This window comes from Mytilus edulis, chromosome 10 (assembly GCF_963676685.1).
Source record: "Mytilus edulis chromosome 10, xbMytEdul2.2, whole genome shotgun sequence".
Taxonomy (NCBI): Eukaryota; Metazoa; Mollusca; class Bivalvia; order Mytilida; family Mytilidae; genus Mytilus; species Mytilus edulis.
Genome location: NC_092353.1, coordinates 7,834,268 through 7,965,393, shown reverse-complemented (window position 1 = coordinate 7,965,393; position 131,126 = coordinate 7,834,268). Strand labels below are relative to the sequence as shown.

At 32.8% G+C, this 131,126-nt stretch overlaps 7 protein-coding genes across 7 annotated transcripts in view; 5 read left to right on the top strand and 2 right to left on the bottom strand.

The window, feature by feature from the left end:
* Positions 1-16,557: 16,557 nt before the first annotated feature.
* On the top strand, positions 16,558-21,089 carry LOC139493291 (uncharacterized). The gene is made up of 4 exons (XM_071281536.1): positions 16,558-16,650; positions 16,988-17,013; positions 18,874-19,059; positions 20,755-21,089. Exons 1-4 carry the CDS (start codon positions 16,569-16,571, stop codon positions 21,031-21,033), a joined length of 573 nt encoding a protein of 190 aa, XP_071137637.1. The 5' UTR covers positions 16,558-16,568; the 3' UTR covers positions 21,034-21,089.
* Positions 21,090-26,370: 5,281 nt separating this feature from the next.
* LOC139493290 (cathepsin L-like) lies at positions 26,371-36,051 on the top strand. The gene is made up of 9 exons (XM_071281535.1): positions 26,371-26,544; positions 27,582-27,718; positions 29,969-30,074; positions 30,726-30,875; positions 32,410-32,533; positions 33,372-33,472; positions 33,986-34,148; positions 34,502-34,607; positions 35,308-36,051. Exons 1-9 carry the CDS (start codon positions 26,542-26,544, stop codon positions 35,405-35,407), a joined length of 990 nt encoding a protein of 329 aa, XP_071137636.1. The 5' UTR covers positions 26,371-26,541; the 3' UTR covers positions 35,408-36,051.
* A 3,886-nt stretch (positions 36,052-39,937) lies between these two features.
* LOC139493289 (cathepsin L-like) lies at positions 39,938-51,950 on the top strand. The gene is made up of 9 exons (XM_071281534.1): positions 39,938-40,097; positions 40,501-40,637; positions 42,037-42,142; positions 43,258-43,407; positions 45,790-45,913; positions 47,946-48,046; positions 49,239-49,401; positions 49,972-50,077; positions 50,426-51,950. The coding sequence occupies exons 1-9, from the start codon at positions 40,095-40,097 to the stop codon at positions 50,523-50,525; spliced, it is 990 nt and encodes a 329-aa protein (XP_071137635.1). The 5' UTR covers positions 39,938-40,094; the 3' UTR covers positions 50,526-51,950.
* A 4,611-nt stretch (positions 51,951-56,561) lies between these two features.
* Positions 56,562-69,159, top strand: LOC139493288 (glucose dehydrogenase [FAD, quinone]-like). Its single transcript, XM_071281533.1, has 10 exons — positions 56,562-58,085; positions 58,354-58,543; positions 58,909-59,037; positions 59,274-59,395; positions 60,141-60,308; positions 62,361-62,511; positions 63,273-63,430; positions 64,335-64,509; positions 64,834-65,059; positions 68,436-69,159. Exons 1-10 carry the CDS (start codon positions 58,074-58,076, stop codon positions 68,605-68,607), a joined length of 1,503 nt encoding a protein of 500 aa, XP_071137634.1. The 5' UTR covers positions 56,562-58,073; the 3' UTR covers positions 68,608-69,159.
* Positions 69,160-93,147: 23,988 nt separating this feature from the next.
* Positions 93,148-116,542, bottom strand: LOC139492099 (uncharacterized). Its single transcript, XM_071280242.1, has 9 exons — positions 116,487-116,542; positions 103,619-103,919; positions 102,233-102,895; positions 101,239-101,360; positions 100,273-100,315; positions 98,807-98,920; positions 98,244-98,351; positions 97,817-97,924; positions 93,148-95,838 (listed from the first exon to the last, which is right to left on the bottom strand). Exons 2-9 carry the CDS (start codon positions 103,902-103,904, stop codon positions 93,287-93,289), a joined length of 3,996 nt encoding a protein of 1,331 aa, XP_071136343.1. The 5' UTR covers positions 103,905-103,919; positions 116,487-116,542; the 3' UTR covers positions 93,148-93,286.
* A 6,717-nt stretch (positions 116,543-123,259) lies between these two features.
* LOC139493286 (perlucin-like) lies at positions 123,260-128,008 on the bottom strand. Its single transcript, XM_071281531.1, has 5 exons — positions 127,894-128,008; positions 127,214-127,299; positions 126,249-126,330; positions 124,807-125,026; positions 123,260-123,334 (listed from the first exon to the last, which is right to left on the bottom strand). Exons 1-5 carry the CDS (start codon positions 127,946-127,948, stop codon positions 123,301-123,303), a joined length of 477 nt encoding a protein of 158 aa, XP_071137632.1. The 5' UTR covers positions 127,949-128,008; the 3' UTR covers positions 123,260-123,300.
* A 1,326-nt stretch (positions 128,009-129,334) lies between these two features.
* The window catches only part of LOC139492098 (glucose dehydrogenase [FAD, quinone]-like), an 11,563-nt gene continuing 9,771 nt past the window's right edge, over positions 129,335-131,126 (top strand). Inside the window, exons 1-3 of the mRNA XM_071280241.1 lie at positions 129,335-129,491; positions 130,665-130,825; positions 131,086-131,126. The exon at positions 131,086-131,126 is cut by the window's right edge and continues 149 nt beyond it. Of these exons, the coding sequence (XP_071136342.1) occupies positions 129,371-129,491; positions 130,665-130,825; positions 131,086-131,126 (323 nt within the window). The 5' untranslated portion in view covers positions 129,335-129,370. The remainder of the gene's footprint in view (positions 129,492-130,664; positions 130,826-131,085) is intronic.

Sequence of the window (131,126 nt, the reverse complement as noted above, 5' to 3'; positions counted from 1 at the left end):
GTGGAAATACCGTTGTAAAATACGATAGTAAATATAGATATCTTGGTATGTGGAAAGATGAACACCTAGCTTGAAGGTTTACGGTTAGAGAATTAAGAAAATCGGCCAGCCGAGCTTTGTCGGCATTTTATACAAAATTTATAGCCTGTGGCGAAATGGACTCTGATATATACGAAATATTATATGAAAACCTTGTTCAACATGCATTGTTGTATGGATCAAGTATCTGGGGTATATCGGAAAATAAGCAACTAGAAACTGTGCAAAATAGGGCATGTCGATTCTTTTTAGGGGCCTTTAAAAACGCCACCAATCTAGCCGTTTCTGGAGATTTGGGATGGACAACAGTTCAAACAAAACAAAACATTGAAGTTATGAGATTATTTTTCCAACTTTCTAATTTAGAGGATGATAGAATAGTTCAGACTGTCCATGAAACTAGTAAGACAAAAATACGATCAAGCTTTACTGAAAAAAATCTGAATTGAACTTCTTAATCAATCTCAACATAACAACCAAACAAAAGCTACGAACGGCTCAAGACAAATTAACAGCTATAGATCAGGAGAAATAGTTAATTGATGTTTTTGACGATAACAATTCTGTAAATGGAAACAAGATTAGAACATTCAGAAGGTTTAAAAACAATTGCAAAACTAGTTTATTTGTTAAAACAATCAACTTTCGTGACCATCGACGCATTTTATCAAACTTTCGATATGGATCGCTACCGCTTGCGGTTGAGACCGGACGTTACACCAAGCCGACCACTCCATTATGTGATAGACTTTGTCTTTTCTGCAATGACAATCTTATAGAGACAGAACAAAATCTTTTAATAGACTGTAATTTTTATTCAGATATTAGAGAATAACTTTTTAATTATATTAATGTTCTGAATAACACTTTTAGTGCTTTTAACTCTGATGAAAAATTTGATTTTATTATGAACTGTGATCATGCTCAAGTTTTATAAGCCAAGACATTGCATCTTATATTTAAACGTAGGAAGATTAACTTCTAAATTTCTAATCATTAATCATTGTATAAATGAACTTAAAGGCGTTTTCAGAATTTTTAGTACAATGAAAAGTCTTATTATTTAATAATAATTTTATAATATTTCTTTTACACTTTCTTTTTTTCTCTTCCTTCCACGATAAATTAATCATCACGCCTTTGTGTTCTATTGGTAACATGCATAGTCGCATTTGTCATCCATTCTTATATTGTTCAGATTGAGATATATTTGGAGAAAAACGACAAAAAGGGAGTCAAGATATTGATTCCGACATCAGACTGACTATTAGTCATAGATAAGACTTCCGGTTTGAAACATCCACAAGTACAACCAATCGTATGATAGATAACAAAAATGAAAAAATAGTTAAACCAATCAGAGCGTTCTTCATTACATGGTGTTAAGATCTCAAGAACCACAACTATTATATCTCCTTAGACAGGACAATTATTTTTCGCGTTTATCTACACGTAAACAACGATTATAATACTTTAAAATTTAGAGACTCTCTGTATGCTGTCTACTGCTTTCTTTGAAATGTTTACTATTTAAAAGGGGTCTTACCAGTTGTATATAATTGTAATAAGTAAAATATGTGGAAACAAGAATGTGTCCGTAGTACACGGATGCCACATCGGCACTGTATTTTCTGAGTTTCGAGTTGATTGGACTTCAACTTCATCAAAAACTACCTCGACCAAAAACTTTCATCTGAAGCGGGACAGACGGATGGACGAACGACGAACGAACGCAAGGATGCGCAGACTAGAAAACATAATACCCATAGATGGGGCATACCGTAAATTTATTGTTGAAAGTGAAAGTAGTGATTTGGCAAAAATGAAAGTAGGGTAGAGATTAGAGGGAGGCAGGACCTTTTTCGGGACGTCAGGATCGATTGTTTTAAAGCTCGGGATTTGGGGATTGATCCTTACGGGATTTCGGGATATGAATTTCTTTAAATTCTGCATCTCGGGTTTCATGTTTTTAAGCCCGGGATTTCGCGTGTGTGTTCTACTATATTTTTAAGTTTGAAAAGGATGAAAGTGTCTCATATGTCTTAAAAGCAGGGATCTACTATGGTTTTATAGATTTTTATATTGTATATGATGATGTATATTGGATCTATAATTTACTTACTTACTTACTTACTTACTCACTTTATTTGTCAAGAGAAGACGTATCGACCCAGTGCTGTAAAAAATGAAAACAAAACGATGACCTTTACATTGTCAATCTAGATCAAAATGTATGAAAAACCAACACCAGTCAGAGAAGGGATTCGAAAATAAAAACGGAGCATTAAATTATCGTGATGATAGAAAATCATGGTGTATTAAAAAGGGAAAATTCTACTTGTAACAGGCTTCTTACTGACATGAATAGATTTTGCAGAGTTCTTATCATGAACAGCGTGCAACTCTCTCTACACGACGTATTGAATTCTGACCGGAAATGAATGAGAATTTATAAATCATACAGCGTAAAAACCGACGCCCGGTTTCGGCAGGAGATTTTTTGCCGATAACTAGGGATAACAAACGTATTTCAGTACCACAATAACGTTTTTGTGTTCTCCAAAATTATGTTTTAATGCGTCTGACAGGATTTTTAGATCTACCTTGACAGGGAACGCTTAAAGCGTATATTTGAAATCCTAATATAAGTACTAAATCGTCTGAAGAGCTATATGATAGAAAGGTGCATAACATAATCGTTAAATCAACCTAGGTTAAGTTGCCTGCGGGAGTTGGAATCTAAGTATGTTTTAATGGCTTAGCTTTAAATTAATAAACGGACATTTTAAGATAAGTTAGCCGTAAACATGTCATTACCGGCGCCAAATTCATGTAAGGTCAATTTCTTAGATGAATGATCTGTCACATTTTTAATTTGAAGCAATATAGCATATCATTATTACAAACTCATTTAACGGGTTGAATCTGTACTTTGAATCTGTTCAAAGTTCTGATTTTACTCCCCGATATAATATTTTGCATCATATTCTTATCAAGAAAAAAAATTCTTTAACTGCTCTGAGATTCCGTATATCGTCAACGTATCGGAATTTTATTTGGGACTAAATGTGCATCACTTATTGCGGACCTGTTTCTGTATTGTTATGAAAAAAATTAAAAACAACACGTTTAATAATTTCTTGCGTCCGAAGCGCTTTTCTGGATTAACCTTCACCAGGAACGCTTAAGGCCAAACATTTGAAATCCAAAGATAGATAAGTACCGAAAATCGTTGAAGAGCTATATGTCAAAAATACCTAAAATAAATAGCCAAATTCATCTTAAGTCATGAGTTAGAATATATGACTAAAATCAGCAAAACAATTCCCATCGAAACAACACATGAACAACATCTGATACACAAACTTAATAAGACATATTTGGATGATATATAGGCTCTCATAAATGATGACTTCAGGATGTACACTAACGCGATTTATTCTGCTGTTCTCACTTGAAATAAAGCTAATAATAAAAATGAGCACTGCCCTTCCTAGGTCTTTATTTCCACGTTTTAATGCCAAGCTCGATAAGAAAATGTATGATAAAATTATCTATCTATAGATGTTTATATACTTGGCAAAAAAAAAAAAAACAAACAAAAAACAACGTTACATTAGTTTTTAATTTGAAAATATCACATATATTAATTTCAAATATTTTCATGATTAAAACTAGTAACCTAAATAATTTATCTATCAAATTTACTCATTTATAAAAATATCGGAAATGACGTGACGTCATTTTCAGATTTCAAACAAATAACCATTTTTTCAAAAAATTTACCTGTATAGAGTTGGAATCGAGTTGTTCTTTTTGTCATTTATTGTGTCGAACACGATTGTTAACAAACGGTCGCATCAAAAAATTAAAAAAGTTACACGTAAAACAATGCCCCGTCTATGCCAAAATGAGAGAGAACGAGCTATTGGGGTGTTGGCATCAGGAATGACTCAAGGGCAGGTTGCAAATTATTTTAATTTCTCTAGAATGACTATTGCAAGGCTTAAGACTCGTCTTAGAGATACTGGCACAACAAATGATCGCCCCCCGTAGTGGCAGACCACGTGAAACGACGTTACGTCAAGACAGACACATCCGCATCATTCAGCTCCGGAATCGATTTGTAAACGCGTCACAAACTGCACGACAAACCCACGGAGCTCTAGGAGCTCGTCGTCCATTGAAGGGACCTTTCCTTACGCAGCGTCACACGATGGCGCGACTTCAATGGACACGGGTACGGATTCGATGGAATATGCAAACATGGAGACAGATTCTTTTTACCGATGAATCTAAATTCAACTTGAAATTAAACGACGGCAGAGCCAGGGTCTACCGGAGACGCAATCAACGATTTTCTGATGCATGCGTGCAGGAAACAGATCGGTTTGGTGGTTGCGGAATCATGGTATGGGGCGGCATTACCTAACAGGAACGCACCGAGCTCAAAATCATCGTTGGTAACCTAAATGCAACATGGTATAGGGACGAAATTTTGGCTCCAGTTGTTCTCCCGTTTTTCCGAAAACATCGTTTTAACCACGTTTTTCAGCAAGACAACGCCCGTTGTCACGTGGCACACATTTCGATGACCTTTTTGGAGAATAACCATATTCGTGGGTTGCCTTGGCCAGCAATGTTTCCAGATTTATCCCCAATTGAACATCTTTGGGACGAACTTGGACGACGTATCAGAAATAGCCAAAATCCACCGGAAACGTTAGCCCAGCTCCGAACCGCACTTTTCAGGAAATGGAACAACATCCCTCAAGATTTTATTCGACGTCTTATTGATTCCATGCGACGGAGGTGTCAGGCGGTCATAAATGCAAAAGGTGGTCATACAAGGTATTGACATGTTAACCCGAATTCTGTACGCGTCCTGTTAAAATTGTCAGAAAATGTGCAATATAGTTTTCAATAAAAAAAAACTTGTTATTGTTCTCTTCAAAATTATGTTAGCTAACTATTCCATTAAACTTTTGTTGTCAATTTTTTGTTATAAAAAATTTAAATGATCTTATAAGCATGTAACGTTTCTTTTTTTTTTGCCTAGTATATATCTCAAGTTGTTCATTTCGCTCGTGTATGTAACAAAGTATTTGGTTTTAACAAAAGAAACTTATGTATTACTGACAAATTATCACACCAGGGTTTTTGAAATCACAAACTGGTCATAAAATTTACTAAATTTTATCATCGGTATACAAGGACATTCGTAAATTCGAAACAACAAGCAGGAATTTTAAACGTTCAGGTATTTCACAACTAGATTCTTAAGGTTATTTTCTTTACAAAGCAAAAGAATGGTCACCTCAAAAGCTAACAAAACCTGTACACAGTGTTATGATATTGTAATTATTATGTTTATTTATGTTGGCCTAATTTGTGTTGTATGGCCTGATAGTTGTTTACCAAATAATCTTATAACTGTGCAGTATAGGAATCACTGGAACAATCACAGAATGATTGGAACTTTCTAGAATGATCCTTATAAAAGATGCGTAATTTAAACTTCTACGTTATTCCAGAAACTTCCATTGTAACTTTCCAGGATTTTCCACAATGTTCCATTATAGAGTGTTCTAGAATTTTCCATGACAACACTATATATACAGACACTAAAGTTAAAACTCTCATAATTAAACTTGGACATAGACATTGATAGACATTAGTATTCACAGCATTTGGATTGACACTTTTATTCTACAAACAACATCATACTGGATTGTGACATTAGTAGTGAACGTAATATTCAAATTGGATTCCGAAAGATTTCCGGATACAGATAAAGATAACAGATTGGACTCATATTTTGACAGTTAAGTTAACAGTAATATTTGTGTAATACCTTTTGTAAACTTTTGTATATTAAATATTGTTAAATTTTACTATTGATTTGTGTCTTTTGTTGGCTACAATTTAAAGGCGATTTCTGGCCGTAACACAAATTGGGGGCTCGTCCGGGATCTTAAAAATATTTTATTCAAAATTTGTTTAGTATTTGTATTATAACTAGCCAACAAAATTCTACAAAATGGCATTTGATGCTGGTAAATTTTTGAAAACGCCAGACCTGGAGAGTTTTGATAATTTAAAGAAAGAGGAATTAGTGTTGCTTGCTAAAGAACTGAAATTAGTTTTTAAAGTATCTATGAGAAAACAAATTATAAAAAATTTGGTTATAGACAAATTAGTTGACGCAGAAATTTTAGGTGAAGAGGCTCTTGAACTTAAGGTCGAAAATATTGACGCCTTTAAATTAAAACAGCTTGAATTAGAACATGAACACAAACTAAAAGAATTGGAAATGAAGGAGATGGAGAAAAGAAAAGAAGATGAATTTAAATTAAAACAAGCAGAACTGGAAATGAAGGAAAGGTTGGAAATAGAGAGAAAAGAAAAAGAAGATGAATTTAAATTAAAAGAACTGGAAATGAAGGAGAGGGAGAAAATAAAAGAAGATGAATTAAAATTAAAAGAACTTGAAATGAGAGAAAGGCTAGAGATGGAAAAACTGAAAATTGAAATGGTCAAAGAAGAAAGCAACACTAAAGTCCAGTCGAAATCAGATTATTTTGATGCAGCAAAAAATATACGTTTGGTTCCGAAATTTTGTGAAAAAACAGTTGATAAATATTTTCCACAGTTTGAGAAAATTGCTAATAATTTGAAATGGCCAATGCCGTATTGGACTACGATGCTGCAAAGTGTTTTTGAGGGTAAGGCAGCTGAAATATACTCCGCACTTCCATCAGAAAAAAGTTCTGATTATGACACTGTGAAACAGGAAATTTTGAAAGCCTATGAGCTAGTACCAGAAGCATATAGACAGAAATTTAGATCTTATAAAAAGTTTGATTCGCAAACCTATGTGGAATTTGCTCGGGAAAAAGAAGATCTATTTGATAAATGGCTTACTTCAAAGAAAACAAAAAACAATTTTGATCAACTAAGACAATTGATGTTATTAGAAGAGTTTAAACAATGTGTTCATTCAGAATTAAAAACACATTTAGACGACAAAACTGTTGAGTCAATACATGATGCGGCTGTAATTTCAGATAATTATACTCTTTCACATAAAAGAAGTTTCAAGAGTCAAAATGTTAATACTTCCAGTGGAAATTACAAAAATCAAAGCACTGAGCGTACTGATAGTAAGCCTGTTCCACAGAATAAGAGTCAGTCCAGTTATAATATGTCTAGTCCAAAATTTGATACTTTTGAGAAGAAGTCACTGACTTGTGCTTATTGTAAGAAGATTGGTCACCTGATGGCTGATTGTTTTAGACTCCAGAAGAAGAATGAACGAGATAATAAGCCGAAGACCAGTGCTTGTACGACACCTTATATTACCAGTACATTGGAATGTCCTGCGAGTCAGGCTTTTAAGTCCAGTTTTTGTGATTATATGGAGGAATATAAACCCTTTATGTCTGATGGGTTTGTTGCTATTGTTGATGATACCACTCTTCAGCCTATTAAAATTTTACGGGACACTGGAGCTTCTCAGTCTTTATTGTTAGAAGGTGTGTTGCCTTTGTCCGAGAAGACTTCTGTTGGTGCCTCCGTTTTGTTACAAGGTGTAGAGTTAGGTTGTATAGATGTTCCTCTCCATCGTATTTATCTGAAGTCAGATTTGATAACTGGACCAGTTATTGTAGGTGTTCGTCCTAATCTCCCTGTAGAGGGTGTTACCTTATTGCTAGGAAATGATCTAGCTAGGAACAAAGTGGTTGCTGAACCAGTTGTTACCAGTGAACCGGTGGTGGATGTTAAATCACCTGAAGATGATGCTGAATTGTATCCAGCTTGTGTTGTTACTAGGGCGATGGCTAGAAAACAACAAGATGAGAATTTGCAAGAAGACCAGTTTGATTACATGGACCTTTCTGACACTTTTATAGCTGATATTGAAGATCCTGGTAACTCAGAAAAGGCTATTATAAAACCACCTAGTGTTAACAAAAATGTTATTATGCCATGGCCAGATGTAAACAGCCATTCATAAGACCGAAATAATTTACTCGAAGAACAACATAAAGACCCTGAGGTTCTTCAGCTTAACCAGCAGGCTCAACCACAGGAGGAAGCAGACAAAGTGGCCGAATGCTTTTACCATCAGGACGGCATTTTAATGAGGAAGTGGAGGCCTCCTGATGCTACCCCAGAGGAGGAATGGAGAGTGGTGTACCAAGTGGTGGTGCCTAAAGTTTATAGGCAAGAAATTATTGGTCTTGCCCAATACACCCCCTTGGCTGGACACTTAGGTATAAGGAAGACTTGCCTTAAGATCTTGCAGCATTTCTACTGGCCCAGACTTCGAAATGATGTCGCAGAATACTGCAAATCATGCCATATATGCCAGGTTGTTGGTAAGCCTAACCAGAAAATACCACCAGCACCACTTCTGCCTATTCCAGCCTTTGACGAACCTTTCAGCAGAATTCTAATTGACTGTGTTGGACCTTTACCAAAGACCAAGACTGGAAATGCATATTTATTGACAATCATGTGTACATCTACCCGCTTTCCTGAAGCTATTCCGCTCAGAAATATCAAGACACCTACTATCGTCAAAGCTTTGATCAAATTTTTCACATTAGTAGGACTTCCTAAGTCTATACAGTCCGACCAGGGATCAAATTTCATGTCAGGTTTATTTCAGCAAGTCGTATACCAGTTAGGGATTGCTCAGTACAGATCAAGTGCTTATCATCCAGAATCTCAAGGTGCCTTAGAAAGTTTTCATCAAACATTGAAGAACATGATTAGAACTTTTTGTCTTCAATTTGATAGAGACTGGGATGATGGAGTTCACTTTCTACTTTTTGCGGTTCGAGAGGCTGTTCAACAATCCCTTGGATTTAGTCCCTTTGAGTTGGTATTTGGTCATACTGTAAGGGGACCGTTAAAATTGATTAAGGAAAAGTGGCTTACTGAACATACTGACTTGAATCTTTTAGACTATGTATCTAGATTTAAAGAAAAATTGTATACTGCTTGTCAAATTGCTCAGAAAAACTTAAAAAATGTACAGAACAAGATGAAAATATGGTATGATAAAGATGCCAGGGACAGAGTTTTTGAGCCTGGTGATAGCGTACTTGTATTTCTGCCTGTCCCTGGACATCCTTTACAGGCTAAATATTGTGGTCCTTATACAATAGAGAGTAAAATTAATGATTTGAATTATATTGTAAAAACTCCAGGTCGGCGCAAACAAAATAGAGTGTGTCATATTAATATGTTAAAACCATATTTTGAGCGTACTAATGTACTATGTGATAGTAAACCAGTTGCCACTTTAGGCATGGTTAAATTTGAGAACAATCATGACAAACCAGATGTAATTGAACCAACTTTTAGTTGTAAAACTATGGAAGAGACAGTTAGAATGAAAAATTCAGAAATTTTGTCAAATTTAGATTCAAAACTTGCACATCTGTCTTTTGATCGTAGAGAAGAAATAAAAACTTTGGTATTTTCTTTTAAAAATCTTTTTCCAGATGTGCCAAACAAAACCACTGCTGTTTGTCATGATGTTGATGTAGGAGATGCTTCTCCAATTAAGCAACATCCTTACAGGCTCAATCCACTCAAACTTGAAGTTATGAGAAAAGAAATTAAATATATGCTTGACAATGATATTATTGAGCCGAGTAACAGTGAATGGAGCTCTCCTTGTCTCCTTGTGCCAAAACCAGATAAAACTTTTCGTTTCGTGACTGATTTCAGAAAAGTAAATTCAGTCTCAAAATCTGATTCCTATCCGATTCCAAGGATAGACGATTGTATTGACAATATTGGTCAAGCAAAATTTGTGAGCAAATTTGATTTATTGAAAGGTTATTGGCAAGTTCCATTGACACAGAGAGCTCGTGAAATATCAGCTTTTGTTACACCAGATGGCTTATTTCAATATACTGTAATGCCATTTGGCATGAAAAGTGCTCCAGCTACATTTCAAAGAATGATCAATAATGTTATAAAAGATTTAGACTGTTGTTATGCTTATATTGATGATCGTATTGTATGTAGTGATAGCTGGGAACAGCATTTAACACATTTATATGATACTTTTGATAGATTGTCATATTCAAATTTGACTGTTAATCTTGGTAAAAGTGAATTTTGTCAGGCCACTGTTGATTATTTAGGGCATACAGTTGGCCAAGGTCAAGTAAAACCTATTATGGCTAAAGTGGAAGCTATTTCCAAATTTCCACCTCCTACAAATAGAAAACAACTTATGAGATATTTAGGCATGATAGGATTTTACAGGAAATTCTGTTCAAATTTTGCTACTGTTGTTCAACCATTGACTCATCTTTTACGGAAAGATTCTAAATTTATCTGGAGCGGAAATTGTCAAAAAGCTTTTGAAAATAGCAAATCACTTTTAATTAATAGTCCAGTTCTGATTACTCCAGACTTTGAAAAACAATTTAAACTTGCCGTTGATGCAAGCGATGTAGGAATTGGAGCTGTTTTATATCAAGAGACAGATGATAATGTTGAAAAACCTATATCATATTTTTCTAAGAAATTAGATAAACATCAGAAAAATTATTCAACTTTTGAAAAAGAGTGTTTTGCAATGTTGTCAGCACTTCAACATCTTGATGTATATTTGAATCCCACTGTATATCCTATTCTTGTTTATACTGATCATAATCCTCTCACCTTCATGCATAAAATGAGAAACAAGAATCAGAGGTTGACTAGGTGGAGTTTATTGTTACAGGAATATGATGTAATTGTAAAACATATTAAGGGTAAAGATAATGTAATAGCTGATGCTTTATCTAGAGCTTATTAAATCACTTTGTATATATTATGTATTTTTGTTCATATTATTCATGATAAGTTTTTGTTACACTAAAACTTCTTTCAAGGGGGGAGGTGTTATGATATTGTAATTATTATGTTTATTTATGTTGGCCTAATTTGTGTTGTATGGCCTGATAGTTGTTTACCAAATAATCTTATAACTGTGCAGTTTAGGAATCACTGGAACAATCACAGAATGATTGGAACTTTCTAGAATGATCCTTATAAAAGATGCGTAATTTAAACTTCTACGTTATTCCAGAAACTTCCATTGTAACTTTCCAGGATTTTCCACAATGTTCCATTATAGAGTGTTCTAGAATTTTCCATGACAACACTATATATACAGACACTAAAGTTAAAACTCTCATAATTAAACTTGGACATAGACATTGATAGACATTAGTATTCACAGCATTTGGATTGACACTTTTATTCTACAAACAACATCATACTGGATTGTGACATTAGTAGTGAACGTAATATTCAAATTGGATTCCGAAAGATTTCCGGATACAGATAAAGATAACAGATTGGACTCATATTTTGACAGTTAAGTTAACAGTAATATTTGTGTAATACCTTTTGTAAACTTTTGTATATTAAATATTGTTAAATTTTACTATTGATTTGTGTCTTTTGTTGGCTACAATTTAAAGGCGATTTCTGGCCGTAACAACAGACTTATCAAGAAGAGCTATAGTTACGATAAAGTTGTCAGATCACTGAAGATGATATATTTTGGTATTAACATTGATTCACTCATATGGTCTTTGCATCGGAAATAAACACATTTATTTGAAAATCTATTGTTGGCATGCTACGGGTTTTGTCTTTTATATATGTATTTTATGATGACGAAATTTTTCAAACAGTTGAACTGCGGTCTAGAGATGACAATTCAGTAGTTTCTATTAGTCTCTTGTTAAATGATGTATCACTGACATCGGACTCGGACTTCCTTTAAACTGATTTTTACTGTGCGTATTGATGTGTGTTTGTTTTTTTCTACATTAGCTAGAGTTAAATAGGGATCTCACAAAACAAATATAATCCCGCTGCATTGTTGCACCTGTCCTTAGTCAGGAGCCTCTTATCTTTGTAAGTCTGGTATGATTTTTGATTTTTGTTTACTTACATGCTTTTGAGATTAGTATGCCGTCCGTTATTACTGATCTAGTACACATTTTGTTTAGGGGTCAACTGAAACACTTCTCCGGGTGCGGTATTTATCGCTGTGTTGTTGATTTATTGGTCGACTTTGAATGTTTTCTGCTCTTTTGTCGGGTTGTTATATTTTTAACACATTCCCTATTTCCATTTTCAATTTTATTGGTGTCTTTTCTATCATTCAATTTGCGTCGAAATCTTGAATATTTATCACTTTATACTGCATTTTTTCTCTCACCAACAGAAACGTATCAGGACTATTTCGTTTAGCACAGAGCTGGTATGACAAAAGCCAATATTTGAACCCTGAAAATGCAATGCTAGTAAACTTATTTAAATCTTTCAAAATTATATAAGTTTTATCAATAAGTTAAGAAGCTGTTTTATACTAAAAGCGTTAGTGCAGAAATGCACATGTGATGGCACTATGACTGCATGAACATGTTGACATTTACGTCAATGTGTAAGTATTTACATAAACTTGGCAATGCATGCTTTACTTTTAGTCAAAATATTTTTTTTTTTAGCTTAATTCAATTGGATAATTAACAAACGTTTTGAATAAACCCCTTACTTATATAAATTAATATGGATGATAAAATATCAAACAAAATGCTGAAGACTAAAATGTTTATTCTGGTACAGAGGATCATCTTTCGATTTCCTATAACATTCTAATACTGATTTTCAAACTACATTTACTTAGTATATAAATGTCATATCAATAAAATACGAAACCTAAGGAAAAACAAGAAGTTACGTTCTAAATTTAGATATGAAATTCCACTCATATGCATTTTAATCACACAACAAAATGTTTGGTGATAAGTATTTTGTGAATAAGAGTAAAGGTAAGTAATTATTAATATAAAGAACAACTAAAACGATATCAACATGAAGTTATCGACACAACAGTGAAATTATTTACGGAACAAAGAAATTGAATTGTTTTAGAATGCTTAATCACTTCCTGTTGTGTTAATCATGTTAATCAAACAAATTTAGTAACACAGTAACGTGTCGTGGGACACGTCACTTATCTTTTTTCTTTAGGTCATTGATGGTTCTATCTTCAAAACTCTAAATTGAATTGAAAGAAGCATATTGTAACCAAATAATTTTGTTTTATTCACCAGTAGATTCAGTTCTTTCTTTAATATATAAATAGATGTTGTATGTTTTTTATCAACATAATCATTGAGGCCATATTTTGTCGCGTCGTCGCGATAATGATATTGTAATGTTTTAAGTCTCAATAAAACAGTTTGATTAGTTTATAAAGTTATAGAATTAGTGTATTGTAACCAATTTGAGCTGTCGCATGACAAAAATATCAGATCAATCACAAAAACATTTTTTTTTTAAATTGGTACAAAACTCGCCCTTCCAAAGTTTCTATAAGTCTCATACTTTTTGATATTGATCTAACCTAGCATTGTGTATGTGTACTTTCGGTTTGACTTACCTTAAGGTTTACATGTATTGTTAACATGTTGTTAGTAAACAGATCCCAGGATGCAATTAGGAACTAATAACTCATGCCATCTAATTTATCAGATTTAAGTTAACTTTTGCGCCCTCTTTTTCAATAAGCATTATAGGCATACACTAAGGGGTGAACAAATCAAACGAAAGTCATTATGATTTACGAAATTTCATTAGAGAAAGGACGTAGTTAATGTTGTTATAACTTGCAATTGGGTCCAATTCCTTTTGTTACTTTTGAAAATAAATATCTTTTAATTTATTGATGGGAAAATCGAAGTTTTGTTAACCTGAAACAATAATTGTGTTATATTAGTTGTGGGTTTACCGCAGACCAGTTTAAATATGGAAGTATTAAAGTGATATATACTTCCGTGGTTCTAGATTCAGATCACTATGAACGAATGTAATGTCCCTGACATAGGGAGATAGAAAGATTTTATCTGCCCCGAAAAGGTAAATGGTTTAGGAAGGGCATCTCTAGAGAGGAACATGATAATTTTATTGTGGATGAATACATTTTTATATCTTCTTATTTAGTATTACCATGGTACTTAATGTTTAATTCCACTGTGTCTCAATTGATGAATGAGTAAGATGATAAAGTATGGTTATTTTAGTGCAGATATATCATTTGAAAGGTTACTTGCATGTCACAAAATAAAATGTCCATTGTTGTGAAGATCAGATACGACCAATAGTGGATGGCATAACGTACAAACATCTGATTTGGAGATAAAAACATTTCAAAGACTGTTGCTCTGGTCTCAATGGTGACAAACAATACAATTATGTTATGCTAAAAGATGAAGTGATCAAGCAAACAAAAACCACGCAAACAAACAAACACATATGTTAATGCTAATTATAGCCCCCATAAGGGTAAGAAAAATCAACATTAAATTCGTACTTGTGATTCAATATGATTAAGACAAAATATTTATTTGGACAAGCAGAAGAATACAACATGCACAGTAGTTGTTCACTACTTGATATCATGTGATTTGATTTGTGTACGGTTGCTGTCTTACAAAATTATTATTACAAATTTTCTTATAATGCCTATGCTTTATTACATTCAATAAAATTTGGAGGGTGATATTAAGTAGATACTGTGACCCTAACGCAATATCATCGAACGCACAATCTACTAGAGAAAACAATTTCAACATTTGCATTTTAGCCAATTTTACAACAAATTAATTATAAGAAATGATTAAAAAATAAGATGAAAAAACCCAGTAAAAACTATATAATATTGTTATAGAACTGTGCATTTGTTAATAAAGCATTTAAAAGTAAGAAATTTGAAAACAATGAGTCCTTATCATCTTAAACATATGTTTTTTTGTTATGTTTTATCGGTTTCGGAAGTCTAAATATACATTATCTATAAAAGGAAGAAAATTATAAATAGCCAGGAACATAAATGTCATGTAAATTCAAATAAAACATCAGTCAATCTGATCTGAGTTTGCATATTGGTTTGTTTTATCATTTTATTCAAATTGAATTTTTCCTTCAGTTTTTGATGGAAAAACCACCCTACTTCTAAAGCTATACCGGATGATACCGACTGTGACATCTCTTGTGATTTGTTTCCTGTATGATATTGTATGTAAATTTAAGTTAAATACAAGACCCACTATTGAGTCGCAACGATCTAAGGATAATTGCTTCAATATAACAATTAAAACAGGTACGGAATCTAATTAATTTTGGTGCTGTAAAGTAAAAACACAAGCACAAACACAAACACACAAGCACAAACACAAACACAGAAGCACAAACACAAACACACACACTCACACAAGCGTTATACAGAAAATTCATTTAATATTATGATGCATATATATATATATCTTTATTCTCACAAACCAAATTACAAAGGTATAGAGATAATTATACATATTTCAATACAATTACATAAATAAATAATGTACGAAAGTAGATAGAGGCGTTCGCAATTGTTCACCCAGAAAAGTTCAATTTGTTATTTATCTCCTTAATAAGTTTACATAGTTTATTCAGTTCTGTACATTTTTTAGAATTCATTAATTCATAAAACTTCAATGAGTTTGGTTTATTTCTATAGTAAAATGCAATACATTGTTTTCTACAATTATCAAAAGTTGAACAATTAAAAATGTAATGGTATTCACCACCAATGGCATCTGAATTACATAATAAACATTTTCTGTTTTCTCTTTCTATGTTTTGCCATCTTCCAGTTTCTATTGGAAATTTCATGTTTAAAGTTCGAAATTTAAGAAATAAGGATATCTGCCTGTCATCCAAAATATTTAAATATTTCTCAAACTCCAAAGTATCTTTAAATAAACGATAATGTAATGCTTTTGGAGATTCCTTTAGGCTTGCTAGCCATTTTTGTTTAAATTGATCTATCAAATTCTGTTTGATGGTTACATGTAGCCATGTTTTATTTACAAAAAAGATATTATCCCATACATATGACAAGCCACACGTGTCTAAAATTGATTTGAATTGTTTTAACCATAAAATATTTGTACCATACGAACCGTGTTAAATAAAAAAAATCAAACGTAGTCGAATATTTGTGTTTAAAGTAACATCCACCAGAATTGTCCATCCAAAAACAAATTATTCTGGCTATGAGAGCTTGATTAAAGAGAAATTTAAAAACCCCTAGGGAACTTTGAAAATCACGATGTAGTCTATTTAATGAAATCACTACTAAATATGTTAAGAATTGCATCCGGTATCTGTGGAAATAGAACCTCGATCATAAACCATATTGAATGTACAAAAGGAGGAACTATTTTCAAAGAGCCTTTTAGTTTTTTTTGGTTTAGTAGCATATGCATGTTTATTAACATCCAGTGAATGGCACAATAGCAACCCGTGCTTAGTGTATCAGATTTAAACAAAAAAAATGAAGAATCAAATTCATGAACATGTTTCAACAACCGAAATTATAATTGACAAAATAGCACCAGGTATGTAAAATATAAGAATTACATTTTAATGTATTCATTTCAGACAAATCATCAACAATGTATACACTAATGAGTATATTTTCGAGCAATGGATACAACTTACGGTTTGGAGTGATCGAGCTTCGTATGTATTCTTATGGTAAGCACAGTGAACGTATTATAATCACTCGAATCTACGTATATATTTTAAAGCGTACACAAAGACTTCTGGGTAAATTAATAACGACCTAAACAATAAAAACCAAATGCATTGTTCGATTTTATTTTTATTTTGTTACTCGAATTATCAGTGAATCTTATTATCTTTAAAAATGCATTTTGAGAAATACTGTTATTATTTAAATTATTTCTTTTAATTAGATAAATGCATTTGTACCGTTTTGAGTAAAGATTCTGCTCTGAACTATATACTTCGTATCTGCTAGTACATTTGCACGTTCAGTTTACTTAAACAAAATGTTTCATTATCTTTATAGGTAATACTTTAGAAAACCAAAACAATGTAAGTATTATAAAGATAAAGATACGTACTACAACTGTCACTTTTAAGAACTTGTAAGGAAAGATGCGACAGATGTCAGGGTGTTTTCAAAAGTTACAAGTCGACGTTAAACTGACAATGTAAAATATCAGGGGAAAAAACCTCAACGGAGAATTGAAAATGGTAATTTCCTACTCACTCAAATGGCAAAGTCAAAACACAACACAGAATGGAGAACAACTTTCAGGCATATATTACCTTAGCTGTATTTGGCAACACGTAGGAATGTAGGATCTCAATGCTCTTCAACTTTGTACTTTATTTGGCTTTTTTTTTTTTTTTTTTTTTTTTTTTTTTTTTTTTAACTTTTTTGGATTCGAGCTTCACTGATGAGTCTTTTGTAGACGAAACGCGCGTCTGGCGTATATACAATATATAGTCCTGGTATCTATGATGAGTTTATTTCATATTCCTGACTTGGTACACTACAAAGAAGGCTAAGACTTCTATTATTGTGAAGGCCCTTGACCCTTTTTAATCCACCTGATTTCATTGAGAGAGTTAGTTTTTTACAATCTTACAGAACCGTACAAAAAAAGTAATTACCAAGAGCTGAGGTAAAAAGTTTTCATGTAATAAAAGCAAAAAACTAACTTTCCTTGATCATGTTTTCATTCCTAAAAATACCCCTCTTCAATCTAATTTTGAAGAGCCACAGGTCGGTTATGAATTAAAGTATCCGCGCATTATTGTAAGCCTGAGTTTTTAGTATTTATATTGTCATATGATAAAGTCATTCTGATTATAAGGTATAATTTTCCCTGCTTTCAATTTGTTTCTGTTATAACCCCGTCTTAATAATACAATAAGTTACGGTTTCCCGTTCGTTGTCATGTCATTTGTGCTGTATCTGCAGTCGCTGTATTCTTTATTTTGTATCTAACTCTTTTTATATTTGCATTTTGGGTATATTTTGAGAATTAGCGAATCAGATAAATTTGTGATCGTTTGATTTATTGGACTGGATCTTATTGTTTTGGTGAAGGTTAACTTTCTGGAAGAAAGACCCGTCACGTCCAGGCTGTAAAACTGTGTAGGCAAATGACACATAAAATATGTACCGGTTCAGTGTATTAAAAGTCACCATTTACACCATAATCCATTGTTATGATCCCAATAAAGGAGCAAGAAACAGAACATGCATACATACAACCGGAAACAACATGTGACATTTACTTAAAGTTTCGGTATCGAATTTGATCAGGAACTTATTTTAGTAGTTATTATGATAATTAATGACGCGGAAAACAGTAGGACCTGAAATGGTGCAATTTTTAATCAATGCAGTTGTCCTCTATTAGGTATTCATAAAGTTATTTGATGTGTAGTTTTTGTGTCATACTTCTTTAATTTAGTACTATAGATCAGTTTAAATCACGAGATATTTAAGGGAGTGACTGGAAATAAAACACTAGTGAATTTAGTAACCTAGAAACTAAGATAGTTTCCACTAAAGGAAAATACAGCAAGGAATCTCAATATACGTACTTGCTCCCCTAGAAATCAACTTTTAGTGTGCAGACAGGTATCTACGTTTTGGTAATTAGATGTCCGTGATGCGGTTTAAATGATGTATATACCCCATTGCCAAAACATTAATGAAACATAACTTCCATATAATCATCGTCTTTTACTGATTTCAACAGGCACCTGTACCAGCACATCGAAGTTGAATTCATGTTTAACAGAAGACGCGTACCCCCTTATATTATCTCGTTGTTATGATTATCAGTGTTTTGACTTAGTTTGAATACAACCCAAAGAATACAATTATCTATGATTGTTCCACCGTATATCTAAATTTCTCGGGGTTTTTTTCAGGAAAAAAATAATTCGCATACTAAGTTTCAGTTCTATACAAAAATTGAAAATGACGATAAACAGAGACCGAACGTTCAAAAGATGTATCAATCTATTTTTTACGAGTGGAAGGACAAATCTTATTTGTCCCTTAACCAGTCAGATGAGGAAGGAACTAACATCAAATATTTCAACGAGAATGACCCGGTAAGTACATACATATTTCTTGTCTCTGTATGAGCCTCCATAACAAGGAGTACACCATGAGTTATGGCGTATAAAGGAGGACATTTGGAGCCTGTATCGGTACAGATTATCTTGGCATTTGAAAAACAAATATAGAAAATAAAAAAATCAATTTTAATTTTATCCACATAATGTACATTTTGTATATCGAGTTAGCAAACATCGTGCATAAAACGCAATATAATAAATCTAAAAGCACCACAAAAAAAAAAGAAGAACACACCTAAAACAAAACTGAATCATATTTATATTATAAACTGAAAAATTTACAAATCATCACTTATGTAATCAGTTCACGCTGTTAGCTAATCTTTAAGATAATAAATAAAATCTAATGCAAAGGAATAGAGTACGTGTTTTTTGAGAATCAAAAGTAAAAAAGGGGAATACAATGTACTGCAATATGTAAATAAAAATAATATGACACATACCATACGACAAAGTGTAATTGGCCTACACATTTATATAATTTAATTTTGAATGTAACGCGTCTTCTGATTGGCTGACGTTATTTTGTTACCAGCTCATAGATATAATTTAGTCATGTGATCGTGACATCATCAACGTTTTTTCATGGTTTTCTACGGTTGAAAATGGAATTTAGAATTAAATTATAAGAAATGACTGTAATATTTTTTCTGTCTATTCGAAATAACATAAAAAAATGTGGGGCCCACTGTTAAACAACCCGCTACGCGCGTTATTCAGTGTGCATCATTTTTTTATGTCAATTCTTCATAGACAGAAACAATATTACAGTCATTCCTTAAATAAACCGATCATAACTCAAAAATTTGTACGACAGGCGTGCGTTACGTCTACGTCATTGATGATCGTTTAAACAAGACAAATAAAGAAACAAATTGAAAATCAAAAAGAAAATTACATTCCAAAAGGCTTTGCAAAACACAGCTAAGGTAATCTTCCTTGGCTATAAAATCAGTATTTGGGAAAAACCAACAATTACGTAAACTCTTAATTCATAATTATGACCATATCAATAATAATTCATATACACATCGAAGTACCATCTGAAGTTGCCATTCGTTTGATGTGTTTTATCATTTGATTTTGCCATTTGATTAGACACTTTCCGTTTTGAATTGTTCTCGGAGTTCAGTTTTTTTTGTGATTTTGTTTTCTTCTATTAGACTTGTGATCACCCAAAAACAGAAGTCTCCATCAGAAGTGGTATCGACCCAGTAAGTTAATATAACTCCATCATAGACAATATAATTAAACTTTTGCGCGTTTCGTCTACAAAATATTTCTTAGTGGCGCAAGAAGAAATGACAATATAAAATACTAACTTGAAAAGCACCGAAAACCCAAAATTCCGAAACAGTTTGCCAAGTACAGCTGAAATAATATTTTCTTGATGTAGGCAATTCTTATCTAATACTTACTTTTGTCGAGCAGTAATCAATAACCATTTGAAATGATTAACACTATCAATGTCCTCTTACATGTATAAAATTAAAGAAGGCATGTCAGTCTAGAGCCCTGAATTGTTAGCATTATGTTTTTTTTAAATGCGCGTTTGCATTTATTATTCTGTTGATTTTACTGTTTTACCAGTAAAAATTTCAGATTACTTTTAGTAATTAAGTAACACTTTAACACAAGTTAATTCAATTTTTAAATTTGCTCTTGTAGATTAGCAACACCAACTCTAATGAAGAAAACTCTGCATCACATTATCAGAGTCCTATGAACAGAAGAAGTAAGATAAAAACCAATAGAACGAAGCAACAAAATAATCGAAACACCCGGAAGCCATTACTTATTGTTTCTGCTGATTACATTGTAAGGCAAAGTTTCGAGGAATATTTGTTCTCTAAAAGACAGTATGAAGAGCGACCAATGGTACTCTGGCCACCAATCCATCCTCTACTACCGTTTAAAAACAGACGTCTTGACCATGATAGTATTTGAAATTAGATTAATAGAGTATTGAATTAACTTATTTTAAGCTTTGCAGGTTATGTATCATTTATGCAATATATAACATAAAACTTCAAATAAAGTTTAATCCAGTCAATGTTAAATGAAAATGGAAGGTAGTTTGAGTTCTAGCTGATTGACGTTTGTTTGACTTTCGTTATAATTGAATGAATTGGACTCTGAACTCTCATTATGCAACATTGGAGTTTAACAGGTTTAAACATTGTTAAACAACCACCGTATTTGACTGCTATGAATATACAGCTAGAAAAGGTTTTGTTGAATATTTTATGAATTTGTCAGTATTACTCAACATCCAAATTAAAATGCTCAAACACATCAAACGGATGAATAGCAACTATTATATTTCTAACTTGTTACAGGCATTTTCTTTATTAGAAAAAAATATATATTAAACATAACAAATAAAAATGTCAAGAACGGTTCACAAAAAGGCATATAGACAAAGCACATTAGCAAAAATGAATAACAAGAATACAAAACTGTACCATAGTACAATAACACAATTACGGGATGGATAAGCATAGGTCCACATCAAATGAATATTATAAAAATATTCACAATGATTAATTAAATATTACTATAACACGTCAGTAAGATGATAAACCTAATCAGTACCTAGAATTTATCCTTCAAGACCTTTGTGTATTATTTGTGAAGTTGAAACGGAAAATTTATCAACATTGCCTTGGTATCTTCCGAAGAACTTTACTTAGAAAAAGGACGAGACGTTCTTTGACATGCCCCTTGTTCATCAATTTTATTCTCAGACACTGGTGACGTTTTTTAAAGTGTGACTACCGACTGCTAGCTCTTGAATACGGAATAAGTTGGGAAATTGATTTATTATATCCCATATGCAGGTTAAGTTTGTATATTGCTACTAAGGCCGGGGTAATTGGTAATGTCAAAATAAAAAAAAATGTCTCTTTTGTCATAAATTCTGTTACTGAGATTAACGCGTATGTCAAATTCTAGGTATAAGTCTAAAAATGAAGCAGATGAAGCTGTGTATGTTGTTTCTTTAAATTCTAGTTCTAGGGTATATATTGATAAAACTAAATCGGAAAATATGGACTGTTGATAGAGAAAACATCATCAATATATCTGAAAATGAAATTAAATGATCTAGCTACTTTGATCTTCTTGTTTTTGACAAGTGAAGTCATATGAAAATAAGAAGATTTGAAGAACAAACCGATGTAACAAATATTCCGTTCTTCCCCGCACTTCACCTTAGGTCTCCATGAAAGTTCAATTAGCCGCTAACTATGTATATTCACACTGAAAAATCTATAACTTAAAGTGAAACCTATAACTGTTTCATTATAAATGTTTACACTTTCCAGATCTATGAACATCTCCTATAATAAAAAATGTGATGTACACAGGTCAGGTCGTAAATATAAAATTGAATCTGACCATTGAAAGACTTTTAAAATCAATCTATTTATATGTATAACACATTACATCAAATATGCTCAATATGACAATTATAGACGAAACGCGCGTCTGGCGTAAATATAAAATTTAGTCCTGGTAACTATGATGAGTTTATTTCTAACATGTTTATTTCAATATACAATATACTGACATCACAAATGACATTGCGACACACAATGCTAAAATATTATTATCTTTGTCATGTGTAAATACAGCTTATAAATGTAAATCAAAGAAACGCCTATATTTAAACGGTCAATAGCAATCAATCGATACTGTTAACATCACAGAAGATACAAGATCTTAGGTTGACGTTGAACAGCTGAATAATCTCTTCAATTAATGAACGAACAACAGCAGCCCATCCTGGTAGACCGTTATGAAAAATATGACTACGTTTACGTTCCATATGTCGACACAACCATGCTGCCAATTCTCTCTTCGTTTGTGGCGTTGCACTGTTACTTATGTTCAGGGGTATTGTTTTCGAAAGTATCTTATTACTAATGATGGTGTTAGGAAATGTCACAGATGATATCGGATATATAAAAAAGAATATGTGGTTTGATTGCCAATGAGACTCTCCACAAGAGACCAACATGACACAAAAATCAACAACAACAACAAGGCCCCGAAATGACAATGTAAAACAATTCAAACGAGAAAACTAACGGCCTTATTTAGTATGTTCCTTATGTCGTTCCGTTCCCTTACAGAGAATTATACTATTTACAGGGTTTGTTATAACATGAGCAACACGACGGGTGCCACAGATGGAGCTGTATCTGATAACCCTTCCGCAGGACATGATATCAGCCCAAGTTATTGGTGGGGTTCGTGTTGCTCACTCTTGTGTTTTCTATGTTGTGTCTTGTGTACTACTATTTATTTAGATCTGTTTGTTTTTCCTTTTCAGCCATGGCGTTGTCAACATTTATTTTCAATCTATGAGTTTGACTGTTTCTCTGGTATCTTTCGCCCCTCTTTCATAGTCGTAAGACATGTTTTCGAAAGTGTCCCAAGTTATAATATGTCATAACTTTTAGTGATATTTTGTATGTCTCTAACATTTGTAGTACATATATGACAAGGTTGTTTCCTTTTTTCAATTATTTACTTCCAATTTCATATTATTAACCTTGCATTCGATCCAGAGTATGTTGCTGAAATAACTAAGTTACTACGTTACACCTGTGCGTGTTAACATGATACTTGACCCCATAAACAGGGATACATTCCTTATAAAAACAGAGTAAAAACGTAGAACGAATGACATCGACACTACAGGTTTGTATTAAATTGATGAAGAATTCAAAATAAATATTTCGACATATGCATGCATACTTTTTATTGCAACTTTTATTAATCTTTTAATGACATGGGGGTTTTCTGTCGGAAGAACAAAACTAGCGGCGATTTCTATCAGGCAATATGAGATGACTGGTTGCATGGGTGTTGAATGATCCAAAATCAAATTTAAAACTTGTTTTTTGTACTACATTCTGTGATGAATTTAAACCTGTTTCTGATATAACACAATTTTTTTCAAACTTTCCCATGCGGCTATATTACATGCAGTAAAGAGCCGTTGAACGACCCTATGACTATTTTAAGACAAATTAAACTTCAGAGTCAGTTCTCCGACTGTCACTGTAATTAATACATCCGTTGAAATGTTTTCCAATAAAACAAAATGTGTTTGAATTTGACTGGATAATGTTAAATAAATAAGTACGGACTTTTCGGCGGAAATAGGTGACATGATTACGTTAAATCATAAAATAATAATAAATAATGAAGCAAATGATTGTTTAACCATTTCAGCATAAAACAAAACATTTATCATGGCAGATATAGAAACTCACAACAATCTGGGGACCGCAAAATGCATTCACTAGATATAGGAAGATGTGATGTGAGTGCCAATGAGACAACTCTCCATCCAAATAAAAATTTATAAAAGTTAATCAGTATATGCCAATGAACGGACTTCAACACGGAACCTTGGCTCACACCGAACAAAAAGCTATAAAGGGCCCCAACATTACTAGTGTAAAACCATTCAAACGGGGAAAACCAACGGTCTAATCTAATATAAAAAAACGAGAAACGAGAAACATGTATTAATTACATAAACACACGACAACTACTGTACATCAGATTGTTCATGTATAATTCAAAAAAGGTATGGAAAAACCTTTTAACCAATTACTGTTCATATTTCTAATGGAACCAATTTCACAAGTGTCCACTTTGTAATCAGTCCATTTGATGCATGAAGTTTGGCTTTTGTTTTAGAAATAATAATCATACAAGAATTTAAAAAAGCCAACATGTTTTGTGAGATATCAACCCTCACCCAGTATTCCGATGCCAGAATTGATAACAAAAAAAAAAAACTAAACAAAATGACAAGGATATATAAATATATAAATTAACAAAGGACTGCAAGCAGTTACTGACATGCCTGCTACAGAATGAATACATGATGTTGGATGTTGGCTTCGTTGGTTAATAACGTTCGAATCGATTTACGAGAATTGATCATCGGTAAAGTATTGTTGCCTTAATTAGTAATATTGACATCATAAATGTATTTTCTCTATTAAATACAAGAGACCAACTATAATTTGACAAATAGAACGAAACCAATTTCCTGTATTTTGAAGGTTACATGTTACTTGTAGATAGAAAGAATAAAATTGGAATATTTTAATGGTACAATTTCAGGGTTGTTTGACGTGTCACGTTCTGTGCAATTGTTCAATTTATCAAGAACTATTGCACCAGAACGGAAAACTTGAATATCGAGCTTGACTTCAATTTGATATTAGGAAAACTATATCAAAACTGGAAAGCATTGGTTGAAAGGTTCATAAGTTGTTAACATGAAATTGTCGGCAGCCTATAGCGTGTCGCCCGTTTGCCACCTAGTTCAGTGTCTAAAAAAACAATTTTTTTCCTCAAAAAAGGTACTGGAAGTACCCAGAATTTGTGTTAAAAAAGGTGAATAAATATAAGTGTAAAGGGTTTTGACAAAACGCCTTCCATTAGATGCTACAAAACTATGACTTGTAAATATGAAGCACATTTGAGTTGCTGTAAGACTGTCAATTAAGAATAAGCCAACAATATTAATTTAAAAAAATATCACCATGTGAAGCAGAGATCCTATATTACAGGCTCTTTTTACTAGTTGTTTAAAAAGTAAAATGTCAGCATGGATCAAATGGTGGCTTCCTATAAAAAAACAAAATTGATGATTGTATTTGACGTTTTTCAGTTTTCATTTTTTCATTGTCCTTAGTTCTACATCAATACTTGGATATACTTTTATCGTTTCAGACGCAGTTCTTTAAGTACGCGTCGGGTTCTCATCTTAAACAACATATTCAGCATTAAATCCTTGAATATATGACACTGCGTGAATATTTGATAGGACTTACCATGGTTATAATTAACTTTACATTTTCATGAAATTAAGTATATTTTTTATTTTATTTTTCTAAAATAAGGCTTCTGAAAATGAAAAGGTTATTGTATAAGACTGGCTGGATCCTTGATCGAAATAAGTAATTAATTAAATCCAATTAAAATACGACTTCCTCATTTTTTGTAACATATTTTTGCAATTTGCCCGATACCATTTTTCTTATTCACCTTTTAAAAATCCAGCAAAATATATAAATTACTTGAGAATAATTTTGAAATGAGATAAACTCCTTTGATCAAGCCTTCATCTGAAACAAATATTTATTGTTCTGATACTTTATTGGTCTACGCATGAACCATTGTTCTATGAGATATTTCCTTACTGGTATTGTTTTCAACTTAATAATATTTTTGGTAAAACAAAGTTTCATATTCTTTATGTCATATGATAAAAAAAATCACGGAAGTTTTTGTGAGTTATAAACATATTCTTATAACTTCCTTGATTAGTTTCAAGTCTATAAATAAGAAAGAAAGTGTAATTATCTCGATAATTTCGTTTTTGATAATCATACATACGAGCGATTTCAAATCGTTAAAACCATGGTAAGTTCTAATATTGAAATACAATACGAAATGTAATTTCACTTTCAAAGAGGCTTCATAGAAAAATAGTAGGCAAAATTGACAGAAAAAGTTTTTTTCTATTTGCAAACATGTAGTTTATATCAAGTTATTTCAAAATATACAAACAGTATACATGGTATGGGCCGTCATGCTTTTTATCAATGTATTGTGCATGTTTCATAACGCCTTGTGTCCATTATTTTCTTATTCTAAATTGGTTATTCATTTAGAAGCATTATTTGTTGACATTTAAAACATGATAATAAGTTTTTATGATAAAGGGTTATTGCATGAACATTAGGGAATATTGTCCCGAGTAGAATTTTACATTGCACGAGCTTGCGAGTGCAATCAATATATGTTCTACGAGGGACGATATTTCCCAATATTCATGCAATAACCCTTGTAGATATATTGTATAGCAATATGATATTTAAAAGCAAAAATTGGTTTAAACTAAGATTTTGTCGTTGATGACGTCATGAATTTTGACGATTTATTGCAATAATGCAATATTGGAATTTATTGCACGCTAACTTTTGGTTACTTTTGTTTGGAAAATATTATATTACTATGCAATAAAATCAAATATTCGAATTCATTTTATCATAAAATAGCACTTGTTAATATTGTTTCTTTGGTTATGTGAATTCTCCTCCATCAGGAATGATAATTCGAAAACATTTAAATACAGGGCTGTTTATCTGAAAGTTTGGAATGCATTGTATTCAAGTCTAAAATCCATTCTTCGTCTATGTTACTGTAAACCAACTTATTTTCGAGGATACTTAATTTTGCGTTTTAAATTTTTTATTCCATTTCGCGGCAGTTTAAAATTTTTGCAATAATCTCGTTTACTTGATGTAGTTTAATAAGGAAAGATCCAAGTGTGACATTAACGCTACGATTTATATTCCCGTTATTTTTCTACTCGTGAACGTCTCGAAAATAGATTGGTCGTTAAAATAAGTCTTTATTGAAAAATTCATAATATTTCAAAGTTCTTTATCTTTCAGATGCCTCTTCTTGTATTAGTTTGGTTCAGTAGTTGTTCAGCCTTACAACAAATCAACCAGGACATGGATACAGAATGGCTACTTTTTAAGAACGCGTACAACAAAGCTTATGAGAACGGAAGTGAAGATTATCTAAGGTGGAGTCTTTTATTTTATTTTTGTTTCAAATTAAATATAAGAAAAAGGAAAACTTACAAATGTTTTCAAAAATGGTCATAGAATATGTATTTAGCGTAACAACGGAATTTAATATTCAACATCTGTCGTATGAGTTGAAATCAGGATAATAATGTTTTGATTTTTTTTAATACATATACTGTGAATTTAGAAATTATTGCGATGTTTTTATTATTGCGAAAAATACGACAGGGTTATAATCGCAATAATTAAACTCGCATTTTGAAATTTAAATATAAATCAAACAGGATTTTTTTCTCAATATCCCAAAAATTAAAATCGCATTTTAGTCCAAAATGACAAAATCGCAATAATAAATACACGCAATAATTTCTAAATTTATAGTCATAGATGAAACATTATAAATGTAATATATCAAACGCATAACTCTCCGTACTACAAAATAAACTTGTATGTAAAACAGTCACAACCATTTAATATTCTGGATGAACAGGTAGTTCTGACTCTGACTAAAACGTTTGAAATATGGATATGTGGTTTGGAAGCCAGGAAGAAAGCAATCCACCATAGAGGTCATGGTTAATGTTATACTATAAGTCATTGCACGGCCTCCATCAATTAGTTACCGTTACGTGAGCTTTTGAAATTCCCAGATGCAAAATGCAAAAGGATAAATAGCCAAAAAGAACATTATGTTTGTAGGACTCTAAAGTGCGATGGTCACGCTAATGCACGATGATATACCACGCTAAAATGCAATGGAACAATAGTATAGGTTTGGGGGATTAAAACGTTACAGTACATGGATTAAATCATTTTTAAAAAATAGTCTTTTTGCAATAGCTAATATATACATATGCTAAGGTATAACATATGTGATAGGATAAGTTATAATTTACCGATAGGCTTAAGTGATTGTTTCTAAATTTAAAAGACCAACCACGTACTAATTGCTTAAAAATATTTAAGGAGTCATAACATACTGTATGTCCTGTTAAATGCTTTTCTTTCACAATTCTGGCGTATTTAAAAAAATATTTGGATTATTGCTGTAGCTTGCCGTACACGTACACAGCCTATCACTATTCTGAACACCCCTCTTACAGTCGTCACTGTAAGTTACAAACCCCTTTATTTTACCGACGTTAGTTTTCAATAAAATAGACATTACTTTAATGGGACCCTACGTAGACTGCAACGTAAACAATGATTTTAATGTATCTGTTCGTTTCCAATAGCGTAGACTATCGCACTTTAGCGTGACCATCGTACATTAGCGTCTCCATCGCACTTTAGAGTCCTACATATTCATAAGGATACGTATAAGTATAAGATTGATTTATTTTATGCATTGTTTCATACTGATGATATGACCTGCCCAGTAGTCTGTAATTCTATGTTGACAAGAAATGTCATTTTTACAGATTTTATGGAAATATACTGTTTGTTTATGTCGCACAATTGGAAATGTTGAGGATTTCCCCCCACTCATAAATGAGTATAACTGTATTTAGCGAAACTTTTGTTGTTTTGGTTAAAAATGCTCTCAACCTTCGTTCTTGATAATAATTTACCTTTCATATACCTCTCAACTATTTTGATTTGGGCGCTTCTTGCGAGTATTGTTAGTGTTATACATTAAGAAACTATTAAGAAAATAAGATTTTAAACCCCTCAAGAAAAGCTGACCTAAAATAAATTTGGCTTTTCGGTTCTTAAATATCCTGGGTTTTTACATATTCAACTTTGAGAGTTCCTGACAAGGAAAATCCAGAAAAGCATTCCGGAAGCATATAATTTTTGAAATGTTTGTTTCTATTTTCACTATTTATATTGGTTAAAATTTTGTCAAACGGATCATGTTTAATTGCTTACTGAAAGGTTACCTGTAGATGTTAACATGGTTGTCGTCACGTCAGGATGGATATCTGTCTCATTGGCATTCCAACCATATCTTTAAAATGTAACGTTTTTGGCCAGAATCGAAGAATTGTTCATCGAAATTCATAATAAAATCAGACTGTTTACATTCCTGTAAATATGGTATGAATAGGCATTGTTTGAAGCACAGTTTCGAAAAAAAGGAATGCGACAAACATGTTTAAAATTATATTGTTGATGTATAAATTTGTGAGGGAGTACATCTTTGAAATTGGTGTCCAATATATCTTTTTATTGATATATAAATATCGGTCATTAGAATAAGAACTAACAAATAAAATAACAATGCTTTTTGTTTTATATATCAGGCGATCTATTTGGGAGAAGAATGTTAGATATATTGAACACCACAATTTGGCAGCTGACAGAGGAGAACACAGTTACTGGCTTGGTATGAATCATCTTGCTGATATGGTACGTAATCAACCAACAATCTTCTTCCAAATGCTACTCAGAAATAATAGCCTGACCAAAAAGCAGAAACGGTCAAATGCCATTGGTTCTTCAACACAGCGGGAAAAACCCCACAGTTGTTCATATTTTATTCGTTGAACGTCCTAGATTTTCTGCTTATACTTTAATGTCATAATGTCCCTCCCTGTTCTTGCAAATACAATCTGAGCGTTATTTAACTGTATTCATTATGCATAAATGCCCTAATTGTGTCTCTAGGAGATTTAACATAACGATTGTATATTGAAACTAGAGAACAAACGAAACAAAATATCTATGAGTGTTAGGTATATATCTCGTTAGTATTGGTTTGTAAATCAAACATATTTAAAAGGTGCAATTTATAGGACGATTGAGTTATTTTTATCAATGTCAAATGCCCAATGACAAGAATTTCGACTTTGAAAAAGCACATGCAGTTGTGGGTGGTTCAGACAACGTTTTTCATAGCTAAACTTGCCTTTTAAAATTCAACTGATCATATATATTGTATCAATTTACGCCATAAGAACAAAACTTTGAATGTTATTTTTCTTATAGCAGTCATGAAAAAAATATCTAGTACGACACGTTTCCATTTGTACTCATTGAATTAACTTAAGATTTTTTTAGTCGATTGATGAGGTGATCAAGACAATGACAGGTGGAATGATATATAGAAACACCAGTGAAGGTTCCACATTCCTCCCTCCGAATAATGTTGAGATCCCTAGTGAAGTGGACTGGAGAAAGAAGGGATATGTAACTCCTGTAAAAGATCAGGTACATTTATTCTAGTTACAGCTTCATAGATCTCAAATTTAGTTACAGCTTCATAAAACTCAAATAAGGAAATCTCATTTAACATACTAATCTTATAATTTGGTACACATGACGCGACTTTCTTTTAATAAGGCTAATCAGCAGCATTAAAATCAAAACACCTGAATGGTCATACATTTTTATCTACAACGTTGAACAGCACTGAATTCTAAACATACCCCAAAAACCCTTCCAAATACGGATAAGGACACCTATGCTTTTGATGAGCTAAAACTTGGTGTCTTGATATAATTCAACATTCTACATTAATAGATTTACAGAAAATGAAAGTTAAATGATATTTAATGTCAACGCAAAGGTGACAAAAAATGAACTGGGTTTACCGTTACTATATTGTTATATATACACCAAGTATATGAACAGAGATGTAAGCACCATCAGGTCGAAATCACTTTTCGGCCTTAAAAATATGAATTTACTCCTACCAAATCTTTGTTACATATATAGATTATAACATAATGTTGACTGATGCATTTTTGACATTTTTACCTATTATGTCTATAGATATAGGAAGATGTGGTGTGAGGGCCAATGAGACAACTCTCCATTCAAATAACAATTTATAAAAGTAAACCATAATAGGTCAATGTACGGCCTTCACCACGGAGCCTTGGCTCACACCGAACAACAAGCTATAAAGGGCCCCAAAATAATTAGTGTAAAACCATTCAAACGGGAAAACCAACGGTATAATCTATATAAAAAACGAGAAACGAGAAACACGTATAAATTACATAAACAAACGACAACTACTGTACATCAGATTCCTGATTTAGGACAGGTGCAAACATCTGTTTGTTTTGCTCGCAAATCGTTGTCAATATCATGGAATTAGATGCGACTGTCATACAAGTGAGCGGTTTTCTAGCTATAAACCAGGTTTAATTTCCCATTTTCTACATGGGAAAATGCAAGTACCAAGTCAAGAATATGACAGTTGTTGATCTTTCGTTTGATGTATTTGAGCTTTTGATTTGCGATTTGGTTCGGGTCTTTCCTTTTTTAATTTTACTAGTACTTTTGTGATTTTGCTTTTATGCATATGCCTATGTCTGTCCTATGTCATGGGCCTATCATTCATCATAATTTATTGTATATACAAACACCTTTTAAACATATTTATTCTCATAAGGCCAATGCATTACATCAGTACAGAGATAACAACAATAACTACTTACAATATATACAAAGCAAGGAGAGAGGTTATAGAAGTCACTAGCCAGGAGGACAAACAAACAAACATCATTCAGTGGTTGTTATTTGTTGCTGTATATCATATTTCATTTCGTTTGTTGTTTTGTACATGCATTTTTATTATATAACATTATCATGATGAACGAAAGTTTTAATATTATTTCAATGTAAGTAAAGTTTGCCGGGTACAAATCAATGATATATATATAAGATGATTCCGTTTACTGCTAAACAGCTATATCTCGTTTTTCATGTTAATTGCATATTTTCGTCTCATCAGGGAAAATGTGGATCATGTTGGGCATTCTCAGCTGTAGGATCATTAGAGGGTCAGCACTTCAGGAAAACAGGGAAACTCGTATCGTTATCGGAACAAAATCTGATGGACTGTTCGTCAAAATACGGTACGTAGTAGAATAATCCATAGGCAGAAGACTACATAGTACAATTACACAATTTCGGGATGTATAAGTACAGAAATATGTATAAAAAAAACACAAACATGTGCGGGAATTTCTCGTTGCATTGAAGACCTATTGGTGACCTTCTGCTGTTGTTTGTTCTATGGTCGGGTTGTTTTCTCATTGACACATTCCCCATTTCCACTCTCAATTTTATATAGAAAAAAACACATTAGAAAAATGAAAGACAAGTAAACAAACCTTTTTACAATACACAATGACGGGATGTATTAGTATAGAGCCACGTCATACTTTTATGTATCAAAGAAACACATAAAGGCATATAGACAAAGCACATAAGTAAAACTGAAAGACTAGAATACATTTGAAAAAAAACATAGAACAATAACGCTATGACGGGATGTATAAGTACAGAGTCACGTCAAATGGATATCACAAAAAAGACTTAACAATAAAAGCAATATTCATAAACTTAGAAAAAAGAATAATAGAAAACGTTTATGAAGATGTTAAAAAACGTCAGTTCCTATAATATATACTTCTAGACCATCGTGTATTTTTTGGGAAGCTGATACGGAATAGCCCATCTTAAAAATTCAAAACGCTTAGCAATCGTTGCGTTTAGAAATTCGAAACTTTACCCGTCTAAAATGGAGGCTATGCCAAAAAATCTATAAAGTGTTTTAGGAGTCAGTCACATAGTTATGCATTCTGATAATTAAAATAACTTTCATGGATAAGTATATCTGGAATAAGGTTATTGTAAAGAGTTAATTGACAAAAGGGATAGTAAAAAAACCTTTATTTCTTCTTATTTAAGGTAACAGAGGATGCAATGGAGGTATGCTACCTCCTTCATTTAAATACGTCATAGATAATGGAGGCATAGATACAGAAAATAGCTACCCATACGAGGGAAAGGTAACAACAACCGATTAACACGAAGTAACGCTTGTAAATAAGTCATTGTGGATTAATTCTATCTATCCAAGATGTGAGATGCAAAAAAAAAGCACGCTAAGGAAAATCAAAATAACAAATTATAAATTGTGCGTGTCCAATGCGCTATTCTTGATTTTCCTTCACAGGGGACGCTTACAACCAAAATTTTAAAAGCCAACGCAGCTATGCGATACGGCTTAATATCAAAATTGTTATAAAACTGACGAAAATTAATGAACTACTGTACCGGAAACCTGTTTGACTGAAATGAAGATAGAGCTGTGACAAGGGAAATTTTTCATGTTCAGTTAAGTTCTCATGTAAAGATAGAAAGGATGATTTATTATTTTAATTGTCATCACCATGGATTATATAAAATTCATTTGTTTTTCATCAATTCGTATACATTTAATTCATTGAAATAATAGCATTGCATTTATAAAACTCGTATCAGAAATGTTCACCGGTGCATGTGTTTTGTTTATGTTACAGGTTGGAAACTGCCGGTACACGAAATCTAATATTGGAGCTTCTATCACTGGTTACACTGGGATCCGTAATGGAGATGAAAATCAGTTGAAGCAAGCTGTTGCAGCAGTAGGACCTGTATCTGCATGCATTTACGTGGATCAAAACTTTATGTTGTATAAACGAGGTTAAATTCTTTAAAAATAATTAATTAAAAATTCTCCCTGTATAATTGTAAAAAATATTGTAATCTATACAGCATATCTTTAAAAGAGGGGCAAAAGATACCAGAGGGACATTCTAACTCATAGATCGAAAATAAAATGACAACGCCATGTCCTTTCGAGTCAAAGGAATGGAAGCAACCTAATCATATATATTTTTCAAAATTAGCTAATTTCCATTCATATGCAGACACATTAGATTAACACTTGCAATTCGTTCTTATTTGTTTTGTTTTTTTATATTTGTCTATTTGAAAGAGGTGACGTACATGGATTTACAGAACAATATTTAATGATGATTTTTGAACTATTTCAGGTGTATTCAATAATCCGACCTGCAAGTCTTACACCGTAAATCACGGTATCCTGGTTGTTGGATATGGCACGGAAAACAGCGATGATTATTGGCTTGTTAAAAACAGGTACCAGTCATTACTATTCTTTTCCTGTAAATTTATTCAATTTTCATTGGTTTATTTTTATACATTTGATTTAATTATTTTCCATTTTATCTGAGGAATTTTAGTTGTTACATGAACACTTTTTTCTTCTGATGGAAAAAAATTACTGAAATTGCATTTTAGGGGAACTTCTACGACGATTTCGAATAAGTAAAACTTTTATACCCGTAATAAGGCTATATGTACAATATATGTATGCTGTCGGAAAATATTAAATTAATTTGTATGAGCTTTAGAAACAGGACGAAATTCAAGGCTCCGCCAAGCTTTTCTCCTGTTTCGTTTTGAGTTCAACTACATTATATATTTTCCGACAATGTACATGTCTTGTGTTTATCCCGAAATTACTCCCAACATTTGAAACTTTAGTTAAAAAATCTCAATCATTGTCACAAACTTCTCAAAGAAATCGATATAGTTGAAACGCGGACCTCGAAGAGGACCCCGAAATGAACTGGTTAGGAAACAGAAATATTTTTATAACCGCTTGCTCAACATGGATGTGAGGTAACAGGAGATTTTATTTGTACAAGTACATACAAATGAAAAAAATATTTGTATACCTGTTATATGTACAATAGTTGGTTAATTGCAGGATAAAAAGATGGCAATGTATGTTTCTGTATTACTTTAGATTGAACTTCTTATTAATTTATTTCAGCTGGGGGACAACATGGGGAATGGATGGATACATATTGATGTCAAGGAACAAGAACGACCAGTGTGCCATAGCAACAAATGCCATGTACCCAGTAATGTGATGAATATATTAACAGCGGTTTAAATTGTTGAATTGCTGAGAATATTTTGATCATATTGTAACGAAATCCTTCAAGGATATTCGCTAGTCTGTTTCAAATAAAGCAAGCGTTTCAAAGGACTATTATAATGTTGTTAATGCTAGTAAATAAATAAAAAAACTAAGAAAGCAAAAAAGCAAAAAAGAAAAAAGAAAAAAGAAAAAAGAAAAAAGGAGGGTCTGTTATCTTTTTTCGAGATATCAGCCATTGAAAATTTGACGGCAAATAATTCTCTCTAGAATTTTTCATTTTCCATTCTTAGTGAGCAATTCTTAAGAGGTATACAGTTTGGAAATAATTATATCAATAATATGCCACCTTAACGACAGCAGATAAATTGTTCTTTTTTTTCTTTTTTTTTTTATCTTACCGATGTTTTCAGTAAATTATAAGCCAATTTCAATCGATTTTTTTTCTGATGATTCTTTGTAACACCATTGTCCCAAGTTAGGAGAGAGTAGAACGCTAACAAAAATATTCAGTCTCGCAACATTTGCTATGAACCTGCACAAATTCCTAAAGGCCTGCAATTCAGTGGGTAACGTGGTTCATGTATATTATATTTTCTTTTTGTACATTGTTTTGTAATAAATTATGCCGTTTGATTTTTTGTTTGAATTATCTCATATTGTTCATGTCTTTTATAGCCAACTACCTGTAAATGGAATGAGTTTATTTCATTGCTGAAAGCCGTATTGTTGCATATAAATGCCTACATTTTCTTCACTTGAACTCTGGTTGATAGTTGTACAAAAATTGAACGAAAAATTGATATGTAACATATAAACAAACGACTACCACAGAAGTACAGGTAGACTTTGGACAGGCACATACATAGTTCTCTTTCACAACAAACATATGTCTGAATATATGTAGGACTCAAATCTATGGCAGGTTCCAAATCTAGTGCATATTCCTAATTTATGGCAAATATGACGTTACAAACGCCAAACAAATCAAACCTATGACAGATTTTTGTTTTCTCCAAATCTATGGCAGATCTTTCAATTGCGTCACGTTTAAATCCCGCCATATTGCGTCGTCGTCGCCGCCGCCGCGTAATATTGCAGCTGAACCCATTGAATTGAACACCAGTTATAGTTTACTTTTTTTAAAATTTATAGAATTAAATCAAAAACAGATATGTAACACGGGGCTTACAGATTTTAACAAACAATTACACAGGGAAACACTTTTCGCTTTAATTAAGACGTGGCATTTTATACAGAGGAGGGAATGTACCGTCCGAACCCCGCAATGAAGCAAGACATCGCCAGATGATAGCTAGCATTTCAATAGACTATTTTTTCTTTTACCTTTATTAGAGAAATATAATAGTAATATTTTTTTTCTGTCTATGAGGAAATAACATCCAAAATGTGTTGCACACTGAATCTCTCTCGTTGCTGGCTATTTAAAAGTGTGAACCACATTATTTAGGTTATTTATAGTAGACATAAAAAAATATTACAGTTATTCCTTATAATCTAATTCTGAAAAGGAGTAAATAGTGATATTTAAGTTGAAGACGTCACCGCAGCATAACAAAATTATGTCGATGAGCTTATTGACACAATTCTTTTAGGCAATCAGAAGACATGTTACATTCAAAATTAAATGATATGTTTTAAATCTATATTTAATTAATGTTTGAATTTTGGGCGCTGTATAAATAGTTACAACAATTAGACATACTTTATATTACTTTATATACCCTTCCGGAGCACCTGAGACCACCTCTAGATTGTGGTTGGGTTCGTGTTGTTTATTCATTAGTTTTCTATGTTGTGTCGTGTGTACTATTGTTTGTCTGTTTGTCCTTTTCATTTTTAGCCATGACGTTGTCAGTTTATTTTCGATTTATGAGTTTGACTGTCCCTCTGGTATCTTTCGTCCCTCTTTTATATTACTGATTTAGCTCAACATAGTGTTCATATATATTTAACATCGGAATATAGAATATATTTATTTGGTAAACATTCGAAAGAATAAGAAACTTTTGTATTGGGTTTTGGTTATGTTTTAATTGTGCACCGCTACTTGCCGACTTGTTTTTATACGCATATATAATACAGAACCGTTCGTATCCGGTAATATGCATGGTTGCATAGGTGTTTTATGATACACAACAAATTAATGACTTTACATACTATTGACAGTTATTTGAATTATATCTTTAGTAAATTCAAACCTATGTTCAATAACCAAGTGCTGATACAATATTTTTTTACGAACTTCCTCATGCAGGTCTGTAAGTGCTGTTGAACGAACCTATGACTATTTTAAGATAAATTTATCATCAGAGTCAGTGATCCGCCTGTCACTGTATTATTTCTTCCGTTGAAACTTTTTCAATAAAAATTGAGTTTGATTGGGTGATGTCAACACAAATAGGTACGGACTTTTCACCGGAAATCTGTGACGTACTAACTAACACAATAATCAGGCAAATGTGTTTTCCCATTTCAATATAAAACATAACATTTATCATTGCAGATACAGAAACGACTGATTAACAATATATATATAATAGATGTAACATGAGATCGAATTTAAATGTTTCTCTGTCTTACAAATGATAATAATCCCTTCATGAAGTGTATCTGTGAAACCTAGATAAAATATCTCTCCTAGAATGATTTTTTGTTTTTGCATAACGACATGTGGCAAATGTGTCATGCATGTTCAGGCATAAACAAACACTTAAAGCTCCAATATATATTTCTGTAATAGAAACCACTAGACTGCAACTTAAAGGTTAGGATGTATTTTAAAAAGAAAAAAGATTGGCCTTACTACAGGTCATCGTAGGAATATGACATGAGCAAAACGACTCGTGCCACATGTGGAGTAAAATCTGCTTACCTTTCCAGAGAACCGGAGATCAAACTCAGTTTTTGGTGGAGTTCGTGTTGCTCAGTCTTTATTTTTCTATGTTGTTTCTTGTATCCTTTTAGTTGTCTGTTTGTCTTTTTCAATTTTAGACATGGCGTTTGCCAGTTTATTTTCGATTTAGGAGTTTGACTGTTTCCCTGGTATCTGTCGTCTCTCTTTTAGGACCCCTCAAAGAGTTATTTCAATGGTTCGTAACGCACAAAAAGCATGTCACTCACTCTGCACGCGGCTTGAATAGTTTGTCAATACAACTGCAAACAGCTTACATACAAGTGATATATAGAGCCAACTATCAAACTTGGTATAACCCACTACTTTTTAGGACAATACCTGTCTCAAGTCAGGAGTATGACTGTTGTTTTCCAATTGTTGTGTTTTGTTTATGTAGTCAAGCGTCTAATTTTGTCAGGTTTTATTGAGCTTTGAATTTACCTTGGAGCACGTTATTTTGTTAATATTTTGCCTGGACTCCTGATAATGGCAGATCTGTCATGACATCTATTAATAAAGATTTCAAATATAAATACATTAATGTACGAACGAATAACGAAGTATATGATATTTGTTTATTACATTGGTTTGATACTTCCTAATCGATTTAGGAAAACTATACATCAGTATGTAATATACAAATTATGCAACAGTGCTTTACCCGGTAAAGCACTGTTGCATAATTTGTATAATACACTGTTTAGCGTCTATCCGTTACGAACGCGATAATAATTTTTTTTACAATTTGTGACATTGTTTTTGTTTTTCTCGCACATTGTTGTCAAACAAATTTAATACGCGAACATGAATAAACTATCATACAAGTTAGCGGATTAGGAAGCTATCAAACTAGGTTTAATCTTCCATTTATACATACGGACATACTTGTACCAAGTCAGGAATGTTACAGCTTTTGCCATTCGTATAATGTCCTGGAGCGTATGATTTTAGCATTTTTTTAAGGACTTTCCGTTTTGAATTTTCCTTGGAATTCTGTATTTTTTGTTATTTTTGTAATTTCTAAAATATTGATTTTATTTCGAAGATCTATGATAAAAGTATTAATATCATGTTATAGTGATGCAGTAATACTGATATGAGAGAGAAACAATTGCAATGCGGTTTTGTTGATCTTGCGACATGGACTTTTTTCAATCTTCGTTTTTCATTTTACTTAGATCTACGTAACTATCCAAATATAGACCCACGTCCCTTTAGTACGCTTCGAGTTCTCTTTTCAAATAACATACAAAGTTATGCAGCATTGAATAATTAAAGATAATTTACAGGAAATAAGTTATTATTAAAATAAAATTGAAACACGACTTCCTCTTTTTTGTAACATATTATTGCAATCGCAACATCAGTTTTTTATTCAACCTTTTAGAATTACATCAAAATATATAATTTGCTCGAGTATAATTTTGAAATGAGATATACCCCTTTGATCAAGCCTTCTTCTGAAACAAATATCTATTGTTCAGATATTTTATTGATTTACGCATGCACTATTGTAACAGTTTTATTAGATACTTCCTTACTTATAACGTTTTCAACTTTAATAATATTTTTTGTGAAGCAAAGTCCATATGCTTAATGTCATATGATAAAAAGCAATCACGGAAGTTTTTGTGAGTAATTCACATATTCTTATAACTTCCTTGATTAGTTTCAAGTCTATAAATAAGAGTGAAAATGTAATTATTTCGATAATTTCGTTTCTGATAATCACAAAGACGGGCGATTTCATATCGTTAAAACAATGGTAAGTTACAATGTTGAAATACAATTTGAAATGCAAATTCACTTTCACAGAAGTTTATATGAACAGAAGGCAAACATGTAACATGTGTAACATGTGTAACGAGTTATTTAAAAATAAACAAACAGTATAGGATATCAAGCTTGTTATCAAGGTATTGTACATGTTGCAGATAAATAACGCCTTGTGTCGTACATTTTTCTTATTTTAAAATGCTTAAACAATCAAAGACATGACTGTTTTACAAAAAATTAGGAATGCATCTTCTACAAGCTGTAGTGTTTTCCAGACATTCATTGTTAGAGTTTGTTATTATCAATACAATATGTTCTTCGTTTCTGTTAGGTTTCATATTTGAGTTACTTCATTTAAACATTCATGATATTTCAAAGTTTTTATTTTGCAGATCCCTTTTCTTTTATTTGTTTTGTTCATTGGTAGCTCAGCTTTACATCAAATCAACCAGGACATGGATACAGAATGGCTACTATTTAAGAAAGCGTACAACAAAGCTTATGAGAACGGAAATGAAGATTATTTAAGGTGGAGTCTTCTTTTATTTTCCTTTATTTCAAATAAAATATAATTTTTTTTTAAAATAATGATCATAGAATGCCAAATATGTCTTTATCGTAACAACGGAATTAAATATTGGAACATCTGTCGTATGAGTTGAAATCAGGATAATAAGGTTATTGGTTTTTTAACATATAAATAAAACATTCTAAATGTAATATATCAAATGCATAACTATCAGTACTACAAAATTAACGTGTATGTAAAACAGTCTCAAAACGTTTAAAATATGGATATGTGGTTGGAAGCCAGGGAAAAGGCAATCCACCATTGAGGTCAGGGTGAATGTAATACTATAGATCACTGCACGGCCTACATGAATTAGCAGAATATATACCGTAACGTGAGCTTTTAAAATTCCCAAATGCAAAATGCAAATGGAAAAATAACAAAAAAAAACACATTCTATTCATAAGGATACGTATAGGTATAAGATTTATTTATTTGTTCCATCACTTGGTCGATAAAACAGCAGTTTTACGTTTCGTTCCTGATGATATGACCTGCCCAAGATTTCACTTTTACAGATTTTATGGAAATCTACTTTTCGTTTATGTCGAATAATTGGAAATGTCTCAGAAATGACCATAACTGTTACGCGTATTTAGTGAAAATGTTATTGTTAATGTTTTTAAATGCTCTGAACCTACGGTCTTGATAATATGCCTCTCAACTATTTTGATTTGAGCGCTTTTTGCGAGTATCGTTGGTGTTATACATTTAGAAACTATTAAGAAAATAAGATTTTAATCCCCTCAAGAAAAGTTGACCTAAAATGAATTTGGCTTTTCGGTTCTGAAATATCCTTGGTTTTTACATATTCGACTGTGAGAGTTCCTGATAAGTAACATCCAGAAAACAATTCCGGAAGCATGCAATTTTTGAAATATTGGTTACTATTTTTACTATCTATATTAGATCAATTTTTTTCAAACTGGTCATGTTTTACTGCTTACTGAAAGTCGTGCGAGTGCATGTAGATGTTATCATGATTTTTTTATCAAGTCTTCATGGATATCTGTCTCATTGGCAATCCAACCATTTCTTTTAAATGTAACGTTTTTGTCCGATTCGCTGTATTTGTTCATCAAAATTCCAGAAGGAAATGAGACTGTTCTCATACCTGTTAATTTTCAATGGATAAGTGGCATTGTTTGAAGCCTTATTAAACAGTTTCGAAGAACATTTCCAAAGAAGTGAGACTGACACAAACATGTATAAAATTATATTGATGTTGCATAAATTTGAGAGGGAGTACATCTTTGTCATTGGTGTCCAATATATCTTTTTATCGATATATCGTTATCGGTCATTAGAATAAGAATTAACAAATTAAACAATAATGCTTTTTGTTTTTAAATATTAGGCGATCTATTTGGGAGAAAAATGTTAAATACATTGAACACCACAATTTGGCAGCTGACAGAGGGGAACATAGTTACTGGCTTGGTATGAATCCTCTTGCTGATATGGTACGTTATCAATCAACTAGCTCCATTACTACTCAGAGGCAACAACCTGACTAAAAGGCAGAACCGTTCCAAGGCCACCAATAGGTCTTCAACACAGCGGAAAGCCCCACAGTTATTAATATTTTATGCGTTAAACGTCATAGATTTTATGCTTATGATTCTATTCCACAATGTCCCTCCCTTTTCTGTGCAAATTTAATCTGAGCGCTATGAATTAATTGTATTCACAATGCGTGAATCTACTAATTGTGTCTCTATGAGATTTAACATGAAGATTGTACATGGGATCGGATTCGGACTTCTCTTAAACTGAGGTTTACTGTGCGTATTGTTATGCGTTTGTTTTTCTACATTGACTAGAGGTGTTAGGGGGGGGGGGGTTAGATTTAAAAAAAAATGTTGAACCCCGCCGCAATGTTGCACCTGTCCCAAGTCAGGAGCCTCTGGCCTTTGTTAGTCTGGTATGATTTTTAATTTAAGTTTCTTGTGTATAATTCGGAGTTTAGAATGACGTCCATTATCACTGAACTAGTACGCATATTTGTTTAGGTAGCAGGCTGAAGGACGCCTCCAGGTGCGGGAATTTCTCGCTACATTGAAGACCCATTGGTGGCCTTCGGCTGTTGTCTGCTCTATGGTCGGGTTGTTGTCGCTTTGACACATTCCCCATTTCCATTCGCTTTTTATAGAGGGTAAGCGAAACAAAATATCTATGAGTGTTCGGTGTCTCATGAGGCGTGGTTTGAGAATCAAACATATTTAAAAAATGCAATCTATAGGACAAAACACAACATTAGTTAGCAGTGTCACCTGCTCGCTGGATGACAAGTGTCCCGAATTAGAATAAGCACATGGAATTATGGCGTTGTTAATACCAAGCTTTCAATCGTCCAACCTTCCTTTTAAATCACAATTGATTATATATATATATATTGTTTCAATTAAAGTCGGAGGAACAACACATTGAATTAACTTTTCGGTAATTTATTCATTCATGAATGCTATTTTTCTGGAATTAATCATAAAGAAACACCCCGATACGAAACCTTTTTTAAATGTTTTCTAAATTACTAGTAATCATCATAGTAATTCGTTAAGTTGTATGAATTTTGTAGTCAACTGATGAGGTGATCGAAACAATGACAGGAAAATTGATCCATGGAAACACAAGTACAGGTTCCACATTTCTCCCTCCAAATAATGTTGAGATCCCCAGTGAAGTGGACTGGAGACAGAAAGGCTATGTTACTCCTGTGAAAGATCAGGTAAAATTATTCTGGTAACAGCTTCATAACACTCAAATAAAGATATATGGAGAAAACTAGTTAAAAATACCATCATTATAACTCGGTAGTACACCAGACGCGAGTTTCTTTGTAACAATCAGCGGCAGCAGAATCAAAACAAATGAAAGGCCATATCAGCTACAACGTCGAAAAGAACTGAATTCTAAACATATACATGGGTTACATGTAGTAAAGTGTACTATAATCAACAAGTAATATGGACAGGGATGTAAGAACCAAAAAGCAGAAATCACGTTTCGGCCTAAAAAGATGAATTAACTCCTCCGCATTATGTGTATGCCTGTCGTAAGTCATGAACCTGTAACTTAGTGGGTGTCGATTGTTTCTATACATCATATTTCCCTTCGTTTATTTATAATAAAAGAAGATTTGGTATGATTGCCTATGAGACAAAACTTCACAAGAGACCAACGACACATAAATTAAAAACTATAGGTCACCTTTTTGAAAAGCCCATACTGCATAGTCAGCCATAAACAGCTCCGTAAACATAAAATGTAAAACAATTCAAACGAGAAAACTAACGGCCTCATTACTGTACAAATCATATGAACGAAAAACAAATATGTAACACAACAACAAACGACAACCACTGAATTATAGGCTCAAGACATAAGACAGGCACATGCATACAGAATGTGGGGGATTTAAACATGTAAGCGGGATCATAATCTTCCCCTAATCTGGTACAGTGGTATAAAAGTACAATATATGAACAAACTATACAAATAAGATCAAAAAGGCTAACCTTATCAGGTCGATACAAACATAAGTCATCTAAAAAACATAGAGTAAATATATGGTCGGGTAATTGTTAATCCCACCAACAACAACGACACTAAGTACAAATCTGACAGCACTCACAGTTACTGAGCCATAAACATGCATCTTACACTAAAGTTATCACTTAGTAAACATCCAACATCCAATGGACTTAGTGTAAAGTCGTCATAAACATTCTGAGAAAAACATGACCATGTGCAATGTCGAGATACATGAATGGACAAATAGTAGATCCATGAAAGTGCAAATGTATATAACAATGATATTAAGTTTGCTTTAAATAAACTGATATTAATCAATATCAAGACCAATAAAAACAACATTTAAAGTTCTAATTACAGTGTGGAATTGGTAACCATTTTAGAATAAACTATTTCTTAGGATCGATAAGTGTATAAATATCGGTTTTGAATTTCAAGGCACGGCAATGACATCTCTTTAAAAATGATGATGTGCTATCCCGATTAAAATAAGTTTACCACAGTTTGGATAACATTATGTGGAAGTGTAGTGTAAAGAGTTGAAAAGTCAAAACCGTAAAAAGATTCAACAGATCAATCAAAAGCACATTATGTATCTAAAGCATCCAAAGACTTTTTTACACTTCAAAAATAGTTAATTTCACTATTTTCATATATTTTATTACAAAGGTTTATGATAAGTCTTTAATATTTGTTCCGGAACTAGTTATCTTTTATGGTAATATTTTTTACAAAGCACAAAAATGTCAGTATTCACCCTAAAAGCTTACAAAACCTTTAAACAGACTTATTAAGAAGGATACTGTTGTCAGGTCATTTAAGATAGCATATTTTGGCTTTTATATTGATTCACTTATAGGGTCTTTGCATCGGAACTAGTAGTCTGTTGTTATTTATGTATTATTGTTATTTTATTTATTTTCTTTTGTTACATCTTCTGACATCGGACTCGGACTTCTCTTGAACTGATTTTAATGTGCGTATTGTTATGCGTTTACTTTTCTACATTGGCTAGAGGTATAAGAAGAGGGTTGAGATCTCATAAGCATGTTTAACCCCGCCGCAATTTTGCGCCTGTCCCAAGTCAGGAGCCTCTGGCCTTTGTAAGTCTGGTATATAATTCGGAGTTAAGTATGGCGTCCATTATCACTGTACTTGTATATATATATTTTAAGAGGCCAGCTGAGGAACTACGGGTGCAGGAGATTCTCGCTACATTAAAGACCCATTAGTGGCCTTCGGCTGTTGTTTGCTCTATGGTCGGGTTGTTGTTGCTTTGACACATTCCCCATGTTCTTTCTCAATTTTATTACGTCTATGTGGTATGTACGGCAAACCACCACATTGTTTTGTACCTAAATGTGTGTCTTTGTGTTTTAGTCCTGCAGATTTACCATATCCAATTAGCATGGTGAAGTGAATTCAAAGTTTTAGTATGATATCAATGCAAGTAAAATTTGCTCGGAAATATCAATGACATGAAAAGAATGTAACTCCTTTCACTTAAAAACAGCTGTGTCTCGTTTTCGTGTTAGTTGCATATTTTCGTGTTAATTGCATATTTTCGTCTCATCAGGGAAGATGTGGATCCTGTTGGGCTTTCTCAGCAATAGGATCTTTAGAGGGTCAGCAATTCAGGAAAACAGGGAAACTTGTATCTTTATCGGAACAAAATCTGATGGACTGTTCATTCAAATATGGTAAGTAGAATAATCTAATGCTAAAAGACTACGAGTGTTATGTATTTAGGCAATAAAGAGAGAAAAAAAGGCTTGGATCTTTACCAAATGGCCCCTGCGTCGTTTCAATCGCTATGTATATCAAGATATATACGTATGGATAACAACTGTCATATTCCTGACAAGGGGCAGGCTTTTCCTTATGTAGAAAATGATGGATTATATCAGGTTTCAAAGCTAGCTACACCTCTCACTTGTATTACAGTCGCATTAATTTCCATTATATTAACAATGATATTTGAACAATACAAACAAACCTAAAGCGGATGAATGTCAAAAATAGGAGTCAAAATTGTGTTATAATCTTAATTACTTTAAAAAAAACAAAGATGTAACAAAGAAGTATAAATGGCATATAGACCAAGCATAATAGCATAAATTAAAGACAAGAATACACAAATTTACCATAGTACAATAACATAAAGACATAAGTACAGAGTCACGACTTTGTTTAGTTTAAACATATTTATTTATAGTGGATTGGGAAACAAGTTTTGCAACTTATATAAATCCCTTTCCACTTTGCGGGTGCGAGTGCTGCCTTGTAGCGGCATTAGCCTGCTCTTTTCGAAATCTACAAGGGTGTCTTTAACGTGCAAGAGATATGGCTCTCTTAACACGGGTCAGCCATTTATCGTCCCCTTCCGACGGACTATCATCGTTTCCTCAAGACCATACTCGTCTTTGTGTATCAAAGAAACATGAAAAGGCATAAATGTCTGCACCTGTCCTAAGTCAGGAATCTGATGTACAGTAGTTGTCATTTGTTTATGTAATTTAAACGTGTTTCTCGTTTCTCGTTTTTTTCTATATAGATTAGACCGTTGGTATTCCCGTTTGAATGGTTTTTCCACTAGTAATTTTGGGGCCCTTTATAGCTTGTTGTTCTGTGTGAGCCAAGGCTCCGCGTTGCAGGCCGTATATTGACCTATAATGGTTTATTTTTTAAAATTGTCATTTGGATGGAGAGTTGTCTCTTTGGCACTCACACCACATCTTCCTATATCTATATATAGACAAAGCAAATTAGCCAAAATGAAAGAAAATAATACATAAATATAGTACACTACCACAATAATGGGATGTACAAGAACAAAGCTAAACTGAAAGACAAGATTACTACAATCATCGCAAAACATTAACACAAGGTACAAACGTCAGTACGCAGAATCTATACTTCAAGATCATCGTGTATTATTTGGGAAGTTGATACGGAAAATTTATCAACAAGGTCTAGGTACCTTCCGATGAACTTTTTGTTTAGAAAAATGACGACACGTTCTTTGACATAACCCTGGTTTATAAACTTTCTGCTTAGACACTGGTGTCGTTTTACAAAGTGTGGGTAGGAGCTGGAAATGATTGCGCTCTCATTTATAATATGACTAAAGTCCAAGTATTGAAATACAGTAATATGTACAGATTAAGTGGTTATTCAATTAAACTTTGAATACAAAAGTGTGGTATGATTACCAATGCGTCACAGAAAAAAAATGACAGAGAATTTTACAAATTTTATGTTCCAAATTTAAAAATTGACATAAAGTACAATTTACAGTTTATCTTAATATAAAAAAAACCTGCAGGCTTCCTCTTTTTCTATTTAATATCCACCAGTTCTCATTTATAGACATAAATTTCAATTGATCTGTTCAAGGTCGCACTGCCTATATAACTTTTTGATTTTTATTCACTATTATAAATTCAATTCAATTCAATTCAATTCTTTATTAACCAAATGTTTTACAACATATAGGTACATGTATAATCAATATATACTAAATATAGATTACAAAAATATACGAACATGACAAAACAGACAGAAGTATTAAATATACAAAAGATAAATACATATAAATATAATACCAAATAGCTAATCTCAACTAAATTAACTGTCATGAACTAGTTTATCTAGAATGAGCTAATTGCAAAAATCAATTGAAAAAAGTTGATGTCATATTAAAAAACAAACATCTACTTATAATAATTCTAGGAAACAGAGGCTGCAATGGAGGTTTGCTTACTCCCTCATTTAAATACGTCAAAGAGAATAAAGGCATAGATACAGAAAATAGCTACCCATACGAGGGAAAGGTTAGAAAAACTGAATAAAATGAAGTAATACTAGTAGATTAGTCGTTACATGAGTTATTCGATCTATCAAAGAAATAAGATACAAAATGCTGACGTTCAGAAAGATGACAATAACAGTTAATAAAGGATAAGGTACGATAAGGCCCGTTTTTGCCCCCCCCCCCCATATTTTCCCATTTTTCTAATTTTGTTTTAGAAAGCTACTTATCACGTTAAAATATTCCCTTAGGTTCGAAGTTTGTTTGGATGAACTTCAAAACCATTAATTTAAGAAAATGAGTAAAATGAGAAAAGGGGGGGGGGGGGGGGGGGGGGAAAGAAAAAACTACGATTGTTGGTCATTGTTTCTTAAAATTTAATAGGATGCACCTACGTGACACAGAGAAAATTACAGCGATTTAGACAGCAAAAACAGTGCTTATGACGTTGAAATTAAAAAATTCCTGGGTCACGTTGGCGCAGGCACTTTAAAACTAAAAGTTCGTTGTACAAAACACCTGAAAAGGGAATAATAATTACAATATTTGAATAATAACAGAAAGTTTACCCCTTCAACTCACCTTGTTGCTAAAACTAGGGGTTTTGAAGTTCATCCAAACAAACTTCAAGCATCAGGGAATATTCTAAAATAATAAGAAGCTTCCAAAAACAGAATTTGAAAAATAAGAAAATAGAAGGGCCAAAAAAACGGGCCTTATCGTACCTTGTCCTTTGGTACGTTCAATACACGTTGTTTTTATTTTAGTGTCGGAAGCATGATAAGCGACATTAAACCCAAGACTTCTGAAGCCAACGCACGTATATGAAACAGCATAATATCAAAATTGTAATAAAACTGGCATGAATTGATGAAATAACCAGCTTTTGATGTTTGTCTGAAAAGAATATAGCTGCTAGTCGGGAATTTTTATGTTTAATTTAGTCCTTTGTCAAATCTTGTTAAGTATACAAATGATTTACGCTGATGTGGATCTGATAATAAGTAGTGATATTTGAGAATTAAGAAATGCAAATCGTACTGCCACATACATCAACTATCAAGATGTAGAAATCATCCCCATTGAAAAGATAATTGTATTTTTTTTTATCAATTCGTATACATTTTATTCATTGTAAAGATAGTATTGCAATCATGAAAGCCGTCTAAGATACTTGAGTGTTTACATGTACATGTGTTTCGTTTATGATACAGGATGGAAACTGCCGATACACGAAATCTTATATTGGAGCGTCTATCACTGGTTACACTGGGATCAGAAATGGAGATGAAAATCAGTTGAAGGAGGCAGTAGCAACAGTAGGACCTATTTCAGCATGCATTTACGTGGATCAAAACTTTAAGTTGTACAAACGAGGTTAATATAACATTTCGTTTCTTAAAATGCCCTATATCAAGTCAGGAGTATGGCTGTTTTTAATACGTTGTCCATATCTACATTGTATGTATATTGGTGTTTTTTGTTGCAGTTCAGTGTTACTGTTGTGCCGTTGTTGGTGGATGTCCCATGTCAACAACTTCATCGTTGGTTGTTTTATTTGGCAATTTTAATTTCATGCCGTACTTTTATAGACTCGAGAAGATTGATATGATGCAATATTAGAATGCCGCACTCCTATTTTCGAAGAGTGCATATTGCCCTTTACATGTTTATAGTTGTTTGTTTCATCGGGTGTCTATCAACTGCACGTATGCCAAAAATATCTAGTTAATCATATACATGTTATCAAAATGTATAATATAATTCCAGATTTTTGGCTAGTGTAAATGCATTTTTTAAATGTCCTTATACATTTAGTCAAAGTATTCAAATATTTTCATATTCATACTTATCTAAAACAAACTTTAATATTTATCTTTATCGAAGAGATATCGTAAAATGTATTTTCAAAATCAATATTTAATGATAATTTTCAAACCATTTCAGGTGTTTTCAATAATCCGAGCTGTAAGTCTTACACCACTAATCACTGTATCCTGGTTGTTGGATATGGCTCACAAACAAATGATGATTATTGGCTTGTTAAAAACAGGTATCAGTAATGACTATTCTATTCGTGTTAATGTTTATTAAATTTCAAGTTGTTTTATGTTTTACCTTTAATTTGATTATTAGGTTTTATCTATGGAATATAAGTTGTAAGGTCTTCGATAACAGTTTCAACTGATTTTGTTTCTGGTTGAAAGGATTAACAGAAATTGCATTTAACTAGGGTATCTGCAAACATGTCGAAGTTGTTAAATTAAATACCCATAATTCAATTATAAAGATGGCTATGGTCGAGTTGTTGTCTCTTTGACACATTCCCCATTTCCATTCTCAATTTTATTATGTTCTTTCTATTTCACTTTAAAGTTAGCTGTTTATTATCTAATTTCAGTTGGGGAACCGGATGGGGAATGAATGGATATATATTGATGTCAAGAAACAGAAACGATCAGTGTGGAATTGCAACAGAAGCCATGTACCCACTAATGTGATGACTATATGTACTGCGGTTTAAGTTGTTGAATTTCTGAAAATACTTAAGATTATAGTGTCATAAAATACTTTGAATCCTTCGAATATATAAATCTTTGAAAAACTTTAAAAATAAGGAAAAACAGAGAAAGTATAACATAATTTATCTTGCTTTTTCGAACTAAAATTTCGAAAAGACAATTAGGTATTAAAGATGAAATTAAGAAAACGCACAGGTCAAACTGTGAGATGGATAAATGGCCTTTTTTTGGAACTGATGAACACAGAATAAAATGTTATCTATTTGCAAAGAAAACATAACACTATTAGCAGTTTGAATAGACAAACCTACAGTTTTTCGATTCGATCTCTGTCATCTTATACTTAAAATAAAAATAAAAATAATCTCAAAGAGTTATGAGGCGCATTCTATCACTGAGAAGATTCGTAATACAATTATAAAAGAGTTTTGCATAAGTTATAGCTAAATACTAGCATACTTCTTCGAAAGATGTCAGTATACTTAAACATTCGTTTGATTCAATAGCAGTATGAATTTGTTTGTAGCACCTTATGCTTTTAAGAGGGTGTCCATTGAAAAAACAGGCAGTGGATGGCATGTGACATATTTTGTTTTCAAAAAAGTTTCATCTATTTCACATCACAAATTCATTCTTTCTCAAAGATAAAATTTTGTTTTTTTATTAACTGCAACAAATAAAGAGAAAAAAATACATAGAAAGCACTGAAAATTCATTGAAAAGGGGAGATAACTCTTCATTTTGTACACATTTTGTTGCATTGTTAGTAAACTTTAAAATCATTTTCTGAGCCATCCACTGCTGATTCAAAAATATCTTTGACATACATGTATATATCCTTTGTTTGATATAAACATTGCATTGGAACCAAATATTCAGTGGGAAAAAAGTTATGTTGTGCCACCCATATCATAGAATTTGCTTGATATTTACTTGGACAGCCTCTTAATGATATAGTGACACATATCTTGATCTTGATCTATGTAAATTGTTTATTTTAACCCGAATTGGCAATTTGAAAATTTATTCACGTAAACCATTCTAGTCATTTTTATCTTTTGATTAGTTCAATAATTAATGTCATCATTGCTTTTAACGTCACAAAAAGACATACCTGCTAGTTTTCTGACAAGCACGAGGTTTCCTTGTTAAAATTGGTTTTTTGAAAATTTCCTACCCAAATACTTTTCAGCATCGTTTAGCGCTTTCCCACTATACGCCTAGCTCATGAATATGTATTTCCATGAATATTATCAATTATAGTTTAATTGATAGTTTCTTTAAAAATTTAATTATGGTTAAGATGTTACTTTCAATCAAAATGTCTACCAGCATGAACAATCTATTGAATATTTTATATAGGTACCTTTGATAACAAATTATATAAAAAGAGTATTTTTTTTATATTGTTTTGTGTTATTTGTTTTCCTTCAGAACCTAAAAAATAAACACGAAAGATAGCACATAGTTTGGAAAGGTTTCTTTCATTAGTGTGCACCCTGAAAGACGGCACATGGTGTGGAAATTTTTATATCCTTTTGTTCAATCATAAAGACTGCACATATTGTGGAAAGATTACCATCCGTAGTGTGCAATTACAAAATTTAGTTGCAATTAATTGGAAAGAGATTCATCCCTTTGATATAAATATATAAATGCTAGTCGTGGACTTTTCCCTTATATTGATTTCTTTATCCCTGAATTTACCTTGATATCTATTTATTTTATTGATCGTTTTACCCGTTGGTACTTTTTAAGCAACATTTTGAAACATATAAAAGCCGGTATTTGTAACTACAACATTCCCGTACATATATGCAACTATGCACCATCGAAATACAAAAACAAGAAACTAAGGCAGCAACCGATTGATTTTCTGGGGGGGGGGGGGGGGGGGGGGGGGGGGGGCTATGGTTTTTTTTTTTTTAAATAAAGTTTGTTTCCATTTTTTTGGAGAAAGAAATAATTTGTTTTTGATTCTGAGAAAAAAAAATGTTTGTTTCACCCTCAGCTGCCACTATATGTAATACTTTTATTGAAAGAAAAAAATTGTTTTCGACTTAGAAAAAAACCATAGCCCCCCCCCCCCCCCAGGAAATCAAATGGTTGCTGCCTAATACACCCCAATCATACATGATAGGACGAAGCATGTTTAAGACTTGGTTAACATTCTTCATCTCAATTTCAGTATCAGCAATTTGATATCCTTATTCTTGTAGGTTTTAAATATTTAAAGGTTCCAATTAAATATTGTTTCCATCCTCGACCGAAATAATGAATAATACAGTTTGCTTGAACGAAATCCTTTATTTGCAATATTTGCTACAATGTTCTTATTCAACGTTTTAGAATTTGAATCGTGATATTTAAATTATTGGCGAATAACTTAAAAACGCGACAAAAAGACCCCATGCTAATTTTCCACTTCTTACACCAATATATTGCCTTGACATTTCATTTTAATACGGATGAACCAAATCGTTCTGTAAGATACTTCCTTATTGATAAAAATTTTCATTTTACTTAATATTAGTTTTAGAATAAAGTGTATCTTGTCAATCTCATATGATGGAAAATGATTGAGGATGTTATGTACGTTTTTATAACTTCCTTGGTTTGTTTCTCTACTAGTTATAAATAACAGTAAGTGTCGGTTATCATTACGATTATTGCTTAATACGATAATCACACATAACAGCGATTTGATTTCGTTAAAACAATGTTAAGTTTGAATACTGAAACATAATTTGAAATCTAATCTTCATCTTTTACGTATACGAAAATATACAAAAATACAATTAAAAACATTACAGAATGTAAATTTTTATTTGCTTACAATGTTCCTTTTAGGCATTTCACTTGAAAGAAGAAAAATACTTGATAGAAGGCGTTACAGCATACAATGTAACAAAACGCAAATCTACAATGTTTGTTTATTGAAAACTGGTTCGTTTTCATAATACAAAAAAAAAAAAAAAAAGAACAGGCGTTAATTTGGTACCCCAGAAGCGCGTTGCTCTACAAAAGACTCATTAATGGCGCTCTATTCAGAATAGTATAACGGTCAAATCAAATACTCAAGTTGATAAGCATAGATTTCATACAATCACAAAATGTGTGCCATTTACGGATCCAGGAAACGTATGCCTAGGGTAAAACAAACTATGTGTTTTGAATCATAAAACATTTTAAAACAGTAAATAAACTCATTATAAATACCAGGACTAAATTTTGTATATACGCCAGACGCGCGTTTAGTCTACAAAAGACTCATCAGTGACACTCGAATCCAAAAAAGTTAAAAAGGCCAAAGTACGAAGTTGAAGAGCATTGAGGACCTAAATATTTGTCCATTTGAGACAGTTTTAAAAGAGGGTCTAGAAATAAGAATTGTCCTATTTCGCAACAATGATAATAAATTATTTCAATTGATATTTTACAGTGTGTCTTTCTATATATGTTGTGATACTATTGTTTCAGAAAAGAGAGAAGGTTTGGTACCATTAAAACGTTTAATCCCGCTGCAATTGTTTGCACCTGTCATAAGTTAGGAATCTGATGTTTAGTGGTTGTCGTCTGTTTATGCGGTTCATAAGTGTTTTTTGTTTTTCGTTTTTATATAGATTAGACCGTTGCTTCTCCCGTTTGAATGGTTTTACACTGATAATTATGGGACCCTTCATAACTTGCCGTTCGGTGTTAGCGAAGGCTTCGTGTTGAAGGACCTTGACCTCTAATGCTTTACTTTCAAAAATTGTTACTTTGAGGGAGAGTTGTCTCATTTGCACTCATAACACATCTTCCTATATCTATCTACTTATAATAGTTAATTGAAAAACAATAAATAGGTTTTTTAAAACTATCAAATCAATTCAAACGACACCAAGTTTTTTAATCCTATGGAATGAAGGCTCCAATAGAGGTTTTGTAGGTGCTTCTTTTGCATACGTCAAAGAAAAGAAAATAGAAGTATAGATACAAAATATGGCTACTTGTACCTGGGAAAGGTAAGCAAATTGAAAACATTTACCAGGAAATATATTTGATAAATATTAATAATGTCTTTTTTTATCAAATTATTGCTAAGTCAATGTTGTTTGGTACTTAAATGGCTTGATGGTGCCTTTGCTTGATTATTATCAAAGCTAATAAAACAAATATATAGTAGAATGTAAAATGATTATTTGTAATAAAAACTGAAGATTTCAAGACCAGATCTTATATATTAAAAAATTGTCAATGAATTATTTGTTAATTTGTGTTCTTAGAAGTTAATTTCTAACAAAATTGTGACTTTCGACTTGACTTTTTGTCCTTTGATTTTATGTTCATTAACCGTTAAATGACTAGTGTAACCCTGTCATATCTTTATTTGTCTGTATGAATTATGAAAACTCGTCCGTAGTTGTCTTATGTCATATCGTTTTTTTTTTCATTTGGTCATGGCAGATCATTGATAGTTTTTAATTAATTGATTAAATTTTTTTATATTCCGACCTTTATAAACTTGTGACCTTGAATGCACCTTTGGTATCTTTCGTCTCTCATTTACATACTGTATATAGATATGTCATAACTTAAAGTGGAGTCCCCGGTGTCTGCGCCGCCCTTGTTATCGCGCATTAGCTGATTTCGTCATATCAACACAGTAGCACATACAAAACCGTTCTTGTTATTGTTTTATCCTTCCGAAGGGATAAAAAAGAATAAAATTGATAAGTTCAAGAATTAATTAATAATTGAAATCCCATGATTTACCATATTTAGCCAATTTCCATTAAAAAAATTACATCATCAGATAAAATTAGTTTTATTTACGTCAAATTAATATTAGATTGAAATAATTTTTGCTCTGCATCCTAAGAAGTGTGTTTGGTACAAACTGAGCTATATTTCGTAATATAAAATCTTTCCTTTATTCCAAATAAGCTAGTTTTGGAAGGCATGCGCGAAATCACCGGACATTGGAGGAACTGTCAGAACAGGGGCTTCCCTAATTTTGGACACACATTACACAAAATCCAGAGGATGAAACCATACAAACAGAAGATTTTATGAAATAAAAGTATATTATGAATGTGTTCACACAAAATTATCCAATAGTTGAATGAAGTGAAGTCATAAGTCTTAGGTGCGCGGATATACCAGACTGCACCGTAGGTCTCATTTATTTATATTGAATGATAGGGCAGATATTTCTGTTACAGTCCTTTCGTTCATATTGCAAACTGCATGATGCCTCTTTTTAATGCTTACTTTATTTACACATGTGGTTTGACTTTCCTGGACCTATATACTAGATTGATGGTCATTATTCAGCAAATTAAAAGAGCCTATGTTTTCCTTGATTTACTATTCACTATTGTCTGGACACTGAAAATTTGCTGATAAACACAAGATATACATTGACAACGTTTATTCGTCTTTTGTATATTTCCATTTCTGCTTTTAATTATATCACTAACATGTGTATGGCATATTCACTCAACGTCTTTCTAAATACACAACATCTCCAAAGAGGAGAGAATATTAAATCAGTTAAGGACCATAAGGCATATTTGAAGTGAATTTTTAAAATGCTTTTAAAATTATTTTCATAATAGTAGGTCTTTGGTCAGAAAAAAAGCCAATGAATTAAAAAAATGATAATAAAAAAGGCTCTAATTCTATAAATACTTTCCCAGGATATTCTTAATTTTGTTCAAACGATAGTAGTCTTAGTCTTGATGTTTGAGCATATTCATAGCATTTCCATTCGGATATTTAAAAGTTGTAGAACCAGATTCAAGAACTTAGAAAATTTGGAACAAGAAGTTATTTACTCTGAAAAGATTGCTGAACCTATTTTTTTCGACAGATTCTTTAAAGGGAAAAATGAAGCTTCTATAATATATGTTTCTCACTCATCTAACAATTATATATACTAAGTATAATAGATGTACGGATCTGACTAAATTTGATAGGAAATGACACTCGAGTATTTATCAGTATATCGATATACTGTTTAAGTGTTGTTTTATTTGGATCACTATTTTATTGTTTTTTTTTAACCCACTTTAAATATATATCATTTCTTCAAAATGATTTCGAGACTCTTAACACTATGCTTTGGGATAGTTACTACATTGTTTTTTCGCCAAGATTTATTCGATCCAGATGTCGTCCTAAAAGTCACACTGAATAGTTCGTATGACTATATAATAGGTAGGAGTTTTAATTATACATATATACAAGGTAACATGTCATTGTAATCTAAAAAATAGTTTCGGATGCACGACAGAAAGAAATGGTTGTTAATATTTCATTTTATTAAGACATATTCATAAGAAAAAAAACCCGGAAACAATAGCATAGATATATGATGATGTGGTATTAGTGCCGATGAAACAACTCTCAATCCAAGTCACAATTTGTTAAAAGTAAACCATCATAGGTCTTTAACACAGATTTTTTGCTCGAACCGAACAGCAAGCCATAACAAAATTCCTAAAATGACAATTCAAACAGGAAACCAACGATATAATCTATACAAAAAGTGAACGACCATAAAAGAAGTTACAAAACGTGTTTATTCTTTCAGTTGTGCACAAGTAATACACTCAAAACTTATTGCGTGTCATAAACTATTGGAGTACATAAGGCGATAGTCATTTACCGATGTTCAAATTACGCAAACCGAGGAAAAAAGACACATCAAGGTTACCAAGCAAAACAAAGAGTAAATCGCCTGAAATCCAAAAGGAGCGAAACCGGTTTTCTCGATAGAGTAACAATCTCCTGCTATGCTAGCACAAACCGTTTTGAAAATTCGCACTCAATTAAAAAATGTCATAATCGTCAATAGGAGACAATTGGGAACATTACAAATAAGACCACGGTACAGGATATCTAAGGATTACAGATGAATAAAAATCAACGTTACTATTAAAATCAATAAACAAAAAATAAAAAAACAAGGCATGAAATATTAGATTTACAATATAAAAAATATTACAAGAGAGAAAAGGACTTTGTGACTAGTGATGAGATTTAGATAGACAAGAACAAAACAACCCCAACAGATCAGTAAAAGCAATCGAAAACGGAAAAGCAATAAAAAAACCTGATTAATATGTGTCTACAAAAGCTCGATAAATAGGTAAAATATCGCTACAATGTATATCGTTTTGCCTGTCTGCTTAAATGAATTTTCACGAAGTAAATGTTCAATATTCGTCCTTTTTATGGACAAAACGTATGTCTGTTATTATGATGAACATTTAGTATGTGTAGATATACAAGTTTTGTCTAAAAAATATTCTATAACAACTTATAAGTATTATTTATACATTGGGGGCCGGTTCGGCTGGAGCGGTAATCGCCAACAGACTATCAGAAGATGACAATGTTACAGTTCTATTGCTTGAGGCAGGAGGTTCTGAACTTGACCATGACTACATAAAAGTTCCGTTGGCAACATCTCTTCTTCAGAAGACAGATATTGACTGGTCATATTATACTGTTCCTCAAAAGGCATCGTGTAAAGCAATGAAAGAACAGGTAAATAGTAATAATCATCATCATCACAATCATCGTATTTTTCCTCGTTGTCCTCCTCTACCTCTTTTTCGTCATCGCCATTAGCAGCAGCACTAGCAGCAACCAATATCTTAATCATCATTGTCGTCGTAGTCGTCGTAGTCATCTCACAGTCTAATCGTTTAGTCAGAAATTTGTCTATATCAAATGTGGATAAGTTAAAAATATTTAGATACCTATTACGTCATTTGCAGCTGCTTACTTAATTACATTATGTTTTATTTTCCAGAGGAGTTACTGGCCACGTGGCCGAGTATTAGGTGGAACTAGCAGTATTAATCACATGGTTTATATAAGAGGAAGTCGCCATGACTATGATCAATGGGAGACAGAGGGTGCCGATGGATGGAGTTATACAGATGTTCTTCCATACTTCATGAAAATAGAAGATATGAAAATTAAGCAACTGACTAATTCTAGTAAGTATCACCATACTTTTGTTAAGAAATTTCCTTCTTTTTCTTTGTTCATCAAAATTGTTAATAACTTATTTCGAAAAAAAGCGTGTAATTGACCAATTGTAAGCATGAACGATGTCAATATTTGAACTTGATCAACTTGATCAACCTGTCAATCATTATTATCATTTGAATGATCGAAGGTTGACGTTTAGTGTAGCATCGAAATAAACAGTAAGTTCTAGTTTTGATAGACTATAACTTCACTGTCTCACAGCGAAGGTCATGCAATGACTTAATTTGAAGCTATGACCTAAATTAGATGTTCAATTCTAGTAAGAATGGAAATATTATCTAAGTAAAGTCAGCATATTTAAAAATTTCAGCTTACCATTCAACTGGTGGATATCTTCCAATAACCGAATCCAAGGTAACACCTCTGTCCAACATTTATCAACGGGCAGCAGAGGAACTCGGTTACAAAGTTGTAGACCAAAACGGAGAGGACATGATTGGTAATATGATTCTATATAAGTTCTGCACACCTTTGCATATGACGTGAACATTTGAAATGCATCACATACAAAGTCCCGCAATTTCTTTTTACATCTCTGTCATGTTCTTGGTATATACATGTTCAGTTATAACGATTTATGTTCTATTGCATGAATTCCTTGAGAAATCAGTATAAAACTTTATTAACTATTTTTTATTTATCAATTATTAGTTACTGTATTATTTATTCATGAAGGTTTTTCGTATGTCCAGGCAAACATTTTTGGAGGTGAGAGATTCAGCACTTCTACAGCCTATATCAGACCGATTATAAACAGATCAAACCTACATATCAGTACACACTCCTTCGTTACAAAGGTATGTAAACTTTACAGATACTACTATTAACTAGTTTATATTGAAGTACTATATAAACCTGATTTTCTATCCTGTTAGAAGTTGTGCAGAGTATAGCTATCAGCACATGATAGTATAAACATATCCGATATTTTAGTAAAGTAGAAAGATATTGGAGGCTAATATTGATACAGGTTTCCTGTTCACTTATAATATGAGGCAGGCATTACCTGTGAATGGGGACGATGTATGAATTATTATTTTTAATTCAAACATGTTAATAAAAGGAACGGAAATACCGTAACGATTCCGATTTTGGTTCTGTTTTTTAGGGATTTAGTTGTGAAGTTGTTTAAGTTATGACGTCATATCAAATGTAAACAAATAAACGCTTTCATCAGGTAACGTATTTTTCATATCAAACAATTATTAAAAATGAATTGGTATTGAGTTCCAATCCTATATTTTACTGAACTGATAAATATATAATTTATTCAAAGTTTCCTGCAAACAAGACCGGAAAAAAGAAGTAGATTTCTTCGCAAATGCGAGGATTAAAAAAAGTCTGAAAAAAAGTTAACGATTTTGAGTTCATTAGTAGAATGAAAAACTCGGGAAATTTTCCCCGTGTTCTTTTTAAATTTTTTTTTCTTTTCTAAAATCATCTAAAATGAAACTTCAATTGTAATTTTTCTCCAGTGTTGTCATTACATGAACTCATAAGAAAATTTTAGTAAAAAAACTACGTTTAAAAACACAATTTTAGATATTGATAGCAAATAAAACTGCAATCGGCATAGAAATGATCAAGAACGGACAAAAGATGACATTGTTGGCACGTAAAGAAGTGATATTATCAGCTGGTGCTGTAAACTCACCACAACTTCTAATGCTTTCTGGTATAGGACCTAGAGACCACTTGGAGGAACACAAGGTAAAAATACAAATATAAGACTAAAAGAAAATATGGAAGAACACAAGGTAAAATTTACATATTAGACCTTGAGAACACATTAAGTAATACAAGGTAAAATATACATATCCGACTTAGAGAACACACGAAGGAACACATTGAAAAAACATAAAGGACCTTGAGAACACCTGGTTGACACAAGGTGAACTTCAGATGCAAGGGACATAGAGAGCACCTGCTGAAAATCAAGGTAACATTAAGATACAGGTAAACTAATATAGAAATTTCAAGGGATGGAAGGAAAACTTACAAATAAGTGGCTCGGAAAACCCACAGGGGAATACAGGTGACCTATACAAAGATGGAGGGACACTAGGTAAAATTGATTTATAGATGACATAGAGAACACTTTAAAGAACACGAGGTAAAATTTACACACAGGTGACGTAGTGAATACATGGATAAACACAAAGGTAAAACTTATATAAAGACGATCAAAAGAACACCTTGAGAAACACAGGATAATATTTACATACACGTAACCCAGAGATCTTCTGAAGAAAACATGAGGTTCCATTTACATACAGGTGAGAAAGATAATACATAGATGAACGCAATGGTAAAATGTATATGCAGGTGCTAAATTTACATTAATAAATATTTGCATCGGTTTTCATGTATTCATGATTGGCTGATGGTTGGTTACTTAACGTCCAGTGGCAAATATTTCTAGTACTCCCAAAGGGGAGAACAAATTAACAATAAATGCAACAGGTAGGTCAACAAAAGAGATCAAATGGGTTGCAGGAAAGTAAAATTTGGACAGTCACTTGAAAAAGCGGGTACATGGATTGGGACAAAAATCAAGCCTTGACGGGTATATTGGATAGGGACAGAAATTAAGCCTTGGCGGGTATATTGGATAGGGAAAGAAATTATTTCTTGACGGGTATATTGGATAGGGACAGAAATTATGCCTTGACGGGTATATTGGATAGGGACATAGATTAAGCCTTGACGGGTATATTGGATAGGGACAGAAATTAAGACTTGCAACAGGCCATCTTAGGATCCATCAAAGAATTTTTGCAAGATTTCTTAATGTAGAAGCGTTGTACTCTCTCTACACAATGCATCATATTAAACATCCCCATTCCGACAGGACGTGTCTGCGTACTTGATACATCCTACAAAGAAAAACGGACGCCTTACTTTGGCAAGGGTGTTACTGCCGGTCAGAAGAGGACCTGTAACGACCATATTTACATGTATATTCCCCAGTCACCCTTGTGGATGTTTTAAAACATATAAATCAACTTGATACTGAAGTATAAAGTATGTAGGAAAGAATTAAATCAATAGCAATAATCAGCTACACTATTTTATCTATTCTTATAAGCAAGTCAGTACTTACTCTTTTTAAAATTGTATACAAAACTAAAAGTTTCATCTTTCGAAATGCATGTTTTTCGTTATCGAACCTTCCTTAAAAAAATCATGTAAAAAGAATTGAAGCAGAACAAATTATAACAAATAAATCAAAAATTATAAAGATAAATCATATAATCGATAACATGTCAAATCCGGTAAGGGTCCTATTTCATAATAAGCTTAAGTGTCAAACACTTACATTTTGTTAACAACAATTAAAAAATATGTAATGGGAACTATAACTATGCATGGCATAGTGTTGCTGTCAGTTGGAATGACGCAGCAATCTAAATGATGATGACGTTTGCATTTCATTAAAAAACGCCCACAACAGAAGCTCTTGTAGAGTGAATGAACTGTAAAACAAGCACATGTTGTGCAAGTGATGGAGGGAGAGGGCGCGAACGATACCAGAGGGTAATTCTGTTGTTGCGAGTGACAAAAAAAAAGAGCATTATTGTATGTCTTTCACTCGTAAGCGTATATATTTGGAATTGTCATTGTGAAATTTCATGTATCAAGCATACCTTATTTACCTTTTTTTTCTCAAGAAATAACATTTTAAACCACGATTTACAAATTGCAACTACGAAATCATGTTTGATAAATTGTTTAATGGCTGAATGCTGAACTTTGTTTTAGATAGAAGTTCAAGCAGATTTACCCGTTGGTGAGAATATGGAAGATCATCTTATGTTTTTCATGAAATATAACACGAATAAAGATATGAGTGTTTCAGTAAAGTCTACACAGAGTTGGTGGAACATGTTACAGTATTCTCTAACAAGAGGAGGTAATATTTATTACGTTATAACTAATATTGGTTCTTGTTTTACATTTAGACAACGACGAACTATCTAAAGTAAAACATAACTATCAAAACATAACACAGAATAAATCTAAAGATCAACCCATGGAACTACATGAGCCCAACCAAACTATCGCTATGAAGTAAGGTGCTCAAGAAGGTTAAACTGTTCATGCTCCATTAGTGGCACCCGTAGCGTTACTCATTACAAGTTAACACAGTTTATGAGTCGTATTCTGTTATGTCATAATTGTGGTTACTACATGTACATGATTCGTGGCAATCTTAATCAATAGACCACTTTCGAGTTTGTCCGTCACCGGAGAAAACTCGTCAATTATGCACGCCTTTATGACGTCATTTACTAGATAGATGAGATCGCCTGTATCTCTGCACTATTAAAGTCGTCATTGTGCAGGATAAACTAAAAATGATGTTTGTCCTGTGGGCACTTAATCACAATTCCCTAGGGACGACAGTGCTGATTGTCAATTATGAGAATTCAATTTGCCGAATAATTCGTGCAATATAGCATCAATATTTTCTAACCACTTGCTCAACATTGGAACAGAAGTGACGATGCCTCTAAACGCACGAATGACGTTCACTGAAACCAGAGTTTTTGACGGAAATGCATCAAACTCGAAAGTTGTCTATTGGATTTTGTCAAAATGTTAAAAACAGCGGAATTGCTTCTCTAAAATATCGATTTAAATAATAATATTACCTTGACTTTCCTGTTGTAGGGATATTTTCTTTTTCTGGCATGGAAGCAATAATATTTGATAATAGTAGAGTAAAACACACGCAGACATTATATCCCGACTACCAACTAATGTTCTTCAGCATTGCATCAGATAAAACCTTTCTAGAGAATGGTTTGCCGCTTAATTACAATGATTCTGTGAGTGTTATTTGTCAAACGAATATATAGCTTGCAAGGTGGTATCGGTTTATACTCATTGTTGTAGACAGTATGGTGACATAGTAAAATGTGACTCACTTCTACTGTTATTTGGTCTCTGGAGGATACTTTTCTAATTTGGAATCTTATCACATGAGTTATTCCTATAATGAAGCTACAAGCAAAGTTAAAAGAAAACAAACGGATTGAATCAATTAGTTACATACCAAATAATACTGATTTTAAGAGCAGTATTAACCATAACTTAAAAAAGAAAAAAAAACATTAAACAAAAAGTACCTAGAGGTGCAATATCCCTCAGATTGAGTAAAACAAAACAAACAAATGGGTCGAATCCCACTGAATCACTGTTAAAAATAATTCCATCGGTATATTGCATTTCCGTTTGTCCATCCTTCCGTCAGTTTGTCTGTCCGTTTGTGTGATCATCTGTCTGTCCTTCAATTGAAATTATTGACACAATTTGACTCAGAATCTAGGATTTCTTGATATGTCTTATCAAGCTTTATGTTAGCATGCTTTACCGTGTTATACATTTTCACATCAACCACTCATCACCAAGTTACCGAATACTTGTATATGTTTAAACATACTAGTCATGTATTCAATTTTAGCCCCCTTTTCTCTCTCAGAAAATACGAATCGGTGCTTTTGGTAATGTGGTATCAAACTTCAATTTGAGCATGTTATACCTTCAATAATGGTATACTTCTTTTGCTCATCAGCTTCTCCTGTACCGAATAATACTAAAGAGCATTTAATTAATAAGCTATAAACAGTCATCATGTGTGCATCAAGGTAGTACCATCATTTAAATATTGTTGATTTACTTAAAGAAAATATTTTGTTCGATTATTTACACATCCTTGTATTATTATCGTAGGTAGTAAAGCTGGCACAGACAAGGGCATTCACCAATGAGTTTACCATTACTCAGATCTTGTTGCATCCAAAGAGTACTGGTAGAATAAAACTTAAGAGTAAAGACCCGTTTGTTCATCCAGTAATCGATCCTAACTACCTGATTCATCGCCATGATATAGATATTTTTATTGAAGGTGAAAGGTCTTTGTTCATAGTTATGTTATACTATTCAAAAAAGATTTAGCGAAATAAGAAGAATAAATATCTAGCAACAACGAAATATAAATAAATTGTGGCAATTAGCGCCACAAATATATGCTATTCATTTATTGGGCCTATCATTTCAAGCTCCAGTTTATTTCGAACGTGACTATTTTCTTCGCATCAAATTTAAAAGGTTTGATAAGTTGATAAGTTTATTTCAAAAAATCATACAGTATTCAAAGTGGTTTAAATGCACATAAAATAAAATCAAAATATGTTTAGAACTACATTTAAATTCCTAATTTTCTTTCAAGCAATACGAAAAACACAGGAACTTGCAAGGTCAAAAGCGTTTATGGAATTAGATGCAACCTTGAATAGAGTAGATTTTCCAGGCATTTGTGATGAGGAAGAGTTTGACAGCGACACCTATTGGGAATGTCTTATTCGTCACTATGCCGTGACGGTATATCACCCGTCATGTACATGTCGTATGGGCGGCAAAGATGACACAACCGCCGTTGTGGATTCAAAACTAAGGTATGCCTAGGAAATTAACTGAAAAACAGCCACATATGTTATATGAATAACTAGGGTTTTTAAACAGCAGTTGATGTTTTTTTTCCATTTATTCATGTCTAAGATTCACATGGGAATCTCTATACAAAAATGTACAACAAAAGGGACATATTTTTGTTCCCTTCTTGGTTTTTTTTTATGACATTGCTGTTCCTCTGATCTTATCGTATAGTGTTTATGTTCCAGACCATATGAGTATTTGGACCGTACGCAGATTATGAGAATTTTGTCAAGTTTGTTGGATACAAATGTATATTACAACATAACTGAAATCTCGAATTAATATAAAAAGTTCAATTGTACCGTTTTAACTATTTAAAAGTTAATCTCCAGTATTATGTATGTAGGACTCAAATCCATGGTGGGTTCCAAATCTATGACGGATCCTAATCTATGGCAAATGTGACGTCATGCCACCCCAAATCTATGGCAGATATTTTAAAATCCTAATCTATGGCAAGTTTTTTAATTTCCTAATCTATACCGGATTTGTGTTGTTTCCATATCTATGGCAAATTTTGAGCAAATGGAAAACAATGCAGTGCATATATGATCAATAACTTGTCTGAAACTAGTGGAAATGTACGACAAGTCTATAAACATTTGTGAAATAATGCTTATAAACAAATCGTGATGGCAGCCAAAATATTTTTGTAAATGATGAGTTCCTCAATACAGACTTCAGGCTTGAAAAGTTGTGCCCCATGAAAATTAAAAAAAAAATTATATAATCATGGTAAATATATTTAACCAATTTTGTAGACCAACTAGTAAGTCCCTTAACAAAAAAAAAAGTTAAAAAAATAAAAATGAACAGTTTGAATTTTCCAATAATATTTTTTTGATCGTTAATACATCTTTTTTTATTTGTTGAAAATTGAAATCAAATAGATATCCGTTAATTTTATCTTTTACTTAATAAACTTTACCAGCTGCAGATAGTAAAATATTTACCATAACTATTTTTTTAATAATCCGGTACTGCAAAAAGTGGTGCCCTAGCTTGTTTTCGCCGTACCGGCTCAGGCGAGAAATCCAATTTCGTTGAGATGATCAATTATCGCTAGTTTCGGCGGTACAGCACACTTTGCCCCTATTCCGAATAATAGGTAACATCTTCCTTTAAGCCATCCGCAAATTGATATCCAGGATAATACCTTCATCTGGAATCGTGTTCTAATCTATGAGCTTCGCAATCGTTTGTGGCGGTGACCATGTAATATTGCGTTATTCCATTGTGAGGCAATTTAAGATCTGCCATAGATTTGAGTTGTTTGGCGTTTGTAACGTCACATTTGCCATAGATTTGGAACCCGCCAAAGATTTGACTTCTACATGTATATAATTATTATCACGACAGAATATGGAAGATACTGGACTGAAATTATAAGAAAAATGTACTATTAAAGTTTCAAGTTGATTGGACTTCAATTTCATCAAAAACTACCTTGACCAAAAACTTTAACTTGAAACTCCCACTTTCATTTTCTATGTTTAGTGAACCGTGAAATTGGGGTCAAAACTCTAATTTGGCTTTAAAATTAGAAAGATCATAATATCACAAGCAACAGGTGTACTAAGTTTCAAGTTGATTGGACTTCAGCTTCATCAAAAACTACCTTGACCAAAAACTTTAACCTGAAACTCCCCCTTTCATTTTCTATGTACAGTGGACCGTGAAATTGGGGTAAAAGTCTAATTTGGCTTTAAAATTAGAAAGATCATATCATAAGCAACAAGTGTACTAAGTTACAAGTTGTTTGGACTTCAGCTTCATCAAAAACTACCTTGACCAAAAACTTTAACCTGAAACTCCCCCTTTCATTTTCTATGTTCAGTGGACCGTGAAATTGGGGTTAAAAGTCTAATTTGGCTTTAAAATTAGAAAGATCATATCATAAGCAACAAGTGTACTAAGTTTCAAGTTGACTTCAGCTTCATCAAAAACTACCTTGACCAACATTTTTAACCTGAACGGACACACAGACGAACGGACGGACGGACGAACGAACGCACGAACGTAGGCACAGACCAGAAAACATAATGCCCCTCTACTATCGTAGGTGGGGCATAAAAAGTGTTGAAAAATAATGCAAAGATTAAAAAACACGTGAAAAAGGTAGCTTTGTTACTGTGAGCAAAGCATGGGTGATGTAAGGTTGGTGTTATTATTGGTAAGGAGGCAAGTGTGTACAGACTAGCATGTAAATTAGGCATATTGAACTCTGACTTGGTATGTTATGGGTGATATAGAACTTTTGACATGCAAAATTGAAACTGCACATTGGAAAACAGAAGGAATTAAATTGCATGTTGTCGCAAAACAAGCAAAGGAACATATTACATAAACATAACATGTAAATTTAAGAAAGCTGATGTTCCTTGTGGCAACGAGAGTGCCACAATAAGATTTAAATAGACAATTAAATTCAGAATTATTTGACTTACCTTATTCACTTTATTCATCTAATTATTATAATACTATTAATTTGTAATACTCAATAAAAGTTTTTTGATAAATGTTTGTCTAAAATAAACCCATACGGTCCAAATACTCATATGGTCTGGAACATTTATGCATCTCACCTCGTTCGTTATACCTTTACATGTAATGACACCATAAATTACAATAATTATATAACGTTTATGTCAGCAACTATTTGTCACCGTATATAGTCATAAAAAATTAGCAAAACCCATACATCATAGCAAGCTATAGAATGCTTTGACATTCTGAGTAATGCATATAACAATACATTAAATGTGTTTATTGATTTAATGTTGTGCCGTTAAACCACTGTCCCAGGGTTAATGTTGGGGGGAGGGGGGATAGGCGCTACTTCCTATATACAAGGTGATAATTATCCAGCTTGAAAATATGGGAAACTGTGGGGAAAACTATCTGAAATATATAACTAGGTCGATAAAGTTCCAATCACTTGTATATGAAAAGCCGTCATTTTTTTCATAGCAAAAAGTCTTGCCGTAAGTAAACATTACACACAGAATCTTAACCTTAAATATTCCACTTTTCCAACACAACACATGGAACCCAACCAATATGGGGAAAGGTTACAATTTATACCAACGTAATTTATGAAAAGATACACATTTTTAAGATCTAAGTTATATGTAAAGGGTGGTGTAACAGAACCCCAGCGACAACCCTATCAATTAAGTATCGAAGTGGCCCCCTCCGAGGGTTAATGACTCGCTTCCTAGTTAGCTTTGGAATATTTTTTATATTTGTTTTGTTTGTTTAAAATGTATTTTTTTTATTTTGTATTTAAATGTCTTTTAAAGATATGTTTTCTGTTTTTCATTAATGCCACTTTAGGGTGAAAGGAATTGCAAACTTAAGAGTTGCTGATGCTTCAGTTATGCGGCACGTGACATCTGGAAATACGAATTCCCCTTCAATTATGATCGGTGAAAAGGCTGCAGACCTTATACGTGGGAAAGATACAGTGATGACATTCAGGAAACAAATAAAACATTTAAAATCATAGAAGAAGATTATTTCAACAATCAACTTCCAAGTTTGATAGGTATCGGATTTTATCGCAATTTTACAAAATTTTCCTTTGATCATGCTGACTGATAATTTCCTTTCTCAGTGGAGTCGAGTAATATAAAATAATCGCTAGAATATAAGGCGGTACGTGGCGTTGCTAATGAAATTGCTAATGAAATTGACAACGTCGTCATAGTTAAAATAGTGGTAAATAGATTATCATTGGTCATCTCAACTTGATTGCTTTTCTTACTTTCGTTGTGCCGACTCAAGCGAGAAACTCAATCTCGTTGAGATGATCAACGATAATCTATAAGTATAGAATTAACGATACTGGACAGACAAGAAAACGTAAACACAAAATTGTATTATCCAATTGTTTTTATTTGTTTTGTTCTAAGATATTTCATTGTATATTGACTAAGAATAATTGTTTTAACATCATGATAAACTTACTTGGTAGCTACTACGATGTGCTTATTTGTATTAACGTGAACGTTTCTGTGAAACATAAAAGTGCTTGTGAAAATAAAGATATTGAAAAACACTGTGTTCAAAATTTAATCCAAGATTGCTTATTTAGTACATGCTAAAAACGATTAAGAACCCTAAATTAATAAGACTTTCGAATACTTATAATGTATAGTACATGTAGTAAGTTTTTTTGTGTATTAAGGATTGCGTAATAGACAAAATATCTTTGGTGAATGCATGTGTGCGTATGTGTGTGTGAACCGGAATATTGAAATTATTATATTTCCTTACATTATCAAACTAGGATACATATAAAAAAGGAATACGCATTTACAATGGTAAAACTAACTTGAACTATTAAAAGGACGCTTTGTCATAATGAAAAACTACCGTTAGTGACACAAATAAGCACAGTAACAAACAAATACAAAGGAAACCGTTTAGTAAACATTTATATTTACTAATTAGACAAACCATCTGAATGAGTTTTATAAACATAAAGAAGTGCTCCGTTGAGCAGATACTACATTTCATTAGTGTTTGTATGTAAACTGCCCAGTTTGGGCCAGGATACTCTCGGGTGGGTTATATTGTATAGTTATTGACTGGGTATGAGTGGAATAGTAAGTTTATTGTCCCGAGGAGCAACTATTGTCCTGAGGTGTATGCGAGGGACACTAAACTTACTATTCCACTAATATCCAGCCAGTAAGTGTTTTATTATATCGAAAAAGACAACAGACAATAAATTACGGTGATAAATCAACTATCGTAATGTTAAAAAGAAGACACCAAACCATAACGTTTACTTTATAGATATGTTCAAATGCTTAGGCTACGTCTTGCACTGGCGTCAACCCTACACTAGATACAATAGATAAAACACGACGTCGTTACGCCCGCGTTATTTTCAAAATCCTCCAATCACGTAGCTGAATTTAATATTCCGCGAAATATAACGACGATTGCGGTCAAATAGTTTCACCCAGGTCCAATAGTTGGAAATTTTTGACCGGTCCAATAGTTCAAAGCTTGTAATTTGCAAAATAGTGAAACTATTGTGTACTTATTTTATATAGAAAATGATAATTGAGGTATAATAATATAATATATTTATCTACCATGCCGAATCCTGAGTCCTAATTTATTGTTAGATCTATATTGCCTTTACAAGTTGTGGTAAAGAAAGAGCAAAGGTTGACAGAAGTCACAGAATATCATATCTCAAGTGCTACGGAAGGTAGGCCGTTCTGCTCCACATATGACAGTCGTTTTGTTGCTCATGTAGATACACGTCCATTGGTAAGTCTTATTTCGTGATGTCAGATTTAATGAACAGAAGACGGGATTATGGTTATGACAATTGGAACATATCGGTTAAGAACTATTTTTTTGGGGCAAAACGATAGATGAAACTTGCAAGAATAAATACAATTCTGTTGTTCTTTTTGTTGTCTGAAAGGTCGACCTATTATAAAGATAAATGTAATGGAAAGGTACGTTCAATGTGTAATGACACCACTGATTAGTCTTAGTTAAATTTGTACTTTTCCACAAAAATGTACAGAATTTATCTTCGTTTCAATTAAACAAATACTTGTAAGAGTACAGTTTTATCCTGTTCAATGCTAAAGACAACATTTCACATAACATTTTATTGCATATAAGATAATCACTGGAATTTAAGTAACCAATCAAATTTTCACCCACTTCTTTCTTTGCTGGGTAGAAGCTTTAGTAACCATGTAACCTCAAATTTCCAAAAAAGTCTATAGACCTGCCCCCTCCCCCACACCCTCCCTTAAACATTAAAAAAAGAATTCTGTTTTGGAACACCAAAGATATAATTCATGATTCAGATTTTTTTTCTGCATTGGAATGATCGATTTATTACCTACATCTGTCAAATCAAATTGTGTTTCCGACTCTTTCGAACTGGATGTGACTGACTATGATTCGGTCGTATTACGCTTCAACACGTTGAGTAAGTATATTCCGCTAACAAATAATTTGTGTAAGTAACACCATGCTACAGAATGAGACACACTACCTAACAAAACATTGGCCATAGAGCTTGACTCTGTATATATATACAATACATATAGCAGTGTTATAGGATAAACATTTTTGCTTCCAGCCTATTGTCACTATTTTGCACAAAATTTGTACTTGCTGTGACTTAATAATTTAGAGATCTTCGACGCACTCGGTCTCACTCCTATTGGAGTGAGTTGGATACCCTCAATGTTTGTTTGTAGCCCTCATTTGACGTCTTAATCGATTTACAAGGTTTGAACATCGCTTTATTACTGCAGCCTTGATTTATTTTAAATTTCAACCGTTTGAAGGAACAGTTTTAGATTGAAATTAGTTTCTTCTAGTTGTCTGCTCATAGACCGTTATTTGTATTCCCGCGCTTCGTAGGATATAACCATTCAGCACGACTAGGCCGACTCGATAAGAAGTATTTCCCAGTTATTTTTTTTTATTTTGCTTATGTGATTTTATTTGATGTTATATTTAATTTTTTAATTTTAGTAGTATTTATAAATTACTGACTAAAATTTGTTGACATGGTATTATGTATCATAATGTGAATTAAAATAAGCACATGGCACAGTCTTGTAGGTATTCAATTTGAACTTTAGTTTGGTTTTTATTAGTCTTAATATGTGTATAGAGTTGGGTAGTCTATGGGCGTTAGTAATTTTAGAAGAAGACGATAGAAGTGAAATATTGCAATGCCTTCAACTACAAAAGAGGGACGAAAGATACCAGAGGAAGAGTCAAACTCATAAATTGAAAATAAACTGACAACGCCATGGCTAAAACTGAAAAAGACTAACAGACGAACAATAGTACAGAAGACACAACATAGAAAACTAAAGAAATGGCAACAACAACCCCACTAAAAACTGGGGGTGATATCAGGTGCTCCTGAAGGGTAAGCAGATCCAAATATGGCAACCGTCGTGTTGCTTATGTTATTACAAATAAAGTAAATAGTCTAATTCGGTAGGTCACATTCGTGAAAAGGGCAGGGCATTCCCGATATCATCTGTGAAACGGTTTTTCCATAACGGTCAACCAACTCGTGATGGCGTCCGTAAAATTTCTGAATGGATGATTTCAACTTTACGGTGTGGAACTCTTGATTTAAGTACAGCTCTTTATAAGAACCAGGCAGAGTGCCATATACGTGTGATACATGGGGGGTTTCAGATTTTATCTATAATTGGCCTAGTAGAAGCAATAAATGAATCCTGCTCAAAAAATAATTTTGAGGGGGAAAATATGAGTGGTTGCCATGGTAACGGACACACAATTTTTTGGTTGTTAAGCGTAGTAAAATCTTTCAAAAATCAGCTAAATCACCACATTTCAGAGCCTGATTATGAATAGAACCATGCATGTTTCATTAATTTTCATATGTAACATTGATAGAACATGGTTTAAGCTTCATTTTTGTGAAGATTGCATGTCAACCAAATTTGTAAATTTTTTGAAAAATTTTGCGAAAAAATGCATATTTTTAACTTTTCTGAAATTGGGATTTTTGCGAAATTATCAAATATTCTCTGGTGTTTGTCAGAAAAGTGCAAATGTGTACAGAATAGTTAGCACTGTTGTTATGAAGTTTAGATACTACTTTACCAAATTTAATAGAAAAATGCGTGGGATTTTTTTTAGTTTTGTCACCATAGCAACCAATTTTTTCCTTGGAAACGGAGTTTTCATTTGCAGAATATTGCAGTTTAAGAGCTTAAATGTCCTGAATTATTTTATAACCGATAAGAATATACATAAAGCTAACGCAAACTTTAAAATACTATCGTCAAGTGTTGCTGACTTCAATTGTTACCACGGAAAGACATATTATCCATAGCAACATCCATTAAAAAACTGCAGAAATAGAAATTTATGTAATAAAATACATAAATAAAGGGTGTTAATTTTCAAATTGGAATATGACTTCCTTCTTTGCTTCACTCACAGTCTTGTCTAAATTTTTTCTTCAGATGGTTCAATAAATTTAATATGTAACGAAACATTGGGGTTGGGGGGCTTGGAAAAAGGGGGGAGGGGTATGTTGATTTTTTAAAATGTTGCATACAAGTAGATACTTGAGAAAAAGGAATTGCGTTACGTCGTCCGAAAACACATTGGTTTTTGCACTTTAACTTTAGTTTAAGTTAATAGAAATCTATTAAATTTAAACACAAGGTTACCACAAAAGGATAATTACCACAAAAGGTTTATTACCATAAAAGGAAGGTTGGGATTGATTTTGGGAGTTTTGGTCCCAACAGTTTAGTAATTAGGGACCCAAAGGGTTAACATTAAACTTTGTTTGATTTCATCAAAAATTGAATAATTGGGGTTCTTTGAAATGCCGAATCTTACTGTAAATGTAAATTTTTGGTCCAGTTTTTAAATTGTTTTACATTAAGGTCCAAAGGGTCCAAAATTAAACTTTTTAGTTTGATTTTAACAAAAAATGAATTCTTGGGGTTCTTTGATATGCTGAATTTAACCATGTATTTAGATTTTGGATATTGGACCATAATAGGTAAATCTCCAATGTTTAAGTTTTTAAGTTTAAGTTCTTAGACTACATTCATTCTGTGTCAGAAAACTATGTTGTGTCAACTTTTTAATCGCAATCCAAATTCAGAGCTGTATCAAGCTTGAATGTTGTGTCCATACTTGCCCCAACTATTCAGGGTTCGAACTCTGTGGTCGTATAAAGCTGCACCGCCCTGTGGATCATCTGGTTTAAGGTTAACAGATGATGAACTTCATGGGATTGCAATAGCCGTGCCAACCTGGCTTATGGAAAGGCAAGATAGATATGGCACTAACAATTGTAAGACAATTCTTAATTTCTTATGGCACACATCTGTCTGAGATGTTATTCCACCAGCATAAATCACAAAATTCACCCGTAACATAATATTAACAAACAAATAATTTGGTCAAAGCATTTCTAAACTGAAACTGAAGTGTGATGGACGGACAGATAGACGGACAGGCAAATTGAACATATTTTAAGTTGGTGGTGATTTAAAAAATAATAATAGTCAATGGGTGATAGCTAATATCGGAAGTCCAGTATAATGGAATCTTCTTAATATATACATGTAGCTATTAACATATCATTAATAACTGCTTTGTTGTACTACTATCCCGCAATTGGAATTCAGGATCTCCGAGATAGACAAATATAATACATCTGCTAAGTTAGAATTGTGCTAATCCCAGTAAAATAATTATGCTATTACCGGCAAAACTATGAAATCAAAATTATCAAGCAATATAATTGTATCAATAATGAATCATTTCTTACTATGCGTCGTTCTACATATATCTCACATTTTTTAAGTTCATGATTCCAATATCATAATATCTTGTTTTGTGTGTGGGGTGTGGGTGTGTGTGTTGGGGAGGGGGATTCAGCTGAAGCACACTTCTAATCCTTCTAAAATCCCCCTCCTCTCCTTTAAGAGACCTGTAAATTGAGGTATCATATTTTAGGATAAATCTTCGAAAAAATTGTTTTGCTATTCTCAACGTTTTTTTTAACCTTTACATGAATTACGCCCTTATTTTCTGTATCTGTCTCTGTAACCTTTACAAAAGACTGCATTAATCCCGAGATTTGGAATGAAACCACTAAGCTGAGAATGTCTGCATAAATACAAGATTAAAAACAGTAATAATTTGAAGACAAATTCCACACATTCAATAAACTGTAACACTAGAAACAGTGCAGTACATACCAATCTTATTTTTCTTTGTAATTATCAATGCTTTTTAATCCCAACAAGTTGTAAACATTCATGAATACAAGACTTTAGTGTCCCCTGTGAAATAAAAGAATAAATTTCCAATGTCCCACTCTTTGTGCACACATTTGATCGATTCAAGGTACAAGGCCGGGCAAAAACTAAAATAAACACTTTTATGACCGTGCCGCAATTTTTTTGTTTTGGAGGGGGAAAGGGGGGGGGGGGTTGTAGTAGCTTTAACCCATTTTTGTCAGTACATTAGTCGTCACAAAGTTGGTTTCCATTTTATAATTTTAGTTGGCCTCAATCAAATCTTATGAAACATGCATACACAGAGAGATCAAGTTTGAATTTTGTTGGTGTCACTGTAAGTGTTAACTGAATAATTTGCCTAATATGGCCTGGTTAACTAAATAAATTTCTAAAAGTGACCATTTGATCTTAGGACTGAGAACCTTTTTGGAGCCCTCTATTTGTCATACATACAATATTATATTTTTCGACTTTCATGTAGATTTTTGTTTATCTTTTCTGTTAATTTAAAAAAAGAAGATGTGGTATAATTGTTAAATGAGATGGTTACACGCCATTATTCCGACAGCCCATTACATGTAGTCTGACAACCCATTAGTCCGTAAACCCATTGGTCCGACAGCCCATTGGTCCGACAGCCCATTGGTCCGACAGCCCATTGGTCCAACAGCCCATTGGTCCGACAACCCATTAGTCCAACAACCCAATAGTCCGACAATCAATTGCTCCGACAGCCCAATACTCCAACAACCCATTAGTCCAACACTTATCAAGTCAAGCATAAGGGTAACAGGATAAAGAAAATTGTCTGTCTGTATTATTACGTTTAGATATACGATAAAGTAACATGTTTTTAAAGAAATAACTCTGTATATATAACATAAGGCTTAGGTAGTTCGAATACTTTCTATATACTCAATTCGAAATCTGTATATAGAATAAAACAGAACAGAATATTTCATTTTTCCAAATTAAAGGGTCTATAAAGAGCATATTAACAACCAGTGGTGGTGCGAACTACTGATGATACAATGTACCCAGCCCAAATATTTCGTTGTTAAGTTGTGAATCTGAAAAATCATCACGCAGTATAGCTGACTAATATAAACCCTGAAACCAAATTTCAGAAATCATTGTATTGTAGTCCCTCAGAAAAATATTTTTTTAACTTGGCAGTCATGTGAAAAGTTTTCAGTAAACAGGAAGTGGTTGAGTAATGAATCTGAAAACTTATCACAAGATATAGCCGACTTCAATAAACCTTTTAGAAATCCTTATAATAAAGTTCATGAAAAAATGCAACGAAAATATTCATGGGCCGGAGGGATGAACTGACGGACAGACTGACGGATGAACGGTTGGAAGGACGGACAAACAGAGGTAAACAAGTATACCCCACTTTTTTAAGCGGCGGTATAATGATTGGATCAACATAAAGACTTTACAACAATAATAATATGATATAATATGATAGCACCATAAGCCTAAGTCACAATCGGAGCCAAAACAAAATAGAAAAAAACCAACTATATATAACAAATAAGAGTCAGTATCAAGACATGCACTACATTATTCAAAATAACTATTGTTTAACAATACAATCGTCAGTATCCCCCATAATAGTGAAGTTTTTTTGTGTTAACATCGAGATGTGCTAGAAATGTGCTGAAAGAGTTCCTCCCTCAAATCATTATGAAGTAAGCATTCGATTGAAAAATGACGCTCATCCTCAACTCTATCAGCTGTACATTACGAGTGTCTGGCATTTTTCAATTCTTAATGTAATGGGTGAGCACCGATTCTTAAGTAATATATGCACTACCTTTCTTAAAATCTACGGAAGCGTATTAGCGCCAAACATTTTTAAAATTTTTTCTTCCAATGTTTGCGTTACAACGCAAACATTTGCGAAATAACGCAAACCTTTGTTTTAGCTTATTTCTTATTTCAGATTCAAAGGAAACAGTAGTTATTAATAGATTGCAAAGTAAAATCCTTGAATAATTAGATCATATATCATTGACTTCAATAATGAGCAGAATTATATAAGAAAATGTGGTATGAATGCCAATAAGAAAACTCTCTATCTAAGTCACTATTCCTAAAAGTACACCATCATAGGCCAAAGTACGGTCTTCAACACAGAGCATTAGCTTACACTGAACAAGAAACTATAAAGGCCCCCAGAAACGATATCCTTGTTACTACTAGTATATATACTATAAAGAAAATTGAGTAAATTGAGGTTATACGGAAGAACAAAAATCAACCCTGCTAATATAACTATAACCGAATATAAATATACTTCCAAAGTAAGCTCTCGTTTGAGAACTGTGTAAAGTAGTTTTGCAATAAATATATAGAATGAAGATGTTTTTATTAATAAAATCATGTTCTATCTATTCAAATTGCTACCCAAGCATCTTAAAAAGAATACTTTATTATATTGAAATGAAAATTTAATGACTTTCTATCAAAGAATCTTGATCATATTCTGAAATTTAAAAATATTGTTTCCTTATTAAAAATTCATTTTAAAGCAGAGAGATAATTTGACTTGGAGTTTCACAATTGTATGACATTATTTTGGATCTTTCAATTTAAATATAAGTGAATATCGATAGAGGATTAATAAAGGAATCAAAAGAGTAAACAAATATACAGATCAATGTGCTTGTTTTCGAGATATTAGCCATTGAAAATTTGGCGGGAAAACATTCTCTCTTGACTTTTCATAGCTTTATCATTGATAAGTTTACATTCTCAAAAACTATCAAGGAATAATTTAAATTTTATAAGACTTTTACAGATGGCTTATCATTATACATGTAAAAGATTTATAAAAAGATAAATGGGGGTCAATGCCATTTATTTTTAAGGAATTCAAATGAATAAAACTTGAGGTTTCTGAAAAATCTGACAAAAATCCCCCAAAATGACAAGCGAACTACAAAGTACCTTAAACAAGATTTGAAGCTAAAACCAAGTAATAGATTATCAATCTTATATTATTATGAAATTTCTGAAGAAAAAAATGATTCTATTTATAATCAGGCTCTCCTCCGACCAAACATAATCTTTTCAAGAATCTACATGTATGATATTTAAAAAAAAAACCCTACCCTCCCTTTTTTCTAACCTTCCAACCCCAATATTACATTCTATATTACATTTGTTGACCCTTATGAAAAGAACAGGAAGAACTGTAAGTGAAGCAAAGCATGCAGTCATATTCCAATTTGAAAATAAACACCCTCTATTTATGTATTTTTTTAATTTCTAAAATAGCTTCCTTGTGAGCAACAACCCTCTATCAAGAAAATCATGATAGGAAATGCAAGCACGGGAATATCGTATCAATTGGGAGATATATACTCCGTATGCAGGCGCAGCTGGAATGTTGCTTCATACAAATGGAAAGTCAAAAATTTGAGAGCTGAAATCATCTCTTTTGTCGTAAAGTTTTGTTTTCAACCGACCCGCATTGTCAATTTCTTGGTGTAAGTCAAGATATGAGACAGACTTAAATCTATCTGTAGTATCCTTTATCTCTAGTTCGATGAGATAGACTCGTTCAACATACCCACCAATTTTTGTATTATTTAGTGAGAGAATATCATCTTAATAGCGGAACGTAAAGTTAAAGGATATTGCTAACTTCCTATCTTTCATCCTAAGAAGTTCCGGTATGAAGTCAGGCTTATAATAATAAAGAAACTGCTCAGAGTCTGATTTAAAATAAAAAACATTATATCAACTTGTCAAATTAAATTAATGGATGTGACAAGTTTCAATTTTTAGTTTGGACTACATTCAGATATATATGAATTCACCTTTTAATTTTTGAAAGGAAATTCCCAGGTTGTTTAAAAAATATTGGATACCCTCATAATTAGAAAATGTAATCTTATTTATCGACAATCGGGGTTTTCATTTACATTACAGTTTACACCAACGTAGATTATGTTCCTGTCAACAAGTCACATGTATCTGATTCATTTTTTTTAAATGCAAGACCTCCCATCATATGCTTTTGATACAACATATTTTAAGAATGATTTACTGCAAAACAAAACTATCATTGCTATACTATGTGTTTAAAACAAGTCACATTAAATTGATCACTGAATTCACGATTGAAAAGATACAATTGAGGCCTTTACTGCTTAAATTAGCTCAGTTTGTGTATTATTATTTTTTATATTATAGATTCCTTTGCTAGTTCTAAAACCAGGTTTTGATTTACATATTCTACATAAGGAAATGCCTGTATCAATTCAGGAATAAGAGAGTTGTTTCCAATTTGTTTGACTTGTGTGAGCTTTTAATTTTTGCCATTTGATAAAGGACTATCCGTTTTGAATTTTCCTAGGAGCTTTGTTATTTCACTTTTTGCAATTATAGTTTTTTAACTGGCAAATATTTAACATTTCTACTGTAAAATTTCTGCAGGCAGATTGGAAGGGACATAATTATTTTGCTTTTTCGATAATAATGTCTCTTTAGTGATGATATAACATGTAAAAAGTTCTCTTCAATTCTTTTGCCTGCTTTTTAGGTCTTGGACACATGACATGTATATATTTGATTTCAATTGTTGACTGGTAGCTTTTAAAACCAGATGTTCCGCAGGGCGCAGCTTTATACGACCGCAGAGGTTGAACCCTGAACGGTTGGGGCAAGTATGGACACAACATTCAAGCTGGATTCAGCTCTAAATTTGGATTGTGTTCAAAAAGTTGAGACAGCATAGATTTCGGACACAGAATGAATGTGGTCTAATGAACTTAAAATATTTTCTTTTGCCTTTGAGCAATTCACTATGCTGTTGAATATTAATCCTCTCAAAAAAATGTTTAAAGAAATTTTCTTTTTATTTATGAAATCTGAAATGAGAAAAATTTAACCCCCCCCCATTTTTTTTACATCCCCCTTTCCCTTTTTCCAAAACTGATCTCAATTCAAATTTTTAATGGAGTTTGCAACAATAACTACTCATTTAAATATATCATAAAATATTAAAATGTAACAAAAGGTGCTTGTTATCACTGAATGGTAAAGATTGTTTCAATTTATCAGTTGGTAGTAAAAGTTAATATACATTGTATATTGTATAAAACAATGATTTAAGTTTATTCAACTACTATTCTGGATAAAGAAAGATAACTCCAATCAATTGAAAATTTCTTGCTATTGCACAATATTGTGCAATTAGATATTTCTTGCTATTGCGCAATACTGTGCAATTGAAAATATTTGCTATTGCACAATACTGTGCAATTGAAGATTTCTTGCTATTGCACAATACTGTGCAATTGAAAATTTCTTGCTATTGCACAATACTGTGCAATTGAAGATTTCTTGCTATTGCTGAATACTGTGCAATTGAAAATTTCTTGCTATTGGACAATACTTACTATGATAATTTTGGATCCTGATTTGAACCAACTTGACAACTGGGCCCATAATCAAAAATCTAAGTACATGTTTTGATTCAGCATATCAAAAAAGCCCAAGAATTCAATTTTTGTTAAAACCAAACTTAGTTTAATTTTGGACCCTTTGGACTTTAATGTAGACCAATTTGAAAATGGGACTAAAAATTAAGAATCTACATACAGTTAGATTTGGCATATCAAACAACCCCAATTATTAATTTTTTGATGTAATCAAACAAAGTTTAATTTTGGACCCCGATTTGGACAAACTTGAAAACTGGGCCAATTATCAAAAATCTAAGTACATTTGTAGATTCAGCATATCAAAGAACCCCAAGGATTCAATTTTTGTTAAAATCAAACTAAGTTTAATTTTGGACCCTTTGGACCCTAATGTAGACCAATTTGAAAACGGGACCAAAAATTAAGAATCTACATACACAGTTAGATTCGACATATCAAAGAACCCCAATTATTCAATTTTTGATGAAATCAAACAAGGTTCAATTTTGGACCCTTTGGGCCACTTATTCCTAAACTGTTGGGACCAAAACTTCCAAAATCAAACCCAACCTTCCTGTAGTGGCCATAAACCTTGTGTTTAAATTTCATAGATTTCTATTTACTTATACTAAAGTTATGGTGCGAAAACCAAAAATAATGCTCATTTGGGCCCTTTTTTGGCCCCTAATTCCTAAACTGTTTGAACAAAAACTCCCAAAATCAATCAAAACCTTCCTTTTGTGGTCATAAACCTTGTGTAAAAATTTCATAGATTTCTACTTACTTAAACTAAAGTTATAGTGCGAAAACAAAGAAAATGCTTATTTGGGCCCTTTTTGGCCCCTAATTCTTCCCTTTTTTTACAGCTGATCTCAATTCAAATTTTTAATGGAGTTTGCAACAATATCTACTCATTTAAATATATCATAAAATATGAAAATGTAACAATAGGTGCTTGCTTGTTATCACTGAATGGTAAAGATTGTTTTAATTTATCAGTTGGTAGTAAAAGTGAATATACATTATATATTGTATATAACAATGATTTAAGTTGATTCAACTACTATTCTGGACAAAGAAAGATAACTCCAATAAATTGAAAATTTCTTGCTATTGCACAATATTGTGCAATTAGATATTTCTTGCTATTGCGCAATACTGTGCAATTGAAAATATTTGCTATTGCACAATACTGTGCAATTGAAGATTTCTTGCTATTGGAAAGTACTGTGCAATTGAAAATTTCTTGCTATTGCACAATACTGTGCAATTGAAGATTTCTTGCTTTTGCTGAATACTGTGCAATTGAAAATTTCTTGCTATTGCACAATACTTAATATGATAATTTTGGATCCTGATTTGAACAAACTTGAAAACTTGGCCCATAATCAAAAATCTAAGTACATGTTAAGATTCAGCATATCAAAAAAGACCGCGCTGAAGTACGTCCATTATTCATAGTTCATTATTCATTATTCAATAATGAATAATGAAATAGTTCACTATTCAATATTGAAAAATGAATAATGAATAATGAAATGGTTTATGTTTCATTATTCAAATTGAAGCGGTGAATAGTGAAAAAAATATAAAAAAAATTGACTGTGACACTATAGCTATATTTTGATTCGAAATGACCATAAGACGGTTTACGGAGGACCTAAATGCCACAATATGCATAAAAATGAGGAAATATAAAAAAAGGAAGATGTGGTATGATTGCCAATGAGACAAATATCCAGAAAGACCACAATGACACAGACATTAACAACTATAGCTCACCGTACAGCCTTCAATAATGAGCAAAGCCCATACCGCATAGTCAGCTATTAAAGGCCCCGATAAGACATTGTAAAAAAAATTCAAACGGGACACTAACGGCTTTATTTATGTAAAATAATGAACGAAAAACAAATATGTAACACATAAACAAAAGACAACCAATAAATTACAGACTCCTGACTTGGGACAGGCACATACATAAATAATGTGACGGGGTTACATGTTAGCCAATTTTGAATAATGAAATTGATATTTTGAATAATGGAATGGACTGCTGTGACCCTTCAGCCCTAATTACAGATATATATTCTACCTCAATCGAAAGTATATTAAGAGAGGAACAAAATGTATATAGTCAATATGTTTCGCAACGCATATTAGAGGAGAAACGAAGGACTTAAATATCGAATTACGCGTGCAAATTAATAAATAGCCAATTTTGAATAATGAAATGGATATTTAGAATAATGGAATACACTGCTGCGACCCTTTAGCCCCTAAATTGTAGATATACCTTATATCTTATTTGAAAGCTTATTAATAGCGGAACAGTAGTATGATTATTAGAGTTCTGCCACAACCCCATTTTGAGGTTGGGGTCGAGGGAAAATGTGTCTATGTGGAAGAAAGAAACACACACACAAAAAAGTTAAAATTCACAGATTGAAAAAACACAACGGATTTTAAAATTACAAATATGTCTGATCACAGATAGAATACGGCCCAAAAGGTAGAAATTCTGAAGAAAAACATTGGCCGCTGTTAAGGCCAATCGAGAACAGCCCTGCAATGATGAGGAAATTCTCAAATGGCGAGAAGTAGGGAAGGACTCACCTTGGATTGTCAAAGACATTAAAGATGTTGACACGAAGTAAAGGTCTGCAAAATTATAACCTTCTGCTGGAAAGGGGAAACTTTTCGCACATGGGGATGTGAGAGATAAAACGCGCTGCTGACTACCGTCTTGGCAAAGAGAGAGACCGATGGAGCTGTGCAAATTGTGAGCTATGGTATAAAAAAAATCCAGACGCACCGGTTACGTTTCATGACTTTCTATTTTTTAATAAGGATTGTAGATTAGGAAGTGTTAGGATATGTTTTGTAGGCCCGAAAACTGGGTCTAAAAACCATTGATTTTGAGATGGTGGTTTTGGAGTGACTTAAATTGATTTTTTTTATTGTTAGGATAAAGACATTGATCCAATAGTGAACATGGAGTTAGTAGTTGAAAACGTCAAAGTCCTGAGAGGTATAGCCAAAATGAACCACCTTCGAGGGTACTCCCGGTTGAAGAAATATCAGTTCTTTGAGAGTTGATAGAAACAAAGACAAATCTTAAATTTCATCGTCGTCCCAAACCCCACATGAGGAAGGAGATTATCACCCAGGCAAAAGAACTTGGGTTGAAAGAGGTTTGCAGGCTGTCGATAGATCGACTGCTAAAGAAGGTGCAGGAAAAGGTTTGGGAAGATATGAAAGCCATTGGGGATAAAATTGAGGTACATTCGCCGAAGAAAGCCGTTAAATTTGTATTTACTACCTGAAATATGACCCTCATTACTGGCTGGATGTGCAGACCTCCCTTGAGGTCTCTCGGATGTCACGGTTGGAACTAATAGAAGATTGGGATTGAACGAGGGATACTTTCACTCGGGAAACTAGATTTTCACCTCGGCCACGGACTTGGTTAAAACCCTTGAGGAGATGGATGAAAAGATCGTAGAAAAGATTGCACAGTGGACCTCTGACAAAACTAGGGAAATGATGAATACTTCCTCGGTCCAGCGGGGGTGTATCCCTTCTCGTATGTACCTTTCTTCTTAGTGATTCGGAAAATCGCGGGGGTTTCATGGAAGGTATGCTGCCGTAAAGGTTCCAATACAACTTGTTTTCATGCTTCTTATGACTTGCGGCAACAGGGGCCATCTTGAAAGCGGTGTTTGGTGGTTTTGTACTGGCGAACAAGATCGTCCAGGACATCGATATAGGTGCGTGTGGAGTTGGCTGAAAAGTATTTGAACATTTTTTCTTTCATGGTGCGGTTCCAACGATTGAAAATACTCGACTTCTCTTTGTTCCCGGTAGAATAGAGATCGATACCATGCTTTTGAAGCAGCTGATTTACATGTTTGTTGTAAAACTCCGTGCCTTTGTAGTCCTTGGAGAAGTCACTCATATCAACGAGGTCGGCCGCTCAGGTCTCATCCACACCACCCACCGCTACACAACATTTATGAAACTAGCGTCAAACTGGTTTGTGCAACTCCTCAGCTATCTGATCGGTCCACAGACACACAGACCGAATCGAACTTTGGTACCGATGATGTATCCGACGATGCTGCAGTTCAAGCGTTCGCGTGTGGTAGAGCTGGGAATGGTGTTAAGCGAGGCTAGCATAGCTTGGTCACATATGGAGTTGCGTGAGGTTGCATCCTTGTGCTGGGCATAACAAAGATCGGGTTGATATGCTGTCTGGTCAAGTTGATTAATGGGTTTGACCAAGACTTCGGAGTGCCACCGGGAAGTAGTTGCTTGCTAAGTTCAGTCCCTGGCCCCGTGAAGTTGTGTCCGGGTAGATGCATTTCCATGGGTAATTGGTTGATTAGTTTGTTCGTGAACCCTTTACTGGTTGTAGCAACACACTTAGACTTCTTGGCATAGCACATCTTGCAGTTTCCAACCTTTCTCACGTTGCTGGTCATTACCTCGCTGGTGTTAATTGTGTCCGTCTTCCTACGACATTGAGAAGTCGGACTGTGGTAAGACGACGCTGCTGAACAACCTATTCCTGCACGATTGATGGCTCCGACTACAATCGATTGTGCGTCTTCGGATAATCGTTTCACCAACCTATCTACCAGCTATTGGAGCAAGCGATGGAAAAAGCTTCCCTAAGAAGATATCCGACACCTCCTACAGTGCAATGGCAAGTCACCCTACTCGTTAATCGATGTGGTCAACACCTTACCACCACCATGACACACGAGTGGTATCGACACTTTTTTCTTTGAGCAAGGGAGCGATGTACCAGACCCCGATAACTTGATCCCAGCCGCAAGAAACTCATGGTGAACCTCGTGGTGTTCGACGACTTGATGCTGAGAAAACAGAACACGTGTGAAGAGAACGTCGATTGTTTTTACCAGTGCGAGAAATATTTCACACTGCGCCGCCAGTCGATCTGGGGGAATGCCAACTTCCCCTGCCTCTTCCCGCAGAACGCTAAGAATATCGACCACATCCGACGCGATCACTGCTACGATCTCACGAAGAAACAGTTTGACACTCTGTGTAATCATTACTGGTCCAAGCTTTATGGATTTGTAACCATCGAGCACCAAGCACCAAAGCAAATGGAAAATATCGATGCAAATTAAATGAGTACTACAGTGAAACCTGATTAAACCGAACCCTGAATAAACCGGAAACCTGTCTAATCCAAACTTGTTCTGAAGACCAATCATATCACATTTTATGCATTGTGAACCTGATGAAACCGAATACCTGCCAAAACCGAACAAAATCCCAAGTCCCGAAAGGGTTCGGTTTAGTCAGGTTTTACTGTATGAGGTATAAGATAAAGAATGGATCAGCCCGAAGATTTCTTTATTGAACTGACGTATGAAGAATATCTTGACACAAAGGAACCCAAGCCCTGCAAGTTCGATGGCCCTGCAAATGCAATTTTGAGTGGGTTCCAGTCGATACGAGGAGCATATGTTGAAAATGCGATTGCGTGATCCTTCACCCGATCTAAAGCGGTGGAGGTGATTTCAACGCATGGAACTCCACCCTTATGGTAAGATGGGTCGATTTTCTCAACCCCAATGCCCTGTCAAGACGATTCGAGGCCACCAGTGCACATACCCATGACACTTGAATCTTTCGAAGAAAAGGGATCCGTATCAGCCGTGTAATACCTTCATGTGCATCGATTAGGGGCGTTCACACCAAAGCTTAGGAGCGTTCAACAGTATTCGATCCTATTAGATAAATGACGTTAATCAAGATTATCGACCCTTAGCAGCATGAGGCACTTTCCAGGGAGTTGCAAGACACAAAACGGAAGATTCAAGCCAGTAATATGCAGCATCGCCTCGACAAGATTGAACTTAGCTGGGACCTTTACAAGGTGTTCAAGCCTGTGGTTGAGGCTCAACGAGAGGCAGCTTCACATATCACCAAAAAGATCGCAGACCTTCCTGCAACAGTGCCAGCCCTTTTGGCCCTTTTAATTATGTTGATTTTTCTACTCCTTTCACTACACTTCCACACTAACTTATTAAACAAAAGTTTTCCTATTTAATTAAATGGTCGTTTGGTAAAGCTGAATGCACATATATTTGCTGCAACTCATTCAAAGCAAGTAAATATGCTAGATATACTTCCTGGAGGTGTGATGAAATGATTGAAGCGGTTAATTGTCTCCTTGATAATATTTATGTACGTTTCGGCAACAAAGTTTATCGACAGGTTGTATGTATCCCCATGGGTACTAATTGTGCCCCTTTAATAGCAGACTTGTTTTTGTATTGTTATATATCACAGTTTGTATGTATGTACTGGTAAATGCCTCCGATATCCGAAGAACCCCTCGAAAGCTGCGAGGGTACAGTGGCAACCATGTACACTCCCTATCGGGATTAATGGAGATGTGTCACTAACGTATATTTATACGACAATTATTTTTACAAGGACAACTCAATCCCCACCCAACACCAAGGGAGTGCTAGGACACCGGGAAGTCTGTTATTATGGTGGAGGAAGCCGACGTACTCGAAAAGAACCACCGGGCCACTCGGTGGAAACAGACAAACCAGAGAGATATCAGAAGATTGATCTCCAGGTCAAGTAGGGAACAACTTTGACCAACCGAGGCCCCCAAAGTACCCATTCTAGTTTAAACTCCGGTCTGGGTACTAGAGATGTGTGTGAGAGGGTGAAAATTACCCTTCTGATGTACTGACATTTTTAGCACCCCGAGTGAGAATCGAACTCGGGACCTTCAGCACTGTAGCCATCGGTCTTAACCACTAAACCACGAACTCACACTATGACTAAACTCAGTAAAGCCCGTCGAAACTGCATTTAATTGATACATTCAACAACACTTACCGTTATCTTGATGATATTTTTTCCGTTAAATAATCAAGAATTTTCTCAATATACTGCTGAAATTTACCCTAAGGAACTTACTTTAAATTAATCAAATTTTTTCGGTAATAACTGTCCTTTCCTGGATTTAGATATTTCGGTTTTAAACGGGAAACTCCACACTAAAATTTACGACAAAAGAGACGATTTTTCGTTCCATATTGTTGATTTCCCATTTTTAGGTGGTGATGTTCCTTTTGCACCATCTTACGGTGTTAATATTTCACAGCTCGTTCGCTATGCCCGTGTCTGTTGTTACGTTTTTGATTTTAACGAACGCAATTTATGTATTACTGGTAAATTATTAAACCAGGGATATCGTTACCATAAATTACTTATAACCTTTACTAAATTTTTCCATAGATATAAAGATTTGGTTTTGAAGTTTTGTTGTACCTGTAGAAAACTTATTTCAAACGGGATAGCACATCCTCATTTTTACGGAAATGTTGTTAACCGTGCCCGGAAATTTAGAAATGATCCATGTAAACTTGTCGCTCCTTTAAATAAACTAAATCTAAAAGGTTACCTATTCAACACTGTAATAAGATCATTGAATATTGTTTTTATTTGTATAAATATTGAATTTGTTATCAGTAAATTAAAAGGTAACTAAATATTACTAGTATGTTATAGACATATACACATTCATGGATTTACAATCTGTCGATACCTGTAATTTGGCATTGCACAAGGTCATGTTTTTCTCTGGCTGTTTATGACGTCGTTACACTAAATTGGCTACTTCTTAATTTTCACGCGTATTTCGGCAATTAGGTCTTCATATATTCGTTGCGGAACATATTGACTATATACATGCTGTTCCTCTTGTAATCAGCTTTCGAATTAGGTATAAGGTTTATCTATAATTAGGGACTGAAGGGTCGCTGCACTCCATTCCATTATTCAAAATATCCATTTCATTATTCAAAATTGGCTATTTCTTAATTTTCATGCGTATTTTGGCATTTAGTTCTTCTAATATTCGTTGCCGAACATATTGACTACATACATTTTGTTCCTCTTGTACTGAGCTTTCGAATGAGGTATAAGGTTTATCTATAATTAGGGGCTAAAGGGTCGCAGCAGTCCATTCCATTATTCAAAATATCCATTTCATTATTCAAAATTGGCTATTCTTAATTTTCACGCGTATTTTGACATTTAGGTCTTCTAATATTCGTTGCGGAACATATTGACTATAAGCATGCTCTTCCTCTTGTAATCAGCTTTCGAATGAGGTAGACGGTTTATCTATAATTAGGGGCTAACGGGTCGCCGCCCTCCATTCCATTATTCAAAATATCCATTTCATTATTCAAAATTGGCTATTTCTGAATGTTCACGCGTATTTTGGCATTGATGTCTTCTAATATTCGTTGCGGAACATATTGACTATACACATGTTGTTCCTCTTGTAATCAGCTCTCGAATGAGGTATAAGGTTTATCTATAATTAGGGGCTGAAGGGTCGCAGCAGTCCATTCCATTATTCAAAATATCCAATTCATTATTCAAAATTGGCTATTTCTTAATTTTCACGCGTATTTTGGCATTTAGGTCTTCTAAAAGTCGTTGCGGAACATATTGACTAGATACATTTTGTTCCTCTTGTAATCAGCTTTCGAATGAAGTATAAAGTTTATCTATAATTATGGGCTAAAGAGTCGCCGCAGTCCATTCTATTATTCAAAATATCCATTTCATTACTCAAAATTGTCTATTTCTTAATTTTCACGCGTATTTTGGCATTTAGGTCTTCTAATATTCGTTGCGGAACATATTGATTATAAGCATGTTGTTCCTCTTGTAATCAGCTTTCCAATGAGGTATAAGGTTTATCTATAATTAGGGGCTAAAGGGTCGCAGCAGTCCATTCCATTATTCAAAATATCCATTTCATTATTCAAAATTGGCTATTTCTTCTATTTCACGCGTATTTTGGCATTTAGGTCTTCTAATATTCGTTGCGGAACATATTGATTATAAGCATGTTGTTCATCTTGTAATCAGCTTTCGAATGAGATAGAAGGTTTAGCTATAATTAGGGGCTAAAGGGTCGCAGCAGTCCATTCCATTATTCAAAATATCCATTTCATTATTCAAAATTGGCTATTTCTTAATTTTCACGCGTATTTTGGCAATTTGGTCTTCATATATTCGTTGCAGAACATATTGACTATATACATGTTGTTCCTCTTGTAATCAGCTTTCGAATTAGGTATAAGGTTTATCTATAATTAGGGGCTGAAGGGTCGCTGCACTCCATTCCATTATTCAAAATATCCATTCCATTATTCAAAATTGGCTATTTCTTAATATTCACGCGTATTTTGGCATTTAGGTCTTCTAATATTCGTTGCGGAACACATGGACAATATACATTTTGTTCCTCTTGTGATCAGCTTTCGAATGAGGTATAAGGTTTATCTATAATTAGGGGCTAAAGGGTCGCAGGACTTTATTCCATTATTCAAAATATCCATTTCATTATTCAAAATTGGCTATTTCTTAATTTTCATGCGTATTTTGGCATTTAGGTCATCTAATATTCTTTGCGGAACATATTGACTATATACATTTTGTTCCTCTTGTACTGAGCTTTCGAATGAGTTTAAGGTTTATCTATAATTAGGGGCTAAAGGGTCGCAGCAGTCCATTCCATTATTCAAAATATCCATTTCATTATTCAAAAGTTGCTATTTCTTAATTTTCACGCGTATTTTGGCATTTACGTCTTCTAATATTCGTTGCAGAACATATTGATTATAAGCATGTTGTTCCTCTTGTAATCACCTTTCCAATGAGGTATAAGGTTTATCTATAATTAGGGGCTAAAGGGTCGCTGCACTCCATTTCATTATTCAAAATATCCATTTCATTATTCAAAATTGGCTATTTCTTCTATTTCACGCGTATTTTGGCATTGATGTCTTCTAATATTCTTTGCGGAACATATTGACTATAAGCATGTTGTTCCTCTTGTAGTCAGCTTTCTAATGAGGTATAAGGTTTATCTATAATTAGGGGCTAAAGGGTCGCCGCACTCCATTCCATTATTCAAAATATCCATTTCATTATTCAAAATTGACTTTTTTTTATTTTTCACGCGTATTTTGGCAATCAGGTCTTCTAATATTCGTTGCGGTACATATTGACTATATACATTTTGTTCCTCTTGTAATCAGCTTTCGAATGAGGTATAAGATTTATATATAATTATGGGCTAAAGGGTCACCGCACTCCCTTCCATTATTCAAAATTGGCTATTTCTTAATTTTCACTCGTATTTTGGCATTTTGGTCTTCTTATATTCGTTGCGGAATAAATTGACTATATACCTTTTGTTCCTCTCTTAATACGCTTTCGATTGAGGTTTAATATATATCTGTAATTAGGGTCTGAAGGGTCCTGCCAGTCCATTCCATTATTCAAAATATCCATTTCATTATTCAAAATTGGCTATTTCTTAATTTTCACGCGTATTTTGGCATTTAGGTCTTCTAACATTCGTTGCAGAACATATTGATTATAAGCATGTTGTTCCTCTTGTAATCAGCTTTCGAATGAGGTATTAGGTTTATCTATAATTAGGGGCTAAAGGGTCGCAGCAGTCCATTCCATTATTCAAAATATCCATTTCATTATTCAAAATTGGCTATTTCTTAATTTTCACGCGTATTTTGGCATTTAGGTCTTCTGATATTCGTTGCGGAATAAATTGACTATATACCTTTTGTTCCTCTCTTAATACGCTTTCGATTGAGGTATAATATATATCTGTAATTAGGGGCTGAAGGGTCCTGCCAGTCCATTCCATTATTCAAAATATCTATTTCATTATTCAAAATTGGTTATTCTCAATGTTCAGGCGTATTTCGATATCTAAGTCTTTCGTTACACCTCTAAAATGCGTTGCGGAACATATTGACTATATACATTTTGTTCCTCTCTTAATAACCTTTCGATTGAGGTAGAATATATATCTGTAATTAGGGCTGAAGGGTCACAGCAGTCCATTCCATTATTCAAAATATCCATTTCATTATTCAAAATTGGCTAACATGTTTAACCCCGTCACATTATTTTGTATGTGCCTGTCCTTAGTCAGGAGTCTGTAATTTATTGGTTGTCGTTTGTTTATGTGTTACATATTTGTTTTTCGTTCATTATTTTACATAAATAAGTCCGTTAGTTTTCTCGTTTGAATTTTTTACAATGTCTTATCGGGGCCTTTAATAGCTGACTATGCGGTATGGACTTTGCTCATTGTTGAAGGCTGTACGGTGAGCTATAGTTGTTAATGTCTGTGTCATTATGGTCTTTCTGGATATTTGTCTCATTGGCAATCATACCGCATCTTCTTTTTTATATTTCCTCATTTTTATGGATATTGTGGCATTTAGGTCCTCCGTAAACCGTCTTATGGTCATTTCGAACCAAAATATAGCTATAGTGTCACAGTCAATTTCTTTTATATTTTTTTCACTATTCACCGCTTCAATTTGAATAATGAAACATAAACCATTTCATTATTCATTATTCATTTTTCAATATTGAAACTATGAATAATGGACGTACTTCAGCGCGGTTCAAAAAAGCCCAAGAATTCAATTTTTGTTAAAATCAAACTTAGCTTAATTTTGGACCCTTTGGACTTTAATGTAGACCAATTTGAAAACGGGACTTAAAATTAGGAATCTACATACACAGTTAGATTCGGCATATCAAAGAACCCCAATTATTCAATTTTAGATGAAATCAAACAAGGTTCAATTTTGGACCCTTTGGGCCCCTTATTCCTAAACTGTTGGGACCCAAACTCCCAAAATCAAACACAACCTTCCTTTAGTGGTTATAAACCTTGTGTTTAAATTTCATAGATTTCTATTTACTTATACTAAAGTTATGGTGCGAAAACCAAGAATAATGCTTACTTGGGCCCCTTTTTGGCCCCTAATTCCTAAACTGTTCAGACCTTAACTCCCAAAATCAATCCCAACCTTCCTTTTGTTGTCATAAACCTTGTGTAAAAATTTCATTGATTTCTATTTACCTAAACTAAAGTTATTGTGCGAAAACCAACAATAATGCTCATTTGGGCCCTTTTTTGGCCCCTAATTCCTAAACTGTTTGAACTAAAACTCCCAAAATCAATCCCAATCTTCCTTTTGTGGTCATAAACCTTGTGTCAAAATTTCATAGATTTCTATTTACTTAAACTAAAGTTATAGTGCGAAAACCAAGAAAATGCTTATTTGGGCCCTTTTTGGCCCCTCATTCCTAAAATGATTGGACCAAAACTCCCAAAATCAATCCCAACCTTCCTTTTGTGGTCATATACCTTGTGTTAAAATTTCATAGATTTCTCATTACTTATACTAAAGTTATGGTGCGAAAACCAAGAGTAATGCTTACTTTGGCCCCTTTTTGGCCCCTAATTCCTAAACTGTTCAGACCTTAACTCCCAAAATCAATCCCAACCTTCCTTTTGTTGTCATAAACCTTGTGTTTTAATTTCATTGATTTCTATTTACCTAAACTAAAGTTATTGTGCGAAAACCAAGAATAATGCTTATTTGGGCCCTTTTTGGCCCCTAATTCCTAAAATGATTGGACCAAAACTCCCAAAATCAATCCCAATTTCATAGATTTCTATTCATTTTTACTAAAGTTAGAGTGCGAAAACTAAAAGTATTCGGACGACGACGACGACGATGCAGACGACGCCAACGTGATACCAATATACGACCAACATTTTTTCAATTTTTGCGGTCGTATAAAAATGTGCAATTCAATATAAAATTAATTTTTGTAGCTCTGAATCTTTCTATCTTGCATTAAAACTATATCACAGATCTATTAAATATCAAATACATTTTAATAATAAGGCACTTGCTTTATTGAACATTCTTATGTTTGAGATCATCAAATTTGTAAAACCTTTATTTTTTTTAAGAATAGAAATCACATTATCTTTTCAAAAACAGCAATATTGATATCATAACGATTCCTGTTCTGACGTTGATTTAAGTTTTTGACTCAACTTAATTTCTAGTTTTTGCATTTTTTCCAACTGTCTAGTATGATTAGTCAGTCCTCGTGAATACGCTGTTATTTTTGCCAATGTTTCTAAGTGATGATGTTTATCTTGGTAGTTTTCAATGCGGCATTTTATGTAATTTATGCACGATCTTCTCTGATATTTGTTCAAATACAATTTTTCTATGCCTGTATCTTCAAAGTTAGGAATTAGGTCCCTAAAACAGGATTCTGCGAACCTTGTTTCACCAAGATCAAGATATAATTCTCCAAGTGAAATCTGTAAACTTGGATATGCCATACTGTTTTCCATCTTTTGAATTTCTTTTGAAAGTTTCTGAGCCAACTTCAAACCTTCCGAATGTAAGTTTGTATTGTTAGTAAGAAGAACCCTGAAAACTCTGGTTATCTGCTTTAACCATAGCATTTTATTAAAGTCATTTCTGTCTGTACTGAGCTTAACTATACCAAACTCTATGTAATTTTTGCTTTCATTAAATCGATCTTCACAAATGGTGAGGTTTGATTGAAAAATATCATAGTCTGGTTCAGTAATTTCAAGAGCTGGATCCATAGTCGACTGAATTACACTTCTCTCTATATGCATTGTCGACAAAATATCAAAATTGTCTAGATTTCGATAAGGGTTTGCGGTGTCTTGAAAAGCTTTAAGTATCGAACTATCTTTTGTATCATTGTCTAGTGGAAACTCACGGCATTGTTCCATTTCCAAATTTGAACCATATTGATTGTTACACAAACATGTGTGTAAACGTTGTGCAATGTACAAATACAAACAGAAGGATCGTGCCTCTTTAGGTTTACTACTCCCTGGAAGATAAAACATCAGTCTGCCATATGTATAAAGAAACGATGTGACAATTTCATACAAGAAAAATGCACCTAACAAATATTCTGGGATCGCATTACCTTCTTTACTTAATTGTTTGTATTCATCTTCTGTTAATTTTGTTCTCCTTTCAAGATTTGTTTTTCTAAGCTTGCACTTTAATAATTCAACATCAGCTGCATTGCGGTTTTTATTCAGCAAATATTCTTTAGCAACCTTCTGTAGTACCTGCATTTGATCTTTATTTTGAACGAAATTCAAAATCGCTTTACATATCGGTGATGCACATTGCATTGCAACTTTTGTCATACTTTCAATATCAGTTAAACTTTCACACGATGCAGTTATCTCAGCATTGAACTTTTCTACATCTAAGTTAAGCATTTGAAACAAGAAACATTTGGCCTGCTCAAAATATAAATGCGAAAAAGTGCATGTTTCACTGTAACTCGATATAAATCCCACAAGATCATTCATGTATATAATCTTAACAATGAGTTCTGTGTTCTGTAGACACACGTTGGAAGTAACATTTGTGTTTTTCTCATTGATGTAAGCATTTAGATGATTAATGACAGCTCGTGCATGTGGTAAAAGTAAAGTATGATGTTTAAAACTATGTCTGCTTTCATTATCTTTATCCATTAATAGGAAAAACGATCCAAGTAATTTTTCGACGAGTTCTTTCTTTGACGAATAAATGGTTCTTCCTTCGTGTTCACAATAAATTGACAAAACTAAAACAACGACGTCATGGGTACTTAATAAGCGACAATCATACATGCCATCATCTTCACCCTCGACTGTTCCCAATGAACAGTTATCAATCACATGCAGTAGATCATCAGCACCCATTCTGGAGCCTTCAGTGTTGATATTAGAGAAAATAGTTACCGGAATCTTTTCAACATGCAAATATTGTAGCATCAATAGCATTTCAAATACTTCCAGTTGATTTTCCTCTTGATATTGTTGATGAATTTCATGTAATATGGTGATCAGCGACGAAAACATCTGATTGCTTACAGTTCTCTTTATGACACGACTTTCTTCAACTTTTAATATGTCCGATGGCAGTTTCAGTCGCTTAATGAAACCACCAATTGTTAATCTTAAATGCTTCATATAGGTTCGTGCAATATGCAATCCTTTCGGATTGCAGCTAAACTTTCGAGCAAGTTGGTTAGCGTCTTCCTTTTCAGATGAATTTAGTTTCTTTCCTTCTCGTAAAAAATCTAACGCCTCGTCATCTGTAAAACCTGTAATTTCAATTATCCTTACATCATCTTCTGGTTCAATGGCAAGAACGGAGGTGACAATACATTTAATGTTGTATGTACACAAACATTTGTGAAGGAAGCCATCAACATTGAATCGGGTCATTTCTTTGACATCGTCAAACAAAAAGATATGGTTAATATCTTGCCTTTCATTCCTAATATTTGTTACTATAACCTCAGCTAACTTTTCTATTACTTTGTCTTGAAATTCCTCATCTTGATTTTTGGGAACTTCATGAATAGAAAGACAATGACAAATTTCTCGCATTGATAGTTCTAGTGAGAACTTGTCTGTGCATTTGAAAATCCAAGTATCCTTTTTTTTTGAAACATGACAACAATATTTAAGCGCTAGCTCTGTCTTGCCAGTTCCAACCATACCTAATTGCGAAAAAAAAAGATTTTATTTTCGATTATGTACTTTATCTGATCTCGAATCTGGTTTTTTTCAATGAAATATACAAAGGATGTGATTAAAACTCTGATGCATCTGGCAAATTGTGAGACAGTAGTGGAACATAATACAATACAAAACAACACGCTACCACAAATCAATTGAAATGGCTTAACTCAATCAACAAGACATTTGAACAAAAACAAGAAAACATAACTGAACTAATTAGTTTGATCTATAACGTCTTTTTACAAAATAATTCATTACTATTTTGAATCACAGTATATAGAATGCTCTGTAGGGGAGCGCAGCATTTTACGACCGCAACTATGGATACTTTATCTAAGCTTTTGATGGGTCTGAATTTGGAATGTGATGAATTATTTGACACAGCATAGTCCTGACAAAGAACGAATGTGGTCAACGAATTTGAAACTGGACATTTACCTAGGTTCTGTAAATCCAAGTTCACCAATAATTGTATCTATTTACTAGTTAATGTACAATATAAGCTTTTTTTTAAAGATTTTTAAAAGTCATTATACAGAATAACAAACGGACCTACAATGAGTACGAAAATTGACCAAAAAAAAACAAGATCAACCCCCTTCCCCTTTAAAAAAATCCAAATAATAAAAGTACCTGACTTTAAAAATGAGAGACTCTTAAGTGCCTGTGTTGCTCAGCTGCATTTACTGGTGCTTAGGAAATCATATTAAATAATGTTTATCATAAGAATTGGATATTATAATGATATCTAAGATAATAAAAAAAAATGCAAAATTTCTGTAAAATTACTAACGCAGGGGCCACAATACGGATTCGTCTGAAATTTCAGGGCAGATAAATCTTAATTTGATGAATATTTTTGCCACCTGTTAGATTTGCTCTTAATGCCTCAGTTTCAGAGATATAAGCCAAAAACAGAATTTTACCCTTATTATTTTTTTTTAGCACATCGGCCATGGTGAGCTAAAACTCAAATCGGAAAGTCCTGACATATCAAACAAATAAAAAACAACTGCCATATTCCTGACTTTGTAAAGACATTTCCTTATTTAGAAAATAGTTAAAAAAACCGGATTTAAAGCCATCTAAAAGTCTCACTTGTATGACAGGTGCATCAATTCGATTATATGTAGAGCAGTGTGTGAACTTAACACACAGACATACCAAAACAACTATGCGGTATGGGCTTTGCTCATTGTTGAAGGCCGTACGGTGACCTATAGTTGTTAATGTCTGTGTCATGTTGGTCTCTTGTGGACAGTTGTCTCATTGGCAATCATACCACATCTTCTTTTTTATATAACAATATACAGCTACAAAGATAAAAAATAGGGGTACGAGAGTCAAGATTGTGTTAAATCTTAATTACAAAAACAAACCAATCAAATATGCCAACAAAGGGAAAAATGTCATATAGACAAAGCACAATAAAAAAAAATAGAAATTACCACAGCACAACAACACGTCTGCAGGATGTATAAGTAACGTAAAAGAATATTATTAGTCATAGACTAGTTTGTGATGATTAGCGATTTGCAGTAAAATACTTCGCTGAGCGCAGCCTGATAAGACCGCAGCAGAGGTCGAACCCTGAACAGTTGGGGCAAGTTTGACACTGTGTGAATTTGGATTGTGATAAAATTTTTGACGTAATTAAGTTTTCTGACACAAATAAATTGTTGTAAAAGATCTTAAAAATCTATTGCGCAATACTGAGCAATTGATTATTTCTTTTTGAAATTTCTAAATTTTTAAGAAAAAAAACACCAGAGACACTATTGTTTGATACTTTAAAGTTGGTATGAGTGCCAATTTGACAACTGTCAATCGAAAACACAATTTCTCAAAGTAAATCATTTGACAAAAATACATTTTGAAATTCATAAGAGCCATTGATATCAAGATGGTGATTGTCTAATAAAGGCAAACATATTGAACCTATTTATCATAGATTACCTTTCAGAACAACACACTTCTTGCTTGTCATGTACTCGGATAGTGAATTGTAATTTCTTTCAGTATGAATAGGATTTCGCACGAGCATCCAGTCTGTTATATTGTTTGCTGTAGATAAAAAGAGAACAAATAACCATAATGTACGATGCTTTCAAATGTATTAAATTTAAAATTCACTACATTCTTTTAAAATAAAGAAAAATATCGATAATAGCACCCAATATAATGTATATCAGTTGTCCTAATTTCAACTTTATGTTGTCGTATTTCGACAACTGCTAAGATATTTTGATAAATTTATAAGAAACAAAAGATCAGATATTTCAGTAAAATAGAAATATTAAACGTAAACAAATATTAATAAGTTAAGTGCATCTATAGCTAATTGAATACTGTAATAAACATAAATATTTGTAATAAATAATACCCTTTCGAATCACAGTGTCTGTTTTAGAAAGCCATATGTTGGGGTTGCCTGCCTTTTCTTTTTGAATCAAGTCTAATTTCTCGTTTGTAAATATCATAAATGTAGTGTCTATTGCAAGAAGATAATATTTCAATGTAAAATACTTCAAAATGGAATTGTGAAGATAAAATAACTATTTGACAATATCTTCAGTTATTTAATGATATGATTTTCAAATATCATGTCTTGTATAAAAGTCAAAAGGAAAAGAAATATGCACAGAAATCGATAGTTGTCTGATATCTGAAACACTTAAAGCTATACCAACAACATCAGCATTCATAATACATATGAGCATACATGATACAGAATGCTCTAGAGTATTTAGAAATAATAACGCGAACATATATATTTTTCTTTCATGGAGACACATATAAAACATATCAATCTAGCAATTCTGGGTGATAATCGTAAACCAGTTTGTTGGCAATATCTTCTTCAAAAATCAGAAGTCATGAACATAACTGCAACACCATAGTACCCCTCACCCAAAAAAAGATAAAAAGAAAGAAATAAAATAATACCTTTGTATGAGTTTATCAATTCTTGTTTCCATTTAGTTAAATCCAAATATGGTAATACATTTCCATCATTATCTGCATAATAAGACTCTGGAACAGCCGTGAACACACCACCAGGTATTAGAAAGGTTAGAAAAGATACAGATTGAAGCTGCACGTATAGTTACCGGTTTACCATGTTATGCTAGTATCAACTCTATTTATAGAGAGACGGGATGGGAGAAATTAAGTGTCAGAAGGGAAGTTAAAAAACTGACCATGTTTTATAAAATTGTAAATAATCAAACACCGGATTATTTACAAGAATTGGTTCCTCCGTATGTATCAGATACTAATAATTATAACCTTCGAAATAGACATAACATTAATATACCATTGAATCGTCTATCAGTTTATCAACAGTCTTTTTTTCCTTCTTCTATTACATTGTGGAATGAATTAGATTTGCATATTCGTCAAATTCCTACATTCTTTTCTTTCAAGTTACAATTGCAACAACTGTATTTTCATAATGTAAAACCTCCTAGGTACTATTTTTATGGAGATAGACTGCTATCTGTATTACATGCAAGGCTACGCAACAAGTGCAGTGCATTGAGCGCAGATTTAAACAAGGCCAACTTAGTACATGATGCATATTGTGCATGTGGGTACACTAGTGAAAGTGTTGAACACTATTTATTATATTGTAATAACTTTGCATCGCAAAGAAATGTTATGCTTACTGAACTGACCCACTTGGACATTCCTGTTACAATTGATTTGTTATTGTTTGGTAATGACAACTTAGATACAAAAGACAATTTTGTAATATTTTCTGCAGTACATAAATATATAAAAGAAACTCAACGTTTCTCACTCTGATAACAACCTTGCTGGTTATTGTTTTATTTACTAGTCTAAAGTACAGACGATGCATTGTTCGAATGATTGATTTATTGTTCATAACGGTAACATAATGTTTCGCCTCAATGGATTTCAATTATTGAAGTTAAAACAAAAACGATACTTACATTAAATCTTTGTTCTTGTCATCCTTTTATCCGCATTTTTAACGGCAGAATTTAATGTCCGTATCACAATTATATATATTCACAATATTGCATGTTACTTTTACAACTTATACAGGTAAATATTATAGAAAGTCATTTAAAACACACACTAATAACAGTAGGTGTTTTCCCTTTAGACTAATCGTTTGGGTGTGTTTGATTATTTAAAAGAAGAACGTTTGATATCCATTGAGCCGTTTCTATTATTCTTTGTGTATAAATGTTATAGTAACAATAGTTTTGATTTATTTAATTATTTTCATGCCTTCATGCTTATTAGAAAAATACAAATTTATGTAATGTGCTATATAAATATAATGTATATTCATGTATATTATGGAGAAGACGGAACTAAGTTGGAAAACTTGTGTCTAATCCATTTGTTTTGAACAATAAAATATGTTTAAACTAAACCAGGTATTTCAGCAACTGATACAACTATGACTTTCAACAGCTTTTCCTGAAATGAAACAACAACTTTTGACCCAAGAAGGCAAAACCTGATGTTGAAAAATTATATTACATTAGATCATCGATACTCATAAATATGCAACTTGATGTTAAGCAATACAACCACACTCAATTATAAAAGCTACAAATACTAATTATACTGCTGTAATATAAAAACAAATATTTGTGTTTCGTTATTGTTTTATATATTTTCATAAACAACTTAACAGTCTTAGTGCAAGATAATTGAAAAAAAAATGATTTCAATTAAAGTTTAAGGATCCAATGCTGCTTTTGAATATTCCTCTTTTCAAAGACTCTTTGCCGTGGTGTATTCACACTTTGACGAAAACGAAGATGATAAATCCTTGGAAGGTAGTTATTCAAATATTTTCTGAATCAGTTATACAGGTATACAGAATAGAAAGTAGATTAATTCACGTTGCAGGTCGTAAAATTTTACCTTGCATCATTGTGGTTTTACTTTGCCTTGTTTGTTATCCATGTTGTCACATTCTTTCATAGTTAACAGTCATGGATATGACCCAAACAAGTAATTTTAATATCACCTATTTGAGTGATTTGAAAATTCCAATACTCAACTATATATGTAAGTGATTTTGAAGTTTCCTTTGATTACCAAATGCTTGATTCATTAATTGTCTACATTTTGACACATTGCTGATTCATTTTCCTTCATAGACCAATTATTCCTTTATTTTGTAAATAAATTTCAGCATCGCAGTCCGGCAGTAAGTTAGTAACCTTGGGAATATTTAGTAATCAAATATCCCATTAATTTCTCATTATATCATTTTAAATGAAAATTTAGATTTATAGTTTTAGTTGCTTATATGGTACCATCAATGTTTATAATAACTGTTATAAGATGCATAAATATTTACCATAAAATTTAAACCCCAAACAACTAACCTTCAAATCTGCTGGCTTTTCAGCAATCTGTGCAAAACGAATATCCCAATGTTTACCTTTCTTCATTGACAATGGGCTGTGTATCCACTGCATTTTTTTAATTCGTTCTTCCAGCGAGTTAACTGAAACATATATGAAATGTACGGTATTTGTCATAATATACGACAGTGATTATATTTGCATGTCATCTTAACATTTTAACAAAACCATTTTTGAACCCCATAGATATCGATTAGTTTTATTTTGCTTTATAACTGATCCCGTCTACTGGATGCAAGTAGAAATTAATAATTAAAGGTCAACGTACAGACTTCAGCAAAGCAATGTAAGAAAGGTGTTTTCAACTACAGGGAAAACTGATGTGATTTGATACATATAATGTTTGTTTCGAGTCTTGATTTGTCCTGTTGCCGTTAGAAATCGGTATGAAAAAAATTAGAATGGGGAACAGTGCTCTCATTGTGATCGTCACTTCAAATACTATGATAGTTTCAATATAAATATATATATACGGCTATATCAGACCGGAACACAATTCGAACTAGATGTATGTCTTGTCATGATAAAATATATACCATATAGCAAATCAATATCTTCAAGCATGAACATAAGATTATCCCCCCAAAATACCAAAGATGTTCAAAAACGACTTGTTTAGGTACATTTTATAAGTGTATACAATCATTGGGTCAGTGTCACAGTTCGGAGGATTCTCCCTTGCCACCGTTCCCGTACTAAAATATTTGGGATTGCATCAAATGCTTATATTTGATGAAATCAACTGCTCACAAATCTCTAAATCGATCGAAAAACTTTGAAAGTTTTTTTACTTCAGTAATAGACAATCTCATTTTACATATGAAATTATCTTTTAAAGTCCTTTATAACTACTTAATTTATTCATTAGTGTTGGATATATCTTATTTGACTTCTATTTTGAATTGAAACTTTAATATACTTATAATTTTGTTTTTTGCACATAATTGAAATTTACCTATATCCTCTTCATCAGTATTGGACAAATCTACTCCGACAACTAATGCTTGTTTATCCTCTATTCCAAAGTAAATACATCCACCCTTATGGTTAGCGAATGCAGAAATATATTTTGACACCATATCAGCTATGGCTCTTGGAATGTTTTTCGAAGTTACTTCCTTAAACTGGACATCTACATGTTCTCTCCTTAGACCTTCAACGGTTCGTTTGTAGATAAATGATTTATCATGATTAGAGGGAAGCTCACCAAAATGTTTCTTCTGAGTTAAGATGCCAATAGCCTTCTCGTTTTTCACTTGGTCAACTGAAGAGACTGATGGAAAGTATAAATACGTATCCAAAGAGCACACAAACTTTGCTGGACATATCTGCAACAAAATATACTCCGAGTTACAATGGCTGGACTTATCAAGTTTTATTAGATCTGCTGGGGTATCATCAAAATGCAACTTCATTTTTTTCTCTAGTCGGTCATACCATTCATCAAAATGTTTAGTTTCCGCAGTTTTGAAGTCCTCATTTTTCAATTCCAGTGTTATAAATGTATTGAAATTTAAACACGCACATACTAACTGCATGATGGCGTCCACTTGTTTTGGCATTTTTCTTTTGATATTAATACTTATCGCTTGGTTGATGTTCAGACTTGTAGTTGCATCTGTAAAAAACAGTCTATCAACAGAAGTACATGAAACATTTGTTTAATTAACATTTCGTCATAAACAGGACTTTTTTTACTTTCTTGCCTAAAATTAGTGTTCTCAAGTTTGGGATTTTCTAATATGACATTCAGAACGCTTTGTTTAGTTTATATGAAAAGCTATAAAAAATGCCAAGGAGGCAATAAAAAGCGAAACATGAAAAAAACCAGCAATATAATGTTCAGAAGAAAGGAATTGAAGTATAGACTAGTATACAAAAGAAATTATCATCCTGAAAACTTCTGTCTTTTATATACATCATACATTTAGTGCACTTTGTGTTAGCCAATACGAACATACACCGTTTACAGAGTTCAAAGAAATTAACGTATTATGAAACCATTTATCATTACCCTTTTTAACTATGAAATAACTTCATTGCTTAATAGTAGAAATCATAAGGATCTAAGAGCTAAGGTGTCACAGCCAGCTCTTTAGTAGTTTAAAATTATGGAATGTCTGATATTTCATAGCCAGAATCTGCAACTGCATTATTAACATTACAGTTGCAAAGAATTCCATTACATAGACTATACTGTGAGAGAAAAACAACCAGATGATGAACATTTCGGTTTATCATAACTGATAGCCACAAAACATACGTTCATCTTATGACTATTTGTAAAACTAGTAACTTCAATAACTGATAGCAGTATAGTTCAAAAAGAAACTTTACTAACCTGAATTTGATTTTGCAGTAGCGTTTGATTTCTTGCTTTCTTTTTCAGTTTCTGAATCTTTCACAGTAGAAGAAAGTTTTATCGCAGAATCACCATTCCCATTGTTTTCTCTCTGACCAGCAGCATAATTTTCTTCATATGCAACCTTGACGCTATTTCCTAGCTTGATTCTTGTTGTTGGACTATCCACATTGCTTCGCCCAACCACTTGAACATTAACACCCTCATCTGGAGAACCAGCATCAACACTATCTTGTTGAATGTTTGCATTTTCTTCAGAATCCATCTTAGGAGATTATTTCTGCTTGAAAATGCAATATAAATTTTGTAAAATGTTGTGTAAAATATATAAGAGCATGACTATAAATTAATTGGGACAGAACAATAGTTGTAAACTTAAAACGATATCTATATCTATATATACTTGTAATTTAGCCAAACTGTAGTAGAGATCATGCTGATTTCTAAATATATAATAAAACTAACAGCTTTGGACATCTTTTTCCCTAAATATAAAGAAAAACAAAACAAAACATAAAACAATAATGTGAGCATAAAAAAACCTTTGGAATATCATGAATATAATCTTGAACTAAAATATAACAAGATAGCTCTTATAATTTACTGTAAGGAAATAAAAAAAAAACAAATACCAGGGTAAGAAAACATTATTTAATGAATTTTTCCTTCCATGAAAGAGATGGCCTTATATGAAAAAGTTAGAAAAACTATATTCAACATGATATGGTCTGTATTAGCACAAAGTCTTATAAATAAAGATTAAAAAATTAATATTTTTTATGAAGATAAAAAGTTATCGAAACACACATCGGGACTTACTGTGTATCACTTCTTGCAGACTTGTTTCTGTATTGTTATGAGTTACAATTCATTTATTTATATCTGTATTTTAAACGGGAAGCTTAATACCAAAAGGTATGATACAAGTGATGATTTATAATTTTCTTTTGTTAATTATCCATTTTTAAATGTTGAAGTTCCCGTGTCAGCACATTATGGTCTTTATAGATATCTCAATTTATTCAAATCGCTCGTGTATGTAACAACGTATTTGATTTAAACGGAAAAAATCTCTGTAGGACTTAAACATTATTACACTTTGGTTTAAAACGTTCACTAAATTTTATCGGTACAAGAACATCATTTATAAATATGAATCAATATGTAGAGAACTTATCCATTCGTTAATTTTCCATCTAATCTTATTATCTGATAAGAGACTTTCATTTATGAATTTTCATCGGAGTTTAGTATTTTCGTAACTTTACAAAGCTAAAAAATATCGGCATTCAACTCAAAAACTATCCAAATCTTTTATGGGCCTGCTTAATTTCTGACGAAGGTACGTATTTGTTAGATAAGACAAAAGCAAATTCACAAAAATACTGAACTCCGAGGAAATTTCGAAATCGAAAGTCCAAAATCAAATGATAAACCACATCAAACGAATAAACAACAAATGTCATATTTCTGACTTGGAAAAGGCATTTTTAAATGGAGAAAATGGGGGATTGAACCTGGCTTTATAGCGCTTAAAATCTCATTGTATAACAGTCGCATCAAATACCATGTATTTACAACGATGCAAGAACAAAACCGACATAATAGGTAAAATTGTCAAAAAAGTATGAGTTCCCCCTTTTTATACGTTAGCTCAGGAAATTAATATGATTTAAATATAAGTCATTTGGTATTATTCATGAAGGTTTAATAGAAAATAGAAAAAATGATACAATATATGATTAAAGGTTTGGGTAAAAATATTAACAGTAACAATTTTATTATTTTAGCAATTAATTGAAACCTTATTGTCTTTCAAATTGTTTTAAATTTAATTTAAAATGATAGTAATATTCGAGGTGCTCTGTCTTTAGTTCTTTTATGGAGTTTTGTATACTGTTGTGTGTCATTACATTCGTCAAAATTAAAACAAAAACAACAAAATAACAAAACCTGATGAATGCAAAAATTTGGAAACTTAAGGAAGTTTGGTTCTACCTGTAAAGTGCTTTTAAAAACAGGATATTAGATTTGTAAGGTGATGCATATACATATAAGACCTGCGTATTTAGAAAGAAAATAATTCTCCTTGAAGATTACCAATTAAATAAAGTAGTAAAATCTTAAATATTATTTTTTAAAGAATTAATAAGGAATTCATTTTTGACAAAATAAAACCAAATATTATGTTATATATGTACAAATATGAGAACTCATTAAACTTCATCATGTCAAAAATGTTTACTTATGTGTTTGCATTGCACACACGTACAGATAATGGGTTTTATAGACTGTTTATGTGTTAACACTAAATCCGGACGAGAACTAATTGATTATTTAGTCTTGGAGATCTTGAGTAATTGTATTTGGATTTCAACCAGGCTTTCAGTAACTACTATTTCGGTGCTTTGTGTCCTCTGTTTGTATTTGAATTGTGTTATTCCTTATATCGATCTTTTGAGTTGATATAAAAATAAGAGATATGGTATAATTGCCAATAAGACAGCTATCCACCACAGGTCAAATGATATTGGTGTGAACAATGATGGGCCACCGTTTCCTTCACCTATAAAAAGTTATTCCATATTGTCAGCTATAAAGGACTTTAATTCTAAACAGAAAAACAAATATGATAGGCTCTCAAAACCGACAACCACTTGTTTTTACACTTTGTTCATTTGTTGTGGTGTTACACCGGCTCCAGTTAAGAAGAGCTCTTACAAACATGTTAAACCCGTGCACATTCTTTATACTTAAATCCCAATTATAAAGTTTGTAGTATAATTTGATTAAGAATGAAAAGAATGTAAAGATAATGTAATGATAATGATGTGTTGGCGATTAGGAAGACGATGAAAATGGCATTATAAGTAAGATTTTATTAAGTTACTATAAATATAGTTTGGAACAGTTGTGAACCAAAATCACTTCAGATAACAGGATGTAAATGTTGACTCAAGTGTTACGCGGTCGACGTGTCATGGTTAAGCTCCAAAAGGAGTTCATTCGATTCTCTCAGTGCTTGGAAATGTGTTTTTAATCGGTTTCTGAAACTTGAACATCGGTTAACTGCTTTATTCCAAGTTTCATACAGGTAGTGTACATTTGACAAACAAAACGGAAATGATAACTATACTCAATATTTTCCTTAAACTGACCCTAGCCACCGTTATCAGATTTGATGTACCTATAATGGTGACATATACAAAATAGAAATAAACGGGTAGATATAACATATCCCAAGTCACATCTTTGAACAATTCATACAATTATAAATATATTATTGTAGTTTATGAAAACTTATGTAAATATGTAAAATTCAATTAACCGTAATCATCAATAATGAACTTGGTTGCACATAAGGTAGGAATTTATACTTAGTGGTCAGTTCATAACTACGGAATTGGCGTTTTTAGTCCTCATGTTTTTATCATGCAGATAACAATTGAAATGAAAGAACATGAAAAGAAATTTCTTGTTTACAAGAATACATAAACCCTTATATGTAAATCGATATTTCTCTTTGTGACCTATATATTTTTATCAAAGGAACATCACCACGAATGGACACTTGATATTTCAGAAACAAAAAGAAACAGCCCTCTATTAAGATTTAGAAATAGAAATAGAAACAACTCATGAAAGAAAAAAATAAAAGATATTATCGAAATATCAAGCTATATCCAGGAGGCACATGCCCATAACTAGTTCTTTGTGATCTCTCAATAATCATAATATTATGCATACACTTAGTGCATAAAACATTTTCAAATTACATCAAAAAGAATTGGGATAACCTTTTCGTATTCTAAGTTTATGGGTAACTCAGAGTGCCAGTTTGATAATCAAAGTTTATAGTGAGAGACCGGAGACCGCTGAAAAATTAAACAGTCAATCCTCTGGTATTCCAATATCCACAAAATTTATTACTGCTGTAGACTTTGTATAAATACAGATACTAGTAAAATGATTTCCCTGAAAATGTTAATTTTGATATGTAATGAGGGCTTAAATTGTCACTTTTCAAATAAAAAAAAGTCAGGTGACAGGGGACATGGCGTTGTCTAGCTCTCAATCATCATAATATTATGCATACAATTAGTTTATATATATATAGATGACATCAAAAGGAATTTATGTATCTTTTTCGTCTTCTTATGTTATGGAGTGCTCAAACTGTCAGTTAGATATTCAAAATTTATAATGAAAACCTTCTTGAGACCACTGGTCTTTCCGGTAGTTTTTCACTTTATATTTTAAAATTTAAACTGGAATTTTGAGGTGTCTTTAAACATAGAAGACACAAAGTTTACCCAGATTCCTTTTGGTGTCATATGTATCGTTATTTCAACTAAATATATGCATAATATTTTAAAGATTGAGATATTAGGGAGGTCTAGCCATGGTCGGTATCATTTGAATTAATTTTGGAAAATTTGTAGTTGAACAGTTACAATTAAAAACAGACAGAGATATCGAAGATGACATTAATCTTCGAGAACCTTTTCATTCGATCTGTTTATACACCAAGTCTGAATGAACATTACATTGTATGGACAATGCAAGAACAGATGATCTCATCGTGATTTAAGCAGTCTCCAGTAGGTTTTTACTTAACATTTTTGAATATCAAACTGGCACTTTGAGCAATCTGTAAACATAAAAGACAAGACGCTTACCAATATTCCTTTTTGGAAGCATTTGTATCTTTATCTCAACTAACTGTATGTACAATATTATAAAGATTGAGAAAGCAGGGAGGTCTTGTCATTAATTGCCCTGTGCCTTTTGCCTTGAATTATCGACAATTTGTAGTTCAAAAGTGACAATTTAAAACCCTTCATAGCTATTGAAGATGACATTATTCTGGAAAAATTCTATAACCCAATCTGTATATATATATATATATATTATTTAAGAGGTCATTGAATTTTATGAACATTTAAAGAACGAGAGGGCATCGCCGTCATTTACGCGGTCTTCGTTAGGTTTTTCACTTATATTTTGAATACCAAACTAGCACTTTGAGCCCTTCGTAAATAAAGAAGACAAGATGGTTACCCATATTCCTTTTGGTGACATTTTTATCGTTATATTAACTTAATAACTGCAAAATATTATGAAGATTATGAGATCAGGGAGGTCTAGCCATGACCCTTTGCCATTTGAATTCATTTTGCGACGGTTTTCACCTGACAGTGACAATATATTTTTATTTGCTTTCAACAATTATTTCTTTTTATATGTTTAAATGTATTTTAGAACAATCGTTTGTTTTGTTCTAGAAAATTTATGTCATGATTTAATCGTTGACTGCATTTTATTGAATATTCCAACATAATTTACACTTTTGAATAGCATCTCATGATTATTAACTTAAATATTAACAAATCACTTGAACCGATTTCAGAGACATTTGATTGTATGTACCAAGAAAAAGCCGAAGGCATAATTTTATATTATGAAACAAAACAATAAGATGAGAAATTTACATTACGGAATGGTCGATGTTGGGGGGGGGGGGGGGGGATGATATTAGCAAAGGATTGACAAAAGGAATTGTCAATACCCTTAGGGTATGAATACATAAGATGCAGCGACCAGACGGTTGATACAACCATCGACTTCAATAGAGTAGGTTCATTTTTCACAGCAATGAAGCAATACATTATCATTCTTAATACTGCCTGACTTTGCACAAGTACGCAGTGTCGAAAATGGCGAGCAAAAAGATACGATGAGGCATAGAAAATAATCATGTAACAGAACTTGAAGACATAAGACATATTGCAAACAAGGTTGCTGATGGACCACCTAGCATCAATTAGCAATCTTTCACGTATCATATTGAACGGTCTCAACGGTACCCATCATTACCATCTCAATAGGGAAAAAACCGAACAGTCCATTAGTAGGTGTGTTGTTATTGCTATATGGACAACATGACCATCTGAAAACGTATGCTGATTGAAACTGAGAATCGATATGACTTAAAAAAAAACAAAAAAAAAAACAAACCTACAGCCTTTCAATCGAAAGTATTTATATTACTGTACTTTCATATTTAGCGTACGAAGAGAAACCAAAATCAACTGAAGCTGAGCAGATACATTTACTGAAAAGTTATCTTTTTTCTCTGATAAGCTCATTTTTGTTTGGTGAAAGTTTGATTTTGCGTTCCCTTTACTATTCAATGAAAGTTGTATTTTATTCACAAGTTCTTATAGAATCACCAATGGAAATACGATAAAAGGTCGTTGTCCGCTACGAAATCCTTCAACATGCTATATCATGTCATTATGAACCTCATCTAGAAAATTTATCTCCTCGTGTATACTTTTACTTCCATCTTTGCAGTATGGACTTAACATTTGAATATTTAAGGATGTATGGCTATACATCATGCAATTTAAAACTTTGTGATTCAAAAAGTAAGGGAGATGGATATTTCCTACGCCAGAAAAAAAAACCAAAATAAAGGTATTTGCTGGTTTTCTGGTTAACTCAAAACATTTAATAGTAATGTAATTGTAAAGACTGGTCAGCACCGGAGATCACCCCCTGTGTTTTGTTGGGTTCGAGTTGCTTAGTCTTTAGATTTCTATATTGTGTCTTGTGTACTATTAGTTGTATGTTTGTCTTTTCTTGTTTAGTCAGTTTATTTTGAATTTGTGAATTTGACTGTCCCTTTGGTATCTTTCGCCCCTCTTTCAGAATTAGAATATTGGTAATATGACTAAATGACCAAATTAACAACTACATGTGTCCTCAAACATATTCATGTTTATGTTGAAGGAGTGAGAAGGGAATTTGATAGAAACTTGGTGTAATATTTTTAAAGAATAAATTGTGAATCCTGACGTTTTTTGATTTTTCATTCATTTGTAAAATTGAAATGAAAATTCATTTTATTTCCCCCAGCCACACTACTGAATAGCAAATTGCCATACAATTGCAAAAAACATCTAAATTCACAATTGTATGATTCTTTCTTACTTTAAAAATGTTTTTATTTGTTAAAACTGGTTGAACTGTTTATACCAATTTACTTTCTGTTGATATTGTTTTTATATCACTAACGTAAAGTAACGCAATTATCATGATTATGCTGTGTAAAGTATGTGTATCAAATGTAAACATGAAATCATATTTCCTGTTTTGTACCAAAACAATCATCTCCGATAAGTTTAACCACAGATTCCCTTTTTTTGTGGCATGAACCCTTGTGCTAAATTCAATACAGATATGTACCCTTATAGACAAGATATTGTCTGTCTGTTACCAGATAAAAGGTTTTTTTTTGTTAGACACATTTCGTCCATAAATCCTTAACAGTGAGGCCCCTCATGGGGGTGTTATGTGTGGCTCATTGAACAGACATGTTCAGTTCCAGATCTCGTTTAATTATAACTACATAATGACGTATACATATATGAAACAGAGGCTGTAACTGAGTATAAATAGAATACAGATTTAGCACACGTGACATCTCCCCTTATCAGAAAATGAAAGTAGCAGATTAAAATAAAGAGAAATATGCAAATGAGAAATTAACGAAATTTATCATTTTAAATAAATCATTTAAATATATCGAAAGAGTTTCAAAATAAAATTTGTTTTTATTCGGTTTGCTGATATTGAATTGAACTGTCATAAACATTTCATTAAGAAAAATCAATTACTGTCCATCTGAATAAAGAGCACTTATGAATTTAACTGTTCATCTAATTGTCTATAATGTCCTATTCTAATCTAAATATCCTAACTATGCTTAACCAAAGTCAAATAATCATGCAATCCTCTATATACATCCCGTCTCCATGATGTTTTATATTCGATATTCTAATTTGATATATTTCATCACTACTAATTATCTTGTTATTTTCGGTTTCACACTATTCGAATGATAAACACATTTCTAAAACATAGAACATTGACATCGCTTATCGCACATAATCATTAAATTTTGTTGGTATTTGCACATTCCTTCCTGACCTTGTTTTTGTAACGACGGATTGAGTTACACATGCTGATGTTTCGTCTGCACTGGGTGTGTTGATAACCTCTTTATGAACTTGATGATTATGATTCACTATCGGCACAATGTTCTGTGTATGTTGATCTTTGTTACATTTAGTAGGTCGTTAATGTTTTCTATTACGCCGGTAAAGTCTCCCATCAGCTGTTTCTACTACGTACGACCTTGGAGTGTGATGTTTACGTTTTACAGTCGCGTGTTTCGACCATTTATTTCCATCGTGTACTAAAACTTTCTGTCCGTTTTGAAGTGGTTCTAACGGTTTTGATTGTCTGTCATAATAGTGCTTCTGTTTGTTTTGTCTTTCCTTTAATTTTCGGCGAATATCCTGTGAATTGTTAACATTTAGTAGCGGTGCTGTTGTTGGTAATGTAGTTTTTAGTTTACGTCCATAGAATATTTGTGCTGGTGATAATTCCAATTCTGTAATTGCGGTATTCCTGTAATCCAATAGTGATTTGTACGGGTCTTTGGATTTCTTCAGTAAAGATTTAATTGTCTGAACTGTCCTTTCGGCTTGCCCATTATATTGTGCGTATGTAGGGCTAGATGTAAGATGTTGAAATCCGTAATCCTTTGCGAAATCTTTGAATTCAAGACTGCTGAATTGGACTCCGTTGTCTGAGTAGAAAATATCCGGAATTCCACATCTTGAAAATGTACTTTTCAAGTAAGCAATTGTGTTCTTACTAGTTAGATTGTCTAATTTGTGAATCTCGGGCCATTTGGAGTAGTAATCAACGATTAAGATGTAATCATTTCCATTCAAATGGAAAATATCTGCGGCAACTTTCGACCACGGTCTCTCCGGTAGCTCTGATTCAATCATCGGTTCTTTTGTTTGTTCTTTTTGATTCTCTTGACATGTTGAGCATTTGCTAATGAAATCTTCTATTTGAGCGGCCATTCCATTCCAAAATAACACATCTCGTGCTCGGGCTTTACATTTGTTGATACCCATATGCGATTCATGGATTTTATTTAGCATTTCACGTTGCATACTTTTCGGTACAATCAGTTTGTGTGACTTAAAAAGTAGTCCATCTACACACGAAATCTTATCTCGGAATGTCCAGTAAGGAGTCATACTCTTTACTAATTCTGACTTGTCTAGCGGCCATCCTTCGATAACTGTTTTTGTTAATTCTTTGAGTTCAAAATCTTCGGCTGTTGACTTTTGAAATCTATCATACATCTGTTGTGAGATTGGCAAATACGCTAATAAAGTTAATTCGTTTACCGTTAAATCAGGAACCAAGTCTTCTTTGGTTTCCTGCAGGTAATTTCGACTCAAGTGATCTGCTAGAAACATTAGTTTCCCTTGCTTGTATTGTACATTGAGATCGTACTTTTGTAATGACAATAGAAGACGTTGCAATCTTGGCGGAGTTTGGTATAGCGGCTTTTTAAATATCGCCTGTAACGGCTTGTGGTCTGTTTCAACAAGTACCTTTCGTCCAAAAATATACTGGTGGAACTTTTCACAGCCATACACTATTGCTAGTGTTTCCTTTTCTATTTGTGCATATCTCTGCTGACTTATTGTCATAGCTCTCGATGCGTACGCAATCGGTTTTCCTTCTTGAAGAATCACTGCACCCAATCCCTTTTGACTTGCGTCAACTGAAAGAGTTAATGGTAATTTTGGATCAAAGTATTTAAGTACTGGCGAGTTCGTAGCCATATGTTTCAGCTTTTGGAAGCTTGTTTGTTGTTGCTCGTTCCAATGCCATGCAGTTTTCTTCTCAAGAAGTTGCCTTAGTGGTGCGCTAACTTCTGACATATTCGGTATGAACTTGGTAAGATAGTTTATAAATCCTAGAAACGTTAACAGCTCGCTTTTGTTTTCAGGCGGATTCATAGCTTCTACAGCTCTAACTTTTTCTTGATCAGGTTTCACTCCTTCAGATGTAAGTAAGTGTCCAACATACGATATTTGATTTCTTCTGAATTCACATTTCTCAGGACTCAATTTTAGATTGTTTTCTCTTACTCTATCTAAAACTTTTTTAAGTCGTTCGTTGTGTTCTTGTAAATCTTTGCCCCATATCAGAACATCATCTATGATAGATACTGCGCCCTCTATGTCATCAAACATTTGTTATGTGTGGCTTATTGAACAGACATTGCCTTTTGAAACACTTCTGAGGCTGAGACGATTCCGAACGGTAGCCTTTTGAATCTGTACCTACCAAATGGAGTGTTGAATGTACAGAGCTTCGAGCTCTCTTCTGTGAGCTTGAGCTGCCAAAATCCATTTTTTGCATCAATTTTACTTAGATCTTTTGCTTCGGGCATGTTAGCTATCACTTCTTCGATAGTCTTTAATGGATAATGCGCTCGACGGATCCCTTTGTTGAGGTCTATTGGATCTAAACAAATTCGGACCTTGTTATTTGGCTTTATAACCGTAACCATAGAATTAACCCAAGGAGTAGGTTCAGTTTGTTTTACAATTATTTCATTTTGTTCCATTCTCTGGAGTTCTTCTTTAACCTTGTCCTTTATTGCTATTGGTATTTTTCTAGGTGCGTGTACTACAGGTTGTACTGTACTGTCAATTTGAATTGAGTGTTCTCCTGGTATACACCCTATGCCTTTAAAAATGTCTGCGTAATTCTTTCGGATATCTTCCGGTATTGGATTTATTTGATTGCTTTCAATGATTTGGTTGTCATCTGTTTGTATTGTGTAGAGTCTTTTAATTAATTCAAAGTCTGCACATGCTTTTCCTCCAAGTACTGATGTTGAATCTATATCAATAATATAGAATTTGACATCACAAGTTTGACCTTTGTAAGTGCAGGGAATGTTAACTGCATATCGTGGTTTGATACTGTGACCTGAGTACGACTTTAATGAGATGTCTGGTTTTGTTTTGATTACATCGAGATTTAGCTTCGAGAATGTTTTTGTAGAGATGACGTTGCATTTAGCTCCAGTGTCTAGTTGAAATCTGATTGGTTGATTGTTTATTTTCAAGGTCTCGTACCACGTGTTATCTATAGTGTGTATAGGAGCGTCTATAGTTCCTACATAAAATTCACCTTCTGATGAGCTGTCAGATTCACTAATCGTGTGTATGTTCTTTTTGTTGCGGAAATCACGTGATTTGTTTTGTTTTGTTTTGTTTTACACATTGCAGCAAAGTGGTTCATCTTTAAACATTTGTTACATTTCTTACCTTCGGCAGGGCATTGTTCATTTCGGCGATGATCACGTCCACATTTTCCACACTTTGAATTCCTTTGTGAATTGTACTTTCTAGGTACATATTCTTCTCTTCTTGTTGATGTGTGCGCGGACGGTTTCTTTTTTAACGCATGAATTGATGTATCCTCTCCATTCATTGACCTTAGTTGTTGTTTCGATAGTTCGTATGTTCTTGCAATATCGATTGCTTTTTTGAGTTAGATCACTTCCTTCGTTTATTAGTTTTTCTCTTATTTTCTGTGATTTAACGGTAAATACGATTTGGTCTCGCAACATTTCTTCTTTTTGTTGATAGTCACAATCATTAATCAATATCCTTAAATCGGTAACAAACTGTTCGAAAGTTTCTACGTCTGATTGTTTTCTTGTTGTGAATTTGTACCTCGCATACAATTTATTTGATTTAGGCTTTACATAGTTTTCGAATTTCTCATAATACGTCTTTAAAAGCTTGGCCTCTGCAACTTGTAAATTCCACGTGGAGTAAATATCCCGGCCTTTATTTCCAACCCATATCATGAGGTAGTTACATTTCGTTTACTCGTTCTTTGATTTAAGTGGTCCTTCGAACATAAACTGCACGTGTTGTTTGAACGTTTTCCATGCTGTCGGTAAGTCACCACTTTCCCAGTCCATTTTGGGCGTTGATCCTAATGTGGATTCCATCTTAAATTCCTTTTTACAGAATCTTAACAATTTGCACAACTTTTTACATTGCGAAGTGTTCTGGATGGATAGTCCTCATCTCCATTTTCAATGGATTAATCTGACACCATGTTATGTGTGGCTTATTGAACAGACATGTTCAGTTCCAGATCTCGTTTAATTATAACTACATAATGACGTATACATATATGAAACAGAGGCTGTAACTGAGTATAAATAGAATACAGATTTAGCACACGTGACAGGGGGGTCCTAGTAATCACATAATCACCGTTTGTTTGCCAATATAATCACATAATCATTAAATATTTGCTTATCTTTAATAATCAAATAATCATAAACTAAAAATACAGTCCTAGGTAATCAAATAATCATGAAATATTTGGCTTAATAATCAAATAATCATTAAAAAAACGGCCAAGTAATCACATAATCAAAAACCCCATGAGGGCCCTCAACAGTTATCACAATAACACAAAAAAAATAATTCGATCCTTTTATTGTGGTATAACACCTTGTGCGTCTTTAAAATGTATTTGTATGTATAAAACAAATGTGTGACATTGCTATCATGTTTGACTGAATAGACATATCTTACATCTCAATCATTGGAATATCAAGATTATATTATGAATGCGTAGATATAACACCAATTGACCTAGTTACATAATTGAGAATGTTTGTTTACAATTATAAAATTAACTTTCAGTTTTAGTTTTCCTTGAAATCGGTGATATGTCAGGTTAATTTATCAAAGGTTTACACAATCCACAAATAGATACTACAATTTCCTCATGCAATGTATATCAATACAACGAAACTTAAGTTAAGTAGTAATAAATAAACAAACACATGCTTTTAAAAGATGTTGCCTTTTGAAAATTATCGAACCATTGGTATTTAACATGCAGGAAACAATAAAGATCATACCTTTCAAATTATTATTCATCTCATGTATGCAAATCATTCCTTTACACCGGATGTTGAAATCAACAGAACATTATGATTTATGAACTGCTGGTCCCGGATATGTAACAGATAAAACGTGTAATTCCAGAGCTCATATTTGTTGAAGTGTGTGTTCCGGAATTGTATAAATGTATTGGAAGAAACTGTATTTTTGTTTACTTAAATACTCAAGTGTAAAACGCGATATAAGCTTTTAATTTAGCTGTCAATACTTATTTCACTGGGTATTATTAACCACTTAACCGTCCGTCCGCCAGTCCGTTCATTCATTTTTAACAGGAGAACAAAAATAATTTTCTAGATTTTCTTAAACCATTCCCCATGTCAAATTGAAAGATCGTCAAAAAGAAATAATCCAAAATACTTTCAAATACTTCGATACTAGCTTATTCTATACATGGATTGCTATGGGACAAAGAGAACTCATGTTAATTTGTCCTTTAAATTTGTAGGTGAAGTACCACCATTTATTGTCCCCTATTAGCAGTTGGTAAATTTGCAGTTTAAAAAAAATGTGTTTTAGGTATTTTTGTTTCCAAAAATGATTATACCTGGCACGAATAAAGTATTATCATGTTCAGTATTATATAAAACATTTCACATTACATTTCTTTGCATATAGGAAATAAACTCATCATAGATACCAGGATTAAATTTTGTATTTACGCCAGACGCGCGTTTCATCTACAAAAGACTCATCATAGACGCTCGAATCCAATAAAGTTCAAAAGGCGAAATAAACTATGAATTTGAAAAGCATTGTGAACCAAAGTTCCTAAACGTTTTGCAAAACAAAGCTAAGCTTATCTATTTCTGAGGTACAAAAACCTATGTATTTAAATAAAAATCAATATTTTTGTAAACAGTTAATTTATAAATATGACTATATCAATGTTAATTCATGTCAGCACAGAAGTGGGTGATAACCTCGAGGAATTAAAACTCCACCAGCAGCAGAATATGACCATCAGTGGGAGTTAATCAATCACATTTTTATCTCTCTGTTACCTGTGTACCAGCTTAAGTAACCATGTAACCTCAAAGTTAAAAATTATTCTTTATACACACCAAATAAACAAATAATTGTGCATTTAAACACGCAAGATATATATTTATGACCGAGACACGATACTGCAATATATACAATGAAGGATTACTTTTCTGCAACTGTCAAATTCAAGGGAATATTTCGACCCTTTTAGTATGCAACCAGATGTGATGTACAATGATTTGTGGTATTACACCTTATTGACTGCTGACAACAAGGATGTGCTAAAAACGTCTTTTAAAAACTTATTTTGAAATTATCCCTGAAGTTTTGAAATAACGAATTCTACTGCTAATTCTAATATGACGTCCTTATTACGCTATGTAAACAAAGCCGTGTTCTAATGAGCACAACATATGTTTGACACATGCGCACGAACTTAACGTTATTTCCATCGTTATCCTTTAAAATATATACATTTAAGCAGCTAACATAAACTTTTATTATATTTTTTTATGAAACAACATATATTTACCCTGCTCGCAGCTTTTAAACTTATCAAATATGAAATGCAATGCACAGACTCCTCCAGGAGGAAACGGGAACAGCCAAACATTTTTACGGTAATTTCGTACGCTTCGACCTATGAAAGTACTGTATTTGTCCTATTAGAATCGAAATAATTCCTTCATGTCATGTTCTATGCTCATTTTAACATGGGTAGGCATTATATTTGACCACATTTTACACCTCGCTAACGCTCAGTGTAAAATATCGACAAAAATAATGCCTACCCATGTTAAAATGAGCATAGAGCATGACATATGACATGAAGGAATTATTTCTTAAATAATTCGTAAGATATGAGAAAAAAAGGAGAACATTATTAAATAAAGAAAGTGTTTTGAAATTCATTTCTAGTTCATCATATCCACATACAATCTCAAAGATAAAAGAGTTCCAATTTTGAGGTTTTATAAGTGGTGACATTATTTTCTGCATCCCTATCATTAGGCAACTATAATGAACTAAATAAGATATTTTTCAAATTCCAGTTGCTTGTAAAATAAATGTTTGGTTGAATTGGTAGAAAACTAGTTTCTATAAAAGCAAATTTCATTCTACTTCCAACAAATTGATTGATAAATGCCAACAGTATTATACTGATCAAACAATGAAATTACTTGATGGAAACCAAAACTACCGGGTAGTTATTTCACAACAGCATTTACACAAATATATAGTGTAAGTGAATACCCTATCATAACATTAAAAGTAACGGGATAGAGACATTGAAAAAAATGTGTAAGCTTTAATCAGTTTTGTAGCTCTTTAGATAATGTTTTACAAAACTTATGTCTAAAAGCTAATTCGATTTCCAAAATGGCCATTCATCCTTCACGCAGTCTCGTTCATATCGTCAAAAAGCATGTATGACTAAACATCTTTTGATTGGTTGGAATAAAATCTTGATTTTTAATTATCAGTAATACATATCTGTTCCCCATTTTCACACATCCTCTAGTGAACTGAAATTCCCTATATACTCGTTACTTTGTAACAGGAAAATATTTCTATCAAAACGTTTGGTGTTGTATTCTAAAGCATTGTAGTTGTAGAAAAAAATATTTATCTTAATTCATGTATTTTGTTATGCCCGCGTCACACTGTCCCGAATTTTATATACGATGGACACCCGAATGCGAAAATTGTAAGTTCGTTCGAAGTTGGTCCCGATCTCGTTAAATTACCAAAAAGTGACCGAAGCAAGTACGATGAATAACGAAGTCAATATGATGGTGCCGAAATTATATACGATAGCAAAAGACGGACATACGAAGGTTAACCGAAGACGGGTATTTAAGCTTCATATCTCAGCCGAAGACTACACGAAGGATTTCGAAGGCTACACGATGGATTACGATTATGGCGCGATGGCTGATGACCATACGATAAGTTATGGGTTCGTTGATCCCTTTTATTCAAAAAGAGCTCTTTCCAGGAGAATATAATAATAATATGGACAAAAGGAAGGATGTGGGGAAAGCAACAAATGCGGCAAAATAAGACATATAGAAAACAAAATGGTTATGGAGTAAACATTCGTGTGACAACAACTCAGACGATACATAAAAAATCAGAATAATGAAGAAAACGTTGGTTTCCCTATATACGTGTACCTGCAGCATGTGCAGTGTTGGTGTACGAGGCGCGTTTATGATTTTCATTATGTTACTTGATATGAAAAATTGACAAAAAATAATATTTTACTTGTAAAAGTAAATCCTGACCCTGTAATAGCTGCTCTTCTTGTTCCATTTGAATTAATAGAAACAACGCTGTCGCCTTTCTTGTTCTCATAGAATCATATGATATGAGCTCCATGTTTTGTGAACGTCTTTCTTAACTGTCGTATTAGACTGACCAGTGCATATCGCGCATGGCACTTTAAATGTATTTTAGCGCGAAAATTAACTTACATTTAGCTGGATTTATTGCCGTCGTAGTTCCATCTTGTCGCCTTCGTACTTTTATTCGATGGCAACACGACGGGATTACGAGGTCTTCACGAAGTCGTGTTGCCATCATTAGACCTTCGGGTAGCTTCGTGACTCATTCGTGTAGACATCGTAATGTCAAAACTGCCCGATGGAAACGATGGAAACACGAATGCAATACGATGTTCAAAGATGCATTCCCGGTGACATTACGATGGTGAGGATGGTGATACGAACTCAATACGAACCCTTAACATCGGACGCACCTTCGGGGATTTTTTAACATGTTAAAAAATTTAGAACCCTTCCCGAAGTTGTCCCCGAAGGCTAGAAAAAGTGGCCGATGGTTCTACGATGGTTAAAGATAGCACTACGAATAGCCCGATCTGGATACGATCAGTCCCGATTTTGATAATTTCCATAATCGTGTTGCCATCGGCGTAAAAATCGGGACAGTGTGACACGGGCATGAATGAGCTTGACGATTCATTGAAAATCTGCTGTTACGGAAACTCTGATTTAAATTTTTGTAACCAGTTTGTCAATAATAAGTTCCTTATTGAAGACTGGTTTTGTTTACACAAAAAACTTAATGAATAAGTGATATGTGAAATTCACATTTGAGGCGACCCTTTCATTTTACCTTCGTCAGTATTAAGACTATCATAAATATCTTTTACTACCTGTTACGTGTATTTTGTAACATTATTACATCACAAATACAATATTGACTCAAACTGATAACGGTACTTTTATGCTGTAGAATCACAACTTGTTTATGTACACTCTTCATTCGATCTATTTTCACTATTTACATACCTATTGTATCTAACGACATTCTTATTTCCATAAGTAAACATACTTTGTCGAACATATTTCGTCCGAGTTATTACTTCGACCAATACCTCTTTGATCTACATAAATCAGTTAAAGGTATTTCCAACCACTATTAATAATAGGAACATACTGAATGACCCTGACTAGCATTGATATCTTTAGCACAATATAATAACTTCTATACATATATCAAGCTAGCAGTTGTAGTCCTAAACAGTCATTTAGATTTTAACATCTTCCGAAAAGTCTGAACAATAACTTATAAAGTCAGCGAACTATTTTTTTTAAATTTTTTTTAGATAAATAAACAGCACTAAAACTACTGTTCAGAGAATTCGCCTGCAGTCAGGTAAGTATTGTTTGGAAGCTTGTCAGACAAGTCAACAGTTTTATGTTGATGTGAGCAGGTAAAACACAACAGTTCCTTTTTCACAATTGACACATAGACTGAACAGACATTAATTTTCTGCAAGTAATTTGTCTGAAAAGTACTGAATTCATGGTAGAATATATGTTTGAAAAATGAAAGAAAACTGAAAATGATGTTACAATCTATTACTAAGTCTTTAAGGAAATGTTCAGATAAAAATTGGCGTCTTAGATATGTTACAGGACCCACCCAATATATAAACAATATATATAAACCCAATTTCAAATTGCATTTAAAATTAGCCATATCATATAGAACAAATGTTCCAACTCCAGGATTTTAGCGTTCGCAAGCATATTTAAAAACTTGCGTTTTTTATTTGTGTGTCCACAGAGCAAATGATACATTACTAGTGTTTGTCTTTTTTTTCATTTATTTTGCATGAAACTTGTTCGTTTGTTTTCTCCAATGTATAACTTTATTTGTCATACTGGTATCTTTGTTGTTTACATAAATCAAATCTTTTGATCTTTCCTCGTTTATTATTCCAGATATAGATATTACTTTTTTCAAATACACTTTAATGATATTGACTACTGGTTAAATCAAAAAGTAAACATTTTGAACTAATAAAGACTGTACAACAACTATTCTGTAATGTAAACTTTCGTTTAGACAAATCTTTGCTTAGTATCTTACTGTAAGCTATTTGTATTTTTAAGTTTATTTTTCAAATCTTATCTTAGTATGACCAAGTTATACTCCTGCGCATTTTATTGACTTTGTTGACTAGTATTTTTTAAATATGTATCAAGACTAATTTACACTTTTCCTAACCCTATATATTCTACTTGTTTCTGTTCAGTTAAAGACCATATAAGAAACCATATATCTCTATCATATTTAAGGCCACTATAATGTATTGCATAAATTTAAGTAAAACTGTTTTTTCTTCTGCTAGCCGATTTAAATTTTAGTATTTCAAATAATAAGGAATATGCATTAACTATGATTCAATGTTTTTCGTCGGTTTCAATTTCAAGTTTCTTTTGTATATATGTCCTTTTTTGTCATGTTGGATTTGAGTATTTGTTGGATATGTTTTTGTTGAAGCTTTGTGCATCACCAAGATAACCATCGTCTCGTGCAGAAAACACTTTGCCATATGCATATGCAAATATTTATTGTCTGTTTATTTCTACTGAGTTTTCCATCGATAATAAGCTTCACTATATTGTTTTGTTTTTAATTTTTCAATATTTACACTTTAAAGGTTGTTGCAACAAAAAATAATTAGTATTTCATATAAGAAAATTTGTAATACCTCTGTTGAAATATTAACAACAATAAGAATATTCAAACTTCTTACGAAGAATTAAATAGTTTTGTAAATTTTGTAAAATTTATGTTTACGTTCGTAATGAAAAAAATGACACCTCGGTAATTTTTTATTATCGGTCGGATACCTTAACGCCATTTTGTCCAAGGTTATAGTGGTTCTATTGAAACTCTTTTGTCTTACAAACTGTAACATCTATGTTAGATGGGCGCCTATGTATTAAAATTGTATATATGTTGTGTCATAGATCGAACTTATTCGTTCAATGTACCTTTACTTGTTTTGTGGAAATCTTTTTGATCGAGTTAAGCCATTTCAGTTATATTTTATAGTGTATCTAATGTTATTTTTATAATCAGAGTGACGGTTAACGCTTGTGAAAACGTTTTAAACCCGCTGCCTTTTTATGTACCTATCCTAAGTAAGGAGTCTCCTGTTCAGTGTTTGGGTATTGTCAGTGTAGTTCATAGGTGTTTCTTCTTTTATATGGATTTGATCGTGGTTTTCCTGTTTGTACTGTTTTACACTAGTCATGTTAAAGCTATTTATAGTTTGTTGTTCGGCGTGACCAAAGGCGCCGGGTTGAAGTCCGGGAGCTGTAATTGTTTACGTTTTACACATTGTAAATTGAACGATCTCATGTGCACTCATACAACATCTTTTTGTTCATAATCCAATGACCATACTATCAATCAAAACAAATAATTCTTATATTTTATCTCAATCATTTAAAAATAAAATCCTCACTGTTCATTGCTCTTTGTTTTCTTTCTATTCCTGAAACAATTAAAAAATCAAATAAATATGTAATCAACATATGAAAAAGTCTCAATAATTTTTCCTTAACAAATGTCTGAAAGCTCTATTTGAGAAAGAGGTATTTTCAAATCTATTAATTGATATTTTAAACAGAAATAAAATTGGTTTGAAAATGTCAATCACGTAAAACATTACTTTTAAAACCAGAGGCTCTAAAGAGCCTGTGTCGCTCACCTTGGTCTATGTGCATATTAAAGATTGATGACAAAATTGTGTTTTTTGTGTTGGTGATGTGTTTGTAGATCTTACTTTATTGAACAATCTTGCTGCTTACAATTATCTTTATCTATAATGAAATTGGCCTAGAAGTGACGATGGAAAATATTTTGTAAAAATTTACAAAAATTTACAAAATTTATGAAAATTGTTAAAAATTTACTTTAAAGGACAATATAACTCCTTATTGGGTCAATTGACCATTTTGTTCAAGTTGTCTTATTTGTAGCTCTTACTTTGCTGTCCATTATTGCTTTAATAGTTTATCTCTATCTATAATAATATTCAAGATAATAACCAAAAGCTGCAAAATTTTCCTAAAATTACTAATTCAGGAGCAGCAACCCAACAACAAGTTGCCTGATTGGTCTGAAAATTTCAGGGCAGATAGATCTTGACCTAATGAACAATTGTGTTCACTGTAGATTTTCACTTAATGCTTTGGTTTCAGAGATATGAGCCAAAAACTGCATTTTACCTTATGTGTTATTGGACACATTTTTTAAACTTGATACTCAAATGGTGATTGTGGACAAGTTTGGTTAAACTTGTCTTAGTAGTTTCAGAGGAGAAGATTTTTGTAAAGATTACAAAAATTTACAATTTTTTTTTTAAAATTGACTATTAAGGGCAATAACTCCTTAAGGGGTCAACTGACCATTTTGGTCATCTTGACTTATTTGTAGATCTGAATTTGCTGAACATTATTGCAGTTTACTGTTTATCTCTATCTAAAAAATTAATCAAAATAATAACCAAAAAACGGCAAAATTTCCTTCAAATTACCACTTTAGGGGCAGCAGCCCAACAACGGGTTCTCCAATTCATCTGAAAATTTCAGGGCAGATAGCTCTTGACCTTGTCAACAATTTAACCGCATGTCAGATTTGCTTTAAATGCTTTGGTTTCAGAGATTTAGGCTAAAATCTACATTTACCCCTATGTTCTATTTTTAGCCATGGCGGCCATCTTGGTTGAATGACCGAATCATCGGACACATTTTTAAACAAGATACTCCAATGATGATTGTGGTCAAGTTTGGTTTGACGCAGTAGTTTCAGAGGAGAAGATTTTTGTAAAAGTTAATGACGACGGACGACGGACGCAAAGTGATAAGAAAAGCTCACTTGGCCCTTTGGGCCAGGTGAGCTAAAAATGAGTAATATCATAAGGACACAGAAAAGCTACACCGAAAACGTAAGGTAAGTACTTACCGCTGACAAATAAATTTGTAGTTATCTTTGCAGGAAATATCATGCCAATAATATCCTTGATCGGAAATCCAAATCAAACAATTCTGCACTGCCCCACCATTTGGTTGATGATAATATATAGACCAGTGATTATATGATATTGGCTCTAAATTCTCTATCCAAACCCATCTTCCCTCAGCAAACATATCTGTGCCGCCCAACCAAACTCTGTTAGGGTATACTGCGCATTAAGTAAATAAAAATATGTAGAAAAATCAGTCGGATATATTTCAAAAGAAATTTTGAAATAAACTGAACGGTTCAAATATAATTGTAAGTGTTTAACTCTTTGATAGTCGAAATTCAAAGTTGATCTAATATTAGAAAGACAACAATTACAATAAATCGGAGTATCAATAAACTAACAACACATGATGATACACCGGAATTGGCTTTTCAGAGAAAGAGTCATAGTTTTTCAAAATGTTGATTTGACAGATTTGAGCACTGAATCGCTGATTCTCAACTTAATTTAGGCACATTAAATATATAAGATCCATGATATTCCATACGTTATTTTCTTTACTAATTATTTAGTAAGTCATTTTTTTTGTAAATGATAAATCAATTTAATAATCGCACAAAAAGTAACAAATTACTTATCGATAAAAAATGTTTGCAGCCTAAATATGTTTATAACTATCATATACAAATCTTAAGTCTGTTGTTTGTTTTGAACAGTCGTTATACGATCTGACATGTATTAAATTTGTTGTTTGTTTGTTTTCTTAAGACTTTTATTACTTAAAAATCCGCAAACCGAAAACCGAAAAACTGCTGTTAGCTGTTACATGTAACAGGTTTTAGAACAAAAAAAAAATCTAAATTGTGTGGTATCTGGTTTAGTCAATAACTCTTTAACTTCGTTGTTGAAATCAGCATACGATAATGGTAAGAGGTAGATGGACACTTGCCTATCTAAAGTGAAATTTGTAACAATCGTCTCTAATATCAAAACATCAAACAGGCTATACTTAAACGCGAGAACGATAACCACTTTATGTCAATTGACGACTATCAACTATAGATGAGTATCGATATAACATGCTACTTGTATTTACTTAAAGTCATGAAGAAATGTAACCGAGACGAACGTAATATCTAGCAACAAAATACATGTTTATGGAAAAGGCGATTGATCTAGGTGAAGACATCCACTGACGGGGATATTTAGCTGGATTTCGGTTATGCACATTCAGAAATTCCGTTTTTTATTAGCTGGACATATTTAATATATGTACAAAAAGCATTGAATCGTTGATATTTGTCTTGAAGGACGCTTAAGGTTTTAATACCGAACATAGCAAATCTAACCAAATTTTGAAAATAAATCCCTGTACTTATCGCTGTTGGTTGTAATGACATACCATATTCCCTGTGTAAAAATAAAGAATAGAACTTACCGTTTGTCATTGACTTGATAAAATTCATTTCATCAGAATTGAATACAGTTGCAAGAAAGCCGCCAAGTGAATAACACACACTCTATAATAAGTAAAATATATACAAGTTTGGCATTGTCATTTTATGAATCCTTTTCATCTTATCTTTAGGGTTTACTTTGAATTACAAGATTTATCATGTCACTTTACTGTTATTAGATAAAATCTTCAAAAGCAGACAAGTGTAAGCAAAAGTTCTTTAAACTATTATGTCACAATATCCAATTATCGCTTAATACACGTGCACTGGATAAGCCAAAAATAATTTTAAAAAAACTGAACTTTCCTGCAAAAGAGAGGAAAGCGATACCAAAGGGACATTCAAACCAATATGTCGAAAACAAACAAAACAAATATGTCTGCTCTATGATCGGGTTGTTGTCGCTTTGACACATTCCTCATTTCCTTTCTCAATTATATAGACAATGGCATGGAAAAAAATAGACGAAAATACAAACAGAACACAAAACACGCCAAAGAAAACTAAAAAAAAAAAAAAAAAAAAAAACGAAGGTGAAATGTATATTGGTGCCAGGAAGGATAAGCGGACCCTGATCAACATGTGACATTGATCACATGATATACTAACTATAATAAAACAAGTGATATCAAGTACTTTGACAATATGTGGACCCTCATTATAAACGAGAACCGTGTGCTAGGCCATCGGTCATGTAAAATTTTGTAACCCTGATGATTGTCCCAAAACGAAGAGACTATTACCGTTATGAACAACACTAAATACAAAAATAAAAAAACGCACAACACTTATAAATGAAAAAAAAACCAACACGCACCTTTTTAAAACAATACATATGGCTGATCGCAAGTGTTCTAGAAGAGTAGGGAGTATTATTTTAATTTTAATTTACCAACAGTATTGCCAATATTGTTATCAACTGAGATATTATTGTATGATATTATACCTGAGCTTCCATCCATGTCATTTTTTGATGAACTAACATAAAGTCCTTGTTTCTATACTTCACCCACATGTGGTCATTATGGCCATCTGTAATAAAATATCTTTTTATAAATAGTGTTGAATTGATGGTTTAGATCTAAAATAGTTTGTAAGATGTTTGAAACTAAAAAAAAGTCACAAGTGTTAATTATAACACAATAAAACAATGGATACATTATTTATTTTAGTACGAAAATAACCCTACTATGTTTCAAGAAAGAAAAACAAACCCGAATCTTTGTATAATACTTAGTTTCATAACTGATTGCTTAGAATACGTTAACAGCAAAATAGAATAAGGAGAAATACAGTAAAACGTTTCAATATAATTATCCGTATGATATATATAAATTAAAAAAAAAATGGTCACATCTTTTGTTTTAATCATGTTGTCAATATTTTGACATTTCATAATGTTTCACAGTTTTAAAATGTCTTAAAAATGATTGTTTTCTCGTGCGACTGATTATAACTTGAATTCAAAAGAACCGTGGACCCAAAACAGTTTTTCAGGTATGCCTACTCTACAATGTATTCATTGATTTGTGATATTAATTGATAATAAACAATTTAACACAGATTTACAAAAATTGAATGTTATAATGCATTTAAAATAATGAAGTATTTCAAAGCTTATTTTACCTATGACAGAATTATCCAGTAACAAAACAGCTAATATCCAGAAAAAAACAACCATTGTAGGTAGAAACACGGACAGGTAGGTTAGAAAATATTAATAAAAATAACCCAATTTGTTCAATATGTTGTAGTGGTATCGATATCTTATAACATTAAATTGAAACATGATATCATTTAGACATCATTAGATAAATATTTATTAATGCTGACGAAGTAGTTTAATATTTAAAATTAATCCATTAGATTAAATGAAAAACATGTGAAGTTAATATTACCGTTTTCCACGTGCTATGTGGTTGAGCTTTCAGTTTTACTCTTTAAAAATAACTTTCCGTTGAATTTTCCTTGGGGCTCGGTACTTTTGTTATTCAACATTTTTCCTATTCCTGTCTTAAAGTTGAAATGAAAACACATTACCAGCTCAAGTATAGGATCAACATTGTGCAGCAGAAAATATCACACGTGTCCCTCTAAGCTTTTATTTATTTCAGTTATGTATTTAACATAGGGATAGTTTCTCTCATATGTATGATGACTATTTATCTGAATTGTTACACCTTTGGAACGACATTTTTATAAGAAAAATGATTTACTAAATAGAGACAGCGTTTGGACATAAAATGCCTCCTGTAACATTAAATATCTGAATGTTTTGATATACAAACTATGTTATCAACTCAAATGTACATGTAGTGGAAGCGAGAATATCGAGTTTGTGCATTTTGAGAGGCCAACAATAACTCTTCAAAACCAGAAGATTGTCGACACAATAAGTAACTATCTTATTCTATAAAATTTAAAATTATATCTTAAAAGACGCATTACTCAGAGAGGGACAAAAGATACCAGAGGGAGAGTCAGACTCATAGATTGAAAATAATCTGATAACGCCATGGCTAAAAATCAATAGACAAACATATAACAGTACAGAAGAGACACCATAAAAAACTAAAGACCAAGACTGCGTGAACCATTTATTATCTTTACGTCACAGACACATGCTTTAACAGATACTTATACACATTTCCATTTCTCCTTGTTTCTAATGTTGCATATCTATGTTTGGAACAATATAAAACTGATGCTCTTGCAATCTAAATTTGAAAAGCGAAATTGTTCGATATTTGACATATTTTTATTTCTATGTGTATTATTAATGTTAACCGTTAAAAAAATACTGAATAAGTGTATTTTTTTTGGACAAAACATTTTCTTTATAATCTTAAATATACTCATATATCTTCCTCTCTTTCGATTGCAAATAGGAAATTAATTTTGCAATTAGAGAGTCATATATACCCGTTACATAACACCCATAACTAGTGCTATTGACCTACAATAGACGAAGTTGTGATATATCACGATTAACATGTATACATTTAAAAATAAAAAAGGCATTCAACTGAAACATTTTCAGCACTCAATTAGTGTGTATTAATATGTGTGTTTACAAGAATTAGGACACTAACCGCAATTTACGATGCTTTTCAAAGTAATAGTTGTGTGTCTTGGTTTAATAGTGGCGGCATTATATAGACAGAGAACAGATCCGGATATTTTTCTCCACTTGAAATTAAATTCTTCATATGATTATATAATTGGTAAGAAATCAACTATTGTCAATACCGGTTGTTGTTTACACGTTACTTTGACTGATGTCGTGGGTGATGTAGTAGCTTGGTTTACAAACTTAAAACTAACAGTTTTTATTGATCATTGTGTATTCCGTGGTTTAGGACGCAAACGTAAGCTTTGTATAATTTTAACATTATACTTAAGCAAACTAATATGAGTTTTCATTATAGGTACATAGTATATGCAATTATTGCAATTGATCAGAGTAATTGATATTGCATGTATAAAGGTTCGATATCAGGGCGACGGGGAATACCCAGCATTCAGGTGTTCAAAACGCTTAAATAGAAGTTTCCTGAAAATCACATGAATTGATCTTTAAAATCAACTTGTCCTAGAAGGTTATGAATTGAACTGTAATACCATCTATCAATACATTAGTAACAGAATTTTTTTTTGTTATCAATAAACTAATATTTAACTTAATATAATTGCTATACAGCTACGTGTATATGAACATTTGCTGCCCAAAAAAAATGTCTATACATAACTTTGGCATTGTACAATAATGTATTTGTCTGACATTTAAAGACGTCATTCATTAGATTCATTGAATGTGCACTGGTTAATATTTTAGTCTTCAATATATGATATTTATATTATGACTTTCGAACAGCATTATACTACTGTTGCCTTTATTTAAAGTGACGGCTTTGAAATAGCTTAAAGGAACTGCATGTACTCTCAAATCAGTACTTTGTGTCTTAAGTCTATATGTGATAGGTGCATGTAGTCATTATCAACTAATTTTGATTTAACAATTGTTATGTCAAGGCATGTTTTATATTGTTTGAGGTATTGGTTTTGCTAATAATGGATGGCCGTACGGAAATTGCATATGATCATTGATTGCATAGTTTAAAACTGAAATAAGAAAATTTAACATAGATATCCACGTTGACAGTCGATCTCATATTTTGTTAGCTTCTAATCAACACTTGAGTCAAATTAACATTTAACCCGTTAGCTAACTATAGAATAACAAAGATTACGAGAAACATCATGTATTGATTCAAAGTCAGTTAACTAGATGGAGAAAACACCATAATTTATTTCATTACTTTCTTGTAAATGCATTTCTTATTGATATGAAACTTTTTATTTTCAGTCATTTATATTTTTACAAAATTGTTTCACAGTCGGAGCAGGTTCAGCTGGGTCAGTTATTGCCAACAGATTATCAGAAGATGAAAATGTTACAGTGCTATTGGTAGAAGCAGGAGGATCTGAATTCGAAAACGATTACATTCCTATGTTATTTATATTCACCTACGAAATGGCTTATATTGTTCTTCTCCAAGTACCATTTCAATATGTATTAGACAATACTCGGAATATATCTAGCGTTAATTTACTTTTATATGAGCCAATTTTATTAAGTAATTGAAAAAAAATCCCAAGAATGTACAATGTACTTGAAATAAATGTTTGAATAAACTTTTTGTATAAATAACCAGTTCGTATGTTTATGACATTGTCAGTACTTTTAAAACAGTCTTGACAGTCTACAAACTTCATATACATTTGCCCTATTATCTAAAGCTATTTTCAATTTTGTAGAAAGGTTACTGGCCACGTGGTCGGGTATTAGGTGGTTCGAG

What these genes read in the sequence shown, in the direction of transcription:
- LOC139493291 (XM_071281536.1), top strand. Translation starts at nt 16,569, where the DNA reads ATGTATACACTAATGAGTATATTTTCGAGCAATGGATACAACTTACGG. An exon ending in CTTTAGAAAACCAAAACAAT is followed by an intron (nt 17,014 to 18,873) that starts GTAAGTATTATA and finishes GGTTTTTTTCAG; the next exon opens with GAAAAAAATAATTCGCATAC. An exon ending in ATTTCAACGAGAATGACCCG is followed by an intron (nt 19,060 to 20,754) that starts GTAAGTACATAC and finishes TTGCTCTTGTAG; the next exon opens with ATTAGCAACACCAACTCTAA.
- LOC139493289 (XM_071281534.1), top strand. An exon ending in TTACTCCTGTGAAAGATCAG is followed by an intron (nt 43,408 to 45,789) that starts GTAAAATTATTC and finishes TCGTCTCATCAG; the next exon opens with GGAAGATGTGGATCCTGTTG. An exon ending in TATTGGCTTGTTAAAAACAG is followed by an intron (nt 50,078 to 50,425) that starts GTATCAGTAATG and finishes ATCTAATTTCAG; the next exon opens with TTGGGGAACCGGATGGGGAA.
- LOC139492099 (XM_071280242.1), bottom strand. Translation starts at nt 103,904, where the DNA reads ATGGATTCTGAAGAAAATGCAAACATTCAACAAGATAGTGTTGATGCT. An exon ending in ATTGATAAACTCATACAAAG is followed by an intron (nt 98,352 to 98,806) that starts GTATTATTTTAT and finishes TTCTTGCAATAG; the next exon opens with ACACTACATTTATGATATTT. An exon ending in GAAGTGTGTTGTTCTGAAAG is followed by an intron (nt 95,839 to 97,816) that starts GTAATCTATGAT and finishes TTTCGCAATTAG; the next exon opens with GTATGGTTGGAACTGGCAAG.
- LOC139493290 (XM_071281535.1), top strand. An exon ending in GGAAGTGAAGATTATCTAAG is followed by an intron (nt 27,719 to 29,968) that starts GTGGAGTCTTTT and finishes TTTATATATCAG; the next exon opens with GCGATCTATTTGGGAGAAGA. An exon ending in TAACTCCTGTAAAAGATCAG is followed by an intron (nt 30,876 to 32,409) that starts GTACATTTATTC and finishes TCGTCTCATCAG; the next exon opens with GGAAAATGTGGATCATGTTG.
- LOC139493286 (XM_071281531.1), bottom strand. Translation starts at nt 127,948, where the DNA reads ATGGTTGTTTTTTTCTGGATATTAGCTGTTTTGTTACTGGATAATTCT. An exon ending in TATCAAGTCAATGACAAACG is followed by an intron (nt 125,027 to 126,248) that starts GTAAGTTCTATT and finishes CTTAATGCGCAG; the next exon opens with TATACCCTAACAGAGTTTGG. An exon ending in TACAAATTTATTTGTCAGCG is followed by an intron (nt 123,335 to 124,806) that starts GTAAGTACTTAC and finishes TAATTGTTTCAG; the next exon opens with GAATAGAAAGAAAACAAAGA.
- LOC139493288 (XM_071281533.1), top strand. An exon ending in TATAGATATTTTTATTGAAG is followed by an intron (nt 64,510 to 64,833) that starts GTGAAAGGTCTT and finishes TTTTCTTTCAAG; the next exon opens with CAATACGAAAAACACAGGAA. An exon ending in GTTGTGGATTCAAAACTAAG is followed by an intron (nt 65,060 to 68,435) that starts GTATGCCTAGGA and finishes ATGCCACTTTAG; the next exon opens with GGTGAAAGGAATTGCAAACT.